We start from the raw sequence: 129,451 nt of genomic DNA on the forward strand, positions 1-129,451 counted from the left end.
CAGTAAGGAAGAAAGGAAATCTGCTGTACTCCCTCATATCACAAACAAAGGTAGATTTAAATAAAGAAAAAATACTTAAAAGAAATCATCCGAATGACATCAGATGTAAAAAATGCAAAAGATGCAAAAATGTGAGCCTGTTGTGGTAGTGCATACCTATAATCCTTGCTACTCATGAGACTGAGGCAAGAAGATCACAAGTTCAAGGCTTGCCTGGGTAGTTTTGCAAGATTCTCTCTTAAAAAAAAATAGGGCTAGGGATATAGTTCAGTGGTAGAGCATCATTGGGTTCAATTCTCAGTACTGTCAAAAAATAAAAAAGAAGAAGAAAAAGGAGGAGGAGGGGGAGGAAGAGGAGGAATACAATCCACAGAGTAATAGAGGGACAAGTTTTCCTACATTAAGTAAATTTTCCACAAAGTAATGGATGGATAGCTTTCCCACATTAAAATTTAAGACATTTGTATGTCAAAAGATATTATCAACAGGGTGAAAAGATAAGCCACAGCCTGGGAAATGATATTTGCAATGCAAAAGATTAACATGTAGATATATAAATAATTCCTATAAACAACCTAATAGAAAAATGGGCCAAGATATGAATAGGCAAAACTTGGAATCATGTTTCTGATAGGCAATCAGCATGTGAAAAGATGTTCAGTCTCACTAGTAATCAATTTTTTTTTTCCTTTTGTGCCAGGGATTGAACCCCAGGGCACTTAATACTGAGCTACATCCTCTGCCCTTTTTTGTATTTTATTTAGAGACAGGGTCTTGCTGAGTTGCTTAGTGCTTTGCTGAGTTGCTGAGGCAGGCTTTGAACTCGCAGTCCTCCCATCTCAGCCTCCTGAGTTGCTGGGATTACAGGTGTGTGCCGCTGCACCCAGCCAGAATCAAATTTAAATCCCATGACATGACATTTCATACCCATCTGATTGGCAAAAGTGAGCAAGTCTGGTAATAACAGGTCATGTGTGGTTATTCAGAAATAGAGACTCTCATATCACAAGTCAGGATGTAAACTGGTAAAAGTTCTATGGACAGAATTTGTTCCCATACATTTGAAAAGGCATTCACCCTAGGACCCAGAAATTTCAATTCTGGATTAGCAAGAGAATTACTTAGAGAATTGCTCTCACTTGGACCATGATGATATACATAGGAGAAGAGACATACTATTTATAGTAACTAGAAAGCAGAAAAAACTTAAATATTCCTCACTGGAGGTGTGAATGTGCCACTGGGTAACATTTCCATCAGCGACAGACCACGTGTAAAATTGGTGTGGCCATGTGACCTAGGTGTGCCATCTGCTCTGCATCTAAGCTCATGCAAGTGCACTCTCTGATGTCTGTAGCACAACAAGGTCATCTACTGGCACGTGTCTCAGAATGTGCTCCTGTCATTAAATGATGAATGATGATGATGGGGTGTGTGTGTGTGTGTGTGTGTGTGTGTGTGTGTGTGTATGAGTGGGTTTATTAACAACAGACTCGTTGTTAAAGAGTAGTTAAAATGGCCTAACCAGATCTGGATATCAGTATAGATAAATCTCAAATTCCTATTGATGACTGAAAGGAGCACTTGTAAGGGCTTCTGAAAGCATTATAACATTCAGAAAAAAAGCATTCAAACCACACACACATACAAACACACGAAACACATTTATTATAGGCTCATGTATATTTACGGAAAGCACAAAAACATATCCCCTCACTATCTTCTCTCTGGTGGCAACATTGGAGGAAGGAGCCAGGGTGGGCTCAGTATAGAGCTTGGAATGCATCTGTGCCTCCACCAGGGGACTCTCACGAGGAAAATCTGAATGATATGAGCATCAAAATAAAAAGAGAGAATAATAGATTCAACCTATAAAAATAACAATTCATGAAGCCATACTGGTATAAACAAAGAAAGATGTCAACTAGCAAATGTAGAAATCATTATTTGGCAAACATTATAGTCATAATTGATCAGGCAAGAGTCCCCAATAGTTGTTAAAACTAGTGAATAAACATTTGATGAGTAGCAGGAGAGCTAGACTCTAGAGGTATCTGGCCTTAGTATCATATTTGGATATTATAATTAGGAATATTTAGCTAGAGATCTAGGGATATAATAGATACTTTAAATATATATCTTTAGATGATGTCATATGGTGGTCTCAAAGACAGATGGAATTTGCAAGAATTCTTGTTTTGGCTCAAGAAAAGGAAGAATTTTTTAGGCTGGGTCTTAGTTTGGGCTGCTATAAATGGAATACCATGGAGTGGATGTTTCAAAAACAAACATTTATTTCTCACAGTTCTGGAGCCTGAGAAGTCCAAGATCAAGGTGTTGACAGATCTGTTGTTTGGCAAGAGCCTGCTTCCTGGCAGGCAGAGGCTCTTCACAGTGCACAGTCACATGGCAGTCACATGCTAGCACTTGCTCTTTCTCTTCTGATAAGGACACTAGTCCACTGTGGAGGCTGCACCCTCATGACCTCATCTGTCCCAAAGCCTTACCTCCTAATATCATCGCCTTAGGGGTTGGGGTTTTAACAAGTAAGTTTTAGGGGATATAAGTAAGCAGTCCATAATAGTCCGCAACAACCATCTAAGAGATATATTCTAGAATTCCCAGATTCTCGGATTCTTAATGTTTATTTATTCTAGGATCTAGGGCTGTATTGTTCTATTATACTGAGATTCTAGGATTCCAAATAAATATTTTATGGTTTTAAAATTCTGCCATTCCTTTGATTCCAGGATTCAAGGATACCACTTTTCTGCTCTAATTCCTATTTCTGTAGTCATACTGCTCATAGCAAAAGCACTGAGTTATAAAACCCTAATCCTCTAGTAGTTTCATAACTGATGATCCAAATCCATCAACCACTCCCCCTATCCAGCCTAAAAATTGGGATCCACTCTCTCCTGGTTGTATTCCTAGTGGTATTAGAAAGGCTCCCAGTGTTTCACAATAAAATACACTATTTGTGATAGGTTTTATTTTTTGATAGTCACTCTTTGACCTGTTAGGGAAGTTCAAGTTTGTTACGATGCTTTAAAAATTAATTATTTGGTGTCAACTTGCATCATATTTTTTAAAATGTGTATTTGAGATTATCGTTTGGCTTTTCTCTTTATTTATTTACTTATTTATTATGAAGGATTTAACCCAGGGGCACCTCTGAACCACATCCCCAGTCCTTCTTTTTATATGTATATATTTTTTGAGACAGGGTCTCACAAATTTGTTTAGGGCCTTGCCAAGTTGTTGAGGCTGGCTTTGAACTTGTGATTCTCCTGCTTCAGCCTGCAGAGCCACTGGGATTACAGGCATTTCCATCATGCCCAGCTTAACTTTTTCACTTTAATCCATTGTGTATGATATTACATCTACAGGTTTTCTGTTATTAAAACAGTATTTATTCCTGGCATAAATATTACTGAATATTGACAATTGTTTTATTATATAGCTCTAAATTGTTTGCTGATGTTTTATTTATGACTTTTGTACCTATGATTAGCCTTTAATTTTCCATCTTTGTGCTATCCTTATCTAGTTTTGGCACAACTATTATATCAGCTACCTAAACTTTGATGGAAAGTTTTCTTTTTTTTCTGTTCTGTAGAATATCATATCATAGATATCATAGATATGATCTATTCCATTAAAGTTTTGTGGGACTCACCTGTAAGTTCAAATGGACCAATTTTATTTTACTTAGTTTTGCTGTCTTTTGTGTGCAGATTTTGAACTACTGGTTCAATTTATTGAATTATTCAGGTTTTCTGTTCTTTCTTAAATTGGTTTTAGTAAGATATATTTTATCCTAGAAAGATTGTTTAGTTCCCCTAGGTATACTAATTAGAAATTACCCCCAAGCTTCAATCAATTCAATCTTTTTTTTTTTTTTTTTGTACTGGGGATTGAACCCAGTGGCGCTTAACCACTGAGCCACATCTCCAGCCCATTTTTAAAAATATTTTTTTTAGAGGCAGGGTCTTGCTGAGTTACTTAGGGCCTTACTAAGTTCCTGAGGCTGGCTTTGATCCTCTTGCCTCAGCCTCTTGAACAATTGGGATTACAAGCATAAACCACCACACCTGGCTCAATTTAAAGTTATTGTGTGGCTATTGACAAATGGATTCTAAAGCTTACTCAACCTGGAGAGGCAAAAGTTCAGAATGGTCAACACAATATTGAAGGAAGAGGACAAAGTTGGGGTCTGAGGTTACTTAACATCAAGACTCATTATAAAGATACAGTAATCCACACAGTGTGGTACTGGTGAAAGACAGACAAATAAAAGGGACAGAATAACGAGCCCAAAAGTAGATCCACATAAATACATTCAGCAGATCTTTGACAAAGGAGCAAAGGCAATACAATGGAGCAAAGATTATCTTTTCTACAAATGTTACTGGATCAATTGAACATCTACAAGCAAAAAAAGAAAGAAAAAGGGAAAAAAAGCACCTTTACAAAAATTGACTCTAAATGGCTTATTGACCTAAAATGTAAATGTGAAACTATAAAACTCTTAGAGGATAACAGGAGAAAATCTAAGTGATGGTAATGGCATTTTAGATATAACACCAAAGGCATCATCTATGAAAGAATGAATCAACAAGATGGACTTCATTAAAACTAAATGTTTCTGCTCTTCAAAGACACCGCGAAGAGAATGAGACTGCAGAACACAAACTGGGAAAAATACTTGCAAAAGACATATCCAATGAAGCACTGTTATCCCCAGAATTCACAAAGAACTCTTAAAACTCAACACTAAGAAAATGAACAATTCCATCAAAAAATGGACAAAAAACCTGTACAGACACCTCACCAAAGAAGATGTACTGAAGCAAATAGCCAAACAAAGATACTCAACACCATTTGTCCTTTGGGACATGCAAATGAAAACAACAGTGATATACTACTATGCTGATCTACTAGAATGGCAAAAAATCCCAAATGCTGACTACACCAAATACCTGCAAGGATGAGAAGCATGGGAACTCTCATCTGTTGGTAGTGAGAAGGCGTCCAGACACTGTGGAAGACAGTTTGGTAATTTTTTACAAAACTAAACATGCTCTTACTGTATGATCTAGCAGTTATGCCCATTGATAGTTACCCAAAGGAGTTCAATCTTATGTCCTTACAAAATCCTGCACACAGGTGTTTTAGCAGGTTTATACACAACTGCCCAAACTTGGAATCAACCAAGATGCCCTTCAGTAGGTAAATGGATAAATCAAGTGTGGGGCATCCAGATAAAGAAATGTTAGCACTACAAAGAAATGAGCTATTGAGCCACGAAAAGACACAAAAGTGCTGTGACTGCATATTACTAAGTGAAAGAACAAATCTGAAAAGTCTACCACTGTTTGATTCCACCACTATGACCTTCTGGAAAAGTGAAAATTATAGTCTGTAAAATGATCAATGGTTGCCTAGGGCTGATGCGGGGGGGGATGAAAAGGCAAAGGACAGAGGATTTTTAAGACAGTGAAACTACTCTATATGATGCTATCATGGTGGATACCTGCCATTATACATTTGTTCAAACCTATAGAAAGTATCACCAAGGGTGAGCCCTATCGTAAGATATGGACTTTGGGTGATAATGAGGTGTCAACATAGGCTCATCATTCATAGTGAATGTGCCACTTTGGTGCACCATGTTGATAATGGAGGAGGCTATATGTGTACGGGGGAAATGGGGCATTTGAGAACTCTCTGAACTCTCTGTTCAATTTTGCTGTGAACCTAAAACTACTCTGAGATTGTAAAGTTACTTTAAAAAATATTTACTTAAAATATTAAAATTACCCCAAATTTAGTACTTTAAATTACAATAGACCTTATTTCGCACAGTTTCCTTGGGTAAAAAATTAGCAGGATGAATCTGGATCAAACTGTCACATGAGATTGCAATCAAGATTTTAGCCAAGTGGGATGCGGTAGCAGACACCTGTGATCCTAATGACTCAGGAGGCTAGGCAGGAGCATTGCAAGTTCAAGACCAGCCTGGGCAACTTAGCAAGACCCTGTCTCAAAATAAAAAATAACAAAGGGTTGGGGATGTAACTCAGCAATAAGAGTGCCCCCTCTACTAAGAGGTTCAATCCCTAGTACCACCACCGCCACACAACAAAAAAAAAATATCTTAATCAAGACTGCAATCATTTGAAGATTGTTTCCCTCCCATGGCTGATTGCAGGAGGCTTTAGTTTGTCATCATGCAGTTGCAGTGGGGAAGAAGTTCGTGTAATATGGAGGTCATCCTCCCCCACCCCCATCCCCAGTAAGTGATGAGAAGTGGGAAAAGTGGAAGACAGTGGAAGCCACTATGCCTTTTCTAATCTAGCTGCAAAAGTCACACCCGGGTATTTTTGTATCATCCTGTTGGTTACATAGGTTGGTTACAGCCAGTGTGGGAGAACCACACAAGGCTGTGACATCAGAATGTCAGGGGTACTGGGAACACTCTTGGAAGCTTGCTGCTGTGTAACCTTTTTCAATCTTGTCAGCAGAAAGTAATTCTTAGTCTTTGCCAATGATTCTTTCAATCTGCTATTTCTGCAATCCTTACTATATTAAAATCACTGATGCATGATTATTTTTGTTTCAAGATAAACATCTATTTCAAAGAAGCTATTGATTTTTTTGACAAGTCTTTAATGTATGTTTGTTTATATTTAATCACATTGCTCTTTTCTGTAATGTTTCCCTTTGGTTTGGGTTTGCTCTGTACTATTTTTTACATCTTGAGTGTAATCTCTAGAAGATTTTTAATCTTTTATTGTATCTAAAATAAGCATTTAGACCATAGATGTCTCTGTTAATACTGTACTTAGTTGCATCTCTCTTTTTTTCTTTTCAGAGCTGAGGATTGTACTTAGGACCTTCCAGATGTTAAGCAAGTGCTCAGCCACTGAGCTAAATCCTCAACCCCAACATCTCACAAGCTTTGATAATGTACTGTTTTAATTTCCTTTCAGTTATAAATATTTTCTAATAATAGTAGTTTCTTTTTAAACCCATGAACTCTTTTCAAAGTTGTTTTTCTTTGCTTCATTTCTAAGTATGTTTAGATTTGTGATTAATCTTTTGTTATTGACTTTTAACATTGTGCTGTCATGCATATGATTTGTATGAATTTTTGGTTCTCATTTATATTTGTATTGTAGCCTCATATATAGTCAATTTTTATATATTCCATGTAAGTTTGAAAATATATATCCCCCAGTTGTTGGATGCAGGACTCATTAGATCAAGCTTACTAACAGTTTAAACTTTCTGCATCTCTAAAATTTTATGTGTTTCATTTGTCAGTTACCAGGAGGTACTTTTTAAAAAATATCCCTTGGGGATGAAGTTGATGATGACGATGAATGGTTTGTGTATTTTTTTTCTCAAAATTCTACCAAGTTTTGCTTTATGTATTTTGGAGCTCTATTGTTAAATGAAAGCCACGATACATATTTCTGGCAAACTGTTTCTTCCATTTTAATATGGACCTTCACTATCCCTAAAATGCTTTTTATTTTAAGACCAATTTTGTCTGATATAGACCGTGGTGCCATCTTTCTTATTTACCTAATACATCTTTTCAAACCACCTTTTTTTCAATTTGTATGTTTCTTGCAAATAATGTTTAGTTGTGCTATGCTTTGTTTTGTGTTTTACTCCAATCTGAGATTCTCTTTTAGTGGGAAAGTTTTGATCATTGATATTCACCCCAATCACTCATATGTTTGGAAATATCTCTACTCCCTTATTTTGTATTTAATGTTTGCCATGTTTTTTTTTCCTTTCTTAGTTTTTTAGTCAGCTTTTTCACTACTGTCACTAAAAGATCTGACCACAGCAATTTTAGAGGAAGAAAAGTTTGAGGGCTCACAATTTCAAAAGTCTCAATCCATAGACAGCAGGCTCCATTCATGGGGCCTGGAGGTGAGGCTGAACATCATGGCAGAAGAGCATGGCAGAGGGAAGCAGCTCATATGTGGCTCATGGGTAGAGCCCTCACCTAGCACGGGCAGGACCAGGGTTCGGTCCGCCACACCACATAAAAATAAAGGCATTGTGTTGTGTCCATCTACACCTAAAAATATATGTATATATATTTTTTAAAAAAATCAAACATGTACCCCCAAACCATGGCCCCAATGCACCACTTCCTCCTACCTGCCCTAATTACCTCTGAATTAATTCACTGATTGGGTTAAGGCTCTCATAACCCAATCATTTCTCCTTGCATTGTCTCACACACATGAACTTTTGGGAGCTACCTCACATCCAAACCATAATACGTAGTTTTGGACTTATGTTTTCTATGAGCTTTATTTATGAATGTGTTATATTTATATAAAATGTACCACATATAACATATCACATGTATATAAAATATTTACACTTATACATAAAGTTTCCCTTTTCTTTTTAGTGTTAAATTTTATATTAATAAACATTATAAGTTAGTAAGTTTATACTTTACTACCCTCACAAACAATAAGAACATTAGAATACCTTGATTCTGATCCCTCATTCCCATCTTAACTTGGTATTATCTGCGAGATTTTTTGTTCCATGTCATTTTCATACACCTGAAAGTTGTTCAGGCATGATTAGATCCACATGCTTAAGTGATTAAAATACTAAAACAGATCCTTAAAACAATGGCTCAAATGAGAGATGTATGTTTCTTTCTCACATCACAGTCCAGTAGTGAATGGGTGGGCCAAGTGCTAGATCCCATGAGGTCATCACCTAAACAGCTTTCTTCTATCTTGTTTTTTATGCCCTTCCCTCCCCAGGATTAAATTCTGACCACAACATTCTTAACCATCATATTGTACTCTTAAAAACTTGTTTTAACTACCCAAATGATAATTGCCTCTACCATGTCCACATTCTTCCCTCTAAGGAGGAAGACAAAGTTGAACACAAGTAATTATTATAAGGAAGTGACCTGGAAGTATATATGGTTGTTTTATGCTGCAAGAAAGGTTGGGAAATGCAGTTTCTGGCTGGATGACCAAGAGTCCATCTAAAAGTTGGGGGCTTTATTACAGCAAAAGAAGGAGGGAATGGGCTTTGGTGTACAAACATCAGAATCCTGTGTTCTCTTCTGATGTTTTCTGTGTTTATTTTAACTGTAGGCAGCTACCCCCCAGTGACTGGAAAAAAAAAGTTACTAACAATAATAACCTCATGGTCATTAACAACAATAATCTCATGATCTCTCATTTTAGCAATTCCAATAAAAAAGAGAAAGTATCTATTTAGGTTGATTTTTCCTGATTGGTTCAATGTGGATCATATCACTAAACAAGTTGCTTTGATCAGACAGATGCAGTCCCCTGATAAACAGGTGTGTCATTCATCTGCTCAGAAAGGTTGGTGGGATAGGCATACCCCAAACCACATAGCCTGAAAGTAGGAAAAAAAGTTGTCTTCAAAAGTCAAATATTAAGGTGCTGTTAACACCAGAATGAATGCTGAATAAGCCACATAATAGATAATCGTTAAAATTGTTCCATAGGGCTATTGGATGTTCTAAGGATGTTGTAGAACTGAATGTATTTTAAAAACTCAAGTAAACAAATATGGAAAGTGACTTGATGACAGAGTTGTTTGAAATGCTTTTGCTTTCTGCTGTCCAGTTTAGGTGCCATTCACTCAGCACCTATGTTCACCTGTTATACTGACCATATTGTGTGCCAATTATTTACTTATGTCTGTCTCCCAGGCCTCCCATAACACACACTTCCAATTGACGGCTTCTCTAGACCTAGATTCCATTTGTGTCTGATAATGCCCAAGGCACAGAGTAGGCATCAGGGAACCAGACTTATTTAAAATGAAAGAAGGATAAATTCTCAATGACCCCCAGAAAAGACATCCCCCTTCAATTCTTGGCTCTCCTTATTGCCTTTGTAGATCATTATTACAAAGATATTAGTCAAATCCAGGGATCTGCAGGATTGGGGTAGGAAGCATCAGAACAAATTATGTTGCTTATAGAAATTTATCTCCTAATGACTGGAAAATTGTAGCAGCCATCCTTTTATTTATGGAATTCAAATCAAATCACCAAGAGGAAAGACCCAAGTGGGAGGAAGTACAGGAGATAATTGACTAATCCAGCTGTCTTATCATCCTGTTTGATTCCAAGGTTAAAAAATCGGGGCTGTGTTTTGCAATCAATTCCTAATCTAAACATATAATGACTTTCTCTCCCAGAAACACCAATGCCAGCTTAAATGATGCTGAAAATATGCCTTTATTTGAGGGGAAAGAAGCTGAACATCAGGCAATGTAACTAGGGGTAGGAAGTGGAGAACAGTGTGGGAAACACACGTGGAGAGACATCAAGGACAGACCAAAAGGTAACCAGAGAAACAAGAACCTTGCTGGAGAAGTATCTAAGTGGCTTGCTTAGGAAGTGCCAACTATGTGTCTTCTGGGTGTGTATTTTGAATATAATAGCCACCATTTATATGCCACTGTTATATGCTAGATGTGGTAGCAAGCATTGTAAGTGCATGTTCTCATTTTACTTTTCAGAACAACATTGCAAGTTCAGAGTTGGCACCCTGGTTCATAGATGAATTTTAAGACCAGAAAGTTGCAATGATTTGCCCATGGCCATACAACAAGGACTACAAATGCTGGGATTTGAATCCCTGCAGATTGGATTTGACTCAAAGCTTTTGCTCTGAGTCCTTAACTATCACAAGAATATCACCTTATGACAAGTATTATTTCCTCCATTTTCCAGAAAAGACCGAGGCCCAGGGATGACCCAAGACACTGACAAGGCCCAGGGATGACAAAGACACTGTCTGATTCCAAAAATCTATTTTTCCTCCAAGGTAGAAGACCCTGGGGAACAGGGATGCCCCCTGCCAGAAAGTCCCTGCAGGTCAGACCCTACACTTTCCTGGGGAATAGTCCCCCTCCAGTTTACCCCTCAATTTCCTCACCTATACCCCTATTCCAGAATCCTATTACCATCGACTTTCTCCCGCTATGGCCTCTGGGCTGAAGAGGAACCCTGTGGTTCTTGGGAAGGTCTAAGACACTGCTTCCCAAGGATCCTCCAGGGAACAAATAATCAGGACACCCCAGCCTGAGACCCCCATTTCCACACATCTGAACAAGGCCTGACACCCATTAAGTGCTTGGATCAGTAGCCAGTAACACTGGGTTCAAATACAGTCCCATGATGGACCAAGCAGCACCTCTCTTTTTAAAAACATCTATTAAGGCACAGACATTTCACAAGGGATTTCCTTCCATATTTCATCTAATATTTCTTCTCCTTCAATGATTGGCTCTATTTTACAAAAGAAGAGCCTCAGGTTCCTGGAGGTGAGGTGACCAGCACAAGGGCAGCAAGTGCTTGAGATTGAACCTACCAAGGCCACAGATCCGCTGTTGCCTGGGAGCAGAGGAGGGAGGAGCTGCCAGAGTTGAAGGAGGAGGGGAAAGAGAGGGCAAGCTCCCAGCAGCGCGCGCTGACGACAGCAGGTGATTTTTTTTTCTGCAGCGCTCTCCCTCTCAGCATCTTTCCTGGGTCCCCCCCAACCCCCCTTGCTGAGCGGCAGAAAAGGGTGGGGCCGCCTCTCTGCAGCAGAGGCGGCGGCGGCAGCGGCTGCAGCATCATCCAAGGCAGCAGCGGAGACGGCGGTGCTCGGTCTGCGCTGGAGGTGATCGCCTCCATGCCCTACTAGGTGGCCGGCTGCTACTGGACCGGCGGAAAGGAGAATCAAGCCCGGTCCGTGGAGCCTGCAGCCACACCGCCCAGCACTTCCTCTGCGCCATGGCTTAAGCCCGCAGTCACCTCGCCTCGCGTCGCCTCGCTCCACCAGGGTCTGCGCGCCGCCGCAGCAGCAGGGAGGGGCGCGTCCCAGACGCCCTAGCCGGGGACTCCAGGACGCTGTGCAGCTGGCCCTTCGGCGCTCGCAGCAGCTGCGTTCCCGAAGGCGTTTGCAGCCGGTAATCGAGGCACTTTACAGACTTTATCTTAGCGATAGCTCTCCCCGGGTGCTCTCTGAGGGAGGAGGGCGAGGTAGCAGGCTGATTTGGGGAGAAAGCGGTGGGAATCACATTGGTGGGTAGGGGCCAGGGGCTGAAGGAAGATTCTAGAGACTTGCTTTAAAGATACAAAAAGAAAGAGGGCCAGTTTTGCATCTAGCATCATGGCGTGGCCGTGCATCACACGGGCCTGCTGCATCGCCCGTTTCTGGAACCAGTTGGACAAGGCGGACATAGCGGTGCCGCTGGTTTTCACCAAGTACTCGGAGGCCACCGAGCACCCGGGCGCCCCACCGCAGCCGCCACCGCCACAACAGCAGCAGACTCAGCCCCCCTCGGCGCGCGCGGTCACCATAGAGACGCAGCCGGCCCTGGGCGAGTTGGATGCAGTTGCCCGGGCAACAGGGCCAGCGCCCCGGCCTAGCGGCGAACGTGAGGCGGCGGCGGCGGCGGCCTCCGCCCGGAGTGGGCCGGGCTCCGGCGCGGGTTCCGGCTCCACCTCCAGGGCAGGCCCCGCGGACTCGGTGATGCGGCAGGACTACCGCGCCTGGAAAGTGCAGCGGCCTGAGCCTAGCCGCAGGCCGCGCAGTGAGTACCAGCCTTCGGACGCGCCCTTTGAGCGGGAGACCCAGTATCAGAAGGACTTCCGTGCCTGGCCGCTGCCGCGCCGCGGGGACCACCCGTGGATCCCCAAGCCGGTGCAGATCCCCTCGTCCTCTCAGGCTACCGCGCCTATTCTAGGGGCCCCCAAACGCCGGCCGCAGAGCCAGGAGCGTTGGCCGGTGACCACCGCCGCCGAAGCCATGGAGCAGGACGCCCCAGGAGGAGCCGGTGTCCTGGCGGCCGGAAAGGCTTCCGGTGCGGACGAGAGAGACACCCGCAGGAAGGCCGGGCCCGCCTGGATGGTGCGTCGCTCCGAGGGGCACGAGCAGACGCCCCCGTCCGAGGCTCTAACGCAGGCACAGGCCCAGGCACAGGCCGGGGCGGCTGGAAAGGCGTCTGGTGCAGATGAGTGCGACACTCGCAGGAAGGCGGGGCCCCCCTGGATGGTGCATCGCTCCGAGGGGCACGAGCAGACGCCCCCGTCCGAGGCTCTAACGCAGGCACAGGCCCAGGCACAGGCCGGGGCGGCTGGAAAGGCGTCTGGTGCAGATGAGTGCGACACTCGCAGGAAGGCGGGGCCCCCCTGGATGGTGCATCGCTCTGAGGGGCACGAGCAGACGCCCCCGTCCGAGGCTCTAGCGCAGGCACAGGCCCAGGCCCAGGCCGGAGCGGCTGGAAAGGCGTCTGGTGCAGATGAGCGCGACACTCGCAGGAAGGCGGGGCCCCCCTGGATGGTGCATCGCTCCGAGGGGCACGAGCAGACGCCCCCGTCCGAGGCTCTAGCGCAGGCACAGGCCCAGGCCCAGGCCGGAGCGGCTGGAAAGGCGTCTGGTGCAGATGAGCGCGACACTCGCAGGAAGGCGGGGCCCCCCTGGATGGTGCATCGCTCTGAGGGGCACGAGCAGACGCCCCCGTCCGAGGCTCTAGCGCAGGCACAGGCCCAGGCCCAGGCCGGAGCGGCTGGAAAGGCGTCTGGTGCAGATGAGCGCGACACTCGCAGGAAGGCGGGGCCCCCCTGGATGGTGCATCGCACCGAAGGGCAAGATCAGATGTCTGTGCCGGCTGCTCAGGTCCAGGCCGAAGAAGGTGGCCCAGCGGCTGGAAAAGCGTCTGGTGGAGATGAGCGTGACACACGCAGGAGGGCCGGGCCCCCCTGGATGGTGCATCGCTCCGAGGGGCACGAGCAGACGCCCCCGTCCGAGGCTCTAACGCAGGCACAGGCCCAGGCCCAGGCCGGAGCGGCTGGAAAGGCGTCTGGTGCAGATGAGCGCGACACTCGCAGGAAGGCGGGGCCCCCCTGGATGGTGCATCGCTCTGAGGGGCACGAGCAGACGCCCCCGTCCGAGGCTCTAGCGCAGGCACAGGCCCAGGCCCAGGCCGGAGCGGCTGGAAAGGCGTCTGGTGCAGATGAGCGCGACACTCGCAGGAAGGCGGGGCCCCCCTGGATGGTGCATCGCACCGAAGGGCAAGATCAGATGTCTGTGCCGGCTGCTCAGGTCCAGGCCGAAGAAGGTGGCCCGGCGGCTGGAAAAGCGTCTGGTGGAGATGAGCGTGACACACGCAGGAGGGCCGGGCCCCCCTGGATGGTGCATCGCTCCGAGGGGCACGAGCAGACGCCCCCGTCCGAGGCTCTAGCGCAGGCACAGGCCCAGGCCCAGGCCGGAGCGGCTGGAAAGGCGTCTGGTGCAGATGAGTGCGACACTCGCAGGAAGGCGGGGCCCCCCTGGATGGTGCATCGCTCTGAGGGGCACGAGCAGACGCCCCCGTCCGAGGCTCTAGCGCAGGCACAGGCCCAGGCCCAGGCCGGAGCGGCTGGAAAGGCGTCTGGTGCAGATGAGCGCGACACTCGCAGGAAGGCGGGGCCCCCCTGGATGGTGCATCGCTCCGAGGGGCACGAGCAGACGCCCCCGTCCGAGGCTCTAGCGCAGGCACAGGCCCAAGCCCAGGCCGGAGCGGCTGGAAAGGCGTCTGGTGGAGATGAGCGTGACACACGCAGGAGGGCCGGGCCCGCCTGGATGGTGCGTCGCTCTGAGGGATACGAGCAGACGCCGCTGCCAGCTGCCCAGGCCACTGGCCCAGAGGGTGGCAAGGGGCGCGCAGCTGCAGATGCCCTCAACCGGCAAATTCGCGAGGAGGTGACCAGTACAGTGAGCAGCTCCTACAGGTGAGACACCGGCAGCAGCTCTTGCAGTGGGGCTGTCACCCTTATCCTCTCCTTAAGATTGCCTTCACAGACCACACATTCCGATTCCTCTCTTATGCCAGACCACGCCTGTCCTCCAGTCTCATGCCAGGCACTCTCCCACTGCATACTCCTTTCCCTTGTCCTGTGTTAAAGCTGTTAGTTACCACTCCAGCCTTCCCAGATCTTTCTCTTTACTACTTTAGTCACCTTTCCCCCATCCTTGCTCACCTCAGATCCCCACTTACCCAACAGAGACCCTGCGGGTTTCTTCACAGCTGGGTTACACTTCCTTTCTGTTCCCTGCAACTCACCTGCTGCGTTAACTCGGCCGCTGCCCCTTGCTGGCTTCATTGTTGCCCACCTACCTTGTCTTCCTGCAGGGTTCTCATCCTTCTAGAAGAATACTTTCCAAGTGACCTCTCACCCTCCTCCCCAGAACACTTCTTTTGGCTCTTCATTCTTTTTTTCTCTCAGTCTCTGGGCTACACTCAAGCACCACACCCTTTTCTAGATTTCCCCTCAGGTCCTTACAAATCACCCTCCTCCTCTATCACTCAGACTTTGAAGTCATTTTCCTCCTTCTTCTTACTTACTGTCACACATTGGTCAAATTTCTCAATCTTTTTCAGAGCCAGGTTCTTAACTGTAAGTTGTTATTAATAATAGATATCTCTTAGTGTTTTTTTTTTGCTGATTTATTGATTTTAAGTTAAACATCCAGGGTATTTTTCAATACCTACTATAGGCCAAGCACTGTGCTGACATTGTGAGGATTCAGGAGGACTGCTCATGCCAGGGACATAGTGGTCATTAGTTCGTTTCCATTCTGACCTTCTACAGGATGCTTCATTGCTCTGATTTCTACTTCCTAGATGCCTGGGCCCATTTCTCCTAATGAGGCATCTCCTTTCTCTCTCTCTGCCCTTCATGGTCTCCAGATGTGTTTCTTACTCTCTCACCACCAAGAACTCCATCTTTAGCAAGGTTCAAATTCCTTGTAAATGAATGTCTCCAAGCATCTCCCCGCTCCCAAATTCTCCCTCTGCTGCAGTCTCAATGCTTTCAGTCTGTTTTCTCACCTGCCCTTATGTTTCAACCAACATCAGTTAGCTAACCAATCACAGTTGGCTGAAAATGTAACACTGGGTTGGGGTCTCTAAAGAAGCAGATGTGCATGATGAATAACTGAGCTAGAGGTATTCAAAATGTGGCTTATGGGGTCCTTCATCAGTACCACAGCAATTAGTTGCCTTCTTCCTTGTGACTGAGGGTGGGGGGCAGGTTGCAGAATTAGTGTCCTCTGCCAGTACCCTATAAGGTACCCATACATACCTTCAATCAGACTGATGTCCTCCAGTGAACATGACAAATACTTTCTCCCATGCTGAGAAAAAACTAGCATATGGAGACATCTTCTCTTGTCTTCCTAAATTTCACCTCCTACTTACCATCTCTCTCTTGATTTACTGCTATCACAACCTCACTGTTCTCCTAGAAATACATTGCTTCCTTTTAAAGTTCTGGATCAAACAAGGACACATATCCTTTTCTTTAGATAGCCACAATGAGGTGGAATTTTCATAATATTTTTATGCTGTTACCAAGAAAGGAAACAAATAAGCAAGGAGCATAAATGAAACCAAGAGGTACTTTTCTGGTTCTGCAATGAATTTCTTGTTTATAAGGTCCTACTGCATTCCCTGAGAACCCTTTGGCTGGCCCAACATTACAGATCGCTGGTCTGTGGCTTCATCTTCCTCTTCCTATTCTACCATCCTATGGCAGGTGGAACCTCACCACCCGCTAGGCAGGAGCTACCTCTTCTCACCTCCATGTAGTTAATGACAGTCCACAGGAGAGGGCCCAGGTTCTCAAACTTCCTATTCAGTTTATGTTCCCTAATTTGTAGGACTTGTTTTGTTTCTGGATTATTGGTGAGTCAAGGAATGACTACAACCTGTCAGATGAAAATTTTGGTTTGTACCAAATTTGGGTTTGTACCTTTGCTCTGTGCCTTTTCCCTTAAAACAAAACCTTAGCTGTGTAATAAGCATGTTATGTTTCACAGTTTGAATTATACACATATGGAAATGATTAGATTGGGTAGGGGAAGGCTGTGCTCGTGCAGCTGGTGAGAATGACTATTTTTTAGGAGCTATTGGAACTCTATCAGCCTGTTAAGAAAAATCTTTGAACACCTCACAATTTTTTTTTTTTTAAACAATTCAGGTCTTCTCTAAAATTTAATGATAATATGACTTTGGGCCACGAGTGCCTTTTTGCTTGATAGTCAAAGCATTTTGAAACATTAAGAGAACGAGTGTTGCTAAGAAACGTTAATTTCTTTAATTAACAGTTTGTGTGCAAGACAAATTTGATGTGAAATTTAACATTATTTTTTGTTCCAGAATAAAAATTAACCAATGACAGAAAAATGCACTTTGGGTGAAATAAAATTTGAAAGAAATAAGATATTTAATAAATTAAATACACTATTAGAGAAATACAGTATTAGAGAAATGGTAAGGAATTATAGGCTTACCTGAAACATTGATATTCCCTCCCTATTATCTCAAATTATTTTCCTTGCTATAATTCTGGATATTTACTGAATTTAAGTATGTCCCATGTCCACTGTTGGTGGGCCTTACATAATCACAGAAACTAAGTAAGACTCCATTTCAATGATAATTTGATTTATAAAATCTTTTCTTCTGCCACTTTACATGAATCATGGTATATTTACACCATGGTGACTGGTTCCTCTCATGGGCTTTACAAGTGACATCTGTCACATGATATCAATGTGAGCAGTTTGCTTGAGAAAGGACACATAATCTATCAACATAATATATCGGTATATAACATAAAATACAATTCAGCTTTCAGAATGATATATATGCTAATAGACAGCCAGTTAATAGTATTAGATATCCTTTGAGTATGGTTTTGAGAAACCTTCCTTACTCAATAGTTCATCTGACTCATAATGCATTCATACTAGCTGGGAGTTTCACATTCAAGTGGCTATCTGAGGCTTTGAGAATATTTCACATCATAAGGTTTATTTATTTTAATACATTCATTTTACACAGATGATATTATAAAATTGAAGAGCATGTCTTTTTTTTTTTTTTTTTTTTTGAGAAGCATGTCTTTGTTACAGTTTTTCATGTTGAGGATGGATTTCACTGGGAAGCCATTTGTGACTTTAGCTCTGGCATTCTCAATTAGAAAATAGATGAGTCATAGGAGGGGATTAAAATTTCTCTCCCCGTCAACCCCATTGCCCTGGCCATTGGTTAATAGGGATAGATGGGGTAGCAGGTGTCCCTATAGAAATGCTAATGAGAAACTGTTCCTAGAAGAAATCAGCTGGGGCAACAGGAGGCAGAATTAATAAACCAGAGGCAAAATACTTGAAAAATGAGAGTAATAACAAGGAAGTCAGGAAGAAAAAGAGCCTTTAATGTCTGCCCTACGGCCTTGTGTGAATGTGAGAGAAAGGCCCATCTGACTTAGCTTGTGCTATGCAGAACTGCCCTGTACCACAACTGCCCATTTTCCTAATTGCCTCCTGCTTAAGTCCCACCAATACCTCAAGGTCAGTCTTGGATTCTGAGTCTTTAGCAATGCCTTCCTAGATCCTGCCATTCAGAATTACCATTTTTACTATCTAAACTGTTATTACTGTCTGCTTATTTGTCAAATACTTTTTATTTTTTAACATTTTATTTATTTATTTATTTATTTATTTGTGTGTGTGTGTGTGTGTGTGTGTGTGTGTGTGTGTGTGGTTTATCCATATGTATTCCACCTCCCAGATCATGGACACTTAAAGAGAAGGGCTGCATTTGGCCATTTCTATACCTTTCACAGCCTATGTTCCTCTGCATTGTTTAGATTTGTTGATCCAGTGGGATATATAGGACTTAGTGAACATTTTATTAATCTACATGTTGACTAATTTCCTTTTGTCTTGTTTAATTGAATTTATTTCAGAAAATGACCAACAAGCCCTTGCTATGTATTCAAGCTAGGGATACTGAAAAATAAGTTACAATTATACGGAGGGAAGTCATGTCCTCTTTAATTGGGATACAGTCTGAATTCCTCTAGCTTACACCAGAAGGCAATGTTCAGATGGGGAAGGGTGGTGAGCATTCCAGGCCTGACTCTTGATGTACCTTTGCTTAGAGCCAGGGGCCTCAACCCTGGCTGCACGTTGGATGATCTGGAGGCCTTTAAAAATGCTGTTGCATGGAGAGACGCTGATACAGTTGGTCTGGGGTGGAGCCTGGGCATCTATATGTTTTAAAGCTCTCTTGGGTTATTCTAATGGGCAATCAGGTTATGACATATGTCCACAAGGCAAGCTTCTCAAAATTCAGTATGCAGAAGAATCACCTGAAGAGCTTACCAAGATTCAGATTCCTGGGCCACATTCTCAGGCATGCTGCTTCAATAGGTTTAATGTGGAGCCTAAGAATCTATTTTTAATAAACACTATAGATAATCTTGTTGCAATTAGACTTCTGGCTTTACTCAAGGAGACACTGCTCAGAGAGATTTGCTGTCTTTAAGGGATGATTTGCCCATATACATTTATATATGGGTCAACTTACATTTTCTTTCATGTTCTTTGCTTATGTTTTATAATTTTCTCCATAAAGATCATGTCTATAATTATAGGGTTGTTGGGTTTTTTTTGTTGTTGTTGTTTCTTTTTTCTTTTTCTTTTTTTTTTTTGGTACCAAGAATTGAACCACAGAGCCATATACCCATCCCTTTAAAAAATATTTTATTTAGTGACAGGCTCTCTCTAAATTGCTTAGGGTCTAGTTAAGTTGCTAAGGCTGTCTTTGAACTCGTGATCCTCCTGCCTCAGGCTTCTGAGCTGCTGGGCCTTCAACACTGTGCCCAGATATAATTATAGTTTTTAAGTTTTATTTTTTTTATAGATAAATCTTTAACTGGATTCTATCTTTATGTATAGAATGAAGTCAGAACCAAAATTTCCCCCCATATGGAAAGTCATTTATCTCAGGCCCTTTTTAAAAATTTACCTTTTCCCCACTAATTCATGATGTCTCCTTATCACATAAGGGTCATACATGCTTAGTTATTATTTCTGGGCTCTTTGTTCTATTATATTAGTTTGAGCTAATTCCACAGTCTCTTATTTTCTTTTTTTTACAAGCTGTGTTTTAATTAGTGTTCCTATTACAAAGAGTTTATTTTATTACATTTTCTAACTTATTATTGCTCAGATGCATTATTTTTTATAAGTTAATCTTATATTCAGGAACCTTACCATACTCTCTAACTAGTTTTATATATACATGCTTTAGGATTGTCTATAGAGATAATGTATGTTTTTAGCAAATAGCAATTTTTATTTTCCTTTTGAATATCTATGTATCTTGTTGTTGAATTGCTGCATTGATTAGAAAATCCAGTTTAGGTTTAAATAATATGCAGTAACAGACATTTTTTTTTGTCTTGTGACATGGGCCTACTTCTAAAATTTTATTGTTAATAAAATTAACAATAAAATAACAATATAACAATAAAAAAACAATGTTTGCTCTGTTTTTATGAGATTAGGGTAAGAAACTTCTTGTTATCCTAGTTTGCTAGGGATTTCTAAAATGCAGATGGGTGTTGAATTGTATTGAATGAAGCATCAATTGAAAGGGTCTTATGGCTTTTTTTTAAATATGATGTTAGATTTCTTCCTGATGTCAAACCATCTTTACATTCCTGGGATAATCTTGCTTAGACAAAAATATTTTTGTGTCCTGAATTTGGTTTGCTATTTTTTTATTTAAAATGCTTGCCTATATATTTGTAAGTGAAACTGGTCTATAGTTTTACTTTTTTATATTGGAAGAAAGATTATAAAATTAGATGAATACATTTTTCTCCTTTTTAATTGTTTGGAACAATTTGTATGGGAAAGGCTGTTCCTTAAATATCTGATAAGATTCTCCTATAAAACTTCTGGATCTGATATTTTTTTCATGAACTTGTTAATTCTATCAATTTGATGTCTTTCATAGAGATTAAGTCAGTTTTGTATTTCTTCTTGAACCAATTTTTATAATTTATATTTTTTCTGGAAAATTTACATTTTTTTCTAATTTTAAAATGTATTAACATAAAAATTCTCTGCTTATCTGTAGCTATATCCCCTTTTTCATACCTGATATTAATTTGTATCTTTTTTTAGGATTAGTATTATTGAGGTTAATTTTGCTTTTTAGTCTTTTCAAGAACAAAATTTTGGGTTTGTTGAAAATTAATCTCTCTCTCAGTAAATCTAACCCTTATTTTTACTATTCCTTTGTGTGTATGTGTGTTTCTGAGCATGGAACCTAGTTTCTTGTGCATGCTAGGCAAGTTCTTTATCTCTGAACTTCATCCCCAGCCTTATTCCCTTTCTTTTCATGCTTCTGCTGAGAGGTAGGTATTGGCTAGGTTACCTCTGGCTCTGCAACTCTGGATAAAGATTTTGGATTTGTTTTTGTAGACAATCATGAGTCGATGAAGGAATCCTAGCAGGGAAACAAGATAATTTGATTTAAATTTTGTACAATTCTTGCTGACTGATAAGAGAAGAGGGGCCAATAAGAGGCAAGCTATTGAAACCATCCAGAGAGAAGGATAAAGCCTTTGCCATGTCTGTGGGCTGGTGATTCATAACATAATGCAGGTAGAAAACAGTGGATCATACTGACCAACTGAGGTGTAGGGAGGAGGTTGCAATTCAGGATGACACTTGTGTTTCCTGTTTGGATAACTGGCAATGATGTTAGTCACTAGTCACTGGGATGAGGATTATAGAGGAGAAAAATGTCTGAAGTGGAGGTGGAGCTTACTTTTTAATAGATAGAATTTGCATTTGGGGATACTGAGAAGAGGAGTTCAAGAATCAGTCGAGCAGATGGATCTGAAGCTCAGGGAGCAGTATCACCTGTAAATATAAATTTGAAAAACCTCAGCTTGTGGGTAGTATTAAGCTGTGGGAGCAAGTGAAATCATCCTTTCGGAGGGAGTAGAGAAAATTAGCCATCAAAGAATGGAGTGCTAGGGGATACAAGCATTTGGGGTACTGACAGCATAAGGAATATTTGTGAAAAAGATAAAGGAGTTACCGGAGGGAGTGAAGAAACTAGGAGAGACGGTTGTCATGGAAATTACATCAAGGCCCTAAATTAGCAGTGCTCTTCCTATTTGGAAATTTTTATAGAGAACCTACTGTGTGAAAGGCATTTTGTTCATTCTTTGGTTGACCCTGAACCTTTAACTCTCAGAGATATAACACTAACCAATACTAATCCCCAAAGGAGATACAATACAATTAATTCTTAGTTGCTTTCCTAGAGAAAAATGGCATCTAATGCACATATGAACTTGAAAAGTCAATCCAGTGATCGTTCTAAATCTACAACCACTAAGAATCAAGCACTTAATGTTCTAGCAACAAATCTAAACTAATCCAACAAGTGTTCAGTAGGATGAAGGGGCCATCTCTGTAATGCAGCTTTGCCTTTACAAATTATGTCAGTTGTACCAATGTGGACAGGTGAGGCTCTCTTTCTTGCTGAATAAAGGTTACTTCAAGATGGGCCTGAAGCATCAAAATTAAAAGTTTCCTGTAGAAGCTAGATTCATCATTAGAAATAATAATCATGGTAGTTAGTTGAGTGCCTGCTGTGTACTTGTCAGAGGGCTGGTAGCCTTAGATACATTATCTTCTGTAATCTTCATAATGGTCCTGCAGTAATAGAAGTTACTTCCCTGTTGGAGCTTGGGATCCATAGGCCTCTTGTTTGCATTTAGGCTTAAGAGCTTGGAAAGCACAGGTTTTCTCTGCGCTGGTCTTTTCTTTCTACTTGGCACTTTCTGCATGCCATATTAACATGTACTGTTTCAACTCAGTTGCAGTCTGTAAATGTTAATATCTACCATATAACAATCCCTGAACTAAGTCTTGAGATGACAAAATGGTCCTTGTTCTCAAGGGGTTTGTGTTTATAAGGCAGGGGCAAATGTGCTGAGAATTATAGGTGCCATGATACAAAGCCTGTGCAGTGTAGTTGGACACAAATGGGAGGAGGAATTAAGTCCTCTTGATTCGAGGTTTATTGGGAAAGGACTCAGCAGAGAATGTGACTGGCAGGCTGAGTCTTGAAAGATGAGTGGACACTCAATGAGGAAGGAACCAATTAGAATAAAGGTTGCAATCAATTTCATACAGTAGAACTTAGAGGTTATCATTTCATAAGATGAGATGGCAAGGAGGGATGTAGGCTTCTTTTATCTTATAAACAAAGGGAAGAATCAGGATCAGTTCTTGGATTTTAGAAAAGGTGATTTTGACAGCAGTGAGAAATTTGGATTGGAGGCATTAGGAAGAACAGGGTCAAGGAAGAAAGCTGTAGTCTAGGTGAGAGATGATGACAGGACATTCATCAAGGGAATCATGTCAATATATGTTGATGGCATAGAAGAAAATGATGAGTGGCTAATGGAAGGTAGTCAGAAAGGGAGGAGGAGTCCAGGATGTCTCCCAGGTTTCATGATGTCTGGAGAAGAACGATATCATTCACTGGGCTGTAAAGCATGGTTGTGGCCAAGTTGTTGAGGTGTCTTTGGAAGGTTTACATGAGTGCTTAGTGCAGAAGGAAAATGTAAACACACTACTAATAAGGATGTCAACTGGTACAATCACTTTATAAAACTCTTTGGTATGATTTATTCAATTTAAACACATTTTTATCCTATAACCTAGCATTTTCATTCTTGAATATATACTTAACAGAAATGAGTGCAGAAGATTTGTACAAGAAAGTTTATGGAAAAATTATTAATCATAACTAAAACTAAAATAGCCCAAATGACCTTCAACAATAGGATGCACAAACTATGCAGAATATTCTTACAGGACATGGTAGGCAGAATAAGGTCTCCCTCAAAGATGTCTCCATCCTAACTCTTGGAACTTATAAATAAATATATGGCAAAAAAGGACTTTGAAGATGTCATAAAGTTAAGGATCTTGAGATGGGGAGAGGAACCTGGATGATCCAGATGGGCCTGGTGTAATCATAAGAGTCCTGAGGAAGTCAGGCACGGATGTCAGAAGGGTGCAGTGTGATAAAGTCTTGGCTGGCCGTGACTGGCTTTGAAGAGAGAAGGGGGATCAGTGCCAAGGAATGCAGGAGCGGCTAAGAACAGGAAAAAGCAAGGAAATGGATTCTGCCCTAAAGTCCCTAATGACACCCATTTTGGACTTCTAAACAACAGCACTGTAAAATAATAAATGGCATTGTTTTGTGGTCTTTTGTTATAGTAGCTTAGATGATTTGTGGGATTTCTGTTGGCAGTTTACACCAGATACTTCCTTGTATTGAGGGGCCGCCTGGTGCACTGTGGAATGTTTAGCAGCAGCCCTGGCTTTACCCACTCCAGCCATTAGGGTTTCCTGCCCCTCCCTGCCCTGAGTTGCAGCAATAAATATCTCCAGACATCACCAAAGGCCATTTTGGGGGACACATTTATTCCTTATCCGAGAACAACTGTTACAGTGCAATGAAAAAGAACAAGTCATAGACCAAAGGATAAATGAAAGAAACTAAATATAAGCGCACTGTTTTAGTCAGCTTTTTTTTGCTGCTGTGACTGAAAGATCTAACCAGAACAACTGTAGAAGAGGAAAAATTTATTTGGGGGCTCACTGTTTCAGAGGTCCCAGTCCATGGACAGCCAGCTCCTGGGGCTCGAAGTGAGGCTGGACATCATGGCAGAAGAATGTGGTGGAGGGAAGCAGCTCACATGATGATCAGAAAGCAGAGAGAAAAACTCCACTTGCCAGATACAAATATATACCTTAAAGGCACATCCCCAATTCCCACTTCCGCTGGCCACACCCTACCGGACTTTAGTTATCACTCAGTTAATCCTATCAGGCGATTAATCCCTTAAGGGAGCTGCTGCCAGCTTCAGCCTTCATGCCATCTTTCTTTACTATCCTAAGCCCTTGCCCAATCATTTCTCCTTCAAACTTCCTTGCATTGTCTCACATGTGAGCTTTTGGGGGACACCTCACTTTCCAAACCATATCATGCACGAAGTGAATGACCCAAATTATATGATTTCAAAGACAGATGATAAAAGTACAGAGCTGGATGTGGTGGCACATGCCTGTAATCCCAGTGGCTGGGGAGGCTGAGGCAGGAGGATTGAGAGTTCAAAGCCAGCCTCAGCAAAATCGAGACACTAAACAACTCAGTGAGACCCTGTCTCTAAATAAAATACAAAATAAATACAAAATAAAATGGGGATGTGGCTCAGTGGTTGAGTGCTCCTGAGTTCAATCCCCAGTACAAAAAAAAGTACTGGATGATAGTGGTAGTTAGGATATTGGAAGTCTCTGTGGGGGATGGGTAGACAGGTATTGGCTTAGACGAACCTTCTGTGGCATTGGGAAGGTTCTGTATGTTGATCTGAGTGGCAGTTAGATGGTTCTACATATGCAACAGTAAACACTTATGGACTTTATTCTAGGCATGTTATACCTCAACAAAAAATAAAATCAAAATACAAACTAAATGGAAGTGTAGTTTGATGCCCAAGAGAAAAGGCAGAACAGAAAAAAGAAAGATCTGGACAACACAAACCTGTTGGTGAGAATCGAACTCATGGATGCTGGGCTGGGAGGGAATAAAGAGGATGAGGACATGGAAGCCAGAGCCCAGCAGGCAGTTAGACCTCAGAGAAGAGGGGAGAGCATCAGTGAAGGATTGGCATTGGCTTCTGCTTGCTCTCCACCCTCCTCCACTGCCTCTACCCCCCAGCTCCTACCAGTTAGCCCTGGGCAGTACCCCTGGCTGTGTGCAGTAATGATAGTCCTCAATATCCCCGCTTATTCTAGCATGGTCTCCATCACTGTGTAGCTTTCCAGATGAATGAAGAGATTTTTGCAGGACCAAGCCGGTGTAACTTCTCTTGTTGGAAAAATTGTGTCCAGCCTCAGGCCGCAAAACCCACAAGTACCTCCCTGAAATACTCCCTCCTCTACGGTGCTACTCCCTTGTGGTCATTGTCCATTTCCCACAGTGATTTCAAAAATCGGCCATGTGTGACATACCTTAGAGTGCATTTTTTGCAAGTCTTCTGTCCTTTAAAGATTGGTTACCACTAAAGCATTATAATTAGAAAGGTAGACAATGAAAAAATACCAAAGAGCAGAATATTAGAAAGAACTGAGACCAATTGAGCTTTGACCTCATTTGCTGAGTGCTTACCTTGTACCCAACACTTAAGCATGTCTTTTTATTTAGACTTCTTATTGGCTTTTTAAGGTAAACATCTCTATCTCTAAAGATGAAGAATAGAGTTATGGAGGTGTGGGGACTGAGATCACACAGCCAGTCAGTGGCCACATGGCTCAGAGATCTGCTTCTCCTCATTCCAGACCACAGCTGTATCTTGCTCGAATAGCTCAAGCAGACCCCCATTAAGACACCATCCTCAGGGGGGCTGCTGCCATCCTCTGCCTTCATGCCATCTTTCCTCACTGTCCTAAGCCCTTGCCATTCTCCTTGTTTCTGCAGTGGGAAGGGACAAGTACTCTTGCCATTCCCTGTCCTAAAATGTCTCTGGATCCCCTTCCCTCCAGTGCAAGGCCCAGCCTTGGGTCTGCAGTCAAAGCCTGCCAGAATCTGACCTATCTTATGCTTCTAACCTTTCTATTCATTGCTAATGGTGGTTTTGTTGTTGTTGTTGTTTGTTTGTTTGTTTTGTTTTTTAAATACCTGATGTTTTTCCTGGGTGTTCTCAGCCCTGGTTGCACATGAAAATCACAGGGACCCCAGGGATGCTCTGGCCAAACCATAGCCTAAGATGGGCTCTCACAAAGCCCACACTTCTCCAGGCCTGGGTTTCACTCACAGTTTTCCTTCCTGCCTTCCTCCTATATTTTTTCTAAATCTTTCCTCTCCTTCAGGGCTTTTAGTTCATAGTGACATTTTGTAAGCCTTCTATCTTTTAAGGATTGATTCATGCTGTAAAAATAGGAATTAGGTTGGATCTATTTGATCACAATTTCACGATAATAATTAAGTGTGTTTAATATTTTTGTTCCAAGTTCAATGCAACATCTTAAGAATATACTGGGACTATGGGCCATGAGGGTCCCTGATGCAGAGTATATGATCTCTGCTTGATGGAGACTGCTTCTCATGAGGGAGATAACATGGATGCATGTAACTAAGTCCAGGCAGGTGCTGGTGAGGGTTAAAATCAGGGCCAGCGTTCTCTAGAGGCACTACAGGGGGTGTTAATTCTTTGGAAGATTGTGGAAGGAATGATTGTTTGCATCCTGGGAGGTGTCTGGTAGCTGGTGAAGGGCTTAGTGACCACTAAAACTCAGTGTGAAGCATGCCTTTTTAACTTAAAGAGTGTCCTTGGGGAAGCTTTGACTTTTCTCATCAAATGGTACAGTGCAGATCACAGAGTCATGATGCAGATGGAGAGACTTCATGTTTGTGCACAGCCTGTGCCTGTCTCAGTAAGTGCTGGCTGCTTTTGTTGTTGTTGTTGTTGTTGAGAGAATGAGGCAGAGTAGGTTACCAAGGGAAATCTTTCATTTATTTATCTGGCAACATCTATTCCTTCTCGGATGAGGGACTGTGCACCTGTAAGGTGCAGAGGTGGATAATTTGGTACCTGTCCTAAAGGAGCTCCTGGTCTAGTGTGAGAAACGCATGTGAAGAAGATTACGGTAATGGTAGTCATTGCCGTAATAGAAATTTGCAGGAGGTGTTGAGGGAGGTCAGGGGGACTCTGAGTATGGGTTCTGGGTTCTGGAATACTCCCTAGAGGAGCTAGCTGTACCTGTGCAGTGTGTCAGAGCACAGGACTCAGTTCCACTGGGAAGGGAAAGAATAAGAAACTGTATATCCCTTCCCGAGGTCCTTAACAATGAACTACAGGTACAGAAGGCCATTTGAGGTACAGTACTTCCTTCTTTCAAGTGTCCTGCTCTATTTGGGACTTGGGGTTCAAATCCTGCATACCACATACTAACTGTACAACTTTGATTACTTAACCACTCTTAGAATTCTGATTTGTTCCCTTACTCATAAAATATAATGAATAGTATCTACATTGTAAGGCTGTTGAACGATATTAATATTTTATTAAGTCAGTGACTCTTACCTGCCTTATTTACCATTGCACCTCATCACCTAGCCTAGTTCAGGGTGTTTAGTAGCTGCTTAAAAGATATTATTTGAACAAGAGGATAAGTGATGTATGTACAGTATTTATCTAGTGCTTAGCCCATATTTTATAACCACTTAATAAATGGCAATTAGCCTCATCACTGTTATCCCTGGTAGGTTGAGTGCCACTTGGCTAATAGAAAGAAGCCCCTTTGCTCTTCTGTTTGCACAAACTCGAAACTTTTGGGAAAAGAACCATAAAATGCTCGAAAAGATTTTTTATGGATATTTTTACTCTAGCAACCATTTCCGAGTCACTATTTTATAATCTGCCTATGTAAATATTAATTAAATGGGAGGCCAGCTTCATTCCAGGCTGTACACATGAAATCATTGCATGCATAAAACAAGAAACATAAAATTAGAATCTTAATGAGAGCAATTAGAAAAGAATGATTGTTAACAAGCTTAAATTTTCTCTGAAAATGAATTAAGAACTATTTTTGTGCTTAGTACTATTATCTAATTTTTACTGAAGTCTGGAGTTTGAATTTCCTAGGAACCACCAGAGTGTGGGTTGATTGTGTGCGAGCTCTGGATAGCATTTCCTTCATGGGCTGTAATGACTTCCCTGCTGAGGATCTTTCTGTGCTTCTCTGACATTTGCCAGTATCTCCCCACAAAGCACAGGAACCTTAAGGACTCCTCACTGGATTTTTGCAGAGCTGTACAAGAAAGTCCATTCAGCCTAAGTTCCCTGAAGGCAGTGCTTGACCCTTGTGCTTTTATCCCTCTCTGTGGTCCAGACACAAAAGACTGCACAACCAATGTGTGCAGAATGTCTCCAGTGGGGAGCAGGACCTGACCATTTCTCCCTTGAAGATTTAGTGGGCCACTGGATTAAATATGCAATTCAGATCTATTCAGAGGGCACAGGAAGAGGGAAAATGAGGAGTAAAGGTATAATAAAAGTGGGAGAGAAATGTCAGTAGGCCTGTCAGTGGGAGTATTGTTGCCCACCAGTGCCACACCCCACAGCCTGATGACATGAGAAGAGAGTATTATCAAGGTCACTAAGGATGGAGTATCATTTCTCAACTATACTCCTGTAGTACATAGTCACCCACAATTTTCCATCCTTTTAACTTACCATAACCTTGCTTTGCAGAGGCCATTTCCTCCCTTCTGAAGGCAGGCAAATGCCTAAGGCACTGGCAAAAATAAAAGCCAGACAATAAGTTGGGTGCGTAGATCACTCTTTCAAAAGGAGTCAGGTTAGCTTTTCATTATTCATTTCCAATCGGTTATTCCACTTTGAAGCAGACATTTGTCAGTCTCCTACTGTACACATGTAGCTTCCTGTCCAGAGACACTTCTGTCTAACATGGAAGAGAGCCACAATGTGAACTCTGACCTACAGCAAACTTGGTTAAGCCTTACAGGACTTCTTGTGCTTTTTGAGCAGTCATCCTACCCATTCTGACTTGAAGCATCAAGGAAACCTTCTGGATTCAGTAGATAAAACAAAATAATCAGGCAGGCAGTGAGGTGGCACTTTCTAGTCAGGAGGGCTGCTGGGCATGGAGAATTAGGCTTGCCTATGGGGAGCCACAGACCTTCAGATATGACAAGCGTTCCAAGGAAAAGGACTGACCTGGCAGGGATGAGTCTGGGAAGGTAGTTCAGTCTAGACCAGGGATGGGCTAACTTTCTGTGAAGGGACAGAATGTAAATATTAGAGACTTTGTGTAGGCCAACATGCAAAATTGAGAATATTATGTATATACTTATAAAATTAGAGAGAAAACAAATTTCTCAAAAAATTTTAGTGACAAAATTAAAAATAATAATAATAATGGAATAATTTTATGTAATATAGGTCTGTTAATGAGAAGAATAGATTTTTTAGGAAAGTAACATTGGCTGAGGGTTCAAAATTAGTGTTGACTATTATTAAATTTATTGCAAATATCAATCCACAAAAAACATTCCTTCGGGGGTGGGGTGGGGCTGGGGCTCAGTGGTAGAACTCCTGCCTAGCATGTGGGTGGCCCTGGGTTAATCCCCAGTACTGCCAAAACAAAGAATCAAACGAATAAACATCCTTTCCTTGCTCATGGCTAATCAAAACCAGGTGGAGAGCTGAATGTGGCTTGCAGGCCATATTTTACCAATTTCTGACCTCTGCTATTGAGAAGAGAACACTGGGCTGCCAGGTTTCAGATTTTGTATTTAAGTAGCAAATAATACCTGAACAAATGCCTGAGAATAGTTGGTTTGACTGGGCCTTACTCAGCACATCATTTAACCTTCCTAAATGGACATAGTCACTCTCTTGTTTCCTTACAGCTGAGAAGCAGCCGGAAGCTATGTAAGTGTAAGAGCCTCTTTGTCTTTATGTATAATGTGTAAGTAAGTCATCTCTCATGGCAACCAAGAATACAAGATACAGGATTCACCATTATGAAATAATATTAGTCTCTGGCTGCTGTGACCATTTTGTATGGGGTTCTCTTGGGAGTTAGAACAAGGCTTTTAAAACAAATAGACAAGGAATAAATGGTATTAAAACAATCAAGGGAAAGTAATCAATCTGCCTAGAATCTAGCAGCCGAGAGTATCACAGAAGATCTCTACCCTGGGGGACTTAGGACTCCTCAAAGAATCACCCGCCTCATGTAGCTCCAAAGGAGATTGGACTGGAGAGGGGTTTGTTCATTCTAGCTGCTGAGAATCTCATCTAACACCCCCATTCTTTGGGGTGCCTTTTAGCACATCAGAATCCTCCTAATCTAGACTGCATTTGTGAGAAGGTGATACTTTATAACCACTGTCCCAATCTGCGTCCATGAAGGAATTTTGGCAGAGTGTTACTTTATTTATTCAGTCAGTCAGTTCATACTTGTTAAGCTCTTTTTATGAAGAAGACATACCTAGACTTTGGGGAAATGACTAGAGGTCCAGGGCTTGGGACATCCTGATTTTTGTGATAGCTTCTACTTCAATCATAAGGGGAAGTATGATGATGATGGTGATAGTAATGATAATGAAGATGGTGTTGGTCCTGGAGCTGGGGAGAAAGGAGAGGACAAATCAGCAGACACATGAATGTCTTTAGGAATGGGGTTGGTGATGGAGGAGGGAAAAGTTCTGTAGAAAAAGTGAGCAATCAAGGGAAATTAGTGTAGAGTCCCCCCCGCCCCGACCCCCATCCATGGTTTCACTTGCCATGGTTTCAGTTACCTGCAGTTAACCTTGGTCTAAAAATATTAAGTGGAAAATTCCAGAAATAAATAATTCATAAGCTTTAAATCACATGCTTCTCTGAGTAGCTTGATGACTTTTACGCTATGCCCCTCCATCTTGCTCAGGATGTGAACCATCCCTTTGCCCAGGGTCCAGCATGTTCCAACTGTACACTACCTTACCTATTAGTTCCTTGTAGGTGTCTCAGTTATCAGACTGACTGTGGGGAGTGTCACAAGTAACCTTTATTTTACTCATTAATGACCCCAAAGAACAAGGATAGTGATGCTATCAATTTTATTATGGTATATTATCATTGCTGTGCTTATTAGGTATTGTTATTATTCCCTTACTTTTTAAATTAAACTTTGACATAGGTGTGTATACCTAAAAATAAACATAGTATATGTGGGGCCCCACACAGTCTGCAGTTTCAGCCATCTTCTGGGGTTTGGGAACATGTCCTCAGTGAATAGTGGGGACTGCCGTAGCCATGGCTACTGATTGTTAACCACAGTGCAGTGGATCAACCAAATGTCTTGGGATCAGAAAACGTCAGCTCAAGTCCCAGCCTCAGACTATTTGTTTCACCTTGGTGAAATTATTTCAAGTCTCTGAGCTTCAATTTCTTTTTCCAGGAACCTGAAATTTAAATATTCTTCTAAAATTGTTTTTGCACACATCAATAGTGTACACTAATTCAAAAAAGAATTGGCCCCACTGAATGGGGTCAGAAACACTGAACTCCTTCAACTATCCTGGTAAATTATTTCTTCCCTTGTATGCAAGGTATGTGATTCAGAGTAGATGCTCCACAAATATTAGCAATTGTCATACATAGTATTTGTGAAGTTTGAAATGTGATGAGTTCCTTGTCAAGGCCAGAATTAAACATGACTATGGTGTGTTTGTGTGTGTGTGTGTGTGTGTGTGTGTGTGTGCTGTATTAGGGACAGGGACAAACAGAGGATTCAGAGTGCCCAAGATTCAGATGCCCTTTCAGCCTGTTCCCCACCCAATGCCGACGGCCATCTGCTCTGAGCAGCCGCCTGTCTGAGAGTGGAGGGTATCCATGGAAACCAGTGTGAAGGTTGCCAAGAGGACTCTGTGGCAGCCTGCCAGAAGGGTAAGTGGAAATCAAGTGGAACCGAAAGTGACAGGCTCATGTGTGTTCAATGGAGTGGGAAGTGGTCAGCTGTGAGAGCCAGGGTGGGGCCTGAGCACAGTCAAGCTAGCATTTGGGTACTCAGAAGAAACCTCTAGACAACTCAGGGGGCCCTGCACAGCTGTGCTCCGGAGGGGCACTTTAGAGACTCTCACCAGTAATTTCTATATCTAGCTCTGTCCCTCACCTCTTCTCTACCTCTCTTCTTACTTCCTGTGGTAGGAAATTTAGTAAATACAGTACAGAGAAGAAAACTTTATTTAAAAAAGAAAAATTTAATCACCTCACATTAACCACCATTCATAAGTTGATACTTAAATTTTGGTGTTAGTTTACCTTTTTTAATTTTTCTTGAGGTTGAAATCATGCATTTCCAACTCTGCATTCTTCTTTCTAAAAAATTCTTTTGAGTCAGACATTTTGCTTAGAGGGAAAAAAAAGCGGGATTTATAGTAAGATAGCTTCTCCCTTTTCATCCCAGATTAGCCTCAGTTAATGGCTGAGTCAGAAATAACAAATTGATCCCAAATGGATTTTCCTAAGTGAATGCTATCATACTGCCTTAGCTGGTAGCACCCACTGCATCATTTTCCAATTTTTGAATTGGAAATTTTTTTAACATTTATTTTTTTAGTTGTAGGTGGACACAATACCTTTATTTTGTTTTTATGTAGTGCTAAGGATGGAATCCATTGTCTCATGCATACTAGGCGAATGCTTTTTCTCTGAGCCACAACCTATGCCCCAAATTGGACATTTCTTATGTATTTAAGCAGCTTTGATAAAGTCTTGTGAATGAAGGAAATAAAGAAATGGAACAGAGGGAAAGTAATAGGGGTTGTTTTGCTGTTTCTGAAATGAGCATTGAGATTTAAAATGTATACTTTCAGGGAGTGGGGGGCGCATGACTGTAATCCCAGCTACTCTGGAGATTGAAGCTGAACGAGCACAAGTTCAAGGTTAGCCTGGGCAGTTTAGCGAGTCCTGTTTCAAAATAAAAAAAATTAAAAGGCTTGGGGGTATAGGTTAGTGGTAGCATGCATGAAGCCCTCCTTCTTGATTTAGTGGTGCAAGAACCAGGGGTCCTATTGTTCCTGTCACCCCACCTGTGTACAACTGGGAAGTTGGGAAGGCACACCCTAGTGGTGGGAACTGAGTCCTCACAGCCACCAACATGTTTGGGGGAAAATAGACATTCCATGTGGAGGGACCAAGATGTCATTTCAATCTGAATGTGTCTCAGATGGACTCATTGTGTAAACCATTCTTTTTCTGATTAATTAGTGTAGTTCTGTAGAATCTTGAGCGGGACATTTCATGGGGATGATGTCAGCCATCCTGAGAGCTGTGGGAAAAGGCTAGTTCAAGGGGAGCTTAGCAGAGTGCTGGCAAACCAGGGCTCACACGGGGTCTCCTTAGTATTTGTGCTTTTTCCCCAAAGCATTATAAACTCTTTATTCGCATCATTTAAATAATTGCATACTATACTATCATGTGGATGTAGCCTGTTTTATTTAACCGTTCCTATATTCTGGATGTTTCACTCATTTTCAATTTTTCACCACTTTTAATTCAAAACTAACTTCCTTGCTTGCTTGCTTCCTTCCTTCCTTCCCAAATAGCTCCATTTCAGAGTCATAATTTAGAACCCCAGCAATTTAGTGAACAGAAGGAGTTTTATAAATATATTGTTCTGCCCCTCTCCTCCATTTTCCTGATGTGACAGCTGAGACTGGCTGCTGGGTGTGTGATTTGTCCTGTAGTGCAGAGGGGTGGGTTTCACACTAGGGAATGGAATCCAAGGCATTATGGCCTCATGGCCCAGTGCTCTTTTCTCTTCCAAGCAACCTTGCTCCATCTCTTGGTTGTACCTGCTTATGTATTTCACAGTCCATCACATAGGATGCTCCAGCTAGCCCACTCAAGACCCTTGAAATCCCTGGGGTCATTGTATTGCAAGTGTTTCTACCCTTAAAACATATTTCTATCCTTATAAGTATTTATTTATGAGTAAATACTGTCACTGTTATGGCAAACTAGAAAGCAAGAACTCTCTCATTTTCAGCTTAGCATCAGCTTGCATGATTGAAAGGAACCAGTGATAACTCGACCACTCCATACTGCTCTGCCATGCACTTCTACACTTTCACTTGAAAAAAGGAATATATGTTTGGGAGCAGTTTGAAAATCAACACAAAGTAAACCCCAAAGTGAACCCAGATCAAGGAATGAAGCCTTATTTAAGCTTATTGACTAGCTTAAAATTAATTCAACAAATATTTTTTAAACCTTGAAGAGAAGAAAACACTGAGTTAATCTAACAATTATTCAAAAGAGAGTTTGTATTCAGTTTGCTTCTGGTTTAATTTGGGAGACTCTTTTAATTATAGGTTTTATTATTCGGGTATTGGAAGACCAATTGGGAAGATAGTTTATTCCCCCCAGGAAATACCAGGCCACACTAGGCCACACAGGAAGCAGTTGGGGAAGCATGGGCAAGAGACGTTGTTTTGGTTTTCTCGGGAAGGAATGGTGAGGTAGGGTAAGCAGGCTAGGCAGGTTGAGGATTGGCTAGTTTGAAGAGTTTAGATTGCTCTGGGACTTAGGGGCTGTCCATGTGCACTGAAACCTGGCCTAGAAGCAATAGGACACAGGATAGTGACCCAAATGCAAGACCCTGTGAGAGCCTGATAAAGGAGATGGTTGGGGAATGGGCATGGGTTTGTTTGCACATGAAAGGCATGCTCACAGGCTAGTTGCTTACTGTCTCTAGGAATTGGGATGGGGATAAGGGACAGTTTTCCTGGGATCTTGAAGACCCCAGATGCTAAAACATCAGAGGAAGAAGACATGTCTAATTCATAGGCCAGGCAGATGCTCAATGTTAGCATTCTATAGGGTAAAAGTTGTAGGTAACAAAAGAGAAGCACCCTTTGGGTGTTAAAAGAGATAGTTTTTACAATACTTGCTCTGACACAGCCTTAATGGAAGAAATGGCTTTCCAGCAGGGCACACGTGAGGGCAAGCAGCCCAGCTCCTACCACTCATTGGCAAGCTGCCCACCTTGGGAAAATTACTTAAACCCTTTCAGCAACGTTTAAACACTCATTTATTCCATTTATATCGCAAGATGGCAGGTCAAGCAAATATCTCAGTGTGTCTCTCAATGTACATGAGCCTGCAACAGGGTCACCTGGTGTACCTGTGTATATGCAGCTACCTGGAGCCAGAATCAGACTCTGAGGGTGGGGCTCAGGAGCCTGCCTTTTAACAAGTCCCTCAGTCCTACCCTGTGTGTTTCCTAGAAACACGGGAGTTGGAGACAGCCTAGAGGAAACAATGCTAGGCACCTTCTAGAATATAAAGGGTAAAGTTCTACATGCTCACAAAGAGATTTTTATGTATTCTTACAAGTACAGGCTTTACCATGCTTCAGAATCCTACCCGTCAGCTCCTGGCCTCAGTCACATCTGCTGAGTAGGTAATAAGCACGTGTACAATAAACACACCTCCCCAGAGCCCTACCTCCTGCAGCTTGGCCAGTCTTAGGCCAGCTCTTAGGGAGGCTAATGTTACAGATGTTCTGATACCACACAGAAAGCCCTGAAACCCAAAACCCAAGTCCTCAGACTGCAAGAAGTTTCCAATCACAACCTGGCCATGATATAACTGTGTGATTTCAAATTCCTGATTTATCCCCAGGGGTTTCTATTTTTATCTCATTTTTTAAACTATAAACTAACTGGAAGTGATTTAGGCAGTTTCAAGGGAAAATACATGAGTAAAATTTATCAAACTATTGCTAAGTCCTTTGACCTGACTGAGTAGTGCTGTCGTAGGCGGGTGTCTATAAGCTGGGGCTGGAAATTGAAAGGGTGGGAAGACTAACATTCACTAAGCACCAGATGCCACTCGTACCTTGGCATTGACATTTTCAATCCTCACAGCTACCTGTGAGGTACATTTTCCTGCTTCACTTCCATATGGTGAAGTTCAGACATTTCTACTCCCTTGCCCAAGATCTCCTGGGAAGTATGGGAGGCATAAGGATTTCCGGCTGGCTCTGCCTGCTCATAGAGACTCTGTTATTGCCCAGCCAGAAGTCTCCAGGCCCAGGGGTAGTTGAAAGGACACTCCTTTACCATCTAACTAGTGATCCTTACAACACTCTGGTGATAGAGCTTCCAGGTTGTGACCTGATAACTCAGTCCACTGACCTTCACAGAGACGATTCTTCTCAGATCTCTGAAAGAACAACCAAATTCCTGGCTGCCTATTTTGCTCCACATTTTCCTTCCCACTCCCTTAGTAATTATACAGTAATTATTATGTTGGTAATTACCTCATTAGTAATTTGGTTTGAGAAAGGCCTTTATAAGCTATGAAATTACAAACGACAAATGCAGTTTTAATAGCCCTTAAACACTCATTAAGAGGAAAAAAGTTTTCCTGCACAATATTTTGAAAACTGTTGGCATCTCTCTTAATTAATGTTTCTTTAAAGAGACCAAGGTTTTCTTGTCTGAAGAGCTGGTTTCCAAATAAGCAAAAGCGTCCTGAAAGTACTAATAAAGCAGAGCGGCCTCAGGGCCCCACCACTTCCTGGGTGGAGACATGGGCCAGGAAAGCTGGAAAAGACACTGGACTGACAAGGAAATTTGTATCCCGGTCATGGGTCCCCAGAGCCAGCACCTCAAAGTCCTTTCTGCTGAAATCAGGTTAGAAGCCCCTGGAGGCCGAGTCTATCCTGCTCGGCTCTCCCAGCAGCCCTTAGCTGAGGAGTAAGGCACTGGGACTCCTCAGTGCAGCAGGCCCGGCTCCTCAGTCGGGCTTCACTGACTGCCATGCACCCCCACGTCCCACCCGCCAGTGTCTCAGGCCACAGGCACAACTTGGAGTCTGTGGAATTTGCTTCCACCATCCTATGACTGTGAAAAACCTTACGTCTCCCATCTTTGGGAAATTACTGTCAATAAGATTCAACTTGTGTTTGCGTTGACATTTTTGCCACTGCCCCCAACTTCATAAGGAAGAATGCAACTTCTCATTTATGTGCCCGAGCACATTTTACAATACTTCCCGTGTCATATTATTTGTTTATGCAGAAAGTATCAGAGTCTCGGCTGCCAAGCCTGGGGACAGGGACACAGCTACTCCTGCCTAACCCTCCCATATCTCGTATCTGGATTGTGAAGGTAGTCTTCCTACTAAATGGTCTCCCTGCTTCTCTCTTGCCCAAATGGTAGCTTTTCGGAATGCAGCAGCTGGAGGAAATCTCAAATGAGAACCAACTCATGCCATACTCAGAGCTACATCGGGTCCCCTTGGACCCAATGGTGGCTTCCCATCTCACATAGAAAAGAGTCAGACCCCTCACTCTAATGTACAAGGCCCTGCCCCATCTGTCCTCCCTTCACTTATCTCACTTCTTGGTTTCTAGCCCCTGTTAGCTCCAGTCCAGCTCTGCTGGCCTTGGTGTTACTCAGACACCCCTCCTGCCTCAGGGCCTTTGCCCTCTGCCTGGAACACTCTTTCCCAATATGTCCACAAGGCTCATTTCCTTCAGTCTCTGCTCAAGTGTCACTTGATCAGAAGGGCTATCCTGTGACTGTAGGTAACAGCACACAAAAAGACATACACGCACATGTGACTGTCACCTTTTTAATTTTCTTTTAATATTTTTTAGTTGTAGTTGGTCACAATACCTTTAATTAATTAATTAGTTAATGTTTTATATAGTGCTGAGGATCGAACCCAGTGCCTCACACATGCTAGGCAAGCACTCTACCACTGAGCTACACCACCAGCCCCAACTGTCACCTTTTATTGCCCACCAAATTTGGTATCATTGGGCAAGTGCCTGGAATTGCAATGAATAACATAAAGGAAGCCTGGCCTGGGCTCAGATCTGCCACTTGTCAACTCAGGGATCCTCAGCACCCCATTTTCATGAAAATAGAATAAATCTAATGAAACTGAGATGAGGATTAAATAAGAGGGTTTGGTAAGGTCAAGAACTTGCCCCCCAAGGCACAGAGCCAACATTTGAATCTCAAATCACAGTAGAAAATAGATATAAACGAAATTAAGAGAGAATCTCTTAGAATCTTAGAATCTCTATTGACTAGAGAATTTCCACACCATTGCTAAAAATTCATTCATTCACACGCTTGGTGTCCACTGCCAATGACAGAAATGCTTCTGCAGGTGGTATTTACTGGGTAGAACTGGATCATCCCATCTCAGTAACATGACGGGACCTCGGTGCCTAGCTCCTGGAACAGCAGAAAGGATCAATTTTCATTGATCTTTTTCTAGGCCTGACCTTGCTTTCCCTTCCTGTCTCCCCCTAAATATATCAAAGCACCCAAGGAAGGAAGCGTGTTCTCCTGCAGCTGAATTTCAATGGTTTCAGATTGAGGTTTCAGAAGCAAGTACATGATCGTTGAATAGACAGCCTTTGAATCTGCTGCCCTTTCCTCTCCCTTCATGTGTGAGTTTTGTTAGCTAGCACGGTCACTCTCGGGCCATTCATCATTGTCCTTGTGAAAGCGCTTTTGTGCTGTCTCCTTCTGGCCTTGTGTTAAATGATCTCATCTGGAGGAGGGGATCGGGAGGGGAGTTGACAAAGGGCAGAGGGAATTTAAGAAAATACTTTGAGAAGCTGGGTGTACCTCAGTGATAGAACTTGTGCTTAGTATGTGCAAGGTCCCAGTTCCATACCCAGCACCACCAAACAAAATAACGTGGTGGGGAACCCCAAAACCCAACTTCTACTATAGTTCATTAAATCCTTATATCAACACAGCAAAGCTCAGGAAGGGCAGTTCTTGAAGTTCTGCAGCTGGTAAATGGCATAATTGAGATTTCAAACTCAAACTGCTTGATGGGCCACGCTTTGTTCTTGCTGAGAATGAATGCAGATTACAGGACAGTGACCCAAAATAGATCTCCCAGCAGTCCCACCAACAATTAAACTGTTACCCAACAATAACTCTCTTTGAAGTAATTCAAATTATACTCCTTACATAGTCACATTGGCACCCACGGTGTGCCTGGAGCCAAGGGCTGTGCCAGGCACTTTATGGACAATATTTCCTGTGTTTATCACTCTGTGGTAGCAATTTTGGTGTTTCTCAAAGTGTGTTCCTATGACCAACTGCATAACATCACCCAAAGAACCTGTTAAAATAGAGATCCCGAGGCTTCAGCCCAGGACTGGCAACAGTGGAGTGTTCGTCATTAACAAATTCTCCGATATATTCAACATTCAAAGTTTGATAGCAATTATTCTTAAAAGATAAATCCTTTGTTATTAATGAAACACTGAAAATCACTTGTCTTTTTTGAAGCCTTTGTACATTAAGCATTTTGTACTTTAATGCAGTTATTGATTCTTTTAATGAATAATGAGTTTAGGAAGGATTCAGACAGGAAGTTGGAACTCAGTTCAAGGCTAAGTTGAATGAATTTTACCTGGCACCCAGAGGAATTTGAAGGAATTTATTTTTAGGACACACTACTAGGTCACAACTATAAAACTCAAGTCCTGATATAAAAATAGTCAGGAATTTGTCCTGTAGAAGGAACTTCTATAATATTCTATAACATTTCAAATACAAGCTTCTCAAGTATTTAAGTAAACTATAATAAACTATATACAATAAGATACAAAATTAACTTGATATCTTTTAATGATCATCAACTGTGTACTAGATGTAGTGGGTTACAAAACAAATAGGCCAGTGAATTCTTTTTTTTTAATTTATTTTTTGTTCTTTTTAGTTAACATGACAGTAGAGTGTATTTTGACATAGCATATATACATGGAGTATAACTTCCCATTCTTTTGGTTGTACATGATATGGAGTTACACTGGTCGAGTATTCATACAAAGTTATGAAAGTTATATCTTTCTCATTCCCATCTCCCCTCCCTTCCCATACTCTGTCCTGTTAATCTGGTAAATCTCCCCTTCTCCCTCTTCACCTTCTCCTCACAATTGTGAGTCAGCATCTGCATATCAGAGAAAACTACTTGGCCTTTGGGTTTTGGAGATTGGCTTATTTCACCTAGCATGATAGCCTCCAGTTCCATCCATTTACTGGCAAATGCCATAACTTCATTCTTCTTTATAGCTGAGTAATATTCCATTGTGTTTGTGTTCCACATTTTCTTATCCATTCATCTGTTGAAGGACACCTAGGTTGGTTTCATTAGGTATTGTGAATTGAGCTTAGGCCAGTGAGTTCTAACAAACAGTCAAAGAAGGATTAATACTAACTTTTCACAAATACTTCCAAAAATTTTTAAAAAAAGAGTGAAGCTCATCTTATAAGGTGAGTATTATTCTGATAGCAAAACCAGACTAAGACAATAGTCACCTGTGGGGAGGTAACAAGACCCAGGAGTCACATGCTGGCTCTGTGACTCAAGCAGGTAGTTTTTAGAGGGAGGGTGGAGACAGGAAAGTCAGAAGACCTCGGTGAGGACAGTGGTGGTAAGGACAGTAGTGGTGATGACAGTGGTGACAGCAGCCGACTCACGCAGTTCCAGGCACACAGAGTTCACATCCTCTACCCCTTGCTCTGGGTATCTCGTGGCCATGGATATTAAGAAGCTATTATAGGTAAGTGGGTAGCTCATGAGCAGATGGAGACTGGCTCTTTTGCCTTCTTTCTCTTCTCCCCAACCTCCCCCTCAGGTGACGCTGTTTCCCTGTTGTTCCCTCACTATCCTCTAAGAACTGCTCCCTCCAAGTAACACCCTGCCGGCACACCCACAGCCTCATTTTACAGTCTTGGATTCAGCTCCAGATCTAGTTATTTGGTTATGACCACTGCAGTTTAGACTAATCCTTTGACAAGCCATCAAGTGATGGCTGCTGTGCAATCAACCTTTTCTTTTCAATCCCTTTGGTCTCAAAATTAAGGACTACTTTGTGTGTTGGTATTAGAGCAAAGCCTCTTACCATTTGTAGTGAAATCTTTATTGAATGCATGAAAGAGAATTTGTTCAAAATAAATGTACTTCTAATCTGGGATGCCGAAAAGATTCCCATCCTGGGGACCACTTTCATTAGTTAACCTGCTGGAGTCCCAAGCAAAAAACATGATGGTAAGACATAGGCTTGGAGTCCTTGTGAGTTTGAGTCTTGGCACTGCCAGAGACTTACCAGTTCTATGACTTTAGGCAGGTCACTTTACCTCTCTGAGCATCCATGTTCTAATCTGTAAAATAGGAAAAATGAGTTCTATCTTGAAGGTTCGTTTGAGATTAAATTACATCAAACATGTAAATCCATTTTAAGTCTCCTGGTACATTGTACGTTGTCACTATTTGTAAATGTAACTTTTACATTGAACAAAGACAACTTAGGACATTGTAAGATGACTTTATTTTTGCTTCTAACTATCACTTTAAATTAATTATTAGTATTATTTTTCAATATTGAGGATTGGCCCCAGGGTGCTTTACCACTGAACTACATCTCCAGCCCTTTTTATTTTTTATTTTGAGACTGGGTCTAAGTTGCAATCCTCCTGCCTCGGACTCCACCATGCCTGGCTCTGCCTTTAAGTTTATTCTATGGTGCAAGTTCTTCCCTTTCCCTTGGATGAAATTTGGGGCAAGTCTTATGACTTGGCAAATAACAGTAAATAAAAGTTCTCTAGTCATTAAAATGTCTAGCCCCATGTAATAGGCAAAGGGGTACCTACTTAAAATTGGTATTCTTCTCCCTCTGGCTCTCTGGCTTGTTCCAGGGGAGGAGCCTACAGTGTTACTTGGACCCTCTGTCCCTCCCTGGCCCCACCTTGAAACCTTGCAGGGTTTCTGGCAGGCAGCCAAACCAGAGAGGCAGGTTCCTGCTTGGACTGGCCTCTGCTGGTGGGTGCTCTGGCCAGCAGGTGTTTAGGTGTGCTCAGTCTCTTGCGGGTGCTTTGCTGGGCTCTTTGGAGACCCCCACCCATTGCCGCAGACCTCACCCTGCAGGCCCCTTGATAAATGTGATCCCTCTGGCTGGTATCGGACTCCTTTCTCATCTCCGAGCATCCTGCAGTCCCTTCTTCTTCCTATCGGTGAGATCTGTTAGCCCTCTCGAGCCCCTCTGGTTCAGGGAAATAGCACTGTGCAGTTTGTACTGATGAACACAGAGTAGGAGTCCCCACAGCACAGCCATCTGTGTCTCCTTCACTCTGCACCTGGACCAGTCAGCAAACCATTTCCTGAGCCTTTGGGTTTCATAGACGGGTCAGTTCTTGGTCCACCATAGCTCCGAGGTTCAGGTGTCCCTGAGCCTTTCTTGTGATGTCAGTTGAAAGGGGAACAGTCCCTACACAGATCCCAGACTCTTGCTAATGTCCCTTCACCATTCTCAGCCTTTCCTTTGGAAATCTGCATTGGGAGCCCCATGTCTTGGTGCTCCATCCAAGTCTTCCATTTCGGTCCTGGGACATGGCTATTAATGGTACCATTCTTGTTTAATCCCAGCATCTCTTGATGTCCAAGGTCAGGACACTTAACCCCTCAGCCCCTGTCTCCTTCTGGAAGATGGGAATGATGATAACAGTGGCTGCCTCACAGGGTCTCTGTGAGCAGGAAATGAGAGGAAGCAGGAAGCATACTGCACCCAGTTCCTGGTGCTGAGGAGGCTCTTCGTATGCAGGCTGCTTTCACTCTCATGGCCATTATCACAATTAATCTCAAAGCAATCAATCTCTAACTGGGAAGGCCACTTACTCTCATACCCTTTTGTTACCAACCCTTCCTCCCTTACTGCTTGGCAGAGCACATGTGCACCCACGTATACCCGCTAGCTGATGCTCAAGCAGGACCGCGTGTACAGTGACTGTTTGGGGGAGTCTCCCACAACCAGCACCCTGCTGCCCTGTCCCCCTCTACCACCACTGATAGGTTTATCTCTTTCCACTGTCTCTTGCAACTACCTAATTGAGAGGTGTGTCTGTGTGGGCCAGCTGCTGCTGGTCTGCTGCTGGGTTCTCCTAATAGCACACAATTTTCTGAGGCAGAAAGATGGCTTCCACCCATTGTTGGAAAATTGCTGGTGGGAGCCTCTGTGTTAAATGATTATAAGCAGGAATTTGATTTTTTAATCTCAAGCAGTAATACTCTGCATTTTGCCCCTCTGCTTTTAGTTGTTTCCTCTTAGGCTTAACCCAGTCTGGCTTTGCTCCAAATGAGAAAAAATAATAGGCTGGAAGGCCTGTTTTAACTCGTGATGCATTTTTCTGTTACCCATCACAATGATCTTTGGCCCCACACCATTGGTTACAGACTCTGCTCAGGGCTTTTTTGTCTCCCTGCTTCTCTCTGGGCTATGGCAGCTTGCTGGGTTTCTGTTTTCGCGACTGAAAGGCTCAAGGGTCACTCCAGTTGAACTTGGCTGACTGGGCTGTGCAAAATAACCACACAAGAGACACAAAGACCTTTTTGTTTGGGGTCGCTGTGACGGCTCCTCTGACCTTAAGGGTCCACAGGAAGAGAGAGCAGGGCACATGCTGACCCCTTTTATTGAGGAGAAGCTATTCAAATGAGGCAAGGGGTCAGGTTTCAGGGGCTGAGTCTATCTTCATGATGTCCACTGTCAGCAGGTTGACTGACATCTGGGTAGGCCACACCCAAGGGCACAGTAAGAGAAGGGGACACACACAAGGCACTTCCATGGAAGATCCTATCCTAAACAGGGCAAGGGGTTATATTACAAAGGATCAGGTGAGCATAGCTTCACCCATGGAGCTGTAGCAAGACACACCCATGCACAGACACTGACCCTCGGACCCAAGAAGGGTGGGGAAAGCTCTGCCACATTTCTGTGACTGAGCACCTCAGCACCCAGCCGGAGAGTGTGACTCAGTCACGTGTAAGGTTGGTCTCCCACAGCAGCTCCCATACCATGTGACTCTGATCATTTGGTTTTTGGCTTTGCTCTCTCTTATCCCAGGTGCTAATACAGGCCGGGGTCATGGTGCCACTCTCTGAGGCTGCGGATGAATCACTGTACCTCTCTGAGCTTAGTTTTCTCATCCATAAAGTAGAGAGTGGCTCTGAGGATTAAATTAAATAGTGCAAAATCTTTGCTGCTTGGTAAACCCTCGGTGAAGGTAACCATCTTATAATTGCTGTAGGCGCTCCATAAATGAATAATTTGTTACCAGAGTTGACACTGGGTTTCCTCATTAAATAAAGCATACGTGAATCTGCAGCACCTGTTGTCCCCAAGTGGTCTCTCTAGAGCCTCTCATTGTCTCCAAGTAGCCTGAGTCACCCAACTGAGATATCTTCCAGGCCACTTTGTCACTAAATTCGGTAAGGGGATCTATTTAAAATTAAAAGCCCAAATTATTTTTTGTTTCCATTTCCTGTTAGTTAAGCTGTTTTCTCTATCTCAGCTTCCTGTAAGTGGTCATCTCATGCTGAGAACGGAAGCTGAAACTGCCCCCAGCCCTGGCCCAGGGCCAGTGAAAGTCAGAACACCTCAACTGTAACATATATCTGCCTCACACCATTTGGTCGAATCTCCATATGTGTATTTCCTGGGTTTTTGTTTGTTTGTTTGTTTGTTTGTTTCCAAAAAATATACTGTTTCTGCTGGGGCACTGGGGCACACGCCTATAATCCCAGTGGCTTAGGAGACTGAGGCAGGAGGATCGTGAGTTCAAAGTCAGCCTCAACAAAGGCAAGGAGCTAAGCAACTCAGTGAGACCCTGTCTCTAAATAAAACAGAAAAAAAAAGGGGGCTGTGGATGTGGCTCGGTGCCCCTGAATTCAATCCCTGGTACAAAAAGAAAAACAAACAAATAAAAAAAAAAAAAAAAAACTAGACTGTTTCTGTAGGATGGGAGAAGGAAACTGCCTTCCAGTGTCGGCCAAACTGCACTTAGATTCATTTCCCCTTTTTATATCATTCTATCTTATGTCTGATGTGGGTAGGTGACCAAATCCAGCCAGTTGGGATCCCAGCAGCCTCTGGCCTGTGCTCGAGTAACAGTTTCTCTGCTCTGAGGTCTCCAGTGGCTCCTACTATTTCCAGCGTCAGATTCGAGCTCAAATGCTTCGCCGCACCTCACCATGCCATCTTGTGTGTCTTTCCTGCCCTTCCTATAATTCCCAGCTACAAAAGAAAGTGAGCGCTGGGCGCAGTGGCACACGCCTATAATCCCAGTGGTTAGGGAGGCTGAGGCAGGAGGATCACAAGATGAAAGTCAGCCTCAGCAATGGAGAGGCACTAAGAAACTCAAAGAGACCCTGTCTCTAAATAAAATACAAAATAGGGCTGGGGATGTGGCTCAGTGGCTGTATGTCCCTGAGTTCAGTCCCCAGTACCCCCACAAAAAAAGAAAGTGAGCGTCTTCAGGTGCCATCCAGCTCTTCCAGCTCTGTGATTCCCTGCAGTCTGGTTCACCCAACAAGCCTTTCCGTAGAGCCTGCTCCATGCTGGCCCTGGGCACCAAGCTGCTAGGCTTGGGCACTCAATTGCTCCTGTTCTCACAGGCCTCCCATCTACATAGGCTGTCCAGAGACACCTCGGCAGAAGGGAATGTATGTGGCAGCTGGGGTAGGAGTCCTTAACCTGTCTGGGGATTAGTGATGGCTCACAGAGGTGACATCTGAGTGGGGTCAAGCACAGAGCATGGGGCCTGGGAAAGCATTCTAGAAAGAGGAAACTGTATCATTAAAGAACAGAGGTGTGCAGCGGTTTGGCAAATCTGCTAGGGAATGAGAGAGAGATGCAATGAGCCTCTGAAGTAGGCTGTGCTGGACTGGAATCCGCATCCGGCTGGGGAGCCTGGCCTTGATCCCCCAGACGTGGAATTCACAGAGGTCATTTAATCAGGCCAAGTGTCTGTTCAACTGTGGTCATAAGTGTGTCTCCCTTCTGGTAGTGTATTTTTCTCATGTGACTGGGTACCCATTTTTAGCTTGCTATTTAAATAAGAGAGATTGTGGGATTCTTTTTTGTTGTTGTTGTTGTTGTTGTTGTTCTTTATACCGGAAACTGATTAATGTAGCATAATGAGAAAATGTCAGATCCGTAATTAGTTGTTCAGTCTTGAATTTGATTTTGGTCCTTCAGTTTATTAGCTGTGTGCCCACCTATGGCTTTATCATGGAGATTAAAGACAAAAAAAAAAAAAAAGACGTGTTTTTGTGAAGCATCTGGTACACTGTAGACCCCCATGTCCCCTTCTCTTCTCTCCCGACTCTGTGGCAGGTCAGAGTCTGGTAACCTGCAGAGTTGACAGGTTAAGAAAGCTGAGGCATTGTTGTAGGCATTGATGTGACGGTTTTCTTTGAAATGTTAATTGCTTCCCCCAAAGACTGGGTATTCTGAAGGCTTTGTTTGCCTAGCTGAACCCTGGTGCTGGCTCTGGAGGATGTGACAGACTCTGACCTGCCATTCCAGCTGTTTGAGAGATGCCACTGAAGACAGCGCCAAGCACAGAGGCTGTGATAATGAGTGTGGACATGTGAACAGCTATGGGAAGCTTGGAGGAGGGAAGGATTGCAAGAATTTCAGTGCCTTCCCTTCCCAGCCTGAAAACCCTTACTGGTCTTCTAAAATACCCTCAGATTCCTCTGCAAGCTCCTTAGACTTCCAGGTCCCTTCCTTCTTTGGCCCTGTTGTCTACCTTGTCATTTCTGTATTGATGAGGCTCACTGCCCTACTCAGCAGAATTTTTGAAGGCCAGTTCATGTCTTCCTGTTACTCAAGGATGCTTTCTCAACGCCTGTTGAACCAAATAGCCAGCAGAGGTTCAGAGACATGAAATGAGATTTAAAATGTTAGCTGAGTACCTGCAATGTGTAAAGTGAATGTTCATAAATGCTGGCTGCCCAGTGAGGTGAGCCAGGGGACTTAGGCAGGGACCTGTGATAAAGGTGAAAATTGCCTTTCTCAGGACATGGACCTTCTCCTGATGGGCCCAATATTATGCCAGCTTGGGTCTTCAGCCTCTTTCTTCTGTTGCTGCCTTTGTTATTTTTGGGTTGCTTCTGAAAGTCAGTTTCCCCAGTAGAAAAGAGAAGGAAAAAAATTCAAGGCGGCGGAACTGAACCTCTTTCTGAATTATCATGTGACGGGTTCTGAGTTTAATGGGGGGTGGGGGAAAGTGTGAAAAAGGACAAGAATCCAAACTGGCGAATTTACTGATCTTCGCGGCCCTCTCCGCTCTCTGGCCAGCGGCGCTGCCAGATACTAGAAATAACCACATTAAGTGGAAACTATGTTAAGCAAATTTTGGAGTGCACACTTGACCATTAACAAGAAAGGAAAATAGGAAGCAAATATGGCTGATTAGGTTAATGAAGATGTAAATGTCAAGCTGGGGTCCTGTGTCACTGATGTAGGGCATATTTTTCTTTTTTCAACCCTGCAACAGCCTCTTTAAACTGTTTAAATGAGAATGTCCTTGGCTCAGAGAGTACCACTTACCTGGCTCTTCACCTTACTCTTCTTGATCATGTTGGTGTTGAAACTGGATGAGAAGGCACCTTGGAACTGGTTCCTCATATTTATTCCTGTCTGGATATTTGACACTATCCTCCTTGTCATGTTGATTGTGAAAATGGCTGGGCGCTGTAAGTCTGGCTTTGACCCTTGACATGAATCACACAATATTAAAAAAAAAGCCTGGTACCTCATTGCAATGTTACTTAAATTAGCCTTCTGCCTGGCACTCTGTGCTAAACTGGAACAGTTTACTACCATGAATCTGTCTTATGTCTTTATTTCCTTATGGGCCTTACTGGCTGGGGCTTTAACAGAACTTGGATATAATGTCTTTTTTGTGAGAGACTGACTTCTAAGTACATCATCTCATTTCTATTGCTGTTCAACAACCTTTAAAATGTTCTGAATCTTTGCAAGCTTCAATACCAGAGAACTGAGGGAAAATACCAAATGTAATTTTGTACTGCTTCTATAAAACAGGATTGATGAATCATGGACTTCTAGTTAACCCAAAACTGAATTATTCAATATCTGAGTTGTTGATATCCTTATTGTCCCTATGTAAATAAAGTTTGTTTTTGACCTCAAAAAAAAAAAAAAAAAATTCAAGGCAAGGACAGGCCATACAGACACAGACCAATTAAAGTGCTTCAGGCTTTGGGAGGGCAGCCTGTGGCACTTAGGATGTGGAGTTGGATGGCCTGGGTTCCAGTCTGACCCTGACTAGCTTAGACACCTCAAGGAAGATCTCGCACTTCTCTGGGACCCAGGGGGACATCAGCCTTACCAGCTGCATTGAAGGTGAAAGAGCAACTGCATGAGTCCGCCCCTGCCCCTCTTGTAGACAGGGAGTAAGGGAGTCATTTGTCTGGGGCCCTTCTCTTGCCCCTGGGCAGTTGGCCTCTAAAGGTGTCAGCCACACCAAATCACAGTCTCCCTGGGTGTTAGCCCAGCAAGTGATGAGCTTTACCCTGCTTCCTTATGATGAGGTTCTACATCCCATTTTTAAGTAAACCTCTCCGGATTTCATGGCCTGAAAAACAGTCTCACATTTCCTCAGACTCTGACACCTCTGAGCATGTCTGTTACTTCTCCTAGAGCTAGCAGGGTGCTGAAACTTGCTGGGAGTTAAGTTGCAATAGAAAAAGAAAAATAAGGAGCTATGAAAATTTAGTTGCACCTGGTAAGGGAAGTCCATAATTCACTCACCAGACTGCCTGCCCCACAATCGATGTACCCCAGGGGGACATCACTTCAGATGAGCTGAGGGGCAGGGGGAGCAGCTGGAGGCAGGATTTAATGGGGATAAGCTCCAGTGAATCATTAGGAACAAGAACCAAAAGTGATATTTAATGCAATGAAAATGGCATTGTGGGGATCATCTATTTAATGTTTTTACACTCAATATTATTTAATCATTTCTGATATCTATTCATGCCCCAGACCTTCAGGCTTAGAATTCATTCATATTTACAAACAAAGGTATGATTTGAGGCCTTCACACAAAATGATAACCAAGAGTTTACAATATGTTAAAAAATGCTGTCTTGTCCAAATTTGTGACAAATTTCTGGAAATGAAATTGCCAGATCAAAGGTTATCGATGTGAAAGGTGTCATTCGCTAATTCACACATTCAGTAAACATCCTGTACCTAGGATATACCAGACACTGTGCAAAGCCCTGGAACTACAGATTGCGGCTGGGTTGGACCAGCCTACCTTTCCCCATCTCTTTGCCAATGGGGGTACCCGTATGCTTGTTCTTCTTTGCCAGTCTACATGAAAGTAGTGGTAATTCCCAATGGTTTAAAGATTTAAATGTAAATTAAATACATAAACGTGAAAGGGAAAATCTTAAATAAATATTGATACTACTGTGGAGTAGGAAAGGACTTTTAAAGTATAACCTCAAGAGTAGACATGATAAGGGAAGAAGAGCAAACCACATCCAAATTTAAGGTTTATATAGAGATTTGAGGCAAAAGACAAACTGGGAAACATAGTCACAGAGAATTATTGTCTTTTGTTTTTATCTACAGTAGAGAATTCTTACAAACAAGGAAAAGAAAAGTGAATGATGAACTAATTGCTACATGTCATTTTTACAATGAAGAGGTAAAAAGGAGGGTGCCAAGTCATTTGTTGAGCACACTGGTCGGGCGCATGCTGAAATGTGCCAACTTCCAAACCAGGCACCAGGGACATGGACGTGGATCTGACATCTTCTCTGCCCTCTCAGGCCCCACAGGTGGGCTTGGGAACAAATACCTAAAAGCACAGCATGGGAGGTCAGGCAGAGAATCTGGTAGAAGGCCCAGGCATCAAAGGAAGCAAGGATCATCTTCTTAGAAGGAGAGGGAGCAATGTCAGGAAAGGAGACATCCCAGCTGAATTTGAAGCCAGTTTTATTCAGATATAATTTACATAACATAAAACTCATTCCTTGTCAGTGTATATTTTAATAAGATTTAGAAAGTTTATGCACTGGTGTAGCTATCTTCAAAAGACAGTTTTAGATTGCCCCCTCTCAATCCCAGCCCCAGGCTGCTACTGATTTTTTTGCCTTTTCTAGAAATTTTATATAAATGGAATTATATGATACCAATTATTTTCTATCAGGCTTATTTCATTTAGCATGTTATTATTTAGGTTTAACTCTGTTGATTTGCTTCTTTTTATTGCTGTCTAGTACTGTATTGTGTGGACATACCCATTTTGTGTATTTGTGCATTAGTTGAACATTTGGGTTGTTTCAGCTTTTGGGCGACTATGAATAATGCTGCTGTTAAAATCCATGTACAAGTTGTTAGCAGATGTGAGTTTTCATTTCTCCTTGATATTTAAGAGTAGAATTGCTGGGTCTTATGGTAAATATGTGGTTATCATAGAAATAATTTTTTTCAAAGTCCTATTCTATTGACCATTCCCATCAGAAATGTATGAGAGACCCAGTTGTTCCACATTCTTGGTGACTTTTGGTAATGCCAGTGTTCATAATAGCCATTTTAGTGGATGTGTAGTGGTATCTAACTGTGGTTTTAATTTGTATTTTCTTAATTATTAATAGTGTTGAGCATATTTTCATATGCTGTTTGACTTTCGTGTATCTTCTTTGGTGAATTGTCTATTAATATTTTTCCTGTTTTCAAGTTGGGTTGTTTGTCTTACTATTGAGTTTTAAGAGATCTTTATAAAAGTATTCTGGACATAAGACCTTTATGTCTAATAAAGGACATATATTATGTATCTCTAAGATATATATCTAATATGTCTAAGAGGTGTGTGTCTTAAACTATGGTGCTTATCTTTTTATTGTCTTAATGATGTCTTTTGAAAAGTCAAAGTCTCATTCTAATAAACTTTATCTTTTTTTTTCCTTTTGTCCTGTTTGAGTTTCAAATTCTAAGAAATCTTTGCCTATTCCAAAACCAGAATGATTTTTTTCCTGTTTTCTTTGGGAAGTTTTATGGAAATTTTATAGTCTACAGTTCATTTTAAATTATTTTTTTATGTATGAGGCAAGGTAAAGCAGAGATTCTTTTTCTTTTCATATGGATATCTAGTTTTCCCAGCACCATTTGTTGAAAAGTTTACTCTTTTCCCCAATGAATTATCTTAGCACATTTGTCAAAGGTAAATTGGTCATGTATGTAAGCCAATGGTATGATTTTAGTGTTTAATAGCTATTATCTAGAAGAACTTTATGGGTAGAGTTGGCCAATTTCCTGATGTGATACTCTTGCATGGTATCTTTCAGAGCTACTATTAGTTTCAAAATCCACTCACTAAATTCCTGAGAATTTAATAATCAGTTCTATAAACCAGTAGGAGTCAGATTCGGCACACTACTATATACAAAGATCCATCTCTGAACTCTGTTTTCTGTTCATACATCTGTGTGTCAATGCTTATGCCAGTAACATAATTGATTACTATAGCTTTTATAAGTTTTGAAATCAGGTGGTATAAATCTTCAGATTTTGTTTCTCTTTCTCAATATTATTTTGGCAATTTCTTTTTCATTTCCATAAACATTTTAAGATCAACTTGTCATTTTATTCAAAGAATCCTACTGAGATATTGATAGAATTTCTTTACATTTATAGATTTTATCAACTTCTAGATAATTGCCATCTTAACAATATTGAATCTTCCAAGCTATGGTGAGCATGGCATATATATTTATAATTACCTCTTCAGTTTCTCTCAGGGATGTCATGGAGTTTGAAGTGCACAGGTGTTGCACTTCTTTCATTAAATTTACTCATAAGTATTTTATTTTTCTTAATGGTATTGTGAATGGATTTTTAAATTTTTATTTTCTCATTGTCTCTTCCTAGTTTATTATACAGAAATATAATTGATTTTTGTATATCAATCTGGTATCCAGAAGCCTTGCTAAACCCACTCATTGTTCTAGTACCTTATTTTTAGATTCCTGATGAGTCAAATTAACTCCTAGTTTGGGTAGTTTTAATTTTTGACTATCCATCTTCATAATAATATCCATACTGCACACATGGGCTTTCTTTGTGTGAGACACTTTCCCAGGTGCACAGAGGCCTGGGAGCTGCAGGCAGCCTATGACTTGACGTAGATATTAGCTCCATGTAGAAGGAGCCATTTACTTAATAAGGGAACCCAAGCCCTGACACTTAATATTGTTACTGTTAGCCACATCAGATCCTTCCAAGGAGAGAAAGATTTTTTTCTTCTTATCTTCTATTCATGTGAGATCAGCTTCAGACTTTATATACTGCCCTTTTATATGTCCAACATATGCTTTACTCATTTTGGAGTGCCATCACATCCAGTAAATTTACTGGATATGAATGGATAAGAAGAACGATCATTACTGATTAGCGAACTGGCATTCTCTTGATGCTTCTCTTTTCTCCTTCACACAAAGGCAACTGAGAGACAAGCAAGCAAACACACATGCGTAGATCCCAGAGATCCTCTCTTGACCCAGGCATTTCTGGCTAGGAGGAAGCATCTTCCACACCCTTCAAAATGGGGAGAAAATGTTCTCTCAGCCACTTGGCAACCCTCTAGGTTCAAGGATGGTCTTTTCTTTTAATCTACTGATCCTGCTTCCTTTAACCACCGTCTCCTGACTATAGCTTGGCAACTGACTACATTCACAGACTGCCTGTATCAGAGTTCAGCATGGAGCCTGCTTTCTTTCACTCTAATATAACCAGGGTAGACAAGATTTTTGAACAGAGACTTGATATGTTTCCATGACAACATAAATTACCCATGAAAATCTATAGGAAGATTTTAGGCCATTAAGGCTTTAAAGCTCTGCCTTCTTCCCTCTTAAAGCGCTTAAGAAATGTTGAAATTTTTATTGTGAAGAGGATAGGGAAAGAATTTGATTTCCCAAGGATTTAGATACATAATAAATAAATCTGGGGCTTTGGGGAAGAGAAATGAAATTTTTATGTGGTCCTAGTTGGCAGTAATCCATTATTCTAAGTCTCCACTTTTGTCAAGAAGTGATTTGTACCAATTAACACATGCAGCTATTCACAGCAGTAGAACTTGTTCCTTGTGTAATTCTATTTCGTTTTTCTTGTAAATGTCAACCTTTTTCACATTAGAAATGAAAGAACGGCCTCCATTCTCTTCTTTCACGACTCTTTCTTTCCAAGACCAAACCTTCTTTCCTCCCTTCCTCCCTCCTCTGGGACCTAGTTTCCTCAGTGATGGCTCTCTCTGCTGTCTTTGGTCTCTCCCTCTATAATTGCTCTTTCACTCTCTCCCCCTTGAGTCACTGCATGCAAATGTGCTTAAGTGGGACAAGTCTTTAAAAAGTGAACATCTGTTTATAGTGGATATTCAGTATTGAAGATTCAGTGAATCAGGCATTCGTTGAATGCTACTCTGTTCAAGTCTAACAGGAAATATGCTCAGTAGTGAGCCTGGTGTTGGAAGCTCCTGCCTAAATTTTGCCCACTCTGGGCATGAGAATATTGACTGCAAGTGGTCAGAAATATCATGGTAGTTGGACCATCATGTAATTGTCTATGTTTCTTTCCCCAGCTGTCAGCAAGGCTTGAGGAGGTAGAGGACTGCAGCCATGCCTGGAACACAGAGGATCTGCAATAATTTTTCTTGAATAAACAACTCTGTAATGAAAATCAAATGCATTTATTAAACAGTTATTCACCCCAAACTTGCAATTCTGGTATGAATATCCAGCTCCTCTTCAACTAAAGAACTCTTTTACATACTTTCTCACTTAACCTCCACATGGATCTTGTACAGGGCTCATGTCAATCCTTCACAAATGGCCTAGCAATTAGAGCTAGGTTAGAGCCACGTTTGTGTCTTTTGAGGAGCCACGTTTGTATCTCTTCTCTGGCCTGGGCTCAGGGCCTCCCCTCACCTTGTTAGTCTACCTGCATCTCATTGAGCCTGGCACATGCTGTGTTCCAAGACACCATGTTCTCCTGAGGCCTGAGTCTGTTTCTGCACATGCCCTGGGCCCAAGGCAGTGCATCTTTGGTTTTCCAGCCCAGGAGGCTTTGCTACCTTCTAATGAAGGCTGCAGACTGTTCACCTTGGTTTCTTAGGACCAGAGCATGACCTCTCTCCATGAACTTGATGCCACAGCTCTCCTGGGTGCTTGAACTTCAGTGCTGGGCTCACACCATTGCTTTCTGCCTTGCTGAGGTAAAACAAGAGGATTTTAAACCCCTTTTGGGAAGAAAAAATTGGGATTGGGGTTTGCATTTGAATCTATTGCTGTATAACAAATTGCTTCAAAAATTAGCAACTTCTTACAATAAGTATTTATTATCCCATACAATTTCTGAAGGTCAGAGATCAGGAATGGCTTGTCAGGGTGGGTGGAGCTCAGGGTCTCTCGTGAGATCACACGAAAGCTCGTCTGAGCCTAGTCCACTTCTAAGATTGCTCACTCCCATGGCTTTTGGCAGGAGGCCTCAGTCCCTCTCTACATGGACCTCTCACAGGGCTACTTGAGAGTCTTCATGACACACAGCTTGCTGTCCCCTGAAAGAAGTCAAGGAGAAGCCTATAATGCCTTAAATGGCCCACTCTTAGAAGTTATGTGCCCCAATTCTGCCATATTCTGTTTGTTAGAAGTGAGTCACCAACTCTAACCTCATCCAGGGGAGGACATCAAGCTCTAAGGTAGGAGTGCCAGAGAGCTCAGGACATACTGTAGGAAGTGATGCCATGATATGCTTGTGTAGCAACAGGGGCTTCCTGTTCAGACATTCAGAGGAGAGAGAAGCAGCATTCAGAAGGTCCAGAAGCAGCATCCCTGTCCTAGCATGGTGAGGATTATTTGGGAAAGAAAGAGTTGTGAAAGAACAGAATGGAGGCCAATCTTTCATTTCTAATTTGAAAGGCCCTGGCATTTACAATAAACAATGAATTAGAATTACACAAGGAGCAGGCTTTAGTGCCGTGAGTCAAGTGGAGGCCTTACTCTCAGCAACTGCAAGGAATGGAGGGAAAGAAGATGACTCAGATGACCTTCTGGGAGCTAGAACATGGCAAGTGCCACAGATAGAAGCAGGCCAGAGAAGGATGCCTCATGCAGCCAGGGGGTCTGATTTCAGCTCAGGGGTTGGGAGAGACCCCTGGAGGGAAGAGCACAGGAGGCAGGTGGCATTGTGTTTCAGTAGTCGGAGGTGTGGAGAAGAGAGCATGGCAGGTCCAGAAGCAGCATGAGTGACACTCAGTGGTAGGGAAGGACAGCAGCATGCAGTGTTCTTTCCAGCAAAATGGATGACATGCAGCTACCACAAAGTGCTGGTGCGAGAATTAGGTAAGATGATTCATCTAGAGCTCTGCCCAGCACCTGGCACACAGAAAATGCTCACTAAATGACTGACAGAGATAAAGAAGGCTGGAAGAGTAAAGTGGGGTCAACTCACAAAGCTCTGCCTGCCATCCTGAGGAATCATAGCATGGGGGAACTAGAAGGAGCTAGAGCTTGCACCTCATCCTGGAGTATCACCACCTTTCCTAGCTGGCAACCTAATGCTGGGTTCACAAAATCTGACTATTTCAATAACTTAAGAAAATGATAAGGAAAGCACACAAACACACAGAAATGCCTTTTCAAAATCCATGATGGCTCTCCTACTTTAAGGGTCCGTGGAAAGAAAGCCACTGGAATTCTTTATTCTTATATAGGCGACACACAAGGGGAGGGTTCATGGAACATTTTATCCCCAAAAGGGCAAATGGGTAGGATTACAAAGGAACAAGTGAGTGTAACTCAACCTCAGCGGGGTAACAGGTACTCCTGGAGCCACGCCTTGATATCCAAGCTGGGGTAACGCCTAAGTTACTACGACCTGGCACTGCCGTGCCAGACTGAAGGCAGTAATTGTTCAGAACCTGGTGCATCAGGACTTAAAGGCGGCTGCATCCAGGGCAGCTCCCAACACTGTAGGAACTGGAAGCTGCTGGAGGTCTGCGGATGGGAGTGGCATGGGATTTACCCTGCAGCCTGTGTCAGGTGAATCAGAACTAAAGGGTTCTGGTGCTGTGATCCTGATGCCATGTCCAGGCAGAGGAGGTTCTGAGGCCCAGGAGAGGCAGGGGCAGAGGGCTGGACAGGAGAAGTTGAAGGTAGATATCTGTAGACACTTTTCAAAATGGCCTCTGCAGTAAGACACCAGAGTCCCTGAATATGACCAGCAGCTGTCTAAAACTTCTAAGGGAGCAACCAAAAACCCTTACCACCAAGTCTCTAGGAGACGGCTCAAGCCAGGCCTGGCTCTGCCATTCCTTGGTAAGGCTTGGGGGCTGGCCCAACCTATTCTCCACAGATTTTCTCAGGACACATGAGCCATTGAGGAGCCTGCAGTTTGCTCATCCACTGGGGACCCTCCTCTGTCCCTGCAGAGAGCATGTAGGAGATAAATCAGGCATCAAGCCACAGACAGCAGGATCCAGCCATGGATCTGTTGTAGAGGGGACAGTGGGCCTTTGGTCATGCAGTTAGAGACCAAAACGTCCTAGTGGCTTCACACACCGTGATACAAGAAGGCTTGGCATGAGGAACATCTCTAGATGCCAGCATTAGCAGCCTGCAGATATGGGGCCCTCCTGATATGCCCAGGGCCCCCCTGTGGTGTGCATCCAGACTAGCTGAAAGGAAGTTCTTTCTTGTGATTGTCACCGAGAGTTAAGGTGGCCATGAGTCTAAAGGACCCTACGACAAACCTGGGCTACATGTTTGCCTCCAGGTGTTGGATGGTGGAAGGGTCATAGGTTTCAGAGTGAGGCATTGGTATGCCACCAAAGAACAAGTGTCTGCCCCATCTGGGGTGGGGAACAAAGAGCTCAGGAGGAGGTGACATTAGCTGAACAGAGAGGAAAGAAGACAATAGCTACTTCCATTCACTGCCCACTGAATGCCAAGCCTTTCAAACCTCTGAACATGTAAGAAAGCCTGCATGGCAGCCGGTGGCATGGGAAGAGGCCTGGCAGGACAGGCAGGAAGGGGGGCCCAGTCCAGCCCAGCTCTATCTCTCTGCAGTCTGATTCAGAAGGACCTCTCTTCATAGCCATGCAAGGGAGGTTGGACCCCAAAGTAGGATTCGGTTCTGGATTTTCTACTAAGTATCTTATCCTTTAAAAAGATGAAATGAACTCATGAAAGAATTAAAGAATGACATGCAGTTGCATAGTAACCACAAAGTTATCCAGTAGAGTCGATGAACCAGGAGCCAAGAGGGTGGGAATCTTTGGGTTGAGTAACCCAGGAAGGCTTCCTGGAAGAGGAGAACCCTGAGCTGGGCCTGAAAGAATCATTACAACTGGGGCTTCTGGTAATAGGACGCCATCCCTAGAGAAACAGTGCTGACTTGCCCAGAATCCCTCAGTGGCTCCCCGGGCCTTCCACCGACATCCACACAAGGCATTCCAGGCCCTCGCCTGGTCACCTTGAGGAAGACCCCTACCCCCCACATCCCGAGCAGCCCCCCATCTGTTTGCCTGCTCTCTGAACTTGCCATGCAGACCCAGACTGGTGCGCGAACCCCCCACGTCTACTCCTTCACCTTTACCTTCAGTGCTCTTCTCCCCGGTCTTCGTCGCCCTTCAGAATTAAGCATTCTTCTTCCTCTCTCCCTCTAAGCTCTGCTCCATTTGCTTTCTCCTGCCTTTTTTAGGATCACACATGGACAGGTCCTGACTCACTAAGTGATAGACACCAACCGCGGCTTACTCATCCCTGCGGGACACGTGCCACGCCCATGACTGGTGTTTGGCAAATGCCAAATGAATGGATGAATGAATAAATGAATGATGGGGTATAAATGTGGCTATATAGGCAAAGGGGGCTGTGGTGCAAGGGACCACGAACTCTTGGCAAGAGGCACTAGGCATAACTCACCTGTGAGTGGGGTCCACATGGTTCTTGGTCAAGACTCTCAGGCTGGAGGAGCTCAGGAGTCACCTCGCCCAGGCTGTGTCATCCCACCCTCCATAGCAATGTGGACAGCAGGCTAGGCACTGAACAAGCACCTTTGCTGCAGACAGGTGAGCACGGTTGTTCCAGCATACTCCCAACATGCAATGGGAGCGTGTGGGCTGTAGAGTTGACCAACCTGCCTTCACATCCAGCTCTGCTATTTACCAGCTGTGTGGCTTTATGCAAGCAACTTAACCTCTCTGAGACTTGTTTTATCTCTTTTATTAAGGGGTTTAAGACTAGTTCCTCTTCAAAATTGTAAGAATTACAGAGAATATCCAAACCAAAACCAAAACCCTTCAGCTTATAAAAGATAATAAGAAATAGTAACTTTATTTAATTGTTTATTTTAGGTACCAGGGATTGAATTCTACAGTTGAGTCACATCCCTAGCCCTATTTTGTATTTTATTCAGAGATAGGGTCTCACTGAGTTGCTTGGTGCCTCACTTTTACTGATACTGGCTTTGAATTTGCCATCCTCCTGCCCCAGCCTCCTGAGTTGCTGGGATTACAGGTGTGCGCCACTGCACCCAGCCTAATTTTATTTTTTTAATTTATTTTTTAGTTGTATATGGACACAATGCCTTTATTTATTTTTATATGGTGCTGAGGATCAAACCTAGTACCTCACACATGCTAGGCAAATGCTTTACCACTGAGCTACAGCCCCAGCCCCCTAACTTTATTTTTATGACATATGATTAGTTGTTGTATGTGGCTGGAGGAGGTTTTAAAGAGAATTTGAAGAAAGTTCTAAGAAATGGAGTTTGGGCTTAAACCTAACAGTCTGTCATAATTACAGTGGACCTATCATGGGATGCATTAACAAGGTCTCATCTGATGTACCAAATTTGTTCAAGATCAGGGACACTACTCCCCTCCCCCACCCCCTCCATGGGTGGGGTCCACGTCCCATGGATGATGTTCACAAGTGAGACACTTGCCAGCTCACCCACTGCAGAGATGCATGGAGCTGCAGAGGCCGGCCAGTGGGAGATGACCCAGAAACAGTGCATACCTATCTTAGTCCTAGTTCTGGAAGCAGGTAGGGGTAGAAGCATAGAATATGGGTTTCTGCCATCATCTACTGAGAATAGATTGGGACTGGTTTGGCACAGGCAGTGCCAACTCTTAGGGGCTTGTCTAATGGAAAGGGCTTCAGCTCTAAAGGGTGGGAAGACCTGAGCTTTGGTAGGTAACTATGGCTGGTGCTCGGCATTCCTGGGGGCCAGCCCCAGGCCTGTGTGTAGAGCCACCAGGTTCCTAAGTCTAATCATGACAGCCAACTGAACCTGAAGAAGGTGGAAAGAGAGGAGGAGAGGTGAGGAAAGGACCAAAAGAAGCCCTGATGCCTGAGTAGGTGGGTCTCAATTCCCACCCCACGCTCCTCCCAGCTGCCCATCTCAGTGAGTGGCATACCCCCAAGCCAAAGTCCTTGCACCTCCCCAGATTCATCCAGGCCCCGCACCTCCCACAGTTCATGCCCAGTTGCCCTCTCAACTCAGTGTCCTTCCTCAGTCCCCTCTGCCACTTCCTGGTTCAGGCCCACACATCCCTCCTGACTTCCACACAGTCCCCTGCTGGGTCCTACCTCTACCCTCTCCCACAGTCCACCATGCACACCACTGTCAAAGTGCTCTTCCAAAAATGGGTCTGGCCATACTCACCCTTGGCTGGGACTCATTGGCAACTTCATGTTACAAGGAAGACCCTCCCCTTAGCATGGCCAGCAGGCCCTCCATGCTGACTAGGCTCCTTGCTCTTCCACGCCAAATGGGAACCCAGCCACCCACACTGCCCACAGGCTCCCGTGCTACTCAGGAGCCTCTGGAAATGCTGCTCGATCTTTCTGGAACCCACCTTTTGGCCAACTCCCTGCCAGCCACTCTAACTCTGCTCCAGAAAGCTCCCCCTGACTCCCAGGCTGGGGTGGGAGCTCCGTGCTCCTCACTCCCTCCTCCTTCATTGCTTTCAGGGTCTTTCCCTGGAGCAACCTCAAGTCCCTCTGCCTCCCACACCTGATGCCCAGGGACTGTTCTTGCCTGTTTAGGCTCCACAGCTCTCAACCTCCTGAAAGGGAGAGCGCAAGAACTCTGGAAATATTTTGTGAATGAGTGGGCGAAGATGAGCAGCGAGGGAACCCTGAAGAAGACAAGTCAGCGAGGAAGACCAGACGGTTGGGGTTTAGGGACACTGAGTCGGAGGTGTTGGTTGGGCATCTAGGTGGTGGCCCAGGCTGCACTGGAAACTTAGAGGTAGCGGCCCCTCTCTTCACATAGGAGCCAGTCCTAGAGATATCCAGAGAGCAGGAGGTCAAACCACCAGCTAGAGGCTTAGTGTTGCCAAATTGGTCTTAATAGCTGAGAGTATTAGAGTTAGAAGGACATTCTGGGACAAGGTTAGCCTAATTCTTTTATTTTACAAATGAGAAAACAATGTTCAGTGTGGGAGAGGCCTTGGAGAGGCTGTTCTCTCCTGCAGACCAAAGTCTTTCTGTGGCCCCCTTTCTCTGCGACCTGGAGGAGGAAGTCAGTGAGGGTGAAGGGGCCGTTGGAGGAACCCAACTCTGCAGATTCTTGCACTAACTACTCCTTATTCATGGCCCCCAAAGGAAGCAGACCCCATCAAGGCCTCAGGGCCCAGAGCTTTGCAGTAAATGGCACACACTTACAGGGAGGACCTTGTCCACCTTCAAGGGCAGCCCTGTTTTCAACACTGTTGGCCATCTCTTCTCCAGCCCTAGGACAGATCAGAAAGGCAGAGAGGGATTGCTGTAAACAGGAAAGCTGACAGGCCGACAGACCAACCGGCAGCGGTTCACACCGGAGCACACGGAGTCTCTCCTAGATTCACACCCAGACACAAGTCTTAGCTGTGATACCCCATGACGTTCAGTGCATGCGGCTTCTTTAAGACTTATAAACGCTGAGCCGTTTCACAAAATTTTCATCTAAGTTGATTCGATTGTTTCGGTTCTGGCACTGCTGCTTAAAGGGAAGACCCTTAAGATTCTCCAGAACAGCCAGGCACAGTGGTGCACATGGGAGGAGCATGGGATGGGAATTGAGACCTTCCTGATTCTGTCAACAGCACCCACCTACTCAGGCATCAGGGCTTCTTTTGGTCCTTTCCTCATCTCTCCTCCTCCCTCTCCACCTTCTTCAGGTTCAGTTGGCTGTCATGATTAGACTTAGGAACCCGGTGGCTCTATACACAGGCCTGGGGCTGGCCCCCAGGAATGTTGAGCACCAGCCATAGTTACCTACCAAAGCTCAGGTCTCCCAGTGGCTTGGGAGGCTGAGGCAGGAGGACTGCAAATTCAAAGTCAGCTTCAGCAACTTAGCAAGGTCTTCAGCAACTCAGTGAGACACTGTTTCAAAATAAAAAATAAATAGGGCTGGGGGTGTGGTTCAGTTGGTTAAATGACCCTGGGTTCAATCCTTTGTTAAAAAAATTTAAAAAGGGGGACTAGAAATATAGCTCAGTTGGTAAAGTGCTTGTCTTGCATGCACAAGGGCCTGGGTTCGATCTCTAGCACCAAAAACCCACCCAAAATGAAAAAATTAAAAAAGGAATCTACAGAACAAAAGTTCTTCATTGTGAGAAAGGGGGAAGGAATTTGGCATTCGTTGGTAGGCTACATTAGAGCTGGTAGTAAGCCTAATACATTGTCTCATTTCACAACTCTAGCTTTGCATATAGCAGCATCCAATATCTGTTGAACTAATGACTGCCTGGGCTGGGTGTTTTCAGCCTCATTTCAGAAACTGGGAAATGAGGTCTAAAGATTCGAATTGCCTGTCTGCAGTGTGGAACTAGGAGGGAGCTCAAGCACTTTCGCCAAAACACTACTGCTATTGCTACAACCTGGGTCCGCCTGGCAAGAAAGACACCTGTCACTTGCCAAGATCAAAGAATGGCATTAACTCTCCAGCCACGCTCAGTGCCACAAGCACTAATTGAGAGCTTGCTGTGTGCAGCCCGAGTCAGGAGCCCTGCTTCCAGGCAAACAATGTTTTTTATCACTTATGTTTTCTTTCACCAACAGGAATGAATTCAGAGCATGGACAGACATCAAGCCTGTGAAACCAATAAAAGCCAAGCCTCAGTACAAGCCCCCAGATGACAAGATGGCTCATGAGACCAGCTACAGCGCCCAGTTCAAGGGGGAGGCCAATAAGCCAACAGCAGCTGACAATAAGGTCATGGATCGCAGAAGAATACGCAGCCTCTATAGCGAACCTTTCAAGGAACCCCCAAAGGTGAGACAGATCTTGTGGGGAACCCTTCAGCACAGCCTGGACTGGAAAGGTAAACCAAGCAGAGCTTGGGAGTGGGCACCGCAGACACTGGCCGGCCCCAAGGGCTCCTTTCCTTTTTAGCACACTGAGACCCACGGGCATCTTCAACAGGAACCTTTGTTAAATTCAAAGGAAATGTTAGCTGTGGGGCCTGTGATCCCAACTATTACTGAGAGGCTGAGGCTGGGAGGGTCATAAGTTCAAGGTTGATTGGCTAACTTAGTGAGATCCTGTCTCAAAATCTTAAGAATAAATGAAAAGGGCTGGGGATGTAGCTCAGTGATGGAGCTCTTGTCTAGCAAGTGTGAGGCCTTGGATTGCATTCCCAGCACTGCAAAAAATAAAATAAAATAAGGAGATGTTAGAAAGAACCATTACCTGAGATTAAAACAAAACAAAACAAACAAACAAAAAAACACCTTAAATGTGGGCAGAATTCCAGAGAACTAGCTTTTGCATTTGAGAGATTCAGAAAAGAAGTAGCAGGAAATCTCACCTGAGCTGTAAATTCCTTCATCTAAAAATAGCTGTGCTTCTGCCCCCCGCAGGGCCCTTCCCCCCACCCCATTCCATTTCAGCCCCTTCTTTTCCTCCCAGGTGTGCACACAGCCACCCTCTCATTCTTCCCTTGATAACACACCATCCACCAGCAGGGTTCACCGTCACAGCACACCTGTCACATCAGCTGCAAGACACACTCTGTCATTAGTTACTAAACAGTTTGGGAAAGTGTATTCGGGAGTTTTCTTACAACACTACCCTACCTGATTTGTATCTCAGTGTGAATTCATACTCGGGGGAAGGAGGTTGGAGATGGAGCTTGTGAGTGGGAATCGCACATGCCAAGCAGCCTTATTCTGTGATGTTAGACCATATGGAATTGGGTACACATCATCTCTCCTGCATGTAATAGCAGAAAACATCTGACAACCTAAATACCTTTAGAACCCAAACCATCTTTTCTCTGCTTTTGTCCTAAAGTCTAGAACTCAGTTGGAGTTTCCTAAGTGGCCAGGACCATTTTATAAGTAAAGGAATTACCCATTGCCTGAAACATTTCAGGAAACCTCTCCATTCCAGACAAACCAGGATGACTGCTTACCTTCTTTGCAGATCAAGGGTGACTGAAAATCATAGGAACTCAGCAAGTCAATGTCCCACCCACAGATGCGGTGGGACCCAAGACATGGGGTTGGCATTGAACAAAAGAAGATTTCAGTGGAGGAAGGAGGAAAGATAGGGGAAATTAAATCTAGAAATCAATGGGCCTGAGTAGCATATCGACCCATCATGCTCAGTGGCTCCAGAGTTCTCTGAGAAAGAGCAGGCTGTGTCCTCAGAACAAGGGGGAAGAGTTAGAAGAGGGATCCCAGGGAGAGTGAATTGGGCTTGGAGCAGCTGCTCTGGGAGAAATTGTCGAGGTGGCCCATCAGAGATGTGGCTGGCCGTGCAGGCCCAATGGCCTGGTGAGGCTGGACACATCCCAGCTCAAAGGATCTCAATAAGAACACTTCTCCATGTGCGTTCCCATCTCACCATGATGGTGGGCTGAATCTCTGCTCCTCATGCCTCTTCAGCCTAGGCCTGGGGTGATGAAGCGCACCACTCTGAGCAGAGGCGCAGAGAGCATTGGAAGCACAGGCTGACTCTCAAGTCCTGGCCTGGAGGTTACCCACGTCCCTTCTCACATTTCAAGGTCTACAGGAAATCATATGCCTGTGCCTGAGTTGAACAAGGTGATGAGGTATAATATTCCCACAGGGAGGGACAGCAGATGCAGCATAACAGTGACCCGCCTGCCATCTGGGGAGGGGGCCACCTAGGGAGGGGATAGGAGTCCATGCAGCCAGAGAGAGTGCTGCCATAGAGACTAACCAGGGAGTTCAGACAGAGAAACCAAAAGGCCAGTGTCACTGGAGTCCTTCCTCCACTGTGCTTCCCGTGTCAGACTTGCTCCCCGTTTTCCTTTGATTAATACTGTAATGTCTTCTTCTCTCTGAATCCTCTCTCCCACTCCCTCCCTTTGTGTTTCTGTATTTGCGGTCCGTCTGTCTCTCCATACAGGTGGAGAAACCTAGTGTTCAGAGTTCCAAACCAAAAAAGACCTCAGCGAGCCATAAGCCCCCGAGGAAGGCCAAAGACAAGCAGGTGGCATCGGGCCAGGCTGCCAAGAAAAAGAGCACAGAGAGTCCCAGTGCCACCAAGCCCGACGACAAGGAGCAAAGCAAAGAGATGAACAATAAACTGGCTGAGGCTAAAGAGTAAATGTCACTGCACTTTCCTTTTATTCTTCTCTCTCTCTCTCTTTTTTTTTTTTAAACCAACAAACAAAAAGGCCACAAAATTAATTAGAGACTTCCCCTCTGCCTGGGTCCTGAGTGTTCCAGGAACGCTTTGGTTTTGTTCTTTTAGTGGAGGAGCCCTGGTTCACACACAGGGCCATGCCTCTTCCTGAGGGTGGCCTATGTCAGCCTCGGGACCCTGGGACACCAGGAAGCCTTGTGCACTGGCCGTGCCTCCCCCTGGGGACCGTACTCAGCCAGCTCCAAGCCCACCTCCTGGTGGGGCTTGGAAATGGCTGCTGTAGGGTCTCTTCCTCCTGCTCCTCCCAAGCTCTGTGTCAACTGGTTGATTTTGAACTTTAGATGAAGTTTCTTTTCCAAAGTTTAGAGGGTGATCAAGTGCTATAGAAGCTCAGCTTATGCTTCATGATTGACAACATTTGTGGAAATGTTAGAAATAAAACGAAGGAAAAAGCAACCTTGGCCTTAATGTCAATGGAATGGAGTTGTCTGTTAACTTTAATCTTCTAGAATCTTCTGTTAGAAGTGTGTGCCTGTGTTTTGTTTCCTACTGGTGGGCTTTAAATTGTACACCAAGTGATAGATAGGCTCCTGGTGACGGAGACCAGGCCAGCGGTGGTAAAGGGTGGGTGTCGTAGGTGTTGTAGGTGTCATAGGAAGGCCACAGCTGTGGGAGACTGCCTTCCCATTTGTCCTCGGCAGGCTGCCAGCATTGCAGAGTGACAGGTCGAGGGCGACTAAGGATGAAGGGTCAAGGTGGAGGGAGAGAGGACTTAGTGCGTGCTTTCAGTTCCTGAGATGCCGCAGCGGCAGGCGTGGCGGTGCTGACCCTCCCTCGCTGAAGGGTCTTGCTCTGCTCCACAGAGGCCAGCGGTGCCAGTGCCGAACTTCAGGTCGGGGGTTTCTGTGACACAGCCGCAGGCTAGGAGAGGACCCTGTGAAATATCCGGCAGGTCTTTTTGACCTCATTGATGGAAATTTTAAAAAGCAGCTCTCAATGTATTCTGTGATGTGTGTCTATGTGGCCAAAGCCCTGGGGGAGGTGAGTGCCACCATAGCTGTGCTAGAGTTGTGTTGTAGGAATTAGGGAGTCATTGTGAAAGATCCCCAGTGCTTGTGAGGGAACCCCAAGTGTCTACCAGAAAGAATATATTTGCAAATGTGAGGTGTGGATTGCTCCTGTCCTCGAAGGCCATCTTCCCCAGCATTCTGAATGGCTGGGCTGTGGCCAACACGCAGCCTCTGCCCGGGTGCCTTCTTTTTGTTTTGGAGGAGAAGAGTGGAGGTCTCCCAGCTCCATACCTCAGAAGCCCCTCCGGGTCCTCCCAGGTTAGAAGCAGCAGAGCTCCCGGGCTCTCTTATTCTCACTGCCCAGGCAGCAAAGTGTCTGTGTTCTATTTTGTTTGTTGCTGGGCTGGTTGAGAAGGTCTTTGCAAACTAACACAGCATGTGCTACGCAGGCCTGGTTTTAATAAAACAGGAAAACCAGAAAGAAGAGTCTGTTCAGGCCACTGCCACCTTCCTTTCCCTCAGGGCGTGGCCTGTGAAGGAGAAGTGCCGAAGGCAGGAAATGCTGGCGAGTCCCAGCGCTTATGAATCACAAATTTTAAATGCCTATCCGGAAGTGACTGGCATAGATCTCAGTACTGTTTCCGGCAACTTGTTAGCTAATCATAAAACTTACCAGGGAACTCTAACAACTTGATCTAACTGTATCCAGAGAATTTGCAGATTGGTCATTCTCTTAAGATTTCAGCATTAGCCAGACACGTGGATGCTAGCTACAGCTTGGATTTCTCCTCGGAGCATTTTGCAGATCCAGTGAATCAGAGTTTAGGACGCACAGGGGATCATTCAGGGGTCACTCACATATCGAATGCCTTGTGTCAGCACTGTGCTAGACTCGGTAGGCAGTATAAATAAATCTGTCTCCACAGCAGCACAGCCAGAAGAATGCACCTGATGGTCCCCTATGTATAGTGGCTGAGCCAAGTTGGTGTTGCCCAAGTCAGGGTTTGCTTCAAGGGCCTCACAGGCTTTTGCAACCACTTTGCAGCCCCAGGGACTGCAACTCCTACCCTGCCCTGCCCAAGGCTTTAGATGACAGTATAATCTCCTTTTCAACCTGTCAATGCCCCCTTCTTTGTCACACACCCACCTGAGAAAACTTTGTGGTTCACTTTGACTCTTGAATGTGTCACTTTCCTGGCAAGAAATTTCCTTTGATTTCTACTGTTTACAAATAAAACTCAGCCAGTCTCGTTCTGTATCCTGAACATACTGAACGAAACTGATCTTGGTTCCTCAAGCAGTGTTTGGTGTTGCCTTTCTGGAGGTGACCGAGCTTCCAATGCCTGTCCTGCTCATTTGCATACATTTCTCTGTGGTTGCTGCTCCTACCCCCAGCAAGAGGGCTGGGACAGAGACTTGGCCCTCGTCTGCTTGGCCCGCCTGCAGAAATCCCCGCAGAGCTATGCGCTGGCTTCCCCAGCTCTGTCTTCTCTGCCCAGGATCCCGACCAGCCCATATAGCTGTGCCTCACTGAGGCAGACAGGAAGTGTCTAATTGCGATTTTGTGGCCTGGGTTTTGTTGCATACCACAGATTGTCTATGTAACGTGTAGCGCACACCTCTCTTGGTGCTATCTCATTCCCGCTGTTAGTAAGAGAATGACAAAAATATTCATGTATAGCCAATTGATTGTGACGTGCTTGTGGTCTGTGCTTGCTCAGAAAACAGACAACCGAACAGTTTTTCCAATTATAAATAAATGCTAAAGACGAACACCACTTTCTTGATCTTATTTCCTTGGTGAGGCCCAGCTGAGTAGGTGAAGGAAGCAACCTTTGGCATTTGAGCCCCTCTCCACGAGCTGTGCCCTGCAGTTGTCCTGGGCAACTCCATAATGCAGCTTGACTCTTTTAGATTGCCTCAGATACTAATGGCAAGCAGTCAGACTAAGTGTTGGGAAAGGCGAAGATGGACCGGGAGACGCACTGGCCAAAAAGGTAGTGTAATGTTTTGATCCCCTGTCTCCGGATGGGTGACCCCTGCGCCCCGCACGGCCTTGCTGTGCTGGGAGGCTGGGCTCCGACTGCAGCCCTCCCTGTGAGGAACCAGGAGCAATGCTGGTTCTGGCCATTCTCCTTGCAAGGGATGGCAGGCTTGTCTTCACTTGCTCATTTAATCTATGGTCATTCTAGAGGGTTCACCTCCAGGGGCTGGCTTTCCATGTGGGCATGGGGACTGCAGTCGCGTATGCCTATCGTGGGGGTGCTGAAAAGCCACCAGAGAGGCCCAAAAGAGGTCACGACAGATCAGGTAGTTGGGAGCTCAGATGAAGGACAGCTTTCTTCCTCTGGGGGTTGGGAGTCGTGGAAGACTTTGTGGCAGAGGGCGCCTCGGAGGGTGGTGGGATATGGGGGTGCAGGGGGTGCAGAGTATGCAGGTGAAAAGGTCTGGGGATAGGAAGGTGGGTGGGGGACCAGGGGAGAACCTCAGTGCTAGGGCCAAGTTTTCCCACTTTGTTATCCTTCTGGTAAAGTGGGAGGCAAAAGACTTCATTCTCTTCATTTTCAACATGTATTGATTGGATACCTTGTGTGTGCCAGGCTCCGTGCTGGGCACTAGGGAAGCAGGATGACTGAGACTCTGCCTCTGATCACAGTGGGGCATGAAGGAGGAATCCGTTCTAGCTGGTTCTGTGGATCAGGAAGGACTTCAGCGGATGGGTAGGTGTTGACCAGGTGAACAGAGCCGGGGGTGGCTAAGGCATGCCAGGCAGAGGGGTCTCTATGAGCAAAGGTGTGGAGGGGTCACACCCCCCTGGGGGGAGCTCAGGTTCGGTTGGGATGGGGGTAGTTCATTTGGGAGGGAAAGGGCAAAGGCTGGAGAGTGCCAGAGTTCAGTGGCGGAAAGGCCTGGTGCCATGAGACAGTGGCTGCTGACTGGGATCTCCATTTCACCCACCCAGGTGGCGCCCACACCCCGCATGCTCCACCGCCATGCTTATCCCCCCTCCCGCTGCATTGGCAACTGCCACAGGTCCTCTCCGGCTCTAGGCTAGGAGCCCTAGGGTGGGACTTTTATTCTGTTGCTGGCCCTGATTTCTAAGGGGTTTTTTTGGGGGGGGTGAGGGTGGGGAGGCAGTGGTAAGAATCAATCAAGGGTAATAATTTTTAAAAACCCATTATATATTTGTTTTCCAGATGATTAGAAAAATTCCATTCACCTGTTCACTTCTGTATGATGCAGAAAACACAAAAACGGTTCAATACATGAAACAAATACATACTAGTCAGATCTCTTTAGGTCAGTTAATGGGGAAAGACAAAGTAGGGGTTGAGAGAGATGGTAAGGAAGACAGGAGAGAAGCAGAGAGGTGGGAAGAGAGGCAGAAAAAAAGACACAGAAACACACACGAATAAGACACCGAGACGAACCTGAAGAATAAGAGAAGGGAGTACACTCAGAACCCAGGGAGGGCAAGACCTGGGCAACAGGGAAGGCAGGAGGCGGAGGTCTGGCCGGCTTCCCTGGGTTGCCCGGTGAGCAAGGCTCCACCTCACACCTGCAGCACCCGCCACTCCCCACCCCACCCGACCCTGTGCTCTCGCAGCTGCCCAGAGCCCAACCTGCTGCTCAAGTTGCCTTCCTAAAGCAGAAAACAAGCAACTGAAACCAGCAGTCTTGTTTTTGTTTTTTTATATTTTTAGTTGTAGATGGACACAATACCTTTATGTTATTTATTTATTTTTATGTGGTGCTGAGGCTGGAACCCAGCATCTCACATGTGCCAGGCAAGCGCTCTACTACTGAGCCCCAGCCCCAGTCTCCGTCTAGTTTTTTTTTTTTTTTTTTTTAAGGTGGGCACAACATCTTTATTTTATTTTTATGTGGTGCTGAGAATCAAGCCCTAAAATTGATCATTGTTTTTGCTAAATTAGTTATGAGCATATTTCAACTCTTCCTGAAAGTTTGTATATTCTTAGTGAAATTCTTCCCTCTTTTTCTATTTTCACTGGGGTTTAAGATTTTATAACCTGTGTCTCACAGGTTTGGGCAGCTGTGTCAGGTCCCATGTCACAAGGGCTATGGACGCCTTTGGCATGCCATCGTGGTCACAAGGTCCTTTTACTGCTCGGATGTCGTACAGCAGTTCATGTTCTCAGGAGGTAGCCTAGGGACCAACACAGTTGAAGCAAGGCTCCACCCCAGCCCCACTGAAGCTGGCACTGCTGAGACACTGGTCTCGGAGGACACGGGTCAGGAGAGTCAGCTCTTTCAAAGGCAGGATATAGACTCTCCTGGACGGTACCTGCAGAACCAGGCAGGCACCACCCACCATTGAGCACACGCTTCCTCGCGACACCCAGTCCATCTTAGAACACCCATAACAGGGAGAACTAAGGCCAGCACCCTTGCACGCTTTAATATTTACTGTGTGGCTTCTGGCGGATGGTGGCAATGCCCTTAGGCGTCACCCTGTAGGTGGATGGAATCTGTGCATAGGCCTTTCACCAGCCTCTTGAGCTTTGGTGTCCTCCTCTGGAAATGGGGGCACTAGTACTCGGCTCAGGGGAGCAGAGTGGGAAGGACATGACACGAGGGTGGTAGGACATAGAGTGGACACTAAACACAGCATTTCAGGCCCTTCCCCTCCCTTGATAGTACTTGGAAGGCACAAGTTCCATTTCTTGCCAATGGAGAAGCAGTACATATGCGCTCGCTGTGCATGGTACACACTCTAAAGAAGAACACTTCTCAAGCATTCCAGCTATTGCATTACCGTGAGCCCACAGACTGAATAATGTTCTAAAATTTTTCATTTCTTGATTGCTTACAAAGCATTTCTTTCTGTTGTTTCATTGAGCACCCCACACCCCCACCCCGACCCTGCCCCACCAATGCTGTGGAGCAAAGGTTTTCCCCAGGTAACAGATGGAAAAGTGAAGCTCAAAGGAAAGGAAGCACCAGGGGCCAGGTCTTCCCTTCCACAGTCGAGCTTTTTCTGCCCTCTTCTGAAGGAGGCTGGGCTGGCCTGAGGTGAGTCAGGTTTCAGACAAGTGGGACTCAGTGAAAACTGCACCTCAACCCTCAGGACCACCCTGTGGTTGGGCTATTCGCCCTCCAGCTGGCTTGCCCAGCACCCAGCACCCTCTTCAAATCCCCGAGTTTAGACACAAACTGAGGGAAAATAAGGATTGGATCAGGTCTTCACACACCACTGACTCAAACATCTTGACTGGACTGATCACTGTCTCAGTCAAATACACAGTGTTTTTCCTTAACTGATTAGGTGACTGAAATAACTACAGAACAGAACGGTCCAACAGAGTTTCATTCACCAGAAATACACTTGGTACTAGAGATACCAAAAGAAAATTGTCATCTGATACCTGGAGTATCAGATGACAGGCCATCTTTTTGGGTTTTTTATTTCAAACAGTGAAATTGAGCTTGAGTTTCTGCCCTCTGTCCTCATGTAAGTGGCCGCCCATCACTTGTTAACTTGGCATTGTATATAACTATCTCAACAGATGGCCCCAGACATCTTATCTGAGGCCAAGGGAATTTCAGAGGCTGAGAGGAATAAATTACTGCCACTGCTACTGGCTTAAGCTGCTGGAGGGATCTTTAGACTTGCAAATCCGACCATGTCACACCCTGCTTCCAACCATCCGTGGGCTCCTGGTGGCCTGCAGAAGCTTGTTGTTCTCTCAGTGCGCCATGCTGCTTCTCACCTCCATACCTTCCCCACGCTGTCCCGCCTGCCCAGAATGCCCTTCTCCTGCTTCTCACCTGGCTAACTCATCCTTCAAGACTCTGCTCAGGGGACTGCTCCAGGAAAACTTTCCGTACCTCCCAGGCTGGGTAAGATGCTCACTGTGTGTGTCTTCATCACAGAACTTACCATATATCCTGTGTCATCCGCTCATGTGTGTGTCTGCCACTGGATCACGTTTCCCCCAAGGGCAAGGTCAAGCTTATTTTGTCCATTTTTGTAGCCTACTTCCCAGCCTGATGCCTATCACACAGAATGTCTTCTGGAGTATTCGTTGAATGGACAATGAATGAATGTGTGAATGACCATATTCATCCTGTGCTTCCATAGTCACCATGGTGCCTCCACAAGGCTTTATTCTGTCTAGTGACTTTCCCTGCTCATATGAAAGAGGTGCTTTTGAGATGCATCACAGCAATGGCAGAGCTTCTGTTCTGGCCAGTATACATCTGCACTTTATGTAGTCACTTTTTCTAAACAGACCTGATTTCATAAATTCATGAGCTCTTAATTACAGGATAATCTTAAGAGGTTACCTCATCCTACCCCCTGCCCAGTGCAGAGCCTTTAATTCTGTGATGACAGAAAGGCATTCTCCCTATCCCACCCCAGGGCCACATCCTAGAAGGAAGGACTCAGAATAGAGCCAACAGTCCTGGTTCTAAATCCAAGCTCTGCTTTCTGCTAGCTGTGTGACTGCCACTGGTTGATTTCTTTAAGCCTCAAAGAGGTGATAATAATAGTAGTCTCCACTGCTCTCCAAATCAATTCGTTTCTCAGGTTCGGGAAGTAGGAATTGGGCCAGCAAAGGATAGCATGTTACGGGAGCCTGGTTGTTTTTGGAGTCTGGGACAGCAAATAGGAAGAGTATTAGGATTAAGAATTGGGATTAAGAATCAGCTGGACTGTTATGAGAGGCTGACAGGGGTGCGTGATGAAGTCCTCTGTAAATGGGGAAGCGTCACGCTCTGTCAATACTTCAGTTCTTGCTGGCCATTACTGCCCAGTTACTTATCTCCCCTGGTCCCAAACTGTGTGGTAGCTGGGGCCACCCAGGGAAAATCCACTCCCTCTGCCACACGCTGGCCTGAGGTTAAGACCATTTAGAGATGCTCTTGCCACCTGCCTCCCCAACCCCAGCCCTTCATCTCTCTGGTCTCTCCTCCCTCAGCAGACCCTATAAATCACCTTGTATAGATTCCATTTTTGCAATTACGTGTTCATTTGAATTGATCTCCTTTGGACACATGAAGCCAATTTTGATAGATTGCTCCAGATCCCATCCTTTGCTTTAGTGGGGAGAAGGGGAAGACAAAAATGGATTATTAAATTCCCAGGAGCACAGAATGAGACAAGAACTGAGCCATTTCTGTCTGGTGGCCCTAGTCCAGGCCCTTTACTTTTTAAAAAGGGTCATTAAAAGGATTATCAGATTCCTAGTGGCCCATTGAGACCATCAATCTTGCCCTTGACTTTGTTTTCTTTGTGTTAACACAACGAAGAATGCTTTTTACAATATTGCTGGTGCAACTGGGATTTTAGTTATTTATTCTTAGCAGATAAAAATTTAGGAAAAGCATTTAACAACAGTAAAATAAGTAAATAAGTAAATAGCAGGGCAGAAAACAGCCCCCCAACCCGCTGCGGACCTAGTACAACCCTTCCGCTGATCTTCACTAGAGCATTTCCTCCCGGAGGGGACCCAGCGAGTAGAAAAGGTAGAAAGCTGCCCCAGGTCTCTGGTCTGGCTTTTATGAAATGCAGAGTTGGCCCAGTCTACAGGAAGGGATGGAACATTTATTTGGCTTTTAGGCATTTGGCCTAATTTCTTCCTTAGAATAAAGTTAGAGTCCATTGTTCTCCCCATTCACAGACAAAGAAATCAAAACTGAGTGATTAAGAACAAAGTCACACAACTTATAAGTGATGAGCTAGATTTGAAGCCAGGTCTGGGTGACTCTAGAGTGCATCCTCTGTCTGGTCCTTGGGCCGTCACTGGGATTCCTGTTGGGAAAAAGGCACACATCCTCCTGAACAGGAGTCTCCTCATTCTCTCCCAAACATACCACTCCAAACACTCATTTGTGGAAAACGAGTCATGTGAAGGTCACAGATGCAGGGTTTGATCAGCACAGGTCACTCCCGAACTCAACCCAGAATTAAGCCTTGTGGTGGCAATATGTGTCTAGCTGTGGTCCTAGCTACTCTTCTGGTGGTGATGAGCCACATCTGGAGGACTCTGTGACCCTAGGCTGGTAGACTGACTGGCAGCCACACAGGTAGAGCTTCATGATGTGAGTGGGGATGGGCACTCCTAGGCCAAGAAGACACTGCTTTCTGGGGATGTCTTCTTTGCCAGGGGCAAAGTCAGCCAGGGTCGGGGAGTGGGGTGGTAGTGGTGGTGGTGTCGTGTAATAGAATTAGGATTGAGGTGATGCAGGACTGGCCAGGCAATTGTTGGGGGCTTAGCCCAAAAGGACAAATATCTCAGTAAATGCAACTGGGAGCTCTGATCAGAGACCTGTAGAAGTCACTGGCTCCAGCCAGAACTAGTCCGGGTCAGCTTATGTGGAACCTGGTTCAGATGCAGCAAATTTGGAATCTCTGTATTTGTAGAGAATGAGCTCTTCAGTTAAGGTTCTGACATTGCTGTATGCTCCCTATGCGACCTTTGGCAACTTACACCCCTTTCTGAGCCTGTTTTCCAGTTCCGGAAAATGGATGAGAGAATGAGCTCTATCTGCAACCTGATGCGTTGTGAGAACCAAAAACCACGTTGTGTGTACAGTCCTCCTAGAAATCCCGAAAGACACAGAAAAGGCTGCTAAGATGGTTACAGTGCCACCTGTAAATGTAATTGTCAGCAGTTGATCTTGTATGAGTTTTTTTAAGACCACCTACTATGTGCCAGCCCAATGCTGGAACTTTCTGGATCTCTTCTATATTCCATGGCCTAGCACATGGTAGGCTCTTTAAAAATATTTATAGAAACATTTTGTTTGAAAGGAAGAAAGCAAGAAGGTGAGAAAAGAGAGAAGGGGAAGGAAAGAGGGAGGTAGGAAGGGAAAGAGAGAAGCAGCAGACGTGGTGGTCCCTGCCCTTGGAGCACAGACCAGAGGCAGCTGTGAACCAGTTGACAACTGAAGTGAGGGGGCAGCTGGGGTGGGGGGCTGTGGGAACACTGGAGAAGCTGAGGGCTGGGTGTCAGCAGTGGTCCCACTGAGGAAGTGGCCCTGGAACTGAATCTTCTGTCAGTGAGGTGGCTTCCATAGGCAGAGGGGTGGTGGGTGGCTGGCAGCCAGCTCCACAGACCTGAGAAGCAGCAGAGTGGCAGGGGCTGGTGAGTGGGCATGGGGTCCAGAGCAGAGGGGTGTGTCCTGTTTGGAGACCTCACCTGCCGTGTGGCTTTCAGTTCTGGGCTCATACTCAAGGGATGGGAATTGACCGAGACAGGTTATGAGGGCGCCAGGTGGGATAGTGAGGGCTCTGGTAGCCAAGTGTGTAACTATTGTGACGCTTGTCTTACACGGAGAGGCCAGGAATTAGGACACAACTGCTGCCACTTTAAATCTCTGAAAGGCTGTCCTGGGGCAGGCAGCAGAGTGTCCCCAAGAGGGCAGCTCCAGAGTTCAAGGCCTGGATCAGGGCAGGGTTGTGCAGAGTGGAGCTGCAGGGAACACAAGTTTCTAGAAGTTCAGGTCTAACCAGTGGTCACCAAGGAGTAGGCCACCTCACTGGGGCAGGTGCCGACCCCAAAGACAGCCCAGCCAGGTGACAGGGGACAGCAGCAGAGGCCCAGAAGGCCCCACTGCCCCGCGGCCTGCCCTTTGGTTCAGCTCTATGGAGCTGTGCTTCCATGAAACAGAGAGGGAAGACTTCTCCAGCCAAGGATGTCTTTGTCTCTTAAATATCCGTTGGAGTCTCTGAAGAGACACAGGCTGATAGGGGTTCAGGGGGCAGTGCTGGGGTGACACCCCGTGCTGGGTGTGGCAGGTGTTTGGAATGTATGCTTAACAGTCTTTCTGGTGGCTGTTCAAGGCAAAGCCCAGGTCTCATTTCTGTGCTTCCAGTCCCAAGCCTAACACAGAGTAGGGATTTACTAGATTTTGTCCAATGAATGGATGAAAGAAAAAATAAATAAAAGAGAATAAAGAGAAAAAGTCACATACATACCAGTCATTCAAGACTTGCACTCGGGAGGCCAGGTACTTCTGTCAGTCAGATGCTGCTAGGTACTCAGGACACAGAAAAACAAAAAGAGCCCCACAGTCTAGCAGGAGAGTTAGATAACAACCAAACAACATGTCAATTACTGAAATAGAGGCTCCCACAGAGTCCTGTGGGAGAGAGAGGGGAGAGAGCTTCTTGACTCTTATAGATCCTTCCTAAGAATAATGAGCCTTCCAATCCCCCAAGGCAGTGTTCCATCTCTGGGTTAGGAGTTTTGTTTGTCTCTAACAAACAAGGGCACATGTGCAGGGCCCATGGAGGCGGGCAGGCAGGGAACAAAGCCATGATATCACCCTGTCTGGTACCTACTTCCTGGGTCCACTGTGGCATCATTGGCCTGGTCCCCACTCTTCCTATCCTGACCATCTTTGCTCCAAGTGAGTGTGCTCACTCCTTCTACCCACTCCCTGAGGCTGGAAGGCCAGTGCTTTCATCTGGAGCTGACTATGCATTTGCTGTGTGGCTGTAGGAGAGCTGCTTGCCCTCTCTAACCAGATCGCTAAGTCCCTCTTTGGGCCTACCATTTACTAAACATGCCTGTATTCTAGGAGTCACTCTGCAAGCACCCAGCTAATCCCCTTTTAAAAGATAAGGAAACTGAGTCTGGAGACTGGTGTGGCCATAATGGCCACCTGTGGCTAAGGAGCTGGGTCAACATTGGAACTCGGCTCTACCAGCCTCTGGCCAATTGGTGCACTTTCTCCTCCAAGAGGTTATTTTTAACATCACATGTAACAGTGTATGTTAAAACATCTATCACAGGTCTGGCAGGTAGTTATTGCCCAGTTAATAAGTGTCTCTTTCTTCCTTGGGGCATTTCTACCCTGCGGAAGGCAGAGGATTCTAGGACAGGGCCCTGTGCTGGGAGTGCTGCGTAGTTCTGGGCTGCTTTGATAGTAAAATAGGAGAAGATCTGGAAGGGAAAAAAAATACACATGGGCAGATTATAGGATCAGGATTGTATGCAAGAACAGCAGTCAGTGGAAGGCAATGCAGGTCTTTCTCCAGCTGGTCTAGGACAGGGCCCTGTGATGCCGCTCTGGCTCTGTGAAGCCTGGATCCAATGTCAGTGTGTATGTCCTTGGGAGGCCTTAACTGTCTCCATGGAAACAAGATTAGCAGTATGTGAAGTATCTCAGACTTAGGATGTTTCACCTAACCTTGGAAGGCTAAGTTTTACAAAGAATTCAGAACCTGTCACAGAAAGCAGAAAGCCTTTTTTTTTTTTTTCTCTGCACTGGGGATTGAACTGGGGGCCTCATGCATGTTGGGTAGGCACTCTACCACTGAGCTATATCCCTAGCCCAAAAGGCTCTTCTTTATACACTCACTGGAATGTATTTACTCTGGTCTCCCTGGGTCAGAGACAGTTTTAGGTACAGAAGATACAATGACGTACAAAACGGACTTAGTCCCTCCCCTTTAAACACTTCCATTTAGTAGGAGGAACATTAATCCAAAAGAATATAAGAAATTGCAAAGCCGAGCGCAGGGAGCACACCTGTGATCCCAGCAGCTCAGGAGGCTGAGGCAGGAGGATTGTGAGTTCAAAACCAGCCTTAGCAACTTAGTGAGGACCTAACAACTCAGTGAGACCCTGTCTCAACATAAAATATAAAAAAGGGCTCAGTGGTTAAAGGCCCCTGGATTCAATTCCTGGTGCCAGGAAAATAAGAGAGAGAGAGAGAGAGAGAGAGAGAGAGAGAGAGAGAGAGAGAGAGAGAGAGAGAGAGGGGAAGGGAGGAAGAAATTGCTAAGAAAAAAGAGAGAAAGGAATGTTTCAGGGACAGGAGAGCAGTAGTGGGGCCACCACCGACTGTGGGCTCAGGGAAGGTCCCCCTGGGCAGCGCTCCAATGAGCAGACAGATATGGAGGCTTAATCAGGTGAGGAGGGGAAGGAGAATTTCCCAGGAGACACAGCATGTGCAAAAGCCATAAAAATGGGAAGAAGCTGGCAGGCTGAAGGAACAGGGAGGACCCTGGGGGCTGGGGCACAGGAGCCAGGGAGATGGTAGGAGTAGGCTACTCAACTGGATGACCATGAACAGACCTTACTCTTTATTCTTCATGAAAGGAGAAGCCACTGAAAGGTTGGTTGTGAGCAGGGAAGAGACAGGACCAGATTTGCTTTCTTGAAAGATTAGGATCTCAGTGTAGAGAATGCATTGGAGAAGGGCCAAGAAGATGGTACCTGGGACTCCAGTTAGGAGGCTGTGGACAGTGGTCTAGAGAGGTGACGGCATGGCAAGGGAGGTGGTGAGATAGATGGGACTGGAGGTCGCAAGAAGGAGGTTAGGCGAGCGTTTCAAGGGAGAGGGAGATCTCAAGGATGACCCTGGATGACTGGGTTCCTGGATGGGGCCAGGAATAGAGGATAAACTAGATTTCTGCAATGATAGTCAATCTTCCTGTTTGGACTCCTTGTTCTAGATGCTGTGCTGGGCAATGGGACTGCAGGTGAGGAGCTTAGCCCCTGCCTTTGGGGAGCTCACAGTCTGCTGGGGGAGCAGCCTGGCAGCTGGGGCACCCAGGAATGTGGAGGGAGACGGCACAGCGATGCTGCAGATATACACACAGGAGGAGCTTGTGAGGAGGTGGGACCCAGGCCAAGCCTTCAAGGTCAGCCAGGGCTTCTGCAGGGAAAAGGGGTGGAAGAGGTGACCCAGGAGGCAGTAACAGCAGACACAGCACAGAGAGACTGTAAACAGCATGAGAGGACAAGGCAGGGAGAAGGGCTCAGAGGAGGGCTGCCTTCCTCCATGCTGCATGAGGGTCAAAGGAGATAAACTGTTCTTGCTATTACCGTGGGGACAGACTTATTTGTGTAACATACCTGAACACTCTACACATGCCAGGAATTATGACTTCAGGTGCCTGCCTAACAGGACCCTCTGATCCTCTGTCCTAACAATCAGCACTTTTATTGTTATCCCCATTTTACAGGTGGGGAAACTAAGGTCTGTGTGGTTGGGTAATTGCCTAAGCTCTTAGGCAATGAGCAGCACAGAAGCCAAGTTAAACATAGCTGATCTTTCTCGCTTTTGAGAGGTCAGTGCTGATAAGGCGCCTAGGATGGGAGGTAGAGGGCCTGTGTCCTGTGCAGTCTTCAGAGTATCTGCAGCTGGCCCAGAGAATCAGATTCAGTTGGGCAAGTCAGCCATGCCCAAGGACAGCTGGCCTGTGGTTGAGAAGGGCTGACTCCAGCCCACATCTACCAGTCAAGTTCCATGCTCCCTTCCACTCAGCACTGCGATCGCAGCCCCAGCACACTGGAGGAGATGGGCATTTTACAGATGGGGAGACCGGCAGGGAACTGTGGGGCCAAGTGGCGATAGTCAGTGTCAATGAGGTTTTCATGGTGCCCCTGAGGGCAGTTTTGTGCATAGGAAAACTTGTCAAGGTCATTTTGGTTTTAAAAAAGAATGCTTAAGTGGGCTGGGGATATAGCTCAGTTGGTAGAGTGCTTGCCTTGCATGCACAAGGCCCTGGGTTCAAAGCACCACAACAAGAAGGAAAAAAAAAAAAAAAAAGGAGTAAGCAGGGATGCAGGGTTAAAAAAGAATGCTTAATTTATAAAAGTAAGAAAGTAAAAAATCCAGTGGGATGTAACAATGTCTGTTAGGAAGAACCTTATTTATAACTTAATTCAACTCCCCTAAATAATTTAAGTTAAATTATAAATACTTTAAAATAAATGGAGCATAAAAATATGGTGGGTATCAGGTTGTCACAAAAGTCCCATTATTGTTTTTATAGCTGTCTTATATTTTTCAACTTTAAATTATAAGTCTCATTTAATAGATCAATGGCTTGCCTAGACCTGTGCAGGAAACAGCCTGCCAATCTGTCACCAGCAGGGCCAGGGCAAAGCCAGAACCTTTTCTTCCCAAAAGTGCCCTGAAAACATGTTGGTCCCGTCTCCCTTTCCTTCCATCTCATCAGATGCCATGATGGCAGCTGGTTGAAGGGTTTAATGCTATTTACTTTCTTCTCAAGTGCCATCCACCAGAATTTTTGATAGTACAAAGAAGTTGAATTTTGCTTTTCTCAACATGAAGAAAAGTTAAGAGTTTCTGCTATTTGGTCTTCTTACTTAAAAGATCCAACATTGCTTATTCTAAAATTGCCCAACAAAGGGACCCATTGCCAGGCAAACAATCTTACCCCTAGATTTTATTTCATGATAAAACATAGGAGGTAAATGCTCAGGCTTTTACGGTAAGTGGCAAAGGGTTTGTTTTGAGACAAAGCCTCACTATGTTGCCCACAAGGTCTGGAACTCCTGAGCTCAAGTGATCCTCCCATTTTAACATCCCCAGTAGTTGGGACCCAAGTGTATGCCACCATGCCCAGGCACCAAAAAGGTTTTAATTATTCATTTAATATCCTGATTATATTAAAAACTTCTTTATAAAAAGAAAAAAGTACATAAGAAAAACTAAAATAAATTATCGTTTTAACTTAATTATTCCATTACATGATCACAAGATGAATCTGTTATTCTAATATGACAAATTATCTTAGACATTATGCATAGTTTCAAGCTAAATCAAAGCAGATTTTTCCTAAAGTTAATACAATAAAAAAGTTAATAGTTTGGGATTAACTTATCAGTTCTAATTTTTTTTAAAAAAGAAACATTTATTTCTTAGATGTAGATGGACACAACACAATGCCTTTATTTTTATGTGGTGCTGAGGATCGAACCTGGGTCCGGCCCGTGCTAGGCAAGCGCTCTACCCCTGAGTCACAATCCCAGCCCTTCAGTTCTAATCTTAATTCTAAACTATCCCATGATTAAAGACATTTAGCTACTAAGGGAAAGTATTTACTAATGAAATCAGTACAAGGTTGATTGATCCCCGCAATTTTGGGGTTAGTGAACAGCTGGCTGAGAGTGCTTATTAGACTGAGGTTTCGGGGGGTGTCATGGGAGGCAATGCCACAAACATCCAGAGAAACTCTTTCCTGCCCAAGGCTATGGCTGAGGGGCCAGCCTTGTTTATGATCTCCATGCCAACAGGGCACTCCCATGGCCTTCCAATGGGGTAGTTCTGTAGCCCAGGCCCCTGAGATCAGGCTTAACCCTGGTCACCGTCTTTTGCCCCCTCTGAGCTTTGTCACCCCATCAAGAAGACTGTGCCCAGGTCACCTAATGGCCTGAGAGGATACCTCTAATCAATTCCCTGCTTGATTCTGTTCTGAATTCAGATTTTCATTTTCCTCTCTGGCTAGCTACCAATGACTAGAATGGTTTTAATATCATCTTTGGATCCTGCATACTCCTCAACGGGCTTGCCTGGCTCTATCCTCATGGCCAGGACAACTGCACTTTGCATTGTGCTGAGCCAGGAGGCCTCCCTCAGCTCTCCCCGCTTCTGTGATGCTCAGAGACAGCAAGGGAACTGGACAGACAGACTGCCTGCCACAGTGGACCCCGATGACAGGGGTCAGCTCTTAGGCAGCTTGAGATGCCAAATTCAGTGAAAACCTTCTAGATCATGACTTAGAAGAATAAAAACAGCCCAAATTTGTATAATTTTACTTCTAAGCACATAAATAGAAAAAATAATCATAAAACTGATCAATCCTGCCTTGGTACCAAGCACTCTGTGTGCAGACCTCCATCATCACAAACTTCGGAGGAATTTCACTATTCCCAACGAATAGCTGACAAGGGAGGCCCAGAGAGATTAGTCCATAATGAGGTGAGGAAGTGTTGCCAGGTGGAGGTGTCACTGGAGCAGCTGCAAGAAGCAGGTAAGACTATTCCTGAAAGCCTGGGAGGAACTGTGAAGATGCTGACGTGGTTCTGAGCTCACAAACCTTGTGGTGAAGAGTAGAAGACTAATAATTAGAGCTCCCTTGCACTGAGCACCTGCTCTGTGACAGACCCTGGAGCAGGAAAGACCACAGTCAATCCCAGGGCAGAAAGACCCAGACCTTGGTCCCTGGGTCCCCTCACTGCCTCCATCACTTGCCCTCTCTGGACCTCAGTTTCTTCATCTAAAATCTAGAGTAATAAAATCTCCACGTGCTTCCTAGGGCTGCCGTATTCTGAAATGAGATATGAGAAGTGATTTGGAAGTCCTGATGTGCCTAGGGGTGCCAAGGTCTGTGGCGCCAGTTGAGCAATACCTCTCTTGAATGGTGGCTTTTAGTCTGGCCTTTGAGGAAGGGATGAGAGCTGGCCAGGCCGGAGTGTGGCAGTGTTTGTCACATGCTCTCTGCAGGTGGGTGGGTCAAAGGATGGGGAGGTGGCTGCAGTGAGGACTCTTGGCTACAGGAAATAAGTCCAAAAGCTTTGGAGCAAGAGAGAGCAAGGGTTCAAGGAGAGTAGAGGAAATGCAAGTGGGGACAGAGGGAGGGACAGGCCCCCCTCACTGCCTGAATGGGGAGTCCCAGCCAGTTGCCTACCAGAAGTGGGGTGTGGTGGGAGTGTTGTAGGACATAATGGGGTGTACTGTCTCTAGAAAACTGAAAAGCAATAATGGAACTAGTTAAAGTTGATCTAGTTTTTATTATTCTCATGTGCTTACCATTCTAAAAAATACTGGTAATAAGTACTTTTCCCTTTCCGGGGGTGAGAAGGAAGACATTCCCACTACCCCCTTTCATGTTATGTGGTGACCCCTTGCCCTTCCCAGAAATCAGCTCTTAATGTTACAGGGAGAAAAGAAACTTGGAAGCCCTTGAAAACAAGGACGGAGTGGTCCAGCCTGTAGGATCACCTGAGTGGAAGGCTAAGATGGCCCCAGGATGGGACCAGCAAGCCTCGAGGGATAAGTAGAGGCCTGGGTGGAGTGTGGGCTGGACTGGCTACTGGGATGCCCACTGGAGGACTCCAGATCCAGCTGCAGTACTGCCATTGTCACCCAGGCACTGTCCCCTGTGCCACATGCAGGTTATAATCAATTGGCAAACACACTGAATGACTGGTTCCTGCCCTTCACCCACTCCACATTTTTTACTAACACAGAAATCAGATTCTCCTCCTGCCTCGCCAATAAGAACCACCCTGCCCAAGCTCCACTAGGCCAAGTTTTATCAGGCAATCTGTGCTCTGCCTTATCCCTGGCCCAAGTTCTGTCCTCACAGTGACCACCTTTTTCTCCTTTGCAGGAGCCCAGTCCAACCTGCCGGAGAGACACATAAGAATCAAGGTCCTGTAGCAACAGAGGCAGTCAAGGATCAAGGTCCTGTGGTCCCAGGGCTTCTGAAAGGTCAAGGCCCTGTGGTCCAAGAGCCTCCAAAGGATCAAGGTCCCATGGTCCCAGGACCTCCAAAGGATCAAGGTCCCATAGTCCCAGGGCTGCTGAAAGGTCAAGGCCCTGTGGTCCAAGAGCCTCTGAAGGATAAAGGTCCTGTGGTCCCAGAACCTCCAAAGGATCAAGGTCCTGTAGTCCCAGGATCTCCAAAGGATAAAGGTCCTGCGGTCCCAGGATCCCTGAAAGATCAAAGTCCTGTGGTCCCAGAACCTCCCAAGGATCTAGGTTCCATGGTCCCAGAACCAGCCAAGGACCAAGGTCCCTTGATCCCAGAGCCTGTGAAGAACCAAAGTCCTATGGTTCCAGCTAAAGTTTTAGATCAAGGTTCCATGGTACCAGCATTTCTGAAGGATCAAAGTCCTGTGGTCCCAGCACCTGCTAAGGATCCAGGTCCCTTGGTCCCGGAGCATCAGAAGGATCAAAGTGCCATGGTCACAGCACCTATAAAGAGTGAAGGTCCTGTGGTCTCTGGGCCTGGAAAGAGTCAAAGTTTAGCAGCCCCAGAGCCAGTCAAGGGTCAAGATGTAGTGGTCACTGAGCATCTGAAGGGTCGTGATTCTGTGGTTATGTCACCTGTAAAGGATCAAGGCCCTGTGTTCCATGAGTTTATGAAGCACCAAGACCCTATTATCCCAGCACTAGCCAAGGATCAAGGTCCTATGGTCTCAGAGCCTCCAAAGAATCAAGTCCCCATGGTCACTGAGCCTGTGAAGAAGCAAATTCCTATAACCCAGGTGCCTCTGAAGGATCAAGATCCTCTGGTGCCAGCACCAGCAAAGGACCCAGGTCCTACGGTTCCTGAGCCTCTGAAGACTCAAGGCCCCAGGGGCCCTCAGCTGCCCACCATCTCACCTCCACCCCCTGTCATGATCCCAACTGTCCCTCATGCAGAATATATTGAAGGGTCCCCTTGATGCCCCACCCCTTGATGTGCCATCAAAGGAGCTGGCAGTGGAAGGGCTCCTCCCCTGGGCAGCAAAGACACAGTTAATCTGCATGAACCGTGCTGTGTAGTCTTGCTGGAATCTAATAAAACTGGTCCTTCTGGTTCAACAGTGTCTCCTTCCAGCTCTGTGGGGGAGGGGGCACATGCATACATATGCCATGTTTGCTCAATACCGTGTACTCTCGAAAGCAGGCAGGCAGGCCCACCTGGGCCAGAGGAGTCTAAGAAATGCTCAGTGTTTAGCTTTCATGGCTTTTTGGCCAAAATGCCCAAAAAAGAACAACTTAAAGGAGGGAGAGTTTATTTGGTACTCACAGTTTCATAGATGAACCACTCCATCTCTCTGGGCCTGAGCACATCATCAGGGAAGGACCCAGCAGAGGAAAGCTGCTCAGCTCATGGAGGGGTCAGGAAGCAGAGATAGAGGGGGAAGGGGCTACAAGGAAGACGAACTAGTCTGGCCATGCCCCCAGTGACTCACCTCCTCTAGCCACACCCCACCTCCTATGGTTACCATCCAGTCAGTCCATTCAAACTAGGATGGACTGATTAGCCCCACTGGTTTTTATAATCTAATCATTTCACTTCTGAATATTCCTGGATTAACTGCAGCTGCCGGGTACCTCATATCCAAACCATAACTTCTAGTTCCTGTGAGTTATCAGCATGAGATGGGAGTGGGCAGGTGATGCTTGGACATCAAGGACAAAATCCCTCATGAAAATGATCAAGACAAGCCAAGGTTCAGAGCCCATGGAAGCCTAGCAAGGGCTACCAAATCCCAGCAGGCTGAGCTCCGGATGGGCTAGAGTTGGAGCCTGCAGATGAAACAGGAGCAGGGACACAGCTCAACCCAGAGTAATTCTGGGTGACAATTATTTGTCACAGGCTCCATTTTAAAGCTTACACAAGAGTTAAACTTCTTGAGAAAATTAGGCCTCTGATCATGAGTGTCAGGACACTACGGAGAGCAGAACCTGCTCTGATGATCTTCATTCAGTATCCATGACGGCTCAGCCAGGGGCTTCTTAAAAAAAAATGCCTTGAACCTGGTACAACAGCACATGCCTGTAGTCCCAGCTACTTAGGAGTTTGAGGTGAGACAATCACTTAGGCCCAGGGGCTCAAGGGCAGCCTGGGCAACAAACAAGACCCTGTCTGAAAAAAAAATTTTTTTTAACTGGGTGTAATGTAATGGTAATCCCAGTGACTTAGAAGGCTAAAGGAAGAGTATCACAAACTTGAGGCCAACCTTAGCAATTTAGCAAGGCCCTAAGCAACTTAACGAATAGCAAGATCCGGTCTCAAAATAAAAAATAAAAAGGACTTGGGATATGGCTCAGTGATTAAGCCCCACTGGTTTTAATCTTCTCTCTCTCTCTCTCTCTCTCTCTCTCTCTCTCTCTCTCTCTCTCTCTCCCCTTAACAAAATAAAAATAAAAATGCCTGAAGTCCCCCATTCATTCGTACATGCACCAGACTTTTCCTCAGTACCTACTTTGTGCCAGGATTAGGGTCACTGTGATGAAGAATCTTAGTCTTATGAAAATAAAATGTGGTGTGGGACGAGGCCCCAGGACAAGTAAAGGCCTGGTCTTGAGAGAGTGAAAGGGGGATACCCACTGGGGAAGACAGGAAGGCTTCCTGTGGAAAGTGGCTATGGAGTTGGGCCAGGGTGCTGGACCACCTAGGCAGGGAGCAGAAAGGGGCAACCTGGGTGTGCCTGAAGGGCCAGGGAGAGGCTCCTCCAGAAGGCATTGAATGAAAGGATCTGGTTTGCATGAGGACTTGACCAAGGAGTTGGCAGATCTTTGGAGCATAAAATTGGGACCTGTTAGGGGTGATCAGTCTTATGAATCCCAGGACATCAGGGAGAGGGAGTAGGGTCAGCCCTGTGACCCGTGACAGTGGTGCTGGCGGGCTGAGGGAGAACCACAGCCAGGCCACAGGGAAGAAGACGGGGAAGCTTGAAGCTCAGCCTTGGTCAGAGATGGGTCCTGCCAGTATCCCACTGCTGTGGGCCTCAAGGTGACCTCCTTTTTAAAGTCCAGAGCCCTCAAGGGTCTGGGGAGGGTGGGGAGCTCCATCCATTGTCCCTACCAAAGTTGGCTTTCAAAGAACATGCCTGACCCTTTTGAAGATCATTGTTAAAGACCCTCCCTTAAAGGGGCTCAGCTCAGTTCTTAGATCATCACAGAGGCTCTGATGACTACTGAACGAGCCTTCCCATCCTGCCCACTCCAGCCTGCCTCCTTAGCCGGTTCCCACAGCTTTGGGGCTTTCTGTTCCCAGAAGCACCTGTGGACACATGCATGTGGGTGCACACACACACACACACACACACACATTGTAATGTTTCTCCTGGCCCCCAGAACTTGCTGCCAGATGAGCTCTCCTAGTCAGGAACCTGAAGATATGAAAAGGCCACATTGAGGCTAAGGAGGTGTTCTATAGGGAAGCCTTTCTCCTTCTTTCAGTTATTTTTCTGACCCCACACCCAGTCCCATGACACACAGGCCAGGAAAATGATGGCAACATCACCTCAGGCAAGCGTCTCTGCAGGCCACCCAGACACCTGGGCCCATGTCCAGGGTGCCATTGGCTACCAGGGCTCCACTCCTGAGGAGAAACAGGTGGGAAGCAGGTCTGGCAGTCAGTGTCCCTGGGTGTGCCTGGGAGGGGGTGCTGGTAACTGAAGTAGCACTGGGGAAATTAGGAGGGAAGAAGTGAGCCCCTTTAGGTCTTTTAGAGACCTAAAGAGAAGCCCGGAACTGTAGGGAGGAACCTGGGGCCTGAGACGCCCAACATGGTTTCAGAGACTCAGAGGTGCCTGGCACCAAGAGGTGGGACAGACTGCAGATGAGGAGCCACTGCTGGCGGGTGGATTTGGCAGCTTCTGCTGGGAGCCCTGTGCCGCTGCTTCAATATCTTCAATTGTAAAAGGTACTGAAGTCAGAAGAGGACCCGAGGGAGAACTCCTCCAGTTGGGGGGGGTGGGGGGGTGGGTGAAGCTGCAGCCTGCGACCGCTCCAGCTCAGGTTTCCACCGCCCAGAAGGCAGGTGAGGGCGCAGGTGAGGAGTTCAGGGCCTTCCGACCGAGGGGCAGGGAAAGACAGAAAAGGAAACACGCTCTGGAAGGCAGACCTCATTGGTGGCCTGGTTCCTCGCTGGCTAAAATGAAGAAAGATGAAGGACCCCTGGGGCCACCGCGCCCCAGGCATGTGGGGAGTCTCTGGAACAGGAGACTCCCGCTGCTGGCCAGAGTCAAGTCCAACCCGCGGAGCAGGGTAGGCCGGCGGCCCGCCAATAGCATGCCGGAGGTGTCCAGTGCAGCTGGACTCCGGGTTCACCGCTTGCGCAGCCGCAGACAGGAACAACGTACCCGGGCGCGAGTGTGCAGAAGAGGCCTTGGGAGGCCCCAGAGAGGCTCAGAGCCTGCCCATCGCCCACTGCCCCAGTCCAGGCCCGAGCAGCCTGAAGGCCAGGCCCGGAGGCCCTCTCTCCTCGTTGGCGCCCCCGGTGGCCGATCCCGGGAAAGGCCACGATGTCTTTCTTTTGTCACACAAGGATCCCCTCCCCTAGCACCCGCCGGGTGCCCTGCACAGCTTTTGCATCCCCAGCATGGGGGAGCCGGGAGATTGTCCGTGTGGATAGCTGGTAGGGACAGACCCGAGATGGGATGGAGCAACACCTTCTGGGGTCGTTGTCGTGGAGTAGGGGGATCTTCTGAAGGAAGAGACTATTACAGTTGACATAGACCTAGCTTCCCAAAAGAAACCTGGAATTCCTCTTTTGCACCAGTCTCCCACCCTCTGCTTCCAATCCATCGCTAAGGTCTGCCCGCACTCAGCTAAAGACATAGTCTGCACACTTCATGTCTATGAATCTGGGTATGGCACTCGGGGTGTAAGGAATGCCGAATTTCTTTATTTTGATAAATCACCGTTGGAGCCCCCTCCTGTCCTTGCCTGGCTTGTCAGGAAATCCGATTCTTAGTCTTAGGCTTTCATTATTGCGGGAGGCCTTGGTCATTAGTGAAGATTCACAGAGGTTATCACTCCCGCTGTCTACAGCCCAAGCCAGGGCCAACCCAGCAGCCACACTTCTGCTACACTAGCCTGAGAGCTCACGGAGCCTGCCCAATTTTCCCAGGCGCCCCTGTAGCCATCCACATCCAAGACCGAACCTCCGCCATTTTGCAATCAGGACTGTTCTACTCCCCACAAGACAGCCACTGTCCCCTGTCTTCCACCCAAACACCTACTCTCTAATCCCTCTGGGCCTCATGCCCTCTGGCTTCACATCCCCCACAGGTCTGGTCCTGGTTCCCCGTGGGCCCTGGTCGCACCCTGTGCATCCCCACAGTAATGCCTGAGGGTTCCGATTTCCCCACATCTTTCCGGGATTTGTGTTACCTGTCTTTTTAATTATAGTAGCAATTATTTGGCTTATTCCAAAATCTTTATTTTTTTTCTTACACACCCAATAAGTATCTAATAAACATTTGTTGAGCAAATTAACGGACATCCAGGAAACAGCCGGGTTTGGCAGAAGGATGCGGAGGGGGCTCCACGGGCTGCCACTGGAGGGGCAGAAGCAATGGCATGAGCAGAAGGAAAGGGGTGGGTGGCAAGAAGCTGAGCGAGCCCTTCAGAGGGACCAGGAGGTGGCAAAAAAGAAAGTGGGGGCAATTGCAGGAGTTGAGTGGTGGTGAACGCCTGCTCTGCCCCCATAAGCTCACTGCTCCCTGCTTTGTGTCTCATGGTGGGGCTCCCATCAGGCCCACCCCACCGGCGCCTCACTGTATTCCTAGCTCTCTGGCATCCCAGCTGCCGCACCTCTATTCCTGCTGCCCCTTCACCTGGAATGCCTCTTTCCTTTTCTGTTCAGCTCTAGCTTCCCTGTTTCAGTAGTCTCCCCTGACACTGGCACAGCCTGAACTCAGGCACAGTGGCACGATGGAAAGAATCTGACTTTAAAGTTGAGATGTAGACTCAAGTCCTATCTGTTATATGAGCATCACTTCTTAATTCATAGCTAACACTTACTAGCCACATATTATTTGCTGAGTACCATGGGCTACCTTGTTGAACACTCACCACAACCTTGTGTTATGATTCCCATCTTACTCCTGAGGGAACTGAGGCTCAAAGATATCAAGTAACTGTCCAAAGATCACACAGCAAGGGAGTGAGTGGTAGAACAGGAATGAGAGTCAAGTCTGTGAGGCTGCAACACCTCTGCTGCTAAGTATCCGAGCACATTTCCTTTGAGCATTTCTTGGCACCTCCTGTGCACTGGGCATTGTGCTAGATATGGTGATACAGGACATGGGCAGACAGGGCCTTCTCTGGAGGAGGTTACTGTTGGAGTCCCAGAGGAAGCCACTGCTGCGGGGACTGGGGTGGAGATGATTCGTAGAATCCCACTGGGGACTGCCACTATGAACTGCAGTGTGGAGCTCACCCATGTCGGTAACTTCTCCCTCCACACCCAGAGGCCTGAGAGCCCACATGAACCTGACCTGCTGTGTGGCCTCAGGCAGCCACTTCACCCAGCTTCCTCGCCTATAAACGTGCATAGGAACAGCTACTCCTTAGGGAAGCTCTGAGAATTAAATGAAATTGTACAAAGCAGTGCCAGGCCCCTAGTGGGAGCTCAGTGAGGGTTAATCCTGCTCCCTACACCCACATCTAGAACCCTCTGGATCCAGCAGCTCCTCCTTTCTGACTTTAACAAGCACTATAATGGGAACAACAGGGTGATCCTTCCAATGGCCTCCAGGGGGCAGGAGAGCTCCACACAGGGAGGGGATGGCCTACCGTGGGGCGGGGAGTGTTCAATGTGCAGCCCAGCTTCCCATCTCCACTGCCTCCACTCCTATTACCACCCCACCTTCCCTCCCCATTCACCTGTCACCTGCACCAAGCCCTCCCCCAACTCTGCAGGGTATTGGAGGGGTGACTTGGGAGCACCGGCCCTCCTCCCCTGTGCAGGAGGAGCAGCTTGGCTTCAGGGCCTCCTTGGGGGTGATATGGGGGGGTCACACCCAGGCCTGGCTCATCTCACTGCCCTTCCCAGGTGAGCTGCTACACTGAACTTCAGAGGCTGGAGCCGGGGCTCCCACTCCCTACTCAGGACTCAACCTAAGGATTAGAAAGACTTCCCAGCAGGAAGCAGTAGGCATGGAGTCCCTGCTACTGAGGTTGAGGGAAGAAGAGTTGAGTTAAAGGCCAACATAGGGAATCCCATCTCAACGACTTCCCACCTTGCTGGGCTATTGCAGGGGTTGGTTAAATCACTCCCGGTCATCAGCAGGTTACACACCTTCATTATTAGAGCTGGTCAGTTCCTCTCCTGCCCTTCCCCCTGAGGTGTGGAGACAGGAGCAACTTCCCAAGTGACTAGATCAAACTCCAGGTCACCCTCACTGGCCAAGGGACCTCAGGTATCTCAGCTTTGATGTTACCTGTAAAATAGGGCTGATCCCTACCCAGCCCAGCTGTAGGAGGTCTGGATAAAAGGACACACCAAATAGTCACAAAACACAAAGTGGTACCAACAGGTATTACTAAAATCATCATTCTGATCAGGAGGTACCTCCTCGCCCTTCACGGCAGCCCACCTGTCACCCCATTCTGGGAACCAGAGGCAGCCATGTCTTCCTCCTCTGGATTCCTCAATCCATGGTTCCCTTCTAGAACAGCCTTTTCATATACTCCGCAAAATGGTCTTAATGCCTTGTAAGTGTATGATGCCGCCTCTAGACCCAGGACAGGAACCTGGGTATGATGCGGAACAGACAGACATGACCCTGTTCTCAGGAGCTTCCGATCTCATGAAAGGCAGACCGGGAAAGTACATCATAAGTGGTCAATGTCATAATGCCAAGTCAGTAAAATGAGAAAATGTGGAATAGAAACGGAGGTAGGAGCCGGGCGTGGTGGTGCACACCTGTAATCCCAGCATCTCAGGAGGCTGAGGCAGGAGGATCATGAGTTCAAAGCCAGCCTCAGCAGTTTAGCAAGGACCTAAGCAACTCAGAGACCCTGTCTCTAAATAAAATACAAAATAGGGCTGGGGGTGTGGCTCAGTGGTCAAGTGCCCCGAGTTCAATCCCTGGTACCAAAAAAAAAAAAAAAAGAAGAAAGAAAGAAACTGTGGTAGGAGAGGGGTTGATTACAGATAAGGCCTTTCTGAGCAAATTATCTCTGAGCTGAGTTCTGAATGCTGACGGGGGAACCTATGAATATCTACAATAAGTAGTGCCTGTCTGTAATCCCAGCTATTGAGAGGCTAACACAGGAGGATCACAAGTTTGAGACCAGATCGGGCAATTTAGCAAGACCCTTTCTCAAAATAAATATATTACTTAAGGGAGGTAGGGATGTAGCTCAGTAGTAGAGTACCTATGGGTTCAATCTCTACTACCAAACCAAAACCAAAACCTACAAGTGCCACTTATGGGGAGGCGGCTGCAAGAACAACCAGCGCAAAGGCCCTGAGGCAGGAGAACAAACATGGCACGTTTGGAATAGGAATGATCCAGGTGAGCAGCAACACATATTGAGTTCTGAGCATGCTCATCGCTGTCCCTAAGTCTCCCTTCTAAAAAAGCCCCTTGAAGGTGGAGAGCACACAATACAAGACACACCTGAGAATGTGGTTTTGGTAAAAGTGCATGTGGTAAAGCTGGGAGTCAGCGGGCCCTTATGCAGCTCTGCCCACACCTTGGGGGACTCTGTTGGATTGCCTGCCCTGGTAAGGGGTTCTTCCCCACAAAAATAGACGGATGTCCAGAGAGGAAGAAAATAGACAGATGTCCAGAGAGGAAGCGCTTTGCCCAAGGTCACACAGTCTATGGATAGCAGAGGTGGGCCCTGAATCCAGTCTCCTTTGCCTCCCTGGCCTCTGGTCTCCTGTTCTGTCCTCTCCCCTGAAGGTATGGTGTTGGGAGCCCTGAGGACCACGAGACGGTATCAGAGGAACTGTGCTGGGTTCCTCCTCCCCTGGACCACCTGAGAGCAAGTGTCCCACCAACTCCCTCCTTCCACAGCCCACCTCAGGCACTTTACCAACCAGGGCCTGAGCTCCTATTGAGGGCTCTGTCAGATGCAGTCAGCTTACAATGAAAAGCAAACAGACTGAAGCCTGGGAGGCCGCTGCTGGGGCCGATCTTCCCCTGTGGGCTTGCAGTGGGCCTGCCTCACGCCATTGTCTGGGGCTATCTGCCAGCACTACAGGGCCTGATATGGACTATTAGACAGAAGGACTTTGTCCCCTGGGAAGAATGACATGGCAATCTCCTGATCCAATCTTCTTCCAGGCGCCAACAAAATTTAATTGGAAAAATTTTATTGAAAAAACAAATTGTACAAACAAATCCTTATTTTGACAGAAAAAAAAAAAAAAAAAAAAAGGCTCACGTTCCTCCTTTCCCCCATCTTTGAAAAACTAAAAAAGGAAAAAAAAAAAAGTTCATCCCAGGATGCCCAATACGATTCTCAACCAGGGTCTGCCCTCTCCTATGAGCGGTTTCCCATCTCCCGTACCCAAGCCAGTCATTTTGGGGTGCCTGGTTCCAGGGGCTGCAGCACCTAGCTGTGTAGCTGGAGGAAGTTGGGAGAGGCTGGGGGAAGGGGAGGGACTGAGGCCGTGGGAGTGTCAGCAGAGGCCTGGGCTGCACCCCCAGCTCCAGGTCCCACCTATAAGAAAGTATTGGCTGGATCCAGACTTGGAGGGTGGGACAGGATGGCTATCTCCCAGGTTGCACAGTTTGTAGGATCTCTGGGTTCAGCATCATGGCATCTGGGGACCCATGTCCGAGCGGAGTGGACTCTAGCTGGGAAGGTCCGCTCAGGTGCAAGGAACCCTGGTCTGGTTTTCCACCCCCACCCCATGGGATATCCAAGACTGGTACCTCCCCCCACAATAGCACCCATGTGTCTCAGGAACCTTCTGCTGCTTCCTGTCATCTCGTGCCCACCTGAGGGCCCTACAATTCATCTCGCATCTTGTCACCCTTGGGCCGGACCAGGCGCCCAATGAACAGCAAGGAACCGCTCTGGGTGTCTCGCACCAGGAAGATGAAGGGGTGGTCTGCGTAGAACAGCTTGGGGCTGCGCAGCTCCTCACGCCCATAGATGTCCTGGTCAAAGGGGTTGCCCTCTGTGTCCCACTCGAAGGCGGTGGCATGGAACACGCTGGCCAGGTACAGGTCCTTCTTGCCCGACATGCGCGACAAATCTGCCTTGTTCTTGTCGATGGCCTCGGTCAGGCCGAGCCCCGCCAGGTGTTTCTGTGGGACCAGGTGCAGGTGAGACCACAGCATTCGAGCCTCCGCCCACATCACCCTGACCACCCTGAGAAGACACAGCCAAGCCCAGGCCTCACGGTCTGGGTGCCAAGTCCACCGGGGGCTTCCCTCACACGCTGCGTTCTCTGTTTTCCTCCTCAAGCTCCAGAGGAGGAAACTGGGACTCAGAAATAACAATCAGACGTGATCCCTGCGCTGCCCAGCAACCTCAGGCTATGCCCCTCGAGGTGGACTCCAGGGACAGATGGCAACCCTGGGAGCAGATCTGAGGGCAGGTCCCCTGACCCCAATCCAGACCCACCAAACCCACAAAACTCTGGGAAGGGGAGTGGACAGATCCTTCTTAAACTCTCCAGGAGATTTTGGCACACCCAAGTACTGACAAAGACGGATCAAAGGACAGCTAAGTCCACATCACTCTGAGGCTGACAGCCTGTCCCGAGTGATATGAGACCTGGGGTCTGCTTCCAAAGGACCTGATGCCAGGACGAATGGTGGCTTCAGATGAGCCACTATGGGGAACGAAGAGATGAGAGTCAAGCTGGGTGATGGGCATATGAGGGTTCCTTCCACTGATCTATCAAAATAAGGTGCTACAATGTTCCGTGAGGGAAAGTTTAAACACACATACAGGCAGGCACGCATGCCTGTATGCACCTTCCCATGGCTTTGCACAGCACTTGGAGGCCAAATACCCATGTCCACACAGCAGCCTCCAGCCTCATCCCCTGGAATGCCCCACCCTATTCTCCACAGACAGCCTCCCTGAACAACTTGCCTCCAAGATGGCTGTCTTCTCTCGTTCTCCCCTCGGGGCTCTCCATCCCTGAGACAAGCAGTGCCCCTCGATTTCTCTGTCTCTAGCAATGATGGTCTTGTCTGTCCCTCCCACCTGGCTCAGAGCTCTGGAAGGGGATAGCCCTAGACAAGGCTCTTTGTGGAGGTCAAGACTGAATCTCAGTGTAAGAGAGGTCAGTGAAGGACCATTGGCTGGCCAGGCACAGTGGCACAGGCCTGTAATCCCAGCTATTTCAGAAGCTGAGGCTGGAGCATCACAAGTTCAAGGCCAGTCTCAACAACTTAACTTAGCAAAATCCTGTCTCAAAAATTTAAAAAATAAAAATAAAAAGGATTGAGGATGTAGCTCAGCAGTAATGCACCCCTCGATTCTCTCCCCAGTACAAAAAAAAAAAAATCAAAAAGAAAAGGAGTATGACTGAGTGGACAGCTGCCTCAGGAGCCCAGGTTTCTGCAGAACAGTCTCTTCTCTCTGGCAGGGCCAAACAGTGTCAAGGCCTGGGGTCCTGAGACTCAGGCAGTCCTGAGAGAGGTGTCTGAGCAGGCCTAGTTATTCATCCAAATGACTATGTACAAGTCACCCACTTTGAATTTGCCAACTCAGTCTACCCCCCTGGACTGTAAGTCCTGTCTCTGCTGAGCTCCAAAAGACACAGCAGAAAAAAGGAGAGACCATTGGCCAAGAGATGGGGAAGAACCGGGGCCAGGGCCAGGTGGGAGACAGTGCAGATTCTTCTTTGGAAACTGTGTCTACAGTACAGACCATTACAAGCCCTACTAGGCTCTGACTTGGAGCTGAAGCCCCATTCCATCTCGAACTTTCTCTCCAAGCTCTCTCTGCAGTAAATCTGAAGAATTCTATGGGTCAAGAGCCTTCCTGGGAACGATTTCTGGCACCCAGGCAAGAATGAGATGAGTTTTCTCTCTTGAATAGGTCAATAGTCTTCTTCCTGACAAAAAGGCCACCTCATGTCTTCACCTTGAGGTCTAACTGCAGCTCCCCACTTTCAAGCCAGTGGGACCTTGGGGAGTCACCGTTTCTCTCTGAGTCTGTGCCCACCACCCACATTGGTCACAAGGGGGAAATCCCCTTGAGCATGTGTGCAAGTCCCTGTCCATCCTAAGGGACCTGGATGTCAATCTTATGTGGTGGATGACACTCCAGCTTGAGCAACCTCTAACTGGATACTCCAGACTCCCAGAGGCAGCACAGTGACAGGGGCTCGCTTGAGTGTGCAACATCCCAACTACTGGCTAGGTAACTTTGAACAAGTTACTAAACTTTTCTGAGTCTCAGTTTCCTCATCTATCAGCTACAGTCCTCCCAAAGAAAATTGTTTAGAGGACTGAGAGAGCTTAACATGAACAAAGTGCTTCAATGGCTGTCACACAGCAAGTGTCCATGGTATGATCAACTGCCCAAGGGCAGGTCCCACACCTCCTCCCCTGCGTCCCCCCTATCGGAGCCCAGCCAGTACTGCCTAGACACCCAGGGGACACACTGGACTAATCCCTTCCTCCTCTGCCAGGGCTTGCAGGGCCAAGTTGGGCCAACCCTCACCTGTAGATCGTGGGTCACCTCTACCACACCCTTGGGCAGGGAGATGGCGACAGCCTTCTTCTGCATCTTCCCCATCCAGACCTTCAGCTGCTCCTTGGTCAGCAGCTTCTCAAGGCGCTCGAGTGGCTCCACGTGGTGGGGCATGATAATGATGAGGCTGGAGAGCTTGTGGGCCAGGGGCATCTCTAGGATTTGCAGCTTCTCCTTCTCATCATCGTAGTAGTTGTAGAGGCCTGGGTGGAGAGCAGAGGACACTGGGTGTGCTGTGGAGTGGAGGATAGGACGCCGTCTAGACCCCCTGCTCCTCAAGGCACCTACCTGTCCGGTGCATCATTGTGACACCCACGGTATAGGAACGAGTCACCATGAAGCCACGGTTGTCCACCATCTTGTGGTGGAACTTCTCGTCCCAGTGTGCTGTGGTGGGAACAGAGCACAGGGTCAGAGATCCAGGTCCCCAGACACTATCACAGCCCACTGCACACCCTACACTTATCCTTGCCATAGGCAGGTGACCATTCTCGGGGGCCAGGCTTCAATGTGCCTCTCTTCTGAGTGCCCAGCCCACAGAGTGCATGTTCCCTGCTCTTGGGTGAGGAGTGCCCTCTAGGGCATGCTATCTGAGAATGCAGTTCCTCTAGTAGGTCCCCAAGTGACAGGGACCTCATTCCACCCTCACCTCAGCCTCCTCCATGTCCACTGCCTGTGTGGCACTTGTCAGGTGTTTGGGAAACCTGCTGAGCTGGGCTTGCTACCCAGCCCGATTACTGAAGGGGGCTGTGTCCTGGGCAGGAGCACCCTGGACCACCCTTATTCTTGTTAGCAAGTTCTGTTTCCATGACCAGAAAGATGGTGGGAAATTGGTTAATGTGTGTTGTGCCACAACCAGACCTGCATTCTGATCAAGGCTCAGCAACTGACTGTGAGAGGTCTCGGCTCTCCCAGCTTGGCTCCATTTATAAAATAGGTTTCTTCATCCTTACAGCCAATCGATAAGAGTACCATCCAAGTAGGTACTCACACATATCCACTGACTCCAAATCTATCTTCAGTTCAATTCACATCAACTCCACCAGATCCTGACTCTCTACCTGCCAGCAGAGCCTCAGCTTCCTTGCCTGTGAAACGGGTGTAACACTGCCTGTCTCCAAGGGCTGCTTTAAGGAATGGGTGCCTTTCTCCAGCTCACATTTGAGGCACAATGGATTCTGAATTTTATGGAGTCCAACACATACAAGCTAAGGCACATTGCTTTGATGAAAAATGCTATGTAGGAGCACATATCACATATCTGGAGTCCCTCTGAGGGCTTGCATCCCTGTCCCAGTCCTTTCAACAACTGGCTACCTCTCTGAATTTGGTTTGTAAAAGATCTCTGAATCTAGTGTATAAAACATTTCAAAAACCGTTATGCCTCTGCAGGTCGCTGTGTTCAATGAGGAGCAGCGAAGAGCCCCCACAAGGAACTCTAGGAGGAGCCGCCACTCTCACACCCTGCCCTGCAACTCACGCTTGAAGAACATGGCATTGACCAGCAGGGCGCCATCGGTGCGCTCCACGTCCTTGGTGACCTCGGGCAGCTTGCCGTCGGTGGTCTGCGCAGCCCACTCATTGATGGACTGCAGGGCGCTGCGCTTGTCGCGGAAGTTGATCTTGGAGTGCTCGCAGTTATAGTGCTGCTTGCTGCTGCGCACGAAGTCATCGGCGAAGCTCACCGAGCTGGGCCCGTACAGGCGGCTGCCCAACTTCCAGGTCACGTTGCGCGCCGTGGAGTTGCTGAGCGAGCGCAGCAGCTCGCCCAGGCCCGTGTGCACCTCCTCGTCCCGCAGCTGCTCGGCGCTCAGCACCGCCTTGGCCTGCGAGGCCGTGGCCGCCTTGCCGCCCAGAGACACCAGGCCCAGGGAGGAGGCCACCACCACGGGCGATAGCAGGATATTCTCCACAGCCTGGTCCTTGGCCATGGCCTGGTACAGGCTGAAGGCCAGGCCAGCGCTGCGCTCGGCCAGAGTGGCCGCCTTGGGGCTCAGCTTCTCTGAGGTGCCGGGGGCTGCTGCGGGTTTCTTCACCTCCGCCGCCAGGGCCATGGCCAGGAGGCACAGGGTACCAAGTAAAGGGAGGGAGCGCATGGCTGGAAGGTGGGTCGCGTGCACCGCCGGGGACCTGTGAGGGCTGCGAAGAAGAGTGTGGCCCTGAAGCCCTGTGTCTTCCTCCCCAGCTTCTCCCCGCCACCAAATTTCCTGAAGATGGGTACGAGTGAACCCAGAATTGTGGAATCCCAGATCCCACTCAGGGCTGCCCATTCTTCAGGGGTCAATGTAAAGCAGGGTTCGTAACAAGTCACCACCAGGCCACCCTATTGGTTTCCTGCATTGGGCATCCAACACTTACACATATTTATGTGTTTACTGTAAATTTATTTCTGCTCCTAAGTAGCTTGTGGCTTCCAGCCTGTCTGGTCCCCCACTGTAACCTGAAGGCCTAGCACATGACAGGCCTCAGCCATTCCTGAGAGGAGGTAAAACAGGGCAACTTGCCAGACCCAAGGTCTCTATCAGTCTATATAGAGCTCAGCTGTGATCTCACATGACCCTGAGGGCCCTTTTCCAGTAAGAACAAGGAACAGCAGGACTGAAAATCTACAGTAAGCCTAGGTGCCTGGGCAAAGGATGTCCTGTGGGACAGACCTATGGGCCTGCCCCACCCCCATGCCTCTCCCCTTCCACTCTGGGATGTTAATGAGCCACCTAGGTTTACTCATTAAATGAAGAAGTCCAGGTGTTCCATTCTGCTACCCCTGGGATGACCTTGAATGTGTGTGTGCATGTGTGTCCACCCAACCTGTCTCCCTTTTCCACACTGCAAGGGCCTAGGTAGACTAGCCTGCCCATCTGCCCACAGCCCCTGGACCAGACAGGAAATCCCAGGACTAAAGCTCTTGGGAGCAATTCCTTGGAAACTAGGAAGGGAAGGGGGTTTCCGGAGAGAATAAGGGCAGGATCCTGGGGAAGGGAGTGAGTCATAGCTCAATGGAGTAGTGACCCCTCCCCCCACCATCAGAGGCTGGCCAGATGTGTGTTCATCCTCCTAGGAAGCTGAAACCACCACATCAGATTCTATTCTGCACTCCCGTCTAACAGCCACTGCCACACAGGCCATCTGCTCCATGGCCTCAAGTTTATCCTCAGGCCCCTTTCCTGACCCCAGCAGTAGCAGGAACCCCAGTACGAACACCACTCCCTTTTCTGAGACTTGCAATCAGAACAGTCCCTATTCATGAGAGATTTCCTCACACACACCCTTCAGGTTCTTCCCCAGCACAGAAGAGACAACAGGGACAGGGCAAGAGGGAAAGTCAGAAAGAACCCTGGCAGAGGTGAGTTCCACTACTTTGGCAGTCAAGATTCATGGTTCTCCTAAAGGAAGATAGAAAATTTGAAATCCTAGTGGAAGACCCTCAGGGACTTTGGCCAGTGGGGAGAGCACTGGATTTCTGGATAGCTTCTACTGTTGGCATCCTATCAACCCAGTCAGGCCTCCCACCTCCCTAGGACCTTGAAGTTTCAATTCAAAGGAGAAGCAAAGGGCCTCAGGAGAGGGAATGACAGAGGAGCAGAGTGCCACTGAGCTCCACAGACACCTGGGGGATGGTACAAGGGAGTTTGGGACCTCACCCTCAAGCACTGAAATGACAGAGTCCTCAGGCCCAGATGAAGTTCCAGGCCTCCTCCCTCCAGCCTTGGCTCCTTCCCCACCAGGCCTAAGGCCTCAAAGGCAGAGGTAGCATATAATTTATTGCATAAACAAGGACACTTAAGAGAGTAAAATGGAACATTTCTAATTATTATGCCAGGACAACAGGCACATGATCACCCTACTCAAAGGCCACCTCTAATCCAGGCAGCTGATGCTGAGTTCAGAGCTCAGATAGGGCTGCAGAGACTACCAGCGTCCCCTTCCTTAGTGGCTGGTGGAGGAGTGCAGGCTGCCACGTGGCAGCCACCATCTTGACAGCCCCCACCCCCAGCTAACCAAAACCTCAAAGGGCTGGGAGGGGCTTCTCAAGAAAGTTCCAAATGACTAGTTTGAGATTTCTCAGGCAGCCACATAGCTCCTGCTCCTGGTGACGTGGCAGGCAAGAGGCTGAATTATCTCTGTAGGCCAGCAGAGGAGGCCTGGGTTCAGGTCCTGGGGGTGCTATGGATTTGCCAGGAGACCCCAAGAGCCTCCCTGGCTTCCTATCACATCTGCACTTTTCAAGGGAAGATGCAAGGCTGGGGAGAAGGGCCGCCCCATTAATCCCAGCAGCAAGAATGGAGGAAGGCAAGTTCCTGCAAGCAAGCCAGCCTCCCACAGCCCAGCCCATCTTGCCACCGAGAAATGCCAGCCCTCAGGCCACTGTTAGACAATCTACAGTTGCACAAACAAAATCCAAGATCGCATAGCTCACAGCTGGCTGGACTGAGCTGGGGCTGGGAGGGGAGGAAAGGAGAGGCTGGGGGTCAGAGGGTCTCAAATATTTGAGAGGAGTCTAAAGTACCTTGAAACTGCCTCAGAGGGAGGTCAATGCCTGCCTTTTTCATTCTGAAAGAAAACAGAAGAGTGAAGACAATGGGACCCCACAAAGGGGAGGTTGGGAGTAGGGGCCAGGCCCAGCCCCCAAAGGGCACCCGTCCCAGATTTCCAGGGACCTCAGAGGTGAATCACGTCACTGTACAGTGGGAGAAAGTGAGGCACCTCTGGCAGGGACAATCCCAGGTCCCACAAGGACAAATAGCGGTCAGACTTCCTAGCACAGGGCTCCATCTATTCAGAAACACTCACAGAGCCCTCCTGAAGGCCACAGGTGGTGTCCCGCTGCACAGCCAGAAACAACAAAAGTCTGCTAGGAATCCTGGTGACCAGAGACAAAGGCCAGGGCAGGAAAGGGGGATGGGTACACAAAGGATCAGAGGACTAGAGGGTGTGGCCCCAGTCCAAGCTTCCAGGCAATCAAAGCCCCCAGTTTTCTCCAGGCCTCCATCCGGGCCCTGCAGCCCTGCAGCCCTGCAGCGCAGAGGGACCAGCGGCAGGAAACCAGGGAAGAGGAGGGGCCAGGACTTCAGGCCAGGCTGGAAGTGCTTTCATTCTTCCCCTCTCTAGATGCCTCAGGAATGTCCCTAAGCTGGGGGTAGGGAAACCCAGCCTCTGAAGAAGCTCTAACCCTGCAGTTCCTTCAGGAACCAGGTGGGTAGACAGAGTAAGGGTGGATGACTCCCACATCTCCAGTGGGTCTCTCGGCCCCCACCCTACATAAGACCCTGCAGACTCCCACTCCCTTTTTGAGGGGGAGAGGGGCTGGCTGCCTATCTCTCCCTCATCTGCCATGCTCTACACATACCACTCATCAGAAATGGAGCCCCTTTTGGTGATTCCTCCTAAAGCATGGAACCCCAAAAGCCAGGACCTCACACCCCAGGAAAAGCCGAGACCGTTTCACCTCCTCTCCTAGGCTCAGATGACCCCCATCAAGCCTGGGAGTGACCCATCAGTCACTGCAGGACCCTGGTCCTCCAATGCCAAGCTGATGAGCCGCATCCCTGTAGGAAAGGCCCCAACTCCTCCTTCCTGTTTGCGGAGGGTCCGGTTCAGCACCCCAACTCCCAGCCCCACTGTCTGTCTCTGCCACTACCGGCTCCTGAACTTCTAGGGGCGCTGAACTTTTCCCAACCCCCGAGAGTGCACAGATCCCCGTCCCAGCCCTGCTCCCTGCGCCCTGCGCCCTGCCGGTCTGTATGGCTTCATCGCCTCCAGGCTGCGATTCCCCCTCACGATGCTCCAGCTGCCCCCAAGTGCCTGGGACTTCACTTTAGGGGCTCTGGTTTGGACCCAACGCCTCCTAAAGGCCACCCGCCCCCTCTCCCTAAGCACCCTAAAATTGTTGAGCGCTCCCCCGGCGTCCCCTGCCCCTCACCTGGGCCGGGCCGGCTCTGGGACCGGGAGTCTCACCTCCGGGCTGCTTCGAGTTGACTGTACTCTCCGCCGGCTGCCTCAGGCCCCGGATCTATATATGGCTGTCCCCACCCCCTCCAGCCCCCGTCCCGAGAAACTTCTGGAAAGTTGGAAAAGGCTTCCGCAGGGCGCCCCAGCTCCACCAAAAAAAAAAAAAAAAGCCAAAGACCTCCCCCTAACCGCCTGCCTCCCGCCCTCTGTGTGCAAGCTGAGGCGTTGTCCAGGCCCCTGGGTCCTACTGTCCCCCTTCTCTAGCTGGGCTGTGGGGCATCAGTGAGTCCCCCCACGGTGACTAACTAGTCCTTCAGAGCACACCCGTGTCCTTTGACGCCGTGGAGAGTCGGGGACCCTGGTGGTCTTGGAGATGGGGGAGGGGGATTCGGGCCACTGAGCTGGAGGAGGCTTCAAGGTCCAGCTTTCCCAGGCTGGAGCCCCTGCTCCAGGCTCTCCAGGCAAGCCAACCCACTCCTGATCTCACATTCTCTCTGGCACCCCTTTCCTTGCTCTGCTCGGAGTACATCCATTGCCCCTCTCCACTCTCACTGTTTTCAAGGTGAAACTTAATTGGGTCCCCCAATCCCTGCTTCTCCTCAGTCAGGGCCCCTGTTCTTTGCACCAGGGAAGGTAGTCAGACTTTAGGAGTCAGTGCCCTTCAGTTCTGGGTTGATCCTAAAATCTTCATCCTCAGCTGATCTTTATGTCAGTGGCCATTCTGATACAGTGAGGGCTTGAACCAGACCAGGTACCTGCCCCTCACCCTGGAAAGTCCAGGTCTTGGAGTGATCAAGGCAGAGACTGCTGGGGAACATCAGGTGGTCCTGCTGGGCATGGAGAGGTACACAGAAGGAAAAACCCTGGCTGTCCACTAAGAACTGTACCACGTGACTTTCTGTCTTATCTCTGCCACCACCCCTTCCCTGAAATTCTAGGGGTGCTGCACTTTTTCCAGCTCTGACTCCCCATTCTTGTGCAACTCTCTCTGCTACCCCTCAGGTTTGCTCCATCACCATCTAACTAGCCCCAATTCTCCATTCCACAGTCCTTGCCTGAAATATGGTGCTAAACGGAGCATTCAAGTACTCAGGCTGAAACAGGAAGAAGGCAAGTTCAAGACTAGTCTGGCCAACTTAGTGAAACTCTGTCTCAAAATTTAAGAAAAAACATAAAGGGCTGGGGTTGTAGCTCAGTGATAAGACACTTGCCTGGAGACCTGGGTTCCATCCCCAGTAATGAAAAAAAAAAAAATTGTGCTAAGTCATTTCTTCTTCTTTCCCCTCTTTCCCTTTTTCTATCTCCAGTTCATTGTCCATGCACCCCTCCCTGTCTCAATGCCTTCCCACAGGCTCCAGGTCTCACTATCAACCCTTCCCACCCCACCCTCCCACAACTGATAGTACCTTGAGCTCTGAGTTAACCTAGGGTATTCATTATTCTGGCACTGGACAAAGTCCCTGACCTCAGGGATGTCCATTGTGAGGGGTATGTGCATTTTAGTAGAGAACTCAGTAAGACAAATTGTTTAGTAGATCCCGCCCCAGCCCTCTTCACTAGTGAAATGATAGATAACTAATGGGCACAGTATGGAGAGGAAGGGACAGAGTATAGAGACTGTCTTCACTCACTACTAGTCACTCATTCAGTCAGTCAGCAAAATGTTTGAGCACCTTCTTTCTTCCAGGTCCTTGTCAGATCCTGGAGAGCAAATGAATTCCAATACCCAGTAGATGCATCCTCTGGGTCCCTGGCCTCAGTCATTTGCAAGGGGAGACTAACTTCTCAGTCTGGATCAAGGTTAGGCTGCTGCTATTCAGTCTTCTGACTCCAGGGACTACGGGAAATCTTAGATCTCAAAAGCTTCAGACTCTGAATTAGGGTCAAGGGATCACCAATTACTTGAATCCTAAAGTGTAGGATTCAAGTGACCACAACATGATCTTACACTTGAAGCCACATAGAATCTTTGAGCCCAGCTAAGAGTTCAAAGGATCTTAAAATAAAAGTATTAAAAACTCTGAGCGGCAAAGCATGTCAAATGGCATAGACTCCTGTCTACAAGTACCAGGCAGAAGTCTTTTCTGCTATATCCTAAAATGTCAGGTACCTGGTACCTTTCTCTACAGGGAACCCTGTGGCCTTCAGAAATAGCCCAGTATTTTTTTGGAGGACAGGTCTGATCTTTTTGATTCACAAATCTTCCACCCTTGGGGTGGTGTCCATCTCTTTGGGGTAGCTATCCTAATTCTTGTGTGTGTCCTGCTTCAACTGTGTCTGCCTATAAGGAGAAGTCCTTCTATGTAAGGACACTACCTGGATCTCCCTGCAGACCCCATCCTCCACCCTCACCCTCACCCCGGCCCCAGGTGAGCTCATGACTTGTCAGTGAGCTAAGGACTGAGACAGGGACAGAGAGGGCTCATCAAAGCTAGTGGAGGTTTGCCTTGGTCTCTAACAGATTCCAATGTCAAAGTCTCATCAGGATTCCTTTCTATCAGGCATGGTGACACATACCTCTATAATCCCAGCAACTCAGGAGGTTGAGGCAGGAGGATTGTTTGAGGCTAGTGTGGGCAACTTAGCAAGATCCTGTCTCAAAATTTTAAAAGATTAGGGATGGGGCTGGGGATGTGGCTCAAGTGGTAGCGCGCTCGCCTGGCACGCGTGCAGCCCGGGTTCAATCCTCAGCACCACATACAAACAAAGACACTGTCCGCTGATAACTAAAAAATAAATATTAAAATTAAAAAAAAAAGATTAGGGATGTAGCTCAGTAGTAGAGCACCCCTGGATTCAATTCCCAGTACTGCCAAAAAAAAAAAAAAAAAAAAAAAAAGACTTCTCTTCCTCTGTACACTTTCATATCTCAGCTTTCTTAGGCCCTTAGACCTCACCAACATTGGAGGGGAAAGCTGAGAGTACTGTGACTGTTCCATTTTTTAGAGGGGTAAACTGAGGCTCATGCTGTTAAATAAACCCAGATGTCTAAAAGGTGAAGAATAGAGGGGACTGAGGCTCTTCATTTATAGACAGGGAAGCTGAAGTGGGGGCCAGTGGGGGAATCTGTATCTGAAGTCCCTCTGCCAGCCTCACCAGACCCATACTGAAGCACAGACCAGGCCAGAAGCCTCCTCCGTGGCTTATCATGCTACATGATCTCAATGTTATCATCCTGGATTGTCAGTGAATGAATGTCCCTGGAGATTTTGGAAGAGCAGGGCCTCACCCTTCTCATCTTGAATCCTTAGGTCCCAGCTCAGGGCATGGCACAAAAGAAGCACTTGGGGCCTGGGGCTATAGCTCAGTGACAGAGAGCTTGCCTAGCATGTGTGAGGCACTGGTTCTATCCTCAGCACCACATAAAAAAACAAATAAAATAAAGGCATTTTGTCCATCTACAACTACAAAAAATAAAAAAATAAAAATAAAAGAAGAAGAAAAAGAGGCACTTGGTAAACACAGCCAGCCAGCACCAGTGAGTGATGGGCAGTGGCTGACCCAAGTCTACTGCCCACCAAGCATGGCCTTTTGGAGGAAAGAAAGGCCACGGCTCCTTTAAATTTCCAGCATCAGCAAAAAAATGTCAAGAGCCTTTGCCACATTATTCTTAGCTCTGAGCCCAGCCCAGAGGCTGACTGTGGCCCTTCCCCCACATTCCAGGCTGTACTTTCTGGAAAAAGCACTCTTTGAGGGGGGGGGGGTGCGGGGAGACTCTGAAATGCAGAGAAACTCTCAAGGATTTCTTTAGTGTCTGGATTCTTCCAAGTGCCTGCAAATCTGTTCCTACTATCCTGCACACAGGAGCCTAGCTGGAAAGGTCCCCAGACAGCAGGGAGTAGAAGACCAGCAAGTCCAATTGCATTTACACTTTACAAAGAGGAAAACTGAGACCAAGAGTGGGGCAGGAATTTGCTCAAGGTCACACAGCAAATCTGAGATGAAGCTGGGCCATGGAGTCTGCGCCCTGGGCCCTCTTTCCCTACACACTCTCTCTAGCTGACCAGTGAGATAGGCAGGCTCCTGTTCTGAAACAGCCCAGTATTTTTTTTGGAGGACAGGTCTGATCCTTTTGATTCACAAAATCAAATTTTGATTCACAAAATCCTTTTGATTCGCAAACAGTCATGGCCGCATTCACTTAGCCCTCACCCCATGGACTCCTAGGACAGAAACTAGCGTGTCATGTAAGTGCCCAGCCCATCCACGTGCTGCCCAGCATCCTCTGCCTCAGCTTCTGGAGTTGCTGGGGTTACAGGAGCATACCACTGCGCCTGGATAATGTCTCAGTCTTAACTAAAGAACATTAGCTGAGAGAGGTTTAATCCCCTTTTCCTTTTTATGTGGCATAAAGCTGGGCCAGAAAGGCTTTGACAACCAGTTCTAGTGATCCTGTCCCTGGAGGAGGCAGGGCCGTCCCCAGGCTGCTCCTCCGTGACAGCTGTCCAGAGCCAAGTGTGTTCTCCGGCCAAGGCATGAGTCAGGAAAACAATCTCTGATTCCCTCTCATGGAGCGTGGGGCCTTCTGTCCAAAAGGACTGTCCTGCATGCTGCCACGTAGGAGTGAGGGAGGCAGCAGGCCACCCTGGGGGTAAGGAGGCGGGCACAGATTCATCCCTCCTCCTGAAGCAGGCCCGCCTCCACCCCCACCCCTCGGCATTTTTCTGTGCCTAGAGAAGCCACAGGAAATCCACTGCCTTCACGCATGGTCTCCAGGGATACCAGCCCACTGATACGCTGTGCTTGTCCACGTGGCCGTGAGGAGCGCACACATACATCTCCAGCAATCCAAATGCACCACATGTGGCCCCTGTGCCTGATAGTCATGTGTGTGAGGGCACAGGAGTCCTGCCTCTTCTCAGCCTCGACCTCCCTGGCCTCCTCTGGCCATTCACCGAAAGGGCCCAGGAAGCAAGCAAGGCCAGGATGGGACAGGCGTCATTAAATACCACTCTGCCCTTTCTCTTTCCTTCTAGCTGTCCTCTCCCCCAGGGGCTTCTTCACATGATAATAATGATGCTCAGGTGGGCCACAGGGCTGTCACCTCTTAGTATCTCTGATGCTCAAAAAAGGGACCTTGAGCTCTGACAACCTCCCAGCCCAGCTCTAATCTGCTCAGTCCAGTGCAGCACCCACTCAGGAGACCTGGAGTCCTGTCCCACCTCTGCCACTTCTTGGCTATGTGCCCATGATCTAATCGTCCCCTCTGTAAACAGGACTGCTGCTCTCAAGGCTCATGAGAAGCACATTTGGAATAACACCTGGAATGATGTCAGACCTCCTCTCCACACATCTCTCTTCACCTCTTCCCCAATGGGTCGAACCCGCCACACAAGGAAGCTGCTGCGGCCCTCTCCTGCTCTGTCTTCTGAGTACTGTCCTGACCGTTCCACTCATTCCTGACCTTGCATGTACATGGGAAGCTAACAGAGGGCCAGGATGACAGTGAGGACTTCCCTGGGAGGTACAGGTAGAGATGGCAACCTGGCAAGCCGGAAGAACTCAGCCTGGGAGTCAGGAAGTCTGGGACAGGGTCCGTCTCCATCTCCACTCACACTGTGACCAGGAAAAGCATGGGCCTCTCTGCATCTCGGCCTTCTCCTCTGAAACACGGGGATATAAGCAGGGTCTGGGTAGATCCGAGGGATCTGAATTTAAACAGGAAGAAGGTTTCACATACATTCCTGGTCAGAGGAGAAATTAGGACATAAAAGTCATATTTATGCAAGCTTTTAAAAACACCTTAGTGGTGTATTAAGAATTGTAATGCAAATAATAATAATAGAGCTCATGTATAATGGCATAATTTGGAGTGAACATATTTTATATACAGAGTTACAAAAAATGGTGTTGTGAATGGATAGTTATGATTATAATGCATTCTACTATTGTCATGTATGTAAGAAATTTTAAAAAATAGTTAATAAAATAGAAACATATAAAATAGAATAATTTCCTGCCACATTGTCTATAATAGCAAAAATTGGAAACAACTATTCATAAATATAAGTGGAAATACCTTGAAGCTGGGAAAAACAAAAAGTGAGGAAATCGGTGGGGGTGGGGGTTAGTTTGTTTGTTTTTGGTTTTAAACAAAACAAAACCTTAAACCCCTAAGGTTGCTTTACCACTGAGCTACATCCCCAGCCCTTTTCTTAATTTTTTTTTTTTTTTTCAAGACTGGGTCTTTCTAAATTGCTGAGGGCCTTGCTAAGTTGCTGAGGATGGCCTTGAACTTGTGATCTTCCTGCCTCAGCCTCCTGAGTTGCTGGGATTACAGGTGTGCACTACTGTGCCAGGTGAGGAAATTCTTTATGTTCTGAAATGAGTTAATTTCAGCATGTGGAAGAATGTGTAAGCTCAGGTGGCTCTCGAGTCACTGAGAAACTGATAACACTGATTGCAGGGCAGCAGGAGAACTGGAGGGAAGGCAGAGTGAGAGTCTTTTCTTTTCATCTGTTATAAATTTCTGGACTGTAGGAATGTACTCCCTATTTACCTATTTTTAAAATTTGAAATGATTTGTGTTCTTTGTAAAAAAAAAATTTTTTTAAATCTAGCTTAGGGAAATGATTCTTTAGTTTTGAGCACAGATTCATGTACAAGAATGTTCATCAGAGCCTTTTTTGAAGACAAGGTCAGTAAGGGAGGGAATATTGGCAGACATCAGAAAGGGGGAGGAGCTATTGTAATCCTCAGGCAGGGAAAGAGGGCTGAGCTCAATGGATTGTTGCATTAAAAACAAAACAGCATTTTCTGCAAATTTTATGTGCAGAGCTACAGATGTCTGGAAGGGTGTTTACATTTCATAAATGTCAATGCTGCTTATTGGGTGACTTCTATTTAATTAAAAAAAATTCTGATGTTTAAAGGCCTGGGTTAGTTTTCTTTTTTAATGCTTACTATAAACAATTAATAAAATGTGTATCAGTGTATATAGTAGTCATAGAGAAAGTCTAGAAAGAAATATTCAATGGTTCAATAGTGTTTATCTCCAGAGATGAAAATACACATCAAATATTTTCTGTGCTTCTCTGAAAAAAGAAAAAATTGGGGGCTGGGGATTTGGCTCAAGCGGTAGCGTGCTCGCCTGGCATGCAAGCGGCCCGGGTTGGATCCTCAGCATCACATACAAACAAAGATGTCATGTCTGCCGAAAAACTAAGAAATAAATATTAAAAAATTCTCTCTCTCTCTCTCTCTCTCACTCTCTTTCTCTCTCTCTCTTTAAAAAAAAAAGAAAGAAAGAAAGAAAGAAAAAGAAAAAAATTTTTTTTCCTGGTATTGGAGTTTGAACCCAGAGCCTCAAGTATGCTAGGCAAGTGCTGTATCCCCAGGCTTTTTATTTTGATTTTGAGACAGAGCCTCACTAAGTTGCCCAGGCTGGCCTCCAACTTGCCATCCTTCTGCCTCAGCCCCTGGAAGCTAGTTTCTCTGAATTCCTTTAATAATCAGTTTTTAAATATTGATAAAATGAATAGAAAAGGGACATCCAGTGGGAGGTCATCCTCCAACCTGTGGGTGCCATGCCTGAGTGAGGGCTGGGGAACCTGCAGTCTGTGCCAGGGGGTGTTGGAGCCTGTGGCTTGGGCCAAATCACCACCACCCTGGGAAGACTGGAGCTGGAGCTGAGGGCCCTCTGGCCAGACCTGGGATTTCCCACCCACCAGACCTGTTTAGTGGGGAGTGAGAGGGGGAGCTGGAGAGGAGAATGTCACAATAACCCAAAGCAAGATGCTGGAGCCTGGACCTGGAGAGACACCACTGGGCTGTGGAGGGCCCGGCTGTGGATTGAATAGGGAAGGTCTGGGGGAGGAGGGAAGAAGGCCTGTCTGGCATCTGCCAGCTGAGCAGGTGGCAATGGTCCCTCTCCTGAAGACTCTGCGGAAGGCAGTGGGAGATGGGGAGCTTCCTTGTGCATAGATTGAAGACATCCAGGAGGCTGTAGTGTCCCATGTCTGGCACTAGGGACAGAAGGCCAGCCTGGAGATGACAATGTGGCGGTCGTGGCAGGGACAGTAATGGATCAGAGCAAGTAGAGAAGGTAGGAAGGCAGCAGCTGGGGAGAGGCAGGGCCTTGGCAAAGGAATCGGCTCCTTCAGGAGGGGAAGGAAGGTGAAGCCAGCAGGGCTGCGGGAGTGGGTAGGGCCCAGGGGAAAGGCCTTGGGGATGCGATGGAGCAGTGGCCCTCCTCTTCCCTTCCTCCCTTCCTGAGAGTGCTGAGGGGGACAGGCCTCAGCAGCGGGATTCCTGTGACTCGGTGGCGGGTGGGGTGGGCCAGTGCTGGGGTCTGCATACTCGGCCAGGCCTCATTGGCTGTGGAGACTGGAGCTGCGCAGAGACAGGCCGAGCTGATGCAACGTGGGCCTATCATTGCGGGGCCTGCTGAAGGGATGCAGCTGTGCTGGCCGCTGCCCAGCGGTTCCAGCAGGGGGTGGGGGCTGACTCTCAAGGCTGGCTGGCGCTCTGGGACTGCAACCCAGGCAGACCCAAAGGCCGTCTGTTCTGGGTCTGTTCTGACTCAGGAGGGAAACACGCCTTTCATGGAAGCACCAAAAGAGCCCTCGGCTCCGTGTGTGTGTGTGTGTGTGTGTGTGTGTGTGTGTGTGTGTGTTGTTTGCGATGGGGGTGGAGCCCACCGCTGATGCTGTGCTGCAGATGTTCCTCACTGGCTCAGCCTTTCTCAGAGCCAGCTGGAGAAACAGGAGGGGAGGAGAGGGCCCTGTCCCCCACAGAACTGGCCTTGGCTGAGTCACCACAGGGTTTTACTCTGCTCACCTCTGACTCTGAGCATAACTTTGGGAAAGTCCCTGTTCCTGCTGAGCCTCAGGTTCCTCATCTCTTTAGCTGGGACTGAGAATGTGGAAGAGTAGTGAGGGGAAGGGGATGCCCCGGGGGATCACCTAACCAGGCTGAGTCCCCGGAGAAAACTTGGGAGAAAGGTTCCCATCACGTTGCTGAGAGGTAGACCTTTTAATCCCCAGTTTGCACCTGAGGACACCGAGCCTCTAACAACCTGAGAATGACAGGTCTGGATCCAGCCAGGTCTCTTTGCTTGGATTCCTGGATCACAGCCAGACGAGATTAGGAGGCTCATGCTGGCATCAGTGTTTCCAAGGACTCTGGGAGTTGCCCACATTTTGGGCACAGTCTACAAGTCGATTACTTTGTTAACCTTGCCCAGGCCCCAGGCAAGGGCCTTGGAGTATTTGGGCAATGGAGAGAGGGAGATGGACAAATGGTGGCCAGGTTTGAGGGAGTCCCAGTTGGGGGTCTAAAGGGCTGGGTCAGCGCACAGGTGAGGCCCATGGGCAGCTTGCCCAAGCTCCCAGACACAGGGTTGCAGCCCTGGAAGATGGGCAGAGGTGGACTGAGAACTAGAAAGGATCAATTCCTGGTCCCAGGAACAAACCAGGGAGCCTGGCTATTGAGACTGAGGTGAGGGGACACTCAGCTCAGGGCTGGGCTCAGAGGTTTGTGGAACTCAGTAAGATTTGTGCAGTGAATAGGTCCACAAGAGGCCTTGGGGTAGGCAGCACCATCATCTGAGGTCCACAGCACTGACCTGTCCCCACATCCTGGCCAGATGTCTGTCTTGCCACCTAAAGTGGGGCTGTGTCTGCCCTGGTTCCCATGGGTGGGGTGGGGACAAATAGGTCAGGTGCCCGCGGAGCTGGCTCTGCTTCCACTGGGCACTTTCAGAGATGGAGACTTGCTCAAGGGTTACCCACTAGGGTGTCACCCAGGACCTGCGGCTTGACCCAAAGGCCTCATGTGGACAGAATTCCATCACTAATAGGTCACTTATTATCACTCAAAACCAGCTTATCCTGAGCCACAATGCTGGGACAAGCCCGATGATGGGAACAAGAAGCAAACCAGACTCACTTTCTCCAGTCAGGGAAATGACAGGGGAGGAAGCCGAGCAGAGCCGGAGCCCAGAAGTACCTGACCTGGTGCAGGGCTGGGTGGGGGTTAGGGAAGACTTCCTACATGAGGTCATCTGAGGCTGGGAAGTTCACACTAAGCAGAGAAGACCTATGGGAGGAGGGCAAGGCACTTGCCTTTGGCACACAACCTAACAGAGGCACCCCAAACCTCGGGAGTCACTATCAATAATATTTTCATGTAGTTTTTTTTTTTTTAATACCAGGGATTGAACCCAGGGGTACTTAACTACCGAGCCACACCCCCAGCCCTTTTTTTGTATTTTATTTAGAGACAGGGTCTCACTGAGTTGTTGCGGGCCTTGCTATGTTGCAGAGGTTGGCTTTGAACTTGCCATCCTCCTGCCTCAGCCTCTCGAGCTGCTGGGATTACAGGCATGCACCATCACACCCGGCTCATGCAGTATTTTTTAAAATAAAAATCAACCCCAAACCCCATGATGAACAAAATATCAACATTTTAACCAAAGACAGGATCAGGGCAGACTTCATGAGTGCACAACCTGCTTGGTCTTATAGGGCCTCCCACAGGGTTAAACGTGTTGCTGTTGCCATTTTGAAGTTTTTAATAAGTTTTAAAGGAAGAGCCCCTCAAATTGTGTAGTGAGTCCTGGACAGGACCAGTAAAACAGGATTGTGACAGCCATATCAGAACCTGAGGCAAAGGAAAACTAAACAGTATTTAAAATTAGGTATTTTATTCATCATGGATTTGTTTGCATTAACTGTGACTTTTAAAAATTATTACATGAGGCCAGGCATGGTAGTATAAGTCTGTGATCCCGCAACTCAAGAAGCTAATGTAGGAAGATCACAAGTTTGAGGCCAGCCTGGGCACATAGCAAGGAGGCCCTAAGCAACTAGAGAGACCCTGTCTCAAAATTTAAAAAAATAAAACAAACGACTGAGGATGTAGCTGAGTGGTAGAGAGTCCCTGAGTTCAATACCCAGTGCCAAAATGTAATAAAAATATTACATGAGCTAGGCATGGTGGCTCACACATGTAATCCCAGTGGCTCCAGAAGCTGAGACAGAAAGATCACAAGTTCAAGGTCAGCCTCAGCAACTTAGTGAGGCCCTGTCTCAAAAAATAAAAAGGGCTGAGAATGTTGCTCAATGGTCAAACACCCCTGGGTTCAATCCCTGGTATCAACAAAAAAAAAAAAAAAAAAAAACACTTTTATATGAAAATATTATTACCTTGATTATTGAAGTTTTTAAATTTACACTTGAGGTAAACACCTCTCTATCTCTTAGTACCACCCCTGAAAGAGAGTGAGGAGAGGAAGGCCAGTCGGGGGAACAACAGGGGCAAAGCTGGGAGCCCAAGCAACTAGTAGTAGCTGGCGCCATGAGGTCCTGGGAAGAGCCTTTGGGCACCCCAGGTCCCATTCTTACAGGAGAGGTACCCGATGACCTTACCCCACAAATAGCTGTCCAGAGCCTCAGTGCCCCATCTACAAAATAAGAACAAAAGTTTCAACCTGTCTCCCAGATTGTTTTGAGGGATACAAAGAAGACACTGGGTTTGCAGTGATCTGTAAACTGCGCAGTGTGTGCACAAGTTTTGTGTCAGGTGGGGTGTCCTCCACCCCAGGCAGATGCATGGTTATCTCTCCTGCCTCCACCCCTCACGCAACTCTCCCTCCTTTCCAGCAGCTTCAAGACCCCTGCCCCCGCCCTCCACGTCACCCCACAAAGCCTGGGGGGGTCGACCCCATCCAGCCAAAGCTGCTCCGTGTGCACATGAGAGAATCCTTGGAAGTTCTTCATTTATTCCTTCTTTCTTCTATGCAGCAAATGTTTATTCAGAACACACTACAAACCCAGCAATCTGGAACCCAAGAGTGAACAGAGCCAGAGCTCCAACCTTGCACACTGGCCAGGAGAGAATCATAAAAACCAAGAAGAAACGGGGACAGGAGGAAGGAGGTGGACCACTTCACATCAGTGACCTGAGATCTCCAGAGTGAGAAGCTGCCTTCATTTCCTGTGGCTGCTGCAACAAATCACCGCAGAGCGGCTTCAAACAACACCAATGCATTGTCTTGAGGTGCTGGAAGTCGAAAGACTAGCACGGGTTGGTACTTCCTCCTGGAGGCTCCAGGGGCACGTTTTCTTGCCCTTTCCAGCCCTAGCGCTCCTTCACGCACTGCCCCGCCTCCACCTTCAAGCTCAAAGCCAGCAACCCTGCAGCTCCAAGTCTGCCCCTCTCCAACTTTGGCTTCCAACATCCCATTTGACTCTGACCCCTGCCTCCCTCTTATAAAGACCCTTCTGATGACATTGTGCCTCCAATAAAATCCCCCTGTCTCAAGATCTCAAATTGAGTCACATCTGCAAGGTTACATGTTCCCACGGGCCAGGGATTAGGACAATGACATCTTTGGAGAATTTTTATCCCTCTCACCAAAGAAGCCAACTTGGCAATGACCTTGTGGTAGGAGGTGAGCACCCCAAGCAGGGGAACTGCATGTGTAAACATTACGAGGCCGGAATGACTCGGGCATGTTTCTGTTATGTTGTTCCGGTTTGAAACAGGTTTCACTGTGTTGCTCAGGTGAGTCTTGAACTCCTGAGCTCAAGCAATCCTCCCACCTCAGCCTCCAGAGTGTGGGGCTACAGGCATGCTCCACCCTGACTGGTTCCCTGAGTGTGTTCTAGGAACAACAAGAAGGCCAGCCTTCTAGAGGGAAATGCTCCGGTTACCTTGATTTTAATCAACTCATCTGTGAGGCCAACCCCACCTCTGCAGACAAATGTGGTGGGCTCCAGGATCCCTGAGCATCACAACAGCCCTACAGGGCATCCCCTTGTCAGTCAAGGTCACCCCCTCCATTCCCCTGCTTCTAGCATCAGGTTCTTCTTATCTTAGAAGAGCCCAGGGTGTTTGAAGAAGGGGCCTGGCTGGGCACTCACCTGGACCCAGGCCAGACTGCTCTGGTAGAGGACCGGGCCCAGCCTCTGGTACCTGAGTATAATCCTGCTCTATCTCCCCCACTGAAGGCCAGGATTGTGTGGCTGAGGGAGGGTGAGGGCAGGAAAGCTGGACCTGGGGTGGTGTAGAAGCCCTCAATGGTCATATTGTTAGCTCTGGGCTGTGGCGGGGAGGGCGCCAAGGTCTGCTGAATGAGGCAACTGTGCTTGCTAGGTGGGGTGCCCAGGTCAGGGGTGCTCTTGGGAGATGGCTTCTACTCCCCATCGTAGCCCCAGCTCTGTCCAGACCTTGCCAGGTGGCTTCCTTGTCATCTCTCAGAGACCACAGCTGTAACTGGCTGGCTCATGGTGCCACTGGCTGTTGGGTGGCAGCCTTCCCTGACACAAGGTAAACTCCCCACATAAGCTGGGAGTTGTCCGTCATCTTCATCATCACCAAGTCCCAGCGTCTGGCACGACCAAAGGTCTGGCTCCGAGAAGGTGTTCCATGTGTGCCTGCAGTAAGTGGATGGAAGAATAAATGGATGAGAGATGGCTGTCGCCTGGCCACCTCTTCACATGGCCATTGTACCTTTGTTGACTAGCCTCCTGTCCCCATCTTTCCTCCTCCACACTGTGGCCAGGGATCATTCCAACATACCATCTAGGTAAAAGCCTCCTCGGGCTCCCTTCAACCTTGGAATCCGCCCACACTTCCAGCTTGGTGTCAAGGCCCTTCTGGATCCTGGCAGCCTGACCCGACTCTACCCATCGGGTTCTCTCCTCTACCCAGCACCACTGCGGGGACACCCCTGTGCCCAGGACTTACTTATTCCTATGCCCAGCCTGCCCTTCCTCTTCTTCCCCACGTGGATGCCTCTTTCCAGTGGCTATCAGCTCCTCCATGAAGCCTGCCCTGACCTCCTCCAGCCTCCTCCGGGTTCCCACAGTCCCTGGGCTTTTCTCGTCTCAGCATCTGTTGTAATTGCCAGTTACATCTATCCCCCTTTCCAGCCCTGAACCCCTCATGTCAGGGACTGAGTCTGACCCCTGTCTTTTTCATCCCTATGGCCCTAAGCACAGTCACCATACAGAGCAAGGATAGCAGAAGTCTCAACCTAGACCTAAGACAGTGGGCGGGTCCTGAGACCTGAGTTGTGGATGCTTCTGCCATCTGGTGGCCAATTTAGGTCATGATGCATTTCTGCTGCTTTCAGGGGCTTCCAAGGGTAATGAACCTTGTGAGCAGCAATAGTTGAGTATAGTCCCAGGACTAGTGGCATCAGAATCACCTTAGGTATCATTCTTACAGAGGGACAGTCAGACACCATGTCCTTGAATGATTCCTTCTGGTTCCCAAAAACCTAGCCAAGTAAAAGGAACAATGAGAGCAGGCCAGGGATGGAAGGTCCAGATACGTATTATCTTGAAGGACCCTGGCTTTCTCTTGTGCACACTGGGAACCAGGGCAAATCAGTGTTATCTACAGAAAATTACTTTCTTGCATGTAGATCAGGACAGTGGCTCCTCCGGATGTTGGCCATACAAGCAAACCAAGCAAGTTAATGCTAATGTCACGGCTTCTGCAGCCTAAGATATAAAACCCCTCTCAGAATGGGGACTGGTGTAGAAATGGGAGCACTGTGGAGAGGATATGTGTCATTCATCCAACCAGCTATCACTGGGCAAAGTTCCATGAGGAACGGCAGCTCTGCTTGGGGAAGCATCATAAGAGTCGGAGGTGATACCAGTTCAGCCTGTCGCCACTGAACCCTTCTTGGGTCAGTCACTGACCTCTATAAGCTTTCTCCAATAAAGCACATGTCTCATGAGGCCTTCCTCTTCTTCTGGATGACTCTTACCTTCAGGTACTTTCTTTGGTCTCTCTGCAACTTCATGTCCTGGCACAACTGGGCTGTGGATGTGACAACTTAGAACTTGTTAGAAGTGAAAATTATTGGTCCCCACCCTAGATAGATCTATGATTCAGAAACTCTGGGGGTGGAGCCCAGTCATCTGAGTTTTAAAAAGTCCTCCAGGTGATCTGGATACCTGCTAAAGTTTGAGAACCTTTCTCCTAACACCCCAGACCTGAGCCATTTCCAGGAGCGCCGGGTAGTAGGGGCAGGCCCAGCATGGCAGGCGTGACAGAGAAAACAGCATTGCCAAAGTTGAATTTCAGATAAATAATGAAAAACAGTTATTGCAAATATTGCATGAGACACAAAAATTTAAAAAATTATTCCTCTTTTATCTGAAATTCAATTTTAACTCAGTCTCCATTTTCTTTTTCTTCTTTCTTTGGGGGAGAGTGGGTACCAGGGATTGAACTCAGGGGCACTCAACCGCTGAGCCACATCCCCAGCCCTATTTTGTATTTCATTAGAGACACGGTCTCACTGAGTTGCTTAGTGCCTCCTTAATTGCTGAGGCTGGTTTTGAACTCACGATCCTCCTACCTGTGCCAGCTGGGATTATAAAGGTGCATCACCACGCCCGACCTGGGTGTCCATTTTCTTCCTTTCTAAATCTGGCAACCCTACATAAAGACATGGCTCTTGACTTAATGCTCTGATGTCACCATCTTGAAAATCTTAATAATTTTTTCACAAGAAGCCTACATTTTTATTTTGCACTGGATTCTGCAAAATGCAGCCAGTCCTACAAAGTTCCCTATTTATGTCTCACCTGGAACATTCAGGATCCAGAGCTCACTGGCAGGGGAGGAGGGTTGGACCTGCAGCAGCTGAACTGTGCCTCCAGCTTTTCCAGCCAACTCTCTTCTGCAGACCCCGCAGCTCCTCCCTACGTGGGTCAAAATGCATCCTTCTCCCCAGATTGCAGCCCTGCCCTGCCGACTGGCTACCTCTGGTCTCACCACTTCTATTTCACCTTCCACACAATAAAGTGAAGTTCAACGTCACCCTCCTGCTCAAAACTTTTCTCTGCATATCTCCTTATACAGCTCTTGTGACAACCAGGGCTGGCCTCACAGAGCACAGAGCTAGATGCTTCTCTGATTATCTCTTACAGCCCATAAATAACCCTGCCTCTGACCAATGCCCCAGGGTGGGGCTACTGTGAATAGCACCTGTCTACAGCCTCCTTCCCAGTCAATGCCTAACTTGGGAAGAGCTGCTGCCCAAGATGGCAACAAAGGAGAGCAGGCAGAGTGGCTGCAGAATGGTTTGCTGAGCACCTCTTATGTGCCTGGCACTATCTTGGGTGGGGGAACACAATGATGAAACAAGTAGATATCTAGTCTGCCTTCTACAGAACATCTCTGCAGATTCTGCCAGGCTTTCATCTCAGGTGCTTTACTCTCAGTTCCTGTTATGGTTTGGGTCTGGAATGTCTCCCCCAGAGGCTCATGTGTTCAAGGCTTGGTCCCCAATGCAGCAATGTTCAGAGGTGAGGCTTTGGGGAAGTGACTGGACCATGAGGGTTCTGACCTCAGCAGTGGATTAATCCACTGATCGATGATGGGCTGCTGGGAGGAGATGGAAACCAGGAGATGGAACCTAGTTGAAGGCAGTGGCTTACTTTGAGGCATTCCCTGGGGACTATATCTCGTCCCCAGCCCCACCCCTACCCTCTGCTTCCCAGCTGCCCTGAGCTGAGCAGCTCTCGTCCTCCATGCCCTTCCTCCATGATGCTCAGCCTCACCTCAGGTCCAGAGCTGTGAAGTCACACACCAGGGACTGATACCGCTGAAACTGTGAGACAAAATAAATCCTAAATCCTTTAAGTTGTTTTTGGTCACAATGACAGAAAGCTAATAGAGTGCCCTAATCAAACAGTTGAGGACAGTGACTCTTTTTAAAATTTCAGTGACTATGGGCTGGGGTTGTGGCTCAGTGGTAGAGCGCTTGCCTACACGTATGTGTGAGGCACTGGGTTTGATGCTCAGCACCACATTAAAAAAAATAATAATAAAAATATTTTAAAAACAATTTCAGTGACTATTTTTAAAATTTCAGAGGCAAGTAGGAAATCATTCTATTCTTTTTATTTATTTATTTATTTATTTATTTTTAAAGACTGAGTGAGAGGGTGAGAGAGAAAGAGAGAGAATTTTAATATTTATTTTTTTTTAGTTCTTGGCGGACACAACATCTTTGTTTGTATGTGGTAGGATCGAACCCGGGCCGCACGCATGCCAGGCGAGCGCGCTACCGCTTGAGCCACATCCCCAGCCCCTCATTCTATTCTTTCTGGAAGATTTGATTCAAAATTACATGGAGAGGAAGGGATGGGGCACAGATAGAAGATCAGCATGACCAGACCATTGCTGAGGCTGGCCGACAGGACAGAGTCCACTACACCAATCTCTCTAACTTCATGTATGATGGAAATCAGAGAGGACAGAGCCTCTCCCACCCTCCTCAGCTCTCACATGGGCTCTTGGGCTGGATCTAGGAACCCAATTAATACAAGAGCTGATTAACAAGAGAAAAGCATCAAAGTTATATTGACTGTACATGTATATGGGGACCTTCACACGACAGTGAAGTCTGAAGAAAGGCCAAAAGTATGATGCTTTTATGCTTTTTAGACAAAGAACAGTACATTTATTATGAAGGAAGGATAGGACAAGAGAGTCTGGAGTAGGGTTTTGGATTAGTGAACTTTCTATCACTATAACAAACACTTGAGACAATCAACTTATAAAGAGAAAAGGTTTCTTTTGGTCCACAGTTTTGTAAGCTCCAGTATATGATTTGTTGACCCCCCTTTTTTGGAGGCTGTGGTGAGGCAGATCATCATGGCAGGAGCATATGGCAGAGTAAAACCCATGATCTTTACCAGGAAACAAGAGCAGGGAGGGGGCTGGTGGTCCCACAAATCCCTTCAAACAACCTATGGACCTCCCCCGGCCCCACCTCTTAAAGGTTTTATCTCCCGACAGAGCCACTCTGGGCCTGGGGACCAAGCCTTTAACATGTGGGCCTTTCAGGACATTCCGAATCCAAACTACAGCAGGTAGCAATTCTAGAACTGTCAGGAAGAGATGGGACGAGTGGAAGCTGGTGGTGGGTAAGGGTTACTTCAGAGTTTGCATTCTCAGGTTCGCTGCAGCCCGGTACCAGTCTCTGGTGAGGAAGGCTATTTTCCATCCTGTGTGTGAAGGACACTCCTCCAAGTAGAATCTGTGTGCTTGTTGTATGTAGAAAAAGACAGGCACCATGGATTTTTCTGAAGTTCCAGCTCCTCAAATGATTTCAGCATGAAGATCGATAGACCAATTCAGCACATTTTGAGTGGGCACATCTTGAACTCCTTCAAAATCGCCCATTCATTGCTTTTAAGAATCCACTTCAAAGTAATATCTCATCCAATGCAGAGGGCACCCCTTCTCTGGGGTGAGCTGGCCTCAGAAACTAGAAACCTTTGCTCTCCCTCTGTCACTGCCTCCGGCTGCTACTCACAGCTTTCCCAGGGTGGGATGCGGAGCAGGAGAGAGGGCAGGAAAAGCCCTCCTTGCCTGACACTTGTGAACTGGCCTGGGGACACTGGGACATGGTGGATGTCCAAAGTCAACTAACTCACAGGTTCTCCTGGGGTTTCAGGGAACTTCCTGTTAGGGGACCTTTTCCTGGACAGAACCTTGCCACCTTCACTGGCAGCTTCTCCCCTTGGGCACAGGTGACCTCAGTTCCCCCTGCCTGGGGTCTCCCACCACCCTGCCAGCTCCTGTCCCTAGGCCCTCCTGTGGTCCACTGAGGAATCAGGCACCCAATGTCCCATCTGCCCTGGCAGTGACAGCCACTCCCAGGGCGGCACTGGCTCTCTCATTCCACCACACACATGGCTGCTGGCTTCTGTGGCATGTGAGGTCCCAGCCTGGTGCTGTGTCCCCCACAGTCAAGGCATAGTTATCAGGCCCTTAGAACAGCTCTCCCTCTCTCTCGTTTCTGTCACCAGGGATGGAACCCAGGGTCACTTAACCACTGAGCCACATCCCCAGCCCTTTTTAAAGTTTTTTGTTTTGAGACAGAGTCTGACTAAGTTGCTGAGACTAGCTTTGAATTTGAGACTCTCCTGCCTAGCTTCCCGAGTCACTGGGGTCAAGGCACGTACCACTGTGCCAGGCTCTGAACGGCTCTCTTGACGCTTCCTCATTTCATCTATAGGAAGGAGAGAGGCTCAGAGCAGAATGATAATTCTCTCTAAACAAACCCCAAAAACCTTTTAGCAGGAAGGGCAGGGCAGGGCAGGGCTGGTGGGGGCAGCTCTGCAGGGGCTCCATTGAAACTTGGCAGGCTGCAGCCTCTGAGCCCCTGCTGAGACTCCAGTCAGCTGGAGGGGCCCCAAGCTCTCTGTTGTGAGAGAGTCCTGGATTTGGAGAGTTGTACAAGAGTCCTCCCCTTGTTCCCTGGGTCCTCCCAGCAAGGTCTACACTCAACCTCTGCCTTCCCCCGCCAGGTGGCACCCCTCCCTCCTGGCACCCCTGGCACGCTCACTCCTCCCCGTTGGAACAGTTCACCTAGTTTTAAGGTTGCCTTGTGTCCTGTCTCCCTGTCGGACTGGGGGGTCCCTTGAAAAGTCCCTTTGTGGCTGTGGAGTGGCTCGGCTGGCTCGTGGCTGGGTTCCTGCTGTGCTGACTCACAGGAGGGGTGGAAACAAGAGCTACAGACCACCTCTACCCAGGGTCCGCTGCTGGAACTTCAGAGGCAGGCACTGTCACCCGTTTTAAGATGTGAAACGAAGGCTCAAAGGTGAACTCACCTGGCCAGGGTCACAGGCTGGAGGGTGGGAGAGGCCGACTGACTGGCACCTTTCTGAGCACAGAGGCCCTCGTGCTGTGCAGAGACGGGCTTTCCCTGTGCTGGATGGAGGCTGGAGGCTGGATGGAGGCCAGACTGCCTCAGACCCAGGAGACAGGGACTCCGTTTTTCATGGGGTCACAGGAAACAGAGAATCGAGGATAAGGAAAGTCGAGACAGGCACAGGGTCGCGGGGCGGGGGGTGGGGTGGGGGCTGCTGTCTCCTGAGGTGGAGACTAAGTGAAATCAGGGTGGAACTCGGCTCTTCCTGCTCGCTGGCATAAAGGAGCCTTGTTCCCTTAAGGCCTCAACCCTGCCCAGCCTCCAACAGAAGCCCCAAGACTCCCAGGGATGGGGGAGACACGTGCTTGGAAAATGACAGGTTGTGGGTGCTCAGGGTCTGGGTGCCCCTAGGGGCAGTGAGAGGTCCTAGCTTAAATAACAGTGGCTTAAACAAGAGGGTTTCTCACTCAGTTAGAAGTATGGAAATGGTCCAGGGTGATCTGGGGCTCTGCTTCCTTAGTCCTTAGCATTCAGGCTCCTTCCAGCTCATGGCTCCTCCATTCCTAGGACATAGCTCTTGTCTTCAAAGAACAAGATGGTAGCTAGAGCCCCAGCCATTACAGCCGTCTTCCAGTCAGCAGATATAAGAAGGACAAATAAGTGCATGCCCTTCTCTCCAAGGGTGCTTCCCAGACTCAAACACAGCATTTCTGCTTATATTCCATTCATCATAACTCTAGTCCCAGAGCCAGAGAAGGGTGCAAGACAGTATGAAATGTGGCTGCTCCTCCTCCTCCTCCCCCCTCCTCCCCTTCCTCCTTCTCCTCCCCCTCCTCTTCCTCTTCCTCCTCTTTTTCTCCTTTCCCTTCTTTCTGGCACTGGGATTGAACCAAGGGGCACTTGATCACTGAATTTCCTCCCCAGTCCTTTTTATTTTTTATTTTGAGACAGGGTCTTGCTAAGTTGCTGAGACTGGCCTCAAACTTGTGATCCTCCTGCCTCAGCCTCCCAAGTAGCTGCAATTGTATGAGTATACCAGGTATTCAGCTAGCTGGTGGTCTTGCTTCCTGACTCACCGAAAAAGTCGAAGTCACTGGAAAAGAACTCCCACAGGTTCCAGCGCCACAGCTACTGACCCCTGCACCTGTGCACCCTCCGGCTGCTTTTTCTCCCACCCCTGTGGATAAAACCTCCATGCCCGTCCCTTATGCACTGAATTCCTCCCTGGCCTACCCAAGGTCATGACTCCCACAATTGCAATCCCTTGCTCCCCCGGGATCGTCCTCATCTCAACCTTTCTCACCAGCATACACATCTCTCGATCTTATAAAAATCTCTATTTTACTCTTCAACCTCTTTCTTTCCTTTCCATTAATACTTAGAAGAATGGTCTATATCTCTCTCTGAAGCTTTTTTTCTAACCCTCCTCTAACCAACACTCTATCTCTGCCTTTCCACTGAAACCAAGGTCACTGAGGCTTCCCTGGTGCTAAATCCAGTGATGGATTTTCTCCATCTTCCTCTCACCCGTCAGCTTCGGGCTGGCCCTTCCCTGGATGCCCCCTCCCTTGACATGCAGGACACCACACAGCCACAGTGCTGCCCTCTTACCTCTTGAAGCTCCTTTCAGTCTCTGTGGCTGGTTCTTCCTCCTTCCCTGATGTGGGGCCCATAGAGAACAGTGTCTGGTCTCCTATTCTCTAACATCCACCATGGCCTTGACAATCCCATCCATTTGCATTTCTCTCTTTGACCTTTTCAAGACCCTTAGATTGTACATCTGACAAATGCCCAACCTCCTTACTTGGATGTCTGAGGAACAACTGAAAATGGACATGTTCAAACCTGAATTCTGGTTTGCTCCCCCAAAACCTATGCCTCCTGTCTTCTTTCTCTGATCAGAGGTGATGTCATCTTTCAGGCCAAAAATTTGAGGTCATCTGTGACTCTTTCTCACCACCTACATGTAATCCTTCAGAAAATTCTACCTCCAAAAGACATTCCAGATCTGACCACCTGCCACTGTCTGCTGTTACTGCGATCAGAGCCCCCCTCTCCTCAGATGGATGCTTTCCATCTCCAAGCTTCTGCCCATCTCCTTTCCTCTAACTCCCAAGGCCAATGACAACAAGACTCTTCTGAGAATTCTGCAGTACCTTCTCGAGTCAGCTGGAGCAAGTCAACTTTCTGCACCCCCCCCCACACTATCTGGGCCACACGACCTTGTAGATGCGTCTTTTACCTCCCCATCACCTCCATTCCAGCCATGGCCCCCTGGCTGAGCCCACCAGGGACATGCCACATCAGCACCCTGGCACCTGTTGGTAGCTTCAGATTTTTACTCAGAAGTCTTCTTCCCTGGCCACTCTATCTAAATGGCAAAGGTTCTCACAGACGTCCCCTGACCACCCGTCTGTGCTGCTCTCTGTTCCCTACCACTAACATGCATCCCATCTAATAAACCATTTGCTTTCTCTCATTTTCTACTTCCCTCCACTAAAAGGCCAATTACGTGAAGGCAGAGATTTTTGTGGCTGTATTCACTAAGTTAAAATAATCACCACGTATAAATTCACTTAAAGAACAAAGGAAGGAAGGAAACCAAGATTAAGTGAACACAGCGTCCTCCCTGCGGGGAGCATTGGGTGCCCAGAGAGAGCAGTAGAGAAGGGAGGAGACGATGAACGGTGTGCCTACCGTGATGCTGGAGTGTGGACCGGGAGGAGCAGACACAAGCTGAAAATCACAGAACCCACAGGTGCCACGGTGAAGAGACAGAGGACAGCGTAGGGCCCCTGGAGGGTTCTGTGAGGAGGTGGTGCCTGGGTCCCATCCAGAAGTCCCACCTTGCCACTCTGCCACCTTTCTCCTAGTCCAGCTGGGCTCTGAGTCAACAGTGGAGAGAAGGATCCAGCCCCGGGGGCCAGAACAGCCTAGGTTTACTTCTATGTTTACCCAGTGGGCGACTTGGGTAAATTACTTCCTCTGGCCAGCCTTCAGTTTCCTCAGAGTGTAAACTGTGTCAGCTGCTTAAGCCACCTGCCAAGCAGCAGAGCCCTGCCGCTCACCCCTTCCCTGGAGGAGAGTGCAGGACAGGGCATGGGCAGCAGCGGCCTCCAGCTGCGACACCTCTGGACCCACTGCCCAGGCCGTGGCTCAGCAAGGTGGGAGAAGCAGGCTCTACCACATTGTGGGCCTCTCCTCTCCAGGCAGTTCTTGCTGGGCCTCTCCAGGCTGGCTGAGGCCCTCCAGCTGTACTGCAGCCTGGGGCTCTCCCTACTTCATGCTTCCTTCCCTCTCTCCCGTCACCAGGCAGACCATTTCCCAGGGAAAGGGAAGCTTCCTGGAGGAGGGGACTCTGGAGCCGTGTCTTCCAGGTTGACCTCCATGTACCAGGTCATGTATGTGCTGCCAAGGGCCTAACGAAGGGAGCTGCCCGAGAGTTTCAATCGAGGGAATGGTGTGACCAGATCTGTGGCTGGACAGGGGAAGGGAGGAGGCAGGAGAGCAATGTGGGGGCTGAGGTGATGGGAGCCACCAGGTCAGGGAGTGGAGAGAAAAGGTTCTCCATGTTTAGGAGGAGGAAACCCGAAGCAAGCCAACTCCAGGAGCTGTGGGATTCCTCCCTCTGACTCGCTGTGACTGACTGGGCACGGGGACCAAAGTCAAGGATGGCCCCAAGGCGCTGGCTTGGGTGACCAGATGGCTATGGGGCCTGTCACAGAGACTAGAATCTGGAGCAGCTTGAGGGAGGAAGCAACGAGTTTAGTTTGGGACAACAAGTTTGGGAGGCCTGTGGATCATCCAGAGGAAGCTGGAAATGTGGGTCTGGGCCTTGGGAGAGAGGCCTGGGCTAGAGAAAGGGAAAAACCATGACAGTGGAGAGCACCCAGGTGGCCTGGTGGCCATTCACAACTTTGCATCTTTACAGTTGGGGAAGCCATGACCAAGCGTGGTGGGCCATGTCAATCTCGGTTTTCAACCACTGCCATGGTCCCCTGAGGGTAGAATGTACTTGCATGGCCCACTGAGACAGGGATTGGTTTTGTGACTTTGGTTGTGCTGGCCGGTGGGATGTGGGCAGAAGAGAATGTGCGATGACTGGTGAGCCCAGACCTTGAGAGGCACGTGTGTCTCTGCACACGCCCCTGGAGTTTCCACCACCCCTCGAGGGAGAAAAATGCTCGGGGGAGCCACTGATCCCCAAGGCATGTGGAATAGACCTGGCCCAACAAGTGGTCCCAGGCAGAGCCTTCCCTGTCACTCCAGCTGCAGGCCTGTGACAAGAAAAAGAAATAGTGTTTACAAAGCAGGAGGTTCTCAGTTATCTGTCATACAGCATTATTAGCTGACCAGCATGCCAAGGTAGGAGATGTGATCACAAAAGGTCACAAGTTATGAATGAGTGAATTTTATTACTGCTTAGAATACATATGAATTAACGTTGAATAAAATTATAATTCTACGATATTGAAAACCTCATTATAATTGTACAAAAGACATGTTTGTGCCTTGATCATGCACCGATCAGTGTGGGGGCGCCAGTTGGGTTGTCTGTCACGCACCTTTTCCTAGGTGTCACCACTGCCCCTTCCTCCACATGTTGGCCAGCACAATCCCCATGTCCTTCACTCTGCGTCCTGGTGATGAGGGATGAGGACCAGTGCCTGCCTGGGTCAAAGATTTTCTTACAGGAATTTTGGAACTTCCAGGACAGAGATGAAACCCCAGTTTCTTTTTGAGTGGGGGGACCATGATAGTACCCATCTTGGGCCTGTTTGATATCTCAGTTTGGTTCTCACCTTGAGGCTCACTGCATCCTGCCCTTGGAGCTTGGGAGACTCCCCCGCATCCCTCCATTCACTTTCCTTCCTGCTGAAAGTAGTTCAACTCAGGATTCTGTTAGAAATCAAAGAGCACTAACTAACTAACTAACTGGAATCAGAAGAGAAGCCTATTGGAAACAGCAGGTGGAATTTGGAGCTTATGAAATTTCCTTTGGTAAAGGTATGATTATGATGTGACAGGTCTGTCTCCTGAATTAAATTGAACACTCCTCAGAGGACAGGGTCTAGTCCATTCCAAATCTCAGTGCCAGCCCAGGTCAGGGAGGAATTGGGAGCTCAGCAAAGATCCCTTGAGTTGAGTTGCTATGGGAAGCCACCAGGTTAGTACTGCCTTTACTATGGCGATAGCTGGTTGGGTGTTTCTAATTTTCTCCCTAAACAGCACCCGTGATTGCCTCTTAAGTGACATAAGAGGCAAGATGTTGTCCACTCAGCTCTCTTCTTCCTTTCCCCTGTCCAGCTGCTCCTGGAGATAAGGGATGCCCTTCTGTTCTTTGACAAAATGACACAGTGAAAAAGAACACCAGCCCTTTGCATAGAGATCTATTGTGCACCAACTGTGTGACTTTGGGCAAACTACTGACTATCTGCACCTCTGTTTCCTTATCTGTGAACAGGAACAGTAATGTAACCTAGAGTTATTATGAGTATAGGAGTGAAATGCTTGTTGATAACAACAACAGCAACAACAACACAAAACTATTCAAAAATGGGCAGAGAACATGCATAGACATTTCTCCAAAGAAGATACACAGAAGGCCAAACAAGCACATGAAAAGATGTTCAACATCACTAATCATTAGAGAAATGCAAATTAAAACACCATCTCCCCAGGCCTGTAATCCCAGCAGCTTGGGAGGCTGAGGCAGGGGGATTGCAAGTTCAAAGCCAGCCTCAGCAATTTAGTGAGACCCTAAGCAACTCAGTTGAGACCCTGTCTCTAAATAAAATACAAAATAGGGCTGGGGATGTGGCTCAGTAGTTGAGTACCCTGATTTAATTTCCAGTACTCAACAAAACAAAACAAAACAAAACAAAAACACATCTCTTCACATTCATTAGGGTGGATACTATCCAAAAAATAGAAACTATTTGTTGGGCAGGTGGTAGAGAAACTGGGTCTCTGTGCACTGCTGGTGGGAATGTTAAATGGTACTACGGAAAGCAGTACAGTGGGTCCCCAAAAATTTTAAAAGTAGAATTGCCCATAAGATGCAGCAATTTCACTTTGGGGCAAATACAGCTAAAGAATCAAAAGCTGAGTCTCTAAGGAATATTTGCACAGCCATGTTCACGGCAGCACTATTCACAAGAGCCAAGAGGTGGAGAAAGCCCAGGTGTCCATTGAGATGAATGGACAATGAAAATGTATTTATAGATACAATGGAATGCAATTCAGACCTAAAAAATGGAAATTCTGGCACATGCTACAACTTTGATGAATCTTGAGGACATCATGCTAAGTGAAATAGCCCATCACAACAGAGCAAATCCTGCATGATTCTTCTTACATGAGGTATCTAGAGTTAAAAAATATTCAGAGACAGGAATTAGAACAGTGGTTCCCAAGAACTTGTGGGAGGGAAGAATGAAGAGTTTTATTCAGTGGGTACAGAGTTTCAATTCTGAAAGATAAAGAAAGTTCTGGAAATGAATGGTGGCGTTGGTAGCGTCATGTGAATGTACTTAATGTTAGTGCACTGAACTGGACACTTAAAAAGGTATATGTCGATTGTGGCACAATTCATTTTTTTAAAATGGCAAAATGCTTGCTTGGACACTACTGCAGAGACATCAGACTCTGCGGGTCAAAGCTTTTTTCCAAAATGGTACCAAGTTATCATTTTCCTTTCTCACTGGCTTTGACATTTCCCTGATGGTGTAAGAGCAAAGATGGGGAAAACTGATGGGACCTCAGCACAAATCAGAGCAGTGGCCCCAGTTATACCAGAAGTCACCTAGCTTCACTGCCCCAACCCTGTGGGAAACTGTCAACAGCAGGGCACGTGGGAAAGCCTGACGAGGCCATCAAAATCATTCAACTCATTATACATTGCCCCTTGAATATATGTCTTTTTTTTCCCCTTTCCTTCCTTATCTCCTTCTGTGGCATTGGAACTGAGGGTCTCACTTGTGCAAGGCAAGTGCTTTACAAGGAGCTACACTCCCGGTCCCACAGGTCTTTGTAATATTCTGTGTGACAACATGAAGAATATCATAAAGCACCTCTTCCACAAAGGTGTATGATGACTTGTCTTCAGGAAAAGCTTTGGCACAATTAGTTGAACTGTGAGGTAAACTGACCACTTTTCTTTTCACGGAACACCAATTTTACTGGAAAGAAATACTAACAGATGAATTACTGTTACGCAGACTTGAGTATTTAGCAGACATTCTCTCAAAAATGAATACAGTACGTCTGTCATGTTTCTAGGCAAACTGATGGCATTTATTGCTAATGACAAAATTCAAGCTTTCAGGCCGGGGTTATGGCTCAGTGGTAGAATGCTTGCCTTGCACGTGTGAGGCACTGGGTTTGATCCTCAGCATCACATAAAAATAAATAAAACAAAATAAAAGTATTGTGTCCATTGACAACTAAAAAAATATTTTTTTAAAATTTCAAAGCTTTCAAGTAAAAATTGCCACTGTTTGCCACTGTGAGCCTGATAGGTTCCCAATACTTAAAAACTTCTCCAATGAGATCAGTGATGACGTTAATAAGTGTAATTTGTAAAGAAATGTTGTGTATTGAAATTTCTCAATATTTGGAAGATCTGCATAACTTAGTGAGCCATTTCCCCCGGTCCCAAAAAAAGGCTGATGTATGAAGTTACCACAGCATACCTAAGTAAAAGATACATTTAAAGTGCCCCTCAAAGTGTGATTTTAATGTAACTGAGCATGCAAGTTTCATGGATGGGATTTTAGAGTAATTCCAACTAACCTTCAAGAAACTATCACTTGTCCAGTTTGGCTAGTATCAAGAAGAACGGATGTAACTATTTCAAAAGGTCATTAAAGTATCCCTTTTACAACTACAAATCTGTGCAAGCCTGTATTCTTTTCATA

The 129,451-nt window shown here is 46.9% G+C and overlaps 2 protein-coding genes and 1 pseudogene across 6 annotated transcripts; 2 read left to right on the forward strand and 1 right to left on the reverse strand.

Annotated features, from left to right (window-relative positions):
* The first annotated feature begins 12,203 nt into the window (after positions 1-12,203).
* Positions 12,204-84,352, forward strand: Map6 (microtubule associated protein 6). 2 transcript variants are annotated; one of them, XM_076846623.2, is made up of 5 exons: positions 12,204-14,806; positions 62,462-62,675; positions 64,779-64,975; positions 83,154-83,359; positions 83,393-84,352. In XM_076846623.2, exons 1-5 carry the CDS (start codon positions 12,204-12,206, stop codon positions 84,211-84,213), a joined length of 4,041 nt encoding a protein of 1,346 aa, XP_076702738.2. In that variant the 3' UTR covers positions 84,214-84,352. The 2 variants fall into 2 exon arrangements, with proteins under 2 accessions (XP_076702738.2, XP_076702736.2); XM_076846621.2 differs by having other exon boundaries at positions 12,204-13,016; positions 14,709-14,806; positions 83,154-84,352.
* On the forward strand, positions 47,834-48,445 carry LOC143391284 (transmembrane protein 60-like; annotated as a pseudogene).
* An 8,231-nt stretch (positions 84,353-92,583) lies between the features above and the next one.
* Positions 92,584-102,009, reverse strand: Serpinh1 (serpin family H member 1). Of its 4 annotated transcripts, none has more exons than XM_076846625.2 (6): positions 101,871-102,009; positions 100,458-100,501; positions 97,431-98,089; positions 96,239-96,337; positions 95,921-96,153; positions 92,584-93,543 (listed from the first exon to the last, which is right to left on the reverse strand). In XM_076846625.2, exons 3-6 carry the CDS (start codon positions 98,044-98,046, stop codon positions 93,241-93,243), a joined length of 1,251 nt encoding a protein of 416 aa, XP_076702740.2. In that variant the 5' UTR covers positions 98,047-98,089; positions 100,458-100,501; positions 101,871-102,009; the 3' UTR covers positions 92,584-93,240. The 4 variants fall into 4 exon arrangements, with proteins under 4 accessions (XP_076702740.2, XP_076964952.1, XP_076702739.2 ...); XM_077108837.1 differs by lacking the exon at positions 101,871-102,009 and adding an exon at positions 100,742-100,762; XM_076846624.2 differs by lacking the exon at positions 100,458-100,501 and having other exon boundaries at positions 101,871-102,008.
* Between the last annotated feature and the right edge of the window lie 27,442 nt (positions 102,010-129,451).

This window comes from Callospermophilus lateralis, chromosome 2 (assembly GCF_048772815.1).
Source record: "Callospermophilus lateralis isolate mCalLat2 chromosome 2, mCalLat2.hap1, whole genome shotgun sequence".
Lineage (NCBI taxonomy): Eukaryota > Metazoa > Chordata > Mammalia > Rodentia > Sciuridae > Callospermophilus > Callospermophilus lateralis.

Excerpts from the sequence above, each read along its gene's own strand:
- Map6 (XM_076846623.2), top strand. The coding sequence starts at position 12,204 with ATGGCGTGGCCGTGCATCACACGGGCCTGCTGCATCGCCCGTTTCTGG. Across the intron at positions 14,807-62,461 it reads ACAGTGAGCAGCTCCTACAG|GAATGAATTCAGAGCATGGA; the intron begins GTGAGACACCGG and ends TTTCACCAACAG. Across the intron at positions 64,976-83,153 it reads AAACTGGCTGAGGCTAAAGA|GAGCCCAGTCCAACCTGCCG; the intron begins GTAAATGTCACT and ends TCTCCTTTGCAG.
- Serpinh1 (XM_076846625.2), bottom strand. The coding sequence starts at position 98,046 with ATGCGCTCCCTCCCTTTACTTGGTACCCTGTGCCTCCTGGCCATGGCC. Across the intron at positions 96,154-96,238 it reads CACAATGATGCACCGGACAG|GCCTCTACAACTACTACGAT; the intron begins GTAGGTGCCTTG and ends CTCTCCACCCAG. Across the intron at positions 93,544-95,920 it reads AGGTGACCCACGATCTACAG|AAACACCTGGCGGGGCTCGG; the intron begins GTGAGGGTTGGC and ends CTGGTCCCACAG.